The sequence below is a fragment of the Solanum verrucosum genome, unplaced genomic scaffold, assembly GCF_900185275.1.
Source record: "Solanum verrucosum unplaced genomic scaffold, falcon-dt-bn FXZP01000080.1, whole genome shotgun sequence".
NCBI classification, from domain to species: Eukaryota; Viridiplantae; Streptophyta; class Magnoliopsida; order Solanales; family Solanaceae; genus Solanum; species Solanum verrucosum.
Window position 1 is genome coordinate 53,826 of NW_026020097.1, and position 144,179 is coordinate 198,004.

At 31.4% G+C, this 144,179-nt stretch overlaps 11 protein-coding genes and 1 non-coding gene across 19 annotated transcripts; 9 read left to right on the plus strand and 3 right to left on the minus strand.

The window, feature by feature from the left end:
- Positions 1-8,089: 8,089 nt before the first annotated feature.
- LOC125824859 (histone H3-like centromeric protein CENH3) lies at positions 8,090-8,485 on the minus strand. Its single transcript, XM_049504207.1, has one exon. It carries the CDS (start codon positions 8,483-8,485, stop codon positions 8,090-8,092), a length of 396 nt encoding a protein of 131 aa, XP_049360164.1.
- Positions 8,486-28,176: 19,691 nt separating this feature from the next.
- On the plus strand, positions 28,177-28,249 carry TRNAF-GAA (transfer RNA phenylalanine (anticodon GAA)). The gene has a single exon. It is a non-coding gene; the product is annotated as a tRNA-Phe (tRNA).
- Positions 28,250-33,795: 5,546 nt separating this feature from the next.
- On the minus strand, positions 33,796-37,829 carry LOC125824816 (transcription factor UNE10). Its single transcript, XM_049504166.1, has 6 exons — positions 37,480-37,829; positions 36,731-37,394; positions 36,340-36,447; positions 35,933-35,998; positions 34,177-34,545; positions 33,796-34,090 (listed from the first exon to the last, which is right to left on the minus strand). The coding sequence occupies exons 1-6, from the start codon at positions 37,578-37,580 to the stop codon at positions 34,004-34,006; spliced, it is 1,395 nt and encodes a 464-aa protein (XP_049360123.1). The 5' UTR covers positions 37,581-37,829; the 3' UTR covers positions 33,796-34,003.
- A 16,530-nt stretch (positions 37,830-54,359) lies between these two features.
- On the plus strand, positions 54,360-55,529 carry LOC125824831 (cyclin-U2-2). The gene is made up of 2 exons (XM_049504184.1): positions 54,360-54,834; positions 55,035-55,529. Exons 1-2 carry the CDS (start codon positions 54,440-54,442, stop codon positions 55,297-55,299), a joined length of 660 nt encoding a protein of 219 aa, XP_049360141.1. The 5' UTR covers positions 54,360-54,439; the 3' UTR covers positions 55,300-55,529.
- Positions 55,530-74,060: 18,531 nt separating this feature from the next.
- LOC125824823 (expansin-B15-like) lies at positions 74,061-76,204 on the plus strand. Its single transcript, XM_049504176.1, has 4 exons — positions 74,061-74,335; positions 74,878-74,990; positions 75,345-75,538; positions 75,645-76,204. Exons 1-4 carry the CDS (start codon positions 74,143-74,145, stop codon positions 75,973-75,975), a joined length of 831 nt encoding a protein of 276 aa, XP_049360133.1. The 5' UTR covers positions 74,061-74,142; the 3' UTR covers positions 75,976-76,204.
- A 1,459-nt stretch (positions 76,205-77,663) lies between these two features.
- On the plus strand, positions 77,664-79,025 carry LOC125824843 (expansin-B15-like). The gene is made up of 4 exons (XM_049504197.1): positions 77,664-77,814; positions 78,017-78,132; positions 78,437-78,618; positions 78,701-79,025. The coding sequence occupies exons 1-4, from the start codon at positions 77,664-77,666 to the stop codon at positions 79,023-79,025; spliced, it is 774 nt and encodes a 257-aa protein (XP_049360154.1).
- Positions 79,026-84,442: 5,417 nt separating this feature from the next.
- Positions 84,443-86,275, plus strand: LOC125824813 (zinc finger protein ZAT4-like). Its single transcript, XM_049504164.1, has one exon. It carries the CDS (start codon positions 84,611-84,613, stop codon positions 86,183-86,185), a length of 1,575 nt encoding a protein of 524 aa, XP_049360121.1. The 5' UTR covers positions 84,443-84,610; the 3' UTR covers positions 86,186-86,275.
- Positions 86,276-99,054: 12,779 nt separating this feature from the next.
- Positions 99,055-100,306, plus strand: LOC125824819 (zinc finger protein ZAT9-like). The gene is given in 3 exon segments (XM_049504170.1): positions 99,055-99,070; positions 99,073-99,112; positions 99,114-100,306. Coding segments are annotated over 3 exon segments (1,050 nt in total). The 3' UTR covers positions 100,108-100,306.
- Positions 100,307-109,557: 9,251 nt separating this feature from the next.
- On the plus strand, positions 109,558-118,607 carry LOC125824812 (uncharacterized). 2 transcript variants are annotated; one of them, XM_049504163.1, is made up of 3 exons: positions 109,799-110,032; positions 111,572-111,654; positions 116,957-118,607. In XM_049504163.1, the coding sequence occupies exons 2-3, from the start codon at positions 111,574-111,576 to the stop codon at positions 118,406-118,408; spliced, it is 1,533 nt and encodes a 510-aa protein (XP_049360120.1). In that variant the 5' UTR covers positions 109,799-110,032; positions 111,572-111,573; the 3' UTR covers positions 118,409-118,607. The 2 variants fall into 2 exon arrangements, with proteins under 2 accessions (XP_049360119.1, XP_049360120.1); XM_049504162.1 differs by lacking the exon at positions 111,572-111,654 and having other exon boundaries at positions 109,558-110,032.
- A 2,317-nt stretch (positions 118,608-120,924) lies between these two features.
- On the plus strand, positions 120,925-137,397 carry LOC125824808 (uncharacterized). Of its 7 annotated transcripts, none has more exons than XM_049504158.1 (19): positions 120,925-121,821; positions 124,402-124,959; positions 125,060-125,233; positions 125,309-125,417; positions 125,508-127,261; positions 127,457-127,573; positions 127,703-127,885; positions 127,992-128,054; positions 129,334-129,405; positions 129,574-129,834; positions 129,990-130,109; positions 132,110-132,169; positions 133,254-133,294; positions 133,482-133,559; positions 133,663-133,747; positions 135,571-135,729; positions 136,501-136,603; positions 136,729-136,916; positions 137,151-137,397. In XM_049504158.1, exons 1-16 carry the CDS (start codon positions 120,964-120,966, stop codon positions 135,703-135,705), a joined length of 4,668 nt encoding a protein of 1,555 aa, XP_049360115.1. In that variant the 5' UTR covers positions 120,925-120,963; the 3' UTR covers positions 135,706-135,729; positions 136,501-136,603; positions 136,729-136,916; positions 137,151-137,397. The 7 variants fall into 7 exon arrangements, with proteins under 7 accessions (XP_049360115.1, XP_049360116.1, XP_049360109.1 ...); XM_049504159.1 differs by having other exon boundaries at positions 125,060-125,230; positions 125,315-125,417; XM_049504152.1 differs by having other exon boundaries at positions 125,309-127,261; positions 137,151-137,396.
- Positions 137,398-138,875: 1,478 nt separating this feature from the next.
- LOC125824836 (transcription repressor OFP17-like) lies at positions 138,876-139,624 on the plus strand. The gene has a single exon (XM_049504188.1). It carries the CDS (start codon positions 139,016-139,018, stop codon positions 139,538-139,540), a length of 525 nt encoding a protein of 174 aa, XP_049360145.1. The 5' UTR covers positions 138,876-139,015; the 3' UTR covers positions 139,541-139,624.
- Positions 139,625-139,744: 120 nt separating this feature from the next.
- On the minus strand, positions 139,745-142,857 carry LOC125824830 (uncharacterized). Its single transcript, XM_049504183.1, has 6 exons — positions 142,607-142,857; positions 142,471-142,530; positions 142,176-142,288; positions 141,345-141,413; positions 140,297-140,348; positions 139,745-140,182 (listed from the first exon to the last, which is right to left on the minus strand). The coding sequence occupies exons 1-6, from the start codon at positions 142,850-142,852 to the stop codon at positions 140,048-140,050; spliced, it is 675 nt and encodes a 224-aa protein (XP_049360140.1). The 5' UTR covers positions 142,853-142,857; the 3' UTR covers positions 139,745-140,047.
- Positions 142,858-144,179: the final 1,322 nt, after the last annotated feature.

Below are 144,179 nucleotides of genomic sequence, written 5' to 3' on the forward strand. Positions count from 1 at the left end.
AAGGTAATTATTTTATCTTATTAAGATTAGCAAGCTCGTTAGTTAATTAATGTTAATTCATCTTGTTTAGCCGAATTTACTAACTAAATCAATTCGGCTATCTCTTAAATTCAATTGGCCATAATTGCAATTTATTTGATCAAATCCTCAATTCAAAACCTTGCCTTTTATTACAAACATAGCCAACCCTTCTACCCCACCTTAAACCCATTTGACCAAAGTTTTGGGTCTTTCCTCTATTTCAGCCGGCCCAGTTCCAATTCAATACATTCAGCAACCCACTCTTAACCAACCAAAATTCAAGCCCACTAATTTAATACCAAACAAACCCATTGCACACAATACACACATCATATCGAAACAACAATTCCAAATGACCCAACAACAATATACGTACAACAGTCCCAAATACAGCAAACAGTAGCCGACGCAGACCCGACTCTTGTACGTCGTTATCCTTATTCCTCATCGCGACCCGAACAGGACGAAACCCAACATCAACCCGAATCCAGCATCTCACGTGAACCAGACAACAACAGTACATGGCTTCTTCTCCTTCACACGTCAAAAAGACGGAAAGCTGTCATCGTCTTCATCGATGGAACAACATGAACAAACCTGCAGTTGCGTTCTGCAGCAGCCGCCTGTCAAGCCATCCACGCCCTCTTGTCCTACGGATTTTGGGGGATTTCGGTTGAAATCTCATACAAGCAACAACTTTCCCATCCTTGAAGGAAAAATATTCAAATTGGAGGTTGAAGTCGAATTCCTATTCTACCCCAAACTCCTCTCTATAAATACCCTTTTTTTGTTCTTTATAAGTATTGAGAGGAAAAAATATATCTAAAACAAAAAATCTTTGAAACTGTCCTTGATCGTTTTTGTCTCGTTCATTCGAGTTTCTCGGAGTTGTGTTTCGTTGGAAGAATCGCTGCCCTCCTCAGCTCGTTTGTCCTAGTCTCGCTGCCCCGGAAAAGGTAACGCTCTTCCCTTTACCATACTCTTTTCGCCTTTGCTATTTTTGACATGACGGTATTCGTTGTAGTATGTTTCTGTCCTTCGAGTTCGTAATGTCTTAGTTTGATACCTCTTATAGAGTTGTTTTAGTTGACTTAAATTTAAGCTCTAAGTTTTGGTGTGTACAATTCTTCGATTGGGAATCCTTATACTCATCTAAATTGATTCGTATATTGGTCGATAATCTTACTCGATTTTTTTTCGTTTTATTTTTTTTATCTGCTTAGTGTGAGTTCTCTTCATGCTCATTTGGTCTCCAGTACTTAGAATTTTTTTTCCCTGTATATTCCCTGCTCAAAATATGTTATTATAATATGCATTCAAATACTTCTCGTGTATTATTTCTACTTTTGAAAGCTAATATACTTTTCATGTTTAGATGTAGCATGATTATTTGAACTAGTTAATAAAAATCTTTGAAGGTGAAGCCTCTCCACTCTGTGAAGATAATGAACTAGTCGACTGTTCGATTTAATAGAAGTGCGAGATAAGTCTTTTTGGATTTGAATGTAGTTGTTTGAGTTAGATCTTTAACGAGGGTTCCAGTTCGCTTATTCTTATCTAAATCAATGAGTTTAACCTTATTTTAGGAGCATGTTATAGGTTGTTTCTTTCTTGGTCTAGCATATAGTCAAGTCACTGGTTTGCTCTCTTTCTATCCGTAATCGCTTGGAATTAGAGGTTGTTGTTTCGAGTATGTATTAAAGCTATCGTATGTCCGTTCTTAATCATTTTTTAGTTGATGAACTGCTACCCTCGTTTAGCATACTTTTGATGATGTGTTTTGACATGGAGTTTTCCTTTGGTATAGTAGTAGTCTCTTTCATTGCAAACTATAGTCCTTCATAAGATATATATTTTTGTGTGTCCTTCATGATATATATATTTTTGTGCATCCTTCATGATTATTTCGATTTCTCGTGATCTGCGTAAATTTCTTTCCTTATGATCAGTGATATGGAACTTTGTCCATTTAAATTTAGCTTCAGATAAGCCATTTGGTTTTATGTTTTCTAAGTTAAGTTTATAGCCATAATCTTGTTGCTCCACTATCCTTTATTTATTTGTTCTTTGGCCATAGTCTTCATTTGGTTGGAGTCATTGTTTTCAATGTTACCCGCGTCTAACGTGTCTTTGATGATGTATATTTGGATTGATTAGGATTCCTACGTAGTAATTCTGCCTCGTGATTTATATTTTCTGCCCATTAGCCCTTTTATTTGTGTGTTGACATGTTTTTAGCTTTATTGTTACTAAAAATCAAGAATAGAATTGCTTTTTTTTTTTTTTTTTGGGTCTTGAAATAATCGAAAGACTTTTATTTCAATTAAATTATGTCTCATTTGCTAATTGTATCTCTTTTGCCATTTTGTTGCATGGGAACCTTGCCCGAGTCTCTTGTGGACCTTCTTTCCTCTTTGCATTTCCGATACGAGCCATGGAGGCTCAAATCTCTTTACCGAGTCGGCCCTCATTCTTAGTTAAATCGTTGGAAGCAGAATTACAGGTTGAAGTCAGGTTGCAAGTCTCAAAAAGCCCAAAAAAGCGGTCTTTATACATGTTATATACGGAAGTATACACTGATATACAAGTTCGGTACAACAAACACAGGCCAAAAATGCGAAAATACAAAGATGAGGTGAAACACGGGTGTTTAGAAGCAAGATATACAGGAAAAACACATATACACACGCTGATATAAACTGATATACATAAGGTGTATACGAAAACGGGAATTGGGTTAAGCCCAATAGGGGGAGCGAATTAGTCCCAAAAAGGGCCCAAATTCATTTCTCCTTTACCTTTCAATTATTTAATTGTCTTTATTTATTGTTTGTCTTTATTATCATTAGCTCTAACTTTAGAATTGTTAATTAACTTGATTAAATTCCCCCAAAGATGAGTTATTTTCTTTGTGTTGGTTTAATTTTAATACATTTCATGTTTTGTGTTCATTTATTTTAGTGATCAAGTATATTGGTCAAAATTTTATATCTTCAATTAAGTTAAACCTTTTGTACTTAAAAAAAATGTTCTTTAATGTTTTTCGCTTAATCATATTTTACTTATTTTAAAATTATTTTAAGTTAAAGTATTTTTTTTTCAAATAAATTTTAAAAATGTTAGTCATAACCTTTTCAATTAATTAAGAATAGTACTTACTTAGTCATTTTCTCAAAAAAGGTTAGTCAAGACTTTTCTTCTTCAAATAATTTAAAATGATTGTCATGCTTTAATTCATTAAATTGGTTTAAATTATTATTTCAAAATGAATTAAATAAATTCTAATTAATCTAGTTTTATTAATATTCTAACCACTTGCAATTTAAATTAAATGTTTCATTTTTGGGTCCTTTTCTCTAAAAATAAAATAAAAAATAAAAAAATGCGTCATTTATTTAATTATTTTTTCAAAGTTAATCAAATATTGTAAATTATTATTCTTTTGTTAAATCTTTTTTTCTATAAAAATGTCAAAATATATTTTTGAATATTTTCGGTCAACCGCATGTTAGCGGACACTTCAAATGCTTAAACCCTTCTCAAAGTGTAAATTGAACCCCAAACCCTTTTGGAATTTTCAAATGATTTTTTCTGTTTAAATCTTTGAAAATTATAAGTTTTTTTAATTTCTTTAAAAAGATTAAGTGGCGACTCTTTTCTAAGAATTTTTCTCAAATTGTTTTATACTTAGAACATTTCAAAAAGTGATTTTTCTAAAGATAGGAAAATTACGGCACAACAAAGATTATACCGAGTAAGAAATTTCGGCCAGCATAAATAAGGCGAAGCATAATTAGAGAATGGTGTGAAGCTATCTGCACACAATCCCAATCTAACATTTCTTGGTTCACTAGCAAAATCAGGATATACATTATCAAAATGCTTCCATGCTTCACCATCAGATGGATGAGACAAGACACCCGGTGGCCTTCTATATTCACGATGCCATCTCATATGTGGGGCAGACCTCATCGATTCATATAACCTCTTTAACCTAGGAATGAGAGGTAGATAATGCATCGCCTTAACTGGGACCATCTTTTCAACCGGAGTCCTCTTATAACGAGCATGTCCACAAAACTTACAATTTCTAATTCACTATCAGTCTTGCAAAACAACATGCAACCGTTAACACAACAATGAATTCTATCATACGTTAATCCTAACTTGGAAATCAAACGCTTTGCTTGATAGAAGTTCTTAGGTATGTTAAACTCTGGATTAACTAGTTCACCCAAAAGATCAACCACTGAGTCCATTGCCGCATTAGGAACAATCCAATCTGATTTAATATTCATTAATCTAACCGCAACTGACATGGTAGAATGCGGACTCCCTTCACATAGTGGACGACTAGACTCTTCTAATTGATCATAGAAGTGTCTTGCTTCTTCAGTAGGAGCTTCATCAAAATATTATTTCGATTTCATCCCACCTTGAACCCCGAAAGCATCATTGATCATCTCATGAACCCTATCATGTTCAACCCTATCCTGTTCAACTCTAATTTGACCATATGTTGCAATCATATTATATTCATCCACATGCATCGAATTATAAAACATTCCATTCAGTCCATCTATTTATCCATGATCAATCCATAAAAATATCTAGGCTTAAATCCATTACGGTACAAATGAACCATAATTATAGATGGTTTATAAAATTTTAAGCACTTACATGCACTACAAGGACACCTAACCAATCCATTATTCTTGAAAATGTCAAGTGTCATTGTATGTTCAATAAAATCTCTAACACCGTCAATAAACTCAGGTTTTAAACCAGCACTAGTTTCATAATGCATATTATACATCTACAAACGATGATCCATCTACAAAAATATAGATATTCAATTAGTTTTGACTTAATTCCACCAACTAAACCACATTATTTATTTTAACTTATTCAAACAACGTAACTACTTTTTAACTTTAACTAGTTTAGTATTGACTTAATTCCACCAACTGAATCACATTATTTATTTTAACTTATTTAAACAACTTAACTACTTTTTAACTTTAACTAGTTTAGTTTTGACTTAATTCCAACAACTAAATCCACCAACTAAACCACATTATTTATTTGAACTTATTTACACAACTTAACAACTTAAACTAGTTTGGTTTTGACTTAATTCCAACAACTAAATTCACCAACTAAACCACATTATTTATTTTAACTTATTTAAACAACTTAACAACTTTTTAACTTGACCTAGTTTAGTTTTGACTTAATTCCAACAACTAAATCCATCAACAAAACCACATTATTTAATTTAACTTATTTAAACAACTTAACAACTTTAACTAGTTTAGTTTTGACTTAATTCCAACAACTAAACCCATCAACAAAATCATATTATTTAATTTAACTTATTTAAACAACTTAACAACTTTTAAACTTGACCTAGTTTAGTTTTGACTTAATTCCAACAACTAAATCCATCAACAAAATCACATTATTTAATTTAACTTATTTAAACAACTTAACAACTTGACCTAGTTTAGTTTTGACTTAATACCAACAACTAAATCCACCAACTAAATCACATTATTTATTTTAACTTATTTAAACAACTTTTAAACTTTAACTAGTTTAGTTTTGACTTAATTCCAACAACTAAATCCATCAACAAAACCACATTATTTAATTTAACTTATTTAAACAACTTAACAACTTTAACTAGTTTAGTTTTGACTTAATTCCAACAACTAAATCCACCAACTAAACCACATTATTTATTTGAACTTATTTACACAACTTAACAACTTTAACTAGTTTAGTTTTGACGTAATTCCAACAACTAAATTCATCAACTAAACCACATTATTATTTGAACTTATTTAAACAACTTAACAACTTTTTAACTTGAACTCGTTTATTTTTTACTTAATTCCAACAACTAAATTCATCAACAAAATCACATTATTTAATTTAACTTATTTAAACCACTTAACAACTTTTTAACTTTAACAACTTTTTAAAGCTATCCGTCAACACTAGATGAACATAAATCGATCTTGCAAGAAAATCAATTTTGTCATCAATAGGATCAACTAGTGTTGGTACTTATGCTAAACAAATACATTATTCCTAAATTAAAGCTTAATACTAACACTAAATGGACAGAAATCGGTCTTTCACGAAAATCAATTTTTTCATCAATAGGATCAACTAGTGTTGGTACTTATGCTAAACAAACACATTATTCCTAAATTAAAGCTTAATATCAACACTAGATTGACACAAATTGATGTTGCAAGAAAATCAATTTTGTCATCAATAGAATCAACTAGTGTTGGTACTTATACTTAACAAACACTTGATGGACACAAAAAAATTATCACAAAATTAAAGCTAAGTATCAATACTAGATGGACACAAACACATTATTGAAAAAAATTGTACTTGAATTTTAGAAATTTAGAAGCACCGACCTTATCTCCTACTTTGATGAAAGAAACAATATAGTCTTGTATCAATTTTTTTAGATGTTGAGCTTCCTCAGTTGCTTAGCACGAAAAGTTCTAAAATTAGTTAAATATAAACTTCAAATCCAAGAATATTAGTTTTATATATATATATATATATATATATATATATATATATATATATATATTCAAGTTTTAATAAGTTCAAGTTTTCAATTCAAGTTCATATCTAATTTCTAAACTTAATTAGTTATATATTCAAGCTAATTAGTTCCAAGTTCAAGTCCTATTTTCAAGTTCAAGTCTAAGTTCAACTTCAAGTTCTAATTTCAAGTCCAAGTTCTAATTTCAAGTTCTAAGTTCAAAGTTCAAGTTCTAATTGTAAGTTCAAGTTCAAGTTCTAATTTCAAGTTCATGACATTCAAACATTCATCATCTATACTCATAACACTGCATGAATTACTCATTTCTAACTTCAAATTAACACATTACTAACTAACAATCAATCAAATCCAAAAAAATCTCAATTCAACCTCAAATAACATATTCTCAAGTTTAAACTAGTCCTAAAATAAAAAAATCCTAAATATTCACTAACAATGCCCAATTTTAAAATGCCCAATTTTTTTTAAAAAAAACCCTAAAATAAAAATCTCCAATTCTCTATACCTAACTAATAATAATCAAATCAAATTAACAATTGAATAGCACAACCCAACAAACAAAAACAATAATATATTAACAAACAATCAATTATAATAACTAGAATTGATTTTTTTGTAACACTTACCTTAACAAATTAGTAGAGGCAACAACACCCACGAGTAGGGACGGCGATCGGCAACGGGGAAGGGCAGCATTGCAACGACACGACGACCGGTGAGGGCGACAGCGACGGGGAAGGGCAGCGATGTGCAGGGAGATTGATAGAGAGAAGGAAGAGAATAAGGGTGGAGAGAGAGAAGAAAATAAGAAAAAACTAGATCTGTATTTCAGATATTTCATAAAAAGCGACAGACAACGTCTATAAGTCCGTCGCTTATTTTAAATATAGTTGACCAATATTTTGACCAAAAAGTGACGGACTAAGAGACACTGTTTGTCACTTTCTTAAAATAGTTGACTATATATTTTGAGCAAGAAGCAACAGACATAAAGATGTCGTCTATCGCAATGATAAGTAATTAATAAAATTATATAAATTAAAAGAGACGGACTGCGTTGTTAATTTTTAATTTATATACAATTATTTTTAATAAAAGCGATGGACGGCGTCGCCATTTATATTAAATAAATAATTAGTATATATTTGGCGCTAAAATCCACGAAAAAAGTGACGGACTAAGAGATGCCGTTCGTCGCTTTTTGTTAAATAATTTTAAAAATAATTATTTTTATGAAAAAGCGACGGACAGTGTGGCAAATGGCGTTTCTTTTTGGAGTGACGCCATCCGTCGTTTTTTAGTTGTTTTTTAGTAGTGAAGAATCTACAAGTACTGATAGTCAAACTGTGTAAACTCCATCAGAGGCTGATTTTTTGAACTTGAAGCTATACGATTATCTACTTGGGAAAAAATGTTAATGCTTCACCAAGATTGTCTTTTTCCTCCAAGTCGTCGAACCAGGTCAAAATCTTAATTCATAAGCATAACACGCTTTGCATGAATAGCACATAGCATTGCATCTTGAAACAAATGAACTAAAAAATCTTCAGTAACCTCTTGAATAACAATTAACACCTTAGCTTGCCAACGAGTTACCTTAGGTGCAAAAAAGTGACTAACTTCTCTAACATTTCTGAATAAAGGAGCAACTGGAATAACAAGATTCCACGTCTTCTGAAAGTGCCTGATTTCTCGAAGCGCCACTGTCCCTGGCTTGTAACGCTTCTCCTGTTTTGACTTCTGCACTGAAGTTGTCGGCGTAGTCCTTGTACTTTTTCTTGTAGGCGTCGATGGAGTCGTTGAAGGTCCAGCTTCAACAGAAGGTTTGGTGCGACTTCGTTTGACTAAGTGTTTGGTTCTCGCCATGGCTACTGCTGTTGTTGCAGAGAAGAGCATATTTGAGTAACTTGTTAATGGAGGATTTCAATAGTTTGAGAAAGAAATTGAGTTGCCGCTTTATATCATTTTTTTAAATTTTGAAGAAGAATAAAGAGGTAGGTAACTTGTATTCAACCCTTGTCACTGCTACTGACACTGACACTGCTGACATTGAAGTAATATAACTTTGCTTTTTTCCATTAAATGGTATCTCTAATAAATGATAATATGAAGAAAAAATATGAGAAAAGAATAAAAGAGAAAATAAAAATAATTTATTTTATTTTCTTAGAAAGGTGAAAATATAGAAAGAGAGAAAAAAAGAAAAGAAGATAAACTAACAAAAAAAGTAGAAATAATAAAATTATTACTAAATGGTATCTTTAATAAAGGATAAAATTAAAAAAAATAAAAGAGAAAAGAATAAAAAGGAAAATAAAAATAATAAAAGAGAAAATAAAAATAATAAATAAGAATGAACAAAAGAAATTAATGATAGGATAAACAAAATAAAATGAGAAAAAGAGGGGTGGAGGGGGAATGGGCTATAATTTATATTTTTGTTGAGATTGGGCTACGGACATGTAATTATGTGAGCGGTTACAGTTTCAATTTTTTTGCCATTAATTATTATACCCACAATTTCCTTGTATACCGAACCAAGAGAACCTTTCTCGGCCTTGATATATGATTTTATACAAACTAAATTTTATCTCTCCTTTTCACATTCTCTATTTCTCTCCTAAAATCACTCTTACACTTTCAATTTGAAATTCGAAATTCATCGTCTCCCTCCTAATCGTGTTTTCACTTTTGCAGGTAACCGCCTTGATCGTTTCTCAACCTCTTTGTTTTTTTTTGTCTTTTGATCTGTATATGTATTATTCTTTTTATTTTTTAGCTAAATTTTTCTCTTAAATCTATCATCAATCATTAGATTCTCAATTTTTTCAAAAATAAAATAGATGACGAAACTCAATCTAAAAGGATTATGAGAGATATGCCATTGCATGTCCAAGTGGTTGGTAATTCACCTTCGTTTTCACTAGGTTTAACACAAAATTTTGAAGTCAATGCAGGGTTTATTGTGAAATCTAGACAAATTCTAGTGGAAAATTCTATTGAAGACTTGAGATCCAAGAAAAACAATAACTCAGTTACATTGCAACAAGTTATCAAAAATGACAAGGCAAATGACATTAACTTAGTCAAAGGAGGAAATAAGAGAGAAGTCAAAGAAAGTAATTCTAATAGTAATCAATCGAGAACATCTGACGAGGTTGTGTCTGGTTTATCAGATCACGATAAGTTTGAAAAACATCATATATTTGTACAAAACCTTGATGTATATCAAGTTTGTATTTTTTTTATAGTTATTATGTATATACATATATAAAAATTATTCATGTATATATATATTTCGTATATTAAATCTTATCTTTGTATACTTATAAAGTTTATAGTTATATATAAACACAAACAGTTCATATTTATACAAAATAGAAAATATTTGTATAAAAGTATATAATTGTATATAGCAATTTATTTGTATAAATATTCTATTTACACACTGAAATATATTTTTCTTCATGTTTGTATAAGGAATTAGATTCATGTGCAAACTTGTATCAAAAAATGTCCCCCACATGCAGTGCTATATACTAATAAAGATCATGCATAAGTTAAACAAGAGACTTGCTGAAAGTCAGTACAATCATTTATATGGATCATCATGTTTTACTTAGTTAATTTTAATTAGACGATGCCATGTGCAAGTACAATTACTTAGGTGGTAGTTCTACCAATACAAAAATGGCAAGAAGTTTCGTTTTACAATTAGGAAGTTTGCAATATTTCTAGGCTGAATTATTCTGAAACTGAGTCTGATTTTTGCTTCAACATTGATAAACCCATCATAAGTCTTCATGATTATTTTCCAGACAAAAGTTCTATTTTTTAAACGAGAATTGATTGCTAGTTTTAAAGCTAAGGTATTTTTTTTTAATGAAATTTAGACTTTTATTGATACGAAAACAAAGTATTTAGGCCTATTACCCAAATCCAGCAAACGAAAGGAAACAAAATAAAAAGATAACAAAATAGGGTAGGCCCATTTCCGACAAGTTCTCTATTTTACTCCCTATATACATGTTCATATAGCTAATGGTTTCCTAGTTCTCCCCTCCACTGAGCTCTTCATTTTGTTCACCCAAAAATGTTTCCGCCCTGGACAAGTCTGCATCTCCGACTCTTTATGCTCTGGGTGTTAAATGATGCTGGTTGGTCCTTGGATCGAGCTTGTTCTTCAGCTATCGATGGTAAATATAGATCTTCCCTTGTTGCTTCTTTTGATTCGACTGTCTGACTACCTCTTCTTCGCAGCTGAGTTCTCCAGATCCTCCATTTTTTCCAGTCCCTTGTTACTGGCAGGCAAGAAATTAGCCTTCCCATTCCCTATCTCCTATGTGGTGATATTCTTAAATAAGGGCTGTTTAATTTATCACTGTTGATGATCCCCCTCCCTTTTGCATCGATTCTCCTGAAGTCCGAAAATATGCAATTTCCGTTATCAAGTGCTCTGTTAGCTAGATGGTCTGCTAACTGATTTCCTTCTCTCATTATGTGCTGAAAATTATGGTCTTTTCCCCTTAGACATGCTTTAATTTCCTCTACTGTATCACTAATGCACCATGGCATTGCCCATTCACCCTTCAACACTTTGCACAGTAACAGTGAGTATGTTTGATTGATGACCTTATTAAGTTGTGTCCGCGTGCAGTGTTTAGTTGCTTCTAATATTGTCTTTGCCTCTGCTCTTGTACTCGTAGTACTTTCAATAGTTGCTCCATCCGCATAAATAATGTCTCTTCTTTCATCTCTTAGACAGACAGCATATGAACTCACTCCAGGGTTGCCCCTCGATGCCCCATCCGTATTATATTTAATCCATCCTATAGGGGGGTATTTCCATTTAATTAATTCAACTGTAATTTTTGGGTAGTACTCTTCTAACTCTTTTAATATCTCTGGCCATCTTCCTAACATCTCATAAGCGATCGGCGAACCTTAATTAACATATACATGTATCTGGTAATATTGTGAATACCTCTTTGAAATGAGAGATTCTTCCCTTCATGCTCTTTCCTGCTCCGTCTCCATAGTTCCCATATTATAAAACTAGGTAAGGCTCTATAATATAGTCTCATATCTGCTTTGTTATTTGTTTCATGATGGTTTCTCTTAGGTGTTGTGTCGTAATTTTTCTAACCTTTAGAAAAATCACCTTTTAAAAATGTCCTAAGCATAAAACAATTTGAAAAATACTTAGAAAGAGTCGCCACTTAATTTTTTTGAAGAAATTAAGAAAACTTATAATTTCAAAGATTTAAACAGAAAAAATCATTTGAAAATACCAAAGAGGGTTCGGGGTTCAATTTACACTTTGAGAAGGGTTTAAGCATTCGAAGTGTCCGCTAACATGCGGTTGACCTGCGACTTGACTAAAATATATTTGACTATTTTTTAGAAAAAATGTGATTTAGCATAAGAATAATAATTTACAATATTTGGTTTACTTTGAGAAAAATAGTTAAATAAATGACACGCCTTTATTTCATTTTTTATTTTTTAGAGAAAGGTATCCCAAAAAAAAAAAATTTGAGTCGAAATACAAATAATTAGAATATTAATAAAACTGGATTAATTAGAATTTCTTTAATTCATTTTCGAGATAAATAATTTAAGCCAATGAAATTAAGCATGAAAATCATTTTTTAATTAATTGAAGAAAGAAAGCAAAGTTTTGACTAATCCCTTTTTGAGAAAATGACCAAGTAAAGAATATATATATTTATACATACATACATATATATATATATATATATATATATTTAGATTACTTGAGGAATAAATACTTTGACCCTTTAAACCGATTTTAAACGAGTAAAAAGTGATTGAGTGGGAGACATTAAAGAATATGTTGTTGTTTTATTTTCTATTTTATTTTTTTTTAGAACAAAAGATTTAACTTAAAACTGTATAATTTGGCCAATATATTTAATTAATAAGATAGATAAAATAAATATATATAAAAATTAAAAGTTAACCAACACAAAGGAAATAACTTATCTTTTGGGGAATCTAATTAAGTTAATTAAAAATTATAAAGTTAGAGTTAAATAACAAACAATAAATAATCACAATTAAATAATTAAAGAGTAAGAGAGGAATTTGAATTTGGGCCTCCTTTTGGGCCAAATTTGTTGGAATTTTTGGGTTTAACCCAACTCCCGTTTTTGTATATACGTGGTATATCAGTGTATATCAGCGTGTGCATAGGCTCTTTTCATGTATCTCTTGCTTCCGAACACCTATATGTCACCTTAGCCCTGTGTTTTTACGTTTTGGGCCTGAATGTCAGCGTATACCGCTGTATACTGAGTGTATACTGACCACTTTCGACTTTTCGGGACTGAAAATTTTGATTACCAGGCCTTACACTGCCTGTAACCTGTTCACCGGCTGTTTTGGACTCGATAAAGAGAAGCACAATCCCCGAAATGCAAGGATAGGAAGTGGAGTCTCCATGGACTCAAAAGGGATTCACATTCAACAAAAAAAGGAAACATATTAGTGAATTTGAATTTCAATGATTAGGGAAAAGAACATGTTTAGCAAATATAACACCAACTCAATCCAACAAATAAACCCAAACAACAAAGAATGTCACAGCCAAATTAATGTATTAAGGTGTTGGATAAACAAGCAATGATTTTATCACAAAGAATAGATAAAGCAATATATATAAGAAAGGGATTATCTCTTTGCTTTAGTGATCTCAAATAAGGAGGAAAATATGAATATGCATTGTTCACGATGAAAAAGGATTAACAAGCTTCCTGTAGTATGACAAGGATATATTTCTTGGCATGCACAAAGTGGCAAATGATTCTAACAACTTAAAAGAAAGACACTGTAAATGACATATAATTCTTACCATTTCAAAAAAACTTAGTATGTTTCAAGATAAAGAAAAATGGGGAAGAAATACAAACAACAAACTTACTTAACATAACAGGGGAATGGAACAAAGTCAAACTAACAATTTATCAACTTAGTTTTTATCTTACTTATGTTAGGACGGAAAAAAAAACAACTCAACATATAAGACAATAAAGACTCTACGACTAGCCTTAATATAAACGAGATTTGGAACTACAAATAACCAAAACATGAACTATACTATTTGACTGGACACAAACAGAACGAGCATTATACCGGCTAAGAGGTAAAATTATTCAACATGATAGCTAAAATACGCGAAAACAACTTTGCCTATCAGACCGAGAGAAGCAGTATTCTAGATTCGGGAAAGTCATAGCCAACTAGATGAAATAACTCAGCGAGAATATACAAAATTAATAGGAAACAAGTAATTTCAACTTCAAAGGAACCATCCAATCTCAAATAACAAAGACCGAAATCGGAATGAATAAACTAAGTAAATGAACAGACCATCCATACTAACAATTTACAACCAACAATCAGTCAGGAAACGCCCCAGATCACAACATTTATATGCTCAAGGAGTCAAGGATCAGGAAATCGACATATTAAGAATAAAAAGAGACATGGGTTGAGATTCGATATTACCTTTCAAGGTGCGGCGAACTGGATGCCAACGAGTTGGAGACGAGCTATTCCACCACTTGTACAGAGCTCGCTGGAACGAGGAAGATTTGAGACAGCCAAGAAGGAAAAATTTATCTTCAAAGTTAAGGATGATGTTTTTTACTTTAGAACTCACAACCTTTCTCGATTCAAAACTTTTGTGGTTTTAGAAGATAAAAGGAATTTGTGATGGTGGTAGTATCTTCCTTCAATTTCTCATCCAAAAAAATCCCCTCTAACGGTGATTGAAAGAGAGAATATATAGGAGAAGAAAAATCGTTTTTGGGGGGCGAAATACATTGAGAATTCAAACCACCATTTCAATCCCCTCTGCTATTTTCGAAACCACAGTAAAGGGGATGGGCAAAAGCTGATTTCCGCGAAAAGAGGGAAAAGGAGACGTGAAGGTTTGACTTTGGGGCTGCTAGGGTATGGGTTTTGCAGATGGGTGGCGAGATTTCCGGGTTGCAGCGTGATTTGCTCGATGGATTTTGATTTTTGCTTGAAGAAGAAGAAGAAAACGTACAAGGATGTATGTATGTTGTATGTATTGTTTGGACTGTTGTATTGTTTCTGTATGTAATAGGTTATGGAATTGAATTTGGGCTTCTGCAATTGTTTTGGTATCATGGGCTGGATAGGGTATTGGAAATAAGAGAATGGGAATTGAGGAAATTGGAGAAGAATGGTAATTGAGGAAATGGGCTGAAGGGAATAGGCCCATTTTTGGTCTTTTAAAGGGTTAAGAATATGATAAGCAATTGACAAAAAATTGCAACAAGACAAATTTTCATAAATTAATTGACGAGCTTCTTAATCTTAACGAAATGAAAATAATTAATTTAATTATAAAATAATTAATTACAAACTAATTATCTCAAAATTATGACTATAACTTAAAGTAAACTAATAAAATATTTAACTAAAATGTAAAATCTTTGTGATGATTTTCAAATATTTATAAAACACCGTGATTGTGAAAATATACATATTTATTATTTAAAATGATAAAATTACTCTAGGAATAACTTGAAAGTATTTTGAAATTCATAAGACTCATTAATTCAAAATTACAATCATCATTAATAAAATATTTTAAAATAAAAAATCTTTTTGAGATGATTTTTGAATGTTCATAAAATACATTAATTGTACACATGATTATATAAAACAAATATATATCATTTACAAAAAGTGACGAAACTACTTAAAATGACTTGCAAACTATAATTATTTATTTATTTATTTTTATATTTTTATTATTACTATTATTTTATTTTTTATTTTTTTTATAAAACTAATTACTTTAAATCGTTCGAAATTGAAGAAGCTCGATATTAATTTATTTGTAAAGGTCCAAAATTGAGTGTCAACATTAGGGACAAACATGTTATGTTGATACTTGCAAAACAACAGAAATAGGACCACGTCCTGTTAGCATAAATGGATTTTAGGAATACATGGCCAAGGTCTCCTGGTCTGGTTGGTCACAACACCAACATCTAGAAGGCCCTTGTAATCCCGTTCTCCTCACCATGTCATCTACAGGAATGTTGAACTTCCACAGTCTCAACATTAAAAAAGGCTATTTTGAAAGGCACCCATTTGGTCCAAGTCCATTTATAAACTTCATTGGGCTCCTCTCTATGTCTGATGTAATTTCATGTTGTCTTGACCGAGAAAGTTCCTCTGGTTTCCAGCATCCAAACTGGTTTAACATCCTCATCTCTAACCCTTGGAGGTTATACATGCTGCAAAATATGATCTACCAAATCCAGAGGAAAAATCTCCCTTATAACTCCTTCATCCCACTCACCTTGGTTAGTGATATCTCAGACTTTCACATATCTGTCATCCCATTCATAATTGTCTCCAGTAATGGTATAGAGATCTCTCGTTCCAGTCCAATTGTCATGCCATACTGAGGGTGAACCACTCCTTAATTTCCACAGGATCTGATGGTTAATTAATTCTCTAGCATGTAGCATTTTCTTCCAGACTTAAGACCCACCCCCTCTAAATTTCCACATAACTAGGCTGGGATGCTTAACTTTACAGTACTTATTCATCATGTACTCACTCCATATGGATTTTTTTGTTCTGAAGTTCCACCATAGCTTACAGAATAACTCCATTGAAATATCCTGCATAAGCCTAAAACCGAGTCCCCCTTCTTGTTCTGGTAAGCATAGCTTTCTCCAGGTACTCCAATGTCTACCTCTCCCACCAATACAACTACTCCAGAAGAATTGTGCCAGCATTCTCTGTATTTGATTTAAGACATTGATAGGGGGGTTCGTCACTGATAAACAGTGAATAGGTGTACTCTGTAGCACATGTTTAATAAGTATCGCACTTCCTCCATAAGTTAACAACTTTTCTTTCCAACCTTGGAGTTTTGCCCCAGCTCTTTGACTAAGTTGTTGGTAGTACAACTTCTGTTTTTTTTTTGTTTTTTATTTTATAGAAAATTGGACAACCCAAGTATGTAAATGGGAAGTCTTTCCTCAAAATTCCAGTAGCTACTTCTGCTACTACCGCCTCCCTCCATGAGCACTATGGTGCATGTAAATTGCACTTTTATCTTTGTTCACCTTTTGCCCTGATATTTCCTCATACTTTCTTAAGGTATCAGTAATCATCATCATTTTTCATATTTATGCTTTGCACATAATAATAATGTCATCTGCAAAGGCCAAATGATTGATTTTTAAGCTTCCTCTTGGCATGACAAATCTTTTAAATTCTTTCTTCTGCATCAATGTATTGAGCGATCTAGACATCACTTCCGCCGCCAGAATAAACAGAGTAGTTGACAGAGGGTCTCCTTGCTTCAATCCCCTTGTTGTCTTGAAAAAGCCTTTAGGCTGCCCGTTCAGGAGAATTGAACACCATTTATAATTAAGTAGTATGTACACCATGTCTATGATTCTATCTCCAAAGCCTAGCCTCAAAGCACCTTTGTTAGAAACAACCTTTCCACCCTATCATAAGCCTTCATCATATCCAGTTTAATGACTAGATTTGAAGGCTTGCCTCTTTTCCTAATTTCTGACACGAATTCCTGGACCAATAGGACATTCTCAGCGATGCTCCCTCCATGCACAAATCCTGCTTGCTCATTCGATATGATCTTAGGAAGCACTACCTTGATTCTTTCATGAATGATTCCGGGAAATATTTTATTCATAAAGTTGCTTAGGGAGATAGGCATCAAGTCTGAGAAAGTATTGACATTTAACTTTTTAGGAATAAGGACCAAATTGGTGTGTGTGATATACCTAGGTATTTCAGGTCCACATACAAAAGCCATGACCATCATCTGAATGTCCTCTCCTATTATTTCCCACGTGCTTTGATAGAAAGCACTTGTCATCCCATCAGGACCTCCAACACTGTTTTTATTCAACCCCATGACAACAGTTTTCACTTCTTCTAGCGTTGGCATTGCTTGTAGTTGATAATTCATTTCACTAGTAATTACCATCGGGAGTTCTTCTATCATACCAAATACCTCACTAGTTGCCTGCTTTGTGAATTGTTTTCTGTAAAACTCAATTGCTGCCTCTGCAATCTCTCCTTATGGTTCAAGCCATTCCCATTCCTCGTTTTGAATCTTGTTCACCCTTAGTCTTTTCATTCTCCTTTTTACAATCGTGTGAACAAAATTTGTGTTTCTTTCTCCTTCTTTGAACCATTCCATTCCTACTTTCTGTCTCCAGAAGCCTTCCTCTCTATTGAGATGTTTTTTCAGCTCCGCTTGGGATTTATGAAGTCATTCTCTATTGCTGGTTGTTGGCATCATTTCAAACTGACTTTCACGTACTCGTGTGACCTCCTCTAGCATGGCAATTTCTTGAAAGATATAGCCAATTGTCTTCCTACTCCACTGGGACAGAGCCTTCTTGACCCTTTTTAATTTATAGTGAAATAAATTAAATGGGTCACCCTCAAAGTCAGCCTTCTAGTGGTCTTGAATCACCTCCATGAAAGATTCCTTTTTCACCCAGAAATTTAAGAATCGAAAGGGTTGAACCATCTCCTCTCTCGTAGTTTCAAAATTGATTGCCAATGGTACATAGTCTGATTCACTCCTCACAAGGTGTTCTACTTCAAATACTGGAAATAAATCTTGAAGTAAATCATTACTCAAAACTATATCCAGTCTTTTGAAAATACACTCCTCGTCCGTCCTTCCATTCCACCACGTATATTTACTCCTCTTAAATTCTTGATCCTAAAGATTGCAGACATTCAAACAATGATTAAAATCCCTGACCTCTGCTTTTGTGACAGGTCTGCCCCCCAATTTCTCATTCTCATTACAAATGACATTAAAATCTCTTTCTATCAACCATGGCACATTAACCGTCATAGACAGTTCACTTAATGACTCTCATAGTTGTAGTCTCTCTCCTTGTGTGCATTTGGCATAAACCATTGATATCAACACGTCTATTCACATTCCTCTGTTACTCACTTTTACAGTTAACATTTGATCTTCATCTCGTACTACATCATATTCCATGGTCTCGTCAATAAAAATCCATATCTTCCCATTGGCATTGATCAAAGCATGTTGTATCCCCAATCTCGTTCTATACTCCTCTATACTTTGTCTATCTTCAAATGGCTCCATTAAACCAATAAAGTAATACTGATATCTTTTGTGTAGTTGTATGAGTCTAGTAAATGCCTTTTGAGTATTTACTGACCTAATATTCCATATCAGTGCTCTCATTGATATTTATCGTTCTTAATAATTGTTCTCTTTGATTGCCTGGATGAAACTTGAGCCCCTATATTATCCTTTTCCCTTTGTTTCTTCTTTTTAGACAGTGTATCCCTTAACTTAATAACCTGCTTAGGGGATAGATCTCCTTCTAACGCCACCTTATTGATATTCTGATTTACATCTATTTCATCCATGATTTCCTCTTTCTGCATCAAGTTTTCGCCCAGTTCATTTTGGATTGCAACATGTAGGATCTCCTCACTGTCTATGCCATACATTACCAATGTCCCCTCAGTCGGATCTTCAGCTTTCTCTCTTTCAATTCTTCTCTACTCTTCCCTTTGAAGTTCTGGATATTCTTTGTTTGAGGTCTGAATTTGTTTCTTCTATTTTTTGTCCTCCGTTTTGGTTTTTAATTCATTCTTAGATGACTCGTTGCATTCTTCTCCTTCATTCTCTTTTGCATTCTTCTTTCTGCTTTCAAAAACATTAATAACCCATTCTTTTATACTTTCTTCCCTTGCTTTTTCTGCCCTGCCATCCTCTTCTTTCCTTTCTGCTCCTTCCTCTCGTAGAGCCTCAAATGAGTTTTCATTATGGTACTCAATTTCTCCTTCAATACACCCGAATTTATCCCTCTTATATTTATTTCTTTGTCGAATCGTCCATTCCTGCCTATTATGTTTGGTCTTAACTACTATACCACTAGCCAAGATTCGTTTTTGATCAGTCGATGTGCCTTCCCATATTTTATCACATTTCTTATACTCTGCCTTTTGCTCATCTTCTCTTCTTGCATCATACAGTTCTGGATGAATTGTCCAACACTCTTGTTCATCGTGTCCTTGTAAACAACATTCTTGGCAATATTTTGGCATATAATCGTAATGGACCTGAATCCACTTGTATTTGATGTGCCTAGTATCATCGTCCTCTTCATTAATTTTCACCCATTTAGGAAGTTTTACTGTCAGATCCACTTCAATTTTGACTCTTGCGCAACTAGGTCTAGTTTGATTTTTGTCGCCTTTTCTACAATTAAGGGCTTTCCAATCACACTAGCTATTGAGAATATGGCCTCCTTAGCAAAGAAATTCGGTGGTAGATCAGGGAAGGAGATCAATGCTACTCCAATGGTTGTTTCAACATCAGGCTCGAACCACGAATCTCATTTAAAGGTTCTAATCTACCAATAGTTTTCCTTTGCCTTTACATAAAGGCAGTTGATGACAGCAGTTGCACATAATCTTCTATCGTCGTCAGTCGAATCAGCACATGCCTCGTATCTAACACTCCGATCGTGTATTCACTCTTTATTCCACATTATCCAGGGATAGTTCTTCGCAATTCTTGCATATCTGGTTTGCCATACGAGAATTTGCCTTTAATGGCATACTGCAGGTTTTCTTGAATGATAAGGGATTTAACTTCTGAGGTTTTCCAGGTAATGTTGGGTTCGCCATGCACGATGTTCACAGGCTTTGGTGGAACTCTGGTGATTTGTGGTACCATTGGTTTTGGCTTCAGTAAGGTTGCATATTGGTTGTTTTGAGATGTTATGAGGGGTGGTTGTGCTACAGATTTTTCATGCTTAGGGAGAGGCGGAAATTCCTCCGATGGGGGGACCCCACCGGTGGTGGTACCGGCCATGACAGCCGCCGATATAGCTAGGTTTTTAGGTTTGCGTGCACGGCCAGAATAATGAATTTTGAGTTTTTTGCCACTAGTTTAATCTCTCAACTGCTAAGGTATTGGGAAACAATAACTACAATGCATATATTTGGAATTATATTACACACATTCATAAAGTCTATTGAGCCTAATACAACATCAATAGAAATGCTACACTTTGATTTGGTTGAATCAGGTGAATACATGAATTATCTTTGGGGTAATAGAGGATATGATGAACTTGCCAAAACTATCAACAACAAGATAAAACCTAATGGATAGTATTCATGGCCTCCCATTTGCATAAGTTCTTTAATTGTATAAATCATAAAAAGATAATAAAAATTTAAAATTTTAAACATCGTGAGGTTTATTCCTACATAAACGCCTATTCTGACTTGCAATTCCACAAGTACTATATGTATATTTTTCCTTAGTCCTCTATATAACTCTTTGTTTTACTCAAAAAAATAAAATAAAAGAAAAATGACTCAATTTTCAAAACATCGATCTTATGATTTAAGAGAAATCAAATTTTCAAATGACAGAGTCGCCACTTAATTTTTTAGTAAAAAATCAAGAAAAAACCCAAGTTTTACAAAATATTTAAACAGATAAAATCAATTGAAAATAAAAAGGGTTCGAGTTCAATGTACATTCCGAGAAGGTATTAGGCCCTCGTAATGTCCGCTAACTTGCGGTTGACCGACGATTTGACTAAATTTGACTAATTTTAGAAAAAATAAATTAAGTAATAAAATTCATATTTTATGTGAAGAGAAATAAACAAAAGGAAATTTTTTAAGGTAATTAATTCACAAGTTGTAAGATAACTAAAATAAAATAAAACTAAGTAATAATAAGAATATGAATATTTGAATTTGAACATAAAACTAGACATGACTATCTTTTGGAAATTAATTAAGTTCAAACCAAATCACATAAAAAGGATTAGAGATACAACCAAATAAATAAGAGCAACTTTCACATATAGCAAACACAAAATTCATATTTGTATGTTATAGCAAACTTTGCATAATTGCGCTCCATAGCAAACATAAATATGTATATTTCGCTATACATATACAAAAGAAAGCAGTTGTATAATTTGTTTTGGTATACATATACAAAAAGATCAATTGTATAAAGTGAGAGAGACGAGTGAGCGAGCGAGATCTGGGAGAGTGGCGAGTGAGATCTGGGAGAGGGGAGAGAGGAGAATGAAAATATATGTATATACAATTTTCACGCATTTTATACATTTGCGTTTTTGTATACAGTGAGAGTGAGAGAGGGAAGTGAGAGAGCAAAATATGGGAGAGTGGCGAGCGAGATCTAGGAGAGGGAGAGAGAAGAACAAAAATATATGTATATGTACAATTTTCTCTCGCTTTATACAAACACAAACACATTTTATACAATTTGCGGTTTTTGTATAAAGTGAGAGAGACGAGTGAGAGAGCGAGATCTGGAAGAGGGGAGAGAGGGGAACGAAAATATATGTATATATACAATTTTCTCTCGCTTTATACAAACACAAACACACTTTATACACAAATGCACTTTATACAAAAAATGAGAGAGGCGAGGGAAAAATCGAGGTTGGCGAGCGAGATTCACCAGGAGAGAGGTTAAATAGCAATAGTTTGGTATGGGGTACAATTAAATCAAACTATATTTATAGCATTTAATTTGAATTAATAATTTGCTATTATATACAATTTTCCCAATAAATAATGGCAATAACAAAAGAATGCCCAAATTTGGGCCAAATCTATTGGACCCTTGGTCCACACCTGCATTAAATTTTATAAGTGGGTATGCTGAAAGTTCAAATGGATTCCAGCCCATTTGTTCCTTTTCAACCTGTTACTTAATCACATAGCTGCACAAAAGAATTTGGCTTTAGGCCCATTTTTGCCCCAAAGATTTGTGTATACAAAAAGTGTATATCGGTGTATATAGGTCATATTTTGACCCATTTTCTAGTATATCGGACTGTATACCAAGTGTATAAAGCCCTCTTTAACTCTTGTAACCTGAGTTCAATTTATAGCCTTGTATTCACTGCGCCTCGACCTGTATATCATGTATACAGTATTTGTATACCAGTGTATACTACTGTATATAGCAGGTATACAACTTGTTTTCGGACTTTCCGGAGCCTAAAATCGGTCTTTAACCCCTACTCATCGGTTCCCTTGACTTGAACAATGAAGAGGCTGACTCGAAGAATTCAACTCCAAGAAATGCGAGGGTGGAGTCCAAGGTGGACTCGAATCGATATCACATGCATAAACAAATGAAAAGGGAATTAGACTAAAATTAATAAATAAATAAATAACACAAGTCCCCGCACACACATGGTCCAGTAATCAACTCATAATGAAGACAAAACATACAACACATTTTTAAGAAATAAAGATCAATGCCACAAACTAAAGCATTTTTAACAGAAAAGAGATAAAGATATTTTCAAAGGAAAGAGATGACCATAGTAACTAATTGGAACTGAGATATGCTATTTAATTAAGGTAACTTCCTGAATTAAAAAAGAAAGAAAATGTAACATAAGTGAAGGCAACACAAAGGCATCCAGTAATCAACTCATAATGAAGACAAAACATACAACACATTTTTAAGAAATAAAGATCAATGCCACAAACTAAAGCATTTTTAACATAAAAAAAGAGATATTTTCAAAGGAAAGAGATGACCATGGTAACTAATTGGAACTAAATATGCTATTTAATTAAGGTAACTTTCTGAATTAAAAAAGAAAGAAAATGTAACATAAGTGAAGGCAACACAAAGGCAATAGTAGACTAAATAAATTTAGCTACTAAACATAAATACACAATGCAAGAAGGCTGCTGAGGGAATAACATTTAAGCAATTATAGTCAACCAATTTATGCTTCCACGGTCCAACATTGAGACAAACCTATTCGAACTGAACCCGAAAGAACTGGCATAGCGACTCAAGATCGAAAAGAGATAAAACAACAAGGTTTATATTATTTTTTTTCTTTTAACTATAAATTTCGCTACAGAACCAGGTAATCCAAAACAGAGAAGAACAACGTGATTTATTCACAACTTTGCAGATTAAACTTACATTAAAAAAAAAACCATTTTTATTTCTAATTAATCAAAACAATTTAGCTTAAAGAGAAAGATGAAAAACAAACTTAGGGAAACAGAAAAGGGGGATTAATTCTGAAAACATAGAACTGCCATAAACAATCGAGATACCAAAACGAAATTATCAAATTCACAATTTCTCAATGCAAAATTTGTAACAACAAATTTAGCAGCTATGGCATCAAATTATCCACATAATGAGGCATTCTTATTTACAGCATCAACAGAAACTAACTAACAAAGCATAATAAACACTATAGGGCATTTAGAAGAATTAAACTTAAAGAAATGAAATTACTAAAAGAAGAGGATACTAAGTTCATCAAACAAATAAGGTAAAAAACAATTTTAACTGAAGCAAATAAAGATTTGAAAAGGATGTACCATTCTCGGAGCAGCGAACGGGAAGAAAACCACCATGGAAGCGACTTCACCACCACTGAAATATGATTTCGAGAAACTTCTGTGTTCAAGACATGGGCAAGAAGACTGAACAAAAATTTGAACTCTCACTCTTTGATTTCATGACCTATCCTTAAGTATTTTATATAAAGCTGTATAGCTAGCAATTTTACTGTAATTTCGTCTGTAATGGCAGCTCTCTCCAATGTATATTTTTTCAAACCCCAATTAAAGAAGAAGAAGAGACTATTTATAGATGAATTTAGGGCTGAAAAAAAAAGGGGAAATCGGGAGGGAGAATTTGGAATTCGAATTCCCTAGAAGATAAGGGACAAGTTGGAATTCGTATTATTCCTAACGGAAAAACAATTTGGAACGCTTGATTCTCGAGCAAGGACGAGGGAGCAAAGAGATGGGGACACGCGGACGATTCTCAAACGGTTCTTGTACGGAGATGGACACATCGAAAGGAGAGGACGACCCGACTGGATTTGGGTTGATTTGGTAGCTGGGTTGGACGAGTTTATGGGTTTCTTCGTTTTGCTGGACTGCGCGAGGAAGAAGACACAGGTGGGGGTCATTTTGGAACTGGTTGTACGCATCTGTATTGTTGGAATGGGTAGATATTTTGGTATTTTAGACTGTTTGGTGGGCTGGGAAATTTGAGGCAATAAGCGCTGCTGGAAATAAGTAAAAAGGCCCAAATTTTGGTCTTTTGATGGGTTTAAATTGAGATTAGAAAGTGGGTATGTTTGTAATAAGAAATGTATAAATTATAGGAACCACATATTAAAAGTACTAAATAACATCATATCCCTTCTACTTTTCTATTTACCAAAAATCCCTTAAAAATGATGTTTGCGGGATACATAGCGTTGTGCACGGGATACATTAGGTTTGATACATTTCACATAGCGGGATACATAGCGTTGTGCACAGGATACATTAGATTTGATACTTTATACATAGCGGGATACATAGCGTTGTGCACGGATACATAGCGTTTGATACATTCCACATAGCGGGATACATAACGTTGTGCACGGGATACATGCGGGATACATAGGTAAAATAAGGGAATTTTGAAAATTTTGAAATAAGTAGGGATAAATGGATATTAAGGTAAGTAAAGGAGTGTAGTTAAGTAATTTGTCCATAAGAAATAGCCAAGTGTATTATGAATTTAGCCCAAAATTGAATGTTATGTAGTGAATTTAGCTAAAATTTAAATGAGATGAACTAATATAATCAACTAACAAACTTCTTAATTTCAACGAAATAAAATAGTAAATCTAATTAAACTAAATAGCTCAAAATTAAAACTAAATCAATTTAATAAAAATATTTAATTAAAAAATAAAATCTTTTGAGATGATTTTCAAATATTCGTAACATATACTAATTATATACATAATTATGTAAAACATATATATCATCTAAAAATTATAAAAATGATAAAATTAATTAAAAATAACTTGATTTTTTTTTTGAACTTTATAAAAAACTAATTATTTCAAATCGTTTGAAATTCAAGAAGCTCGATGGTTAATTATATTGTGTAGGTCCAAAATTGGGTGTCAACATTTTTCGATATTTTTTTCACGAGGCTTCTTTTTTGGCCTACCATGAGGTCTCTTGAATTTCGGAGACAATACTTCATCAGTCTATATGTATTCTGGTATCACCCATTCAGTTACATCTGGTAAAGGATGTATAGGCATGTTGTAAATCTTCAACATGGTCTTTGATTTGTATAAATCAGAGAAATATTCATCTGGTTCTAGGCTTTTCCATTTCAATACAGCACAATCGTGTTCATAAGGTGTTTCCTTTTATTGAAATCTGTGACGGGTGCATGTTTTTTTTCTAAGTCGAACTACATAACTTCATCCATCATCGTTCACATTGTGCACATATTCAGTTAAGGGCACAACATGTTCATATATATATATATATATATTAAAAATGGAAAAATTATCTTACTACACATCCTTTTTTACCCTGTTTTTTATTATTCTCTCTCATTTTAAAAAATTACAAAAATCCCTTATTTTTCATAATTTCTCTCACTTATCCGAACACGTCACTATAAACTATCACCCCAAAATTATTTTTCCTAAATAACGTCATGGTATCATCAATTATCTCCATTTTACTCTATTTTTTGAATTTCAAATCTTTTCTCTTTCCGATTTATGATTGCAAGTTATTGAAGAGGTAGTTCTTCTTCATTTTTTTTCTTTATCCATTTTTTTCTTTCCACTTCATAGATACCGATCTTTTTTTTAGCTTTTTCATCTACAGATTTAGTCAAAGAAGGATGTATTTTAAACTTCAAAATTGATTATGGAAAAAACATCCAAAAAAGAGGGAAAAGGTCGAGTTGTTGGTGGCTTCGGTAAGAAATTTGGGTTGAGATTCATGGGTGACGTCATTGTTGAAAGTGAAAAAAGCTATGGAAATCGATACAAATCAAAAGAAAAAGTGTAGAAGGCTTTCTTCGTTATTTTTTTTGCTTTCAGCAGATCTAATTGTTGACCTTATTTTCTAATTTTTTGTTATTCATCTTTTTTCTGATACATATATGTTCACTTTTTAATGTGTCTAGTTTTTTTGTTTCTTAAATTAATGTATATTGCATTCGTTTCAACACTATGATACATTACAATTTTATCAAGAGTTGTTGGTGGCTCTGGTAAGGGTTTGGGTCGAGATCCATGGATGACTCCATTGTTGAAAGCGAAAAAAACTACAAGAGTTGATACAGAGCAATAGAGTAAGTGTGAAATAATTTCTTTATCATTTTTTTGTTGGTTTTAGCAGATCAAATTGTTGATTTTTTTTTTAATCTTTTGTTGCTTTCAGCAGATCTTTTAATGTATCTAGTTGATTTGACTCTTAAGTTAATGTATAATTCTTTCGTTTCACATTTGTGATACATTACAATTTTATGATGTACAATATATCATTTTCAAATATTAGTTTTGATACATAACCCTAATTTATTGAAACACAAATTAGTATATATCATGTTCATAGTTATGTATTGGATACACAACTATTACAAATTTCGCTATTTTTTACTACCGAATAGTAGAATACTATGTATATGTAGACAATACCAAATATTACTGTTAATACATAAACACTAATATTTTATAAAAAATTAGTTTATCATATTCATAGCTATGTTTATGAAATGTAACTTTGTTATGTGTATAACATAGTTATGTATCATATGTTGAAATGTGTCACATGTTATTATGTATCTGCAGCACTGTAATCAATATATATTATATTCATAGTTTTTTTTTTGTATGTGATACAAAACTATATAAAATTATCGACTTTTTTGGATCTGTTATGATTTGGGAGAGATTTGAGAGAAGAAAATTTGAAATTTGAATTGTTTGGAGCTATTTTTAGGGAGTGATTGACATCAATTGATTTGCATGACTTGAGAAATTGATATTTAATTTTATATTAAATTTCCTTTTTAATCTCAACAAACTAGTTGTATAATGTATCAAATGTGATGTATCCAGAAGAATGAAGTGTATCTGGATGACAACAATTTTAGGGGATTTTGTAAATTGAAAAAAATAGAAATAGAATGTAATTTGCTCCTTTACACTACGAAATTCCTAAATTTTTTATTATTAGCGTTTAGCGAATTATAAAAAATGCTCGCCCGTTCCTATCTTCTCCTTTGTTGCTGTACACCAATGATTAACAACTTTAAATATAGAGTATTACTTGTATAATCACCACTATTTCAAGATTAGCAAGTGAAAAGACGTATCGAGTTAAAATGAAACAATTCTAAGTACAAGGGAACATTATGTTAATAACTTACAATAACAATAATATATCAAATGTAATTCTACAAGTGATGTTGTTATGACTTTCTAAGAAAAATGTGTTGAGCTTTCCTTCTTTAAAGGATTGAAAAAATGAAAATTATACCAACCGATGCATAATACAATCTTCCTTTTAACTTTTAGTGCAATGCTTTTAATATCTTATAAATAAATATAAAACTGATTTTTGAATATCAAGCGGGGATAGCTCAGTTGGGAGAGCGTCAGACTGAAGATCTGAAGGTCACGTGTTCGATCCACGTTCACCGCATTATGTTTTTTAATCTTTTCCCAATTGTATAACACAATTTATTAGGAATGGAAATTTGTTATATAATCAACATTTTTGAACATTAAATAAGATGGAGTCAAATTTGTGGAGATCAAACGTGGGCACCAATTGGAAAGTGAAACTATTTTGAGCTACTAAAAAAAAACTAGTAGTAGAATCAAAATGGTTCAACAAAATATAGAACATGGTTTAAAAAGTATAGAAAATTGTTGAATAAATTAATCCCTATATGAAAAGGAGATTGTCTTTAGAAAAAATAAATAAATTATTCCTGGACCCTGATTGAGGGACAATATATGGATAAAAAGTTTTGGGGACTCATTTGTTCCCCATCGAATATGAAGAAAGAATTTTAAGTATAAAGAGAATCGAATATTCGTATATATCTTGTTACTCGTTTTTTAGGGAACAAAATCATAAACTTTATATAAATATAAAAAGAAAATAATATCGTACTAGTGTAAAAGGATTATACAATTATATATTAGTGTGCACTACAAGCAAAGTGTGAATTACATGGGATTTTTTTGGGGATTAGTATGAAAATTTGCAGGAAAATAAGTTTCCTACATATTTTCATACTAATCCCCAAGAAAATCCACATGTAATTCACACTTTTCTGATAGCGGTAGGTTAGTGAAAAAATATGTAATGGCCAACAGAATGCAATAGAGATAAGAGAGTATCATAAATTTTAAAAGTGGAAAATATCTACTATATAATTAATAGGTTTTCCTACCTTCTTAGGAGCCGTTTGATTACTGGTTACACAAGAATTCAAGTTTAAAATTAGCATAATTTGTGAGTTGCATAGTTATAAATAGGGGAAAATAATCTTAACGTAAAATTTAGTATAAATTATACAACGAATTAATATTTTTCTCTTTTTCACATAAAGTATAACATTGCTAATATACACAATATTTGGTTCATATTTTTCTTTTTTTATAGCTAAATACATGTATAAAATATGAGCAAATTTATGTATTATTATATATAACATAGAAGAAAGAATAACTAATAGTCTCTCTGTCTTAATTTATGTGGTGCCATTTAATTTGTCACAAAATTTTCTTTTTTAAAAAAAGGAAAAAACTCTTAAAATTAGTGGTCTAAAATACATGCATATTAACTAATTGTATGGCTATAAATCATTTTATTAAGGATAAAAAAAAAATTAAAGTTAAGTGACAGGACAAGTCGAAAAAGCTTCGATAGTTAAGTGACAAGACAAGTCGAAAGAGCTTTGATAGTTAAGTAACAAGACAAGTCAAAAGAGATTCCTTCCATTAACCGTTAAAATTAACCTTCAACACAAGACAATCTTCTGATAGAGGGGAAGAGGCAAAGCAACACTGATTTTGTGGCACTAGATGTGTTGATATATTGCAAGGCAGGAATAAGTTCACAATATTTGAAATCCTAAACAAATGACATTCTTTTTCAAAAGAATTAAAAAAAAAAAAAGACGTGCTGCATAAATTAAGATATAAAAAAAATTACTATCTAGTACATAAATAATCATTATATTATTAATACACATATATCTAATTTATACCTTACTACTCTAACCCAAATTAAACAACCCTTTTAGTTCTTTTTTAAAAATTAATTCTTGTTGAGTGTTGAGCAGTCCAATCAAAGAAGAATTAAAAAGAGGGACCCTGGCAATAAAACTTAGAAATTGTGGATAAGTTTGATATAGTACTTGTATTATTCTTATACTGAGTGAAATGATATATCCAACAAGAGAAGACAATTAGATGCAGAGATTTTTAATAAAGGAATATGTGGTGATGCCACACACCAAGCGTTCCTTACATTCTCCTTTCATTTGGAATGGCCAATGGTAGATACACCATAAATTTATGATATCAAACGTATAAATATCGATTTGTGCGATAATTTTATTAAATATAGAAATATAAAATTAATGTACTAACTTTAGGTAATGAAAACATTTTGCCTATGACAAAGTTCACGTGAGGCTGGTGGATGGCTCAAGTCGAGGTCATATGATAGAACAATATGACGCTTGCTTGGTAGGCTTGGTTAAGAAATAAAATCGTGTCTTTGCAAAAGTTATAACTTTTAGCATGATAGTAAGCGTTTGATCCTAATACTAACGTATAAATATAAATTAAAGGACTAAATTAGACAAAAATAATGATTTTGAACTTCATTATATATATATATATTGGACGTTTTGATTTAATTTAATTATTGCAAAAAAATAATTTGATAATTTTGTATACCAAAAACAGCAATGTATTTATTAAACAATTTAACTAAAGAAATAGGAAAAATTATGAATGTAAAAAGAACGCAAGCACATGTAACCTTTTCTTGTGAAATATAATCATAACTTATGGTAATTATTTAAATATATTAATTGATTATTATAAATATTTTAATTATTTTTGTAGATAATATATAAAGAGCAAATTTTATATTAAAAAAATGTATCACTATATTATACTGTTATCTATAGTAGTAGATAACAATGTTATTATAGAAAAATAAAATATAAAATACAATTAATTCTGAAAAAAATAGATTATACTAATAATAATAAGATTGGATGCTTTGTCATCATCATTGGAATAAAAAGGGAAAAGAGAAAGCAGCAATAATATGAATTGTAGAAAGCGACAAGTCAAATGCTTCCTCCCACAAATTTGTGGTTCCAAAGCAGTCATCAAACATGTAGGACCAACAAATATCTTTGGTTCTATTCCCTCCTGCCATTTTTACTTATATATCCTTAATATCCAAATAAATACTTATTTTTATTTATAAAATTTTTATAATTAAAAAATAATTCATTATTTAATTTTTGTTAGTATTAAATATTTTTCATTATTTTGTACTGAGTAAGATGACTTAGAATAGTTAGAGGTGATGGATGATATAATAAAATTTTGGAAAATCAAACATGAATAGAGAAAATAGTAATTTTTTTACTATTTTAATTTTACTTATAAAAATGACAGTGAAGTAAGTTAGTTTTATATCTTGTGTTTAACATGTATACGTGCTCTTTAATTTTTTGGTTTTGGATAACTATACTTTTTAATTTTAAGTCATGTAGTCAAGTATATATTTAAGTTTGTATAAAATTGAGCAAGTAAATGCATGTGTCTCATGTTACGTCCTATGTGACAATTCACATTCTACGTAGTGTCTCATATGTATAATATATTATATCACATAAAATATATGTATCTATTTAATACAACTTTAATATTTTATACACATTCAAAATTAAAGAAAATAATTATCAGTTGAGACCAAATTATAAAATAGTACTTTTTCCCCCTTTTTATTATGTGGTGTTATCATCTATGCATGATGATGTTTAATGATCACCATCTCTTTAACTAGTGGTGAGCTAGCCCTTTAACCTAAGTTTGATACTACTTATAAAAAATTCCAATCATTTCGATGTACTACTTTTAGCCAACATTGCATGTTTTTTGTGTCTCCTATCTTATGAAAATCTAAAAGCTTTAGGTCAAATACAGTAAGTATGACTGGTCAGGTTTTCCTAGTTGGTCCTTATTTTTCATTTTAGACAAAAATATACTACTAGTAAAAAAGGAAACAAAGAGAAAAAATTGATATAACTAGTGGAGGAAGAAGAAATTTCACTAAAGAAATTAAAATAAAATTCTTGTGTTTAGGGATTTAGAATATAAATAATATATTGCACTTCCATATAAGTATAATTCTTAGCGGAAAATGATTCGATTGAACCCCTTTAGTAGTGATTCCTCCGTTGCTTATAACTTGATAGACTCTTATAGATTCAGAAGAAAAATCAAGATTTGTAGCTTTATGAATTTGAGATTTTAATTAGGTTCGCGAAATTACAGCTTTTTAAATAAGCAATTTATACATATATTCAATGAATATTTTAAAATAAGTACAAAATTTGAATCAAAGCTATTAAGTTCAATTGAATCCGTCATCTAAGCTCTAGCTCCGCCCCAGCCTATAGGTAATATTTTTCATAAAAATACATCAAATTAAAATGCTGAAATAAGTGAGTTAAACATGGCAAGTTGACTTGGGCCTATTGTGTGTGAAATTTATAAGGTGCATTTATTTTCATATTAATACAAAGAAAATATATATTCTAAATAATAATTAAAATTCATATGGATTGATTCACAAAAAATAAAACACGATAAGTAAAAGAAAACCGGTGAAATATTTATTATCACTTTTTGTCAACTACGTGGAAAAATTATTCTACACGTCTAAATTTAGGGAAAGAAAATTGTTGAGACAAAATGTGCGGGTCCTCTTATTTGATTGAAAATCTTTTCATGAAAGTAGAGAAAAGAATAGTTGGGAAAATAATCCAACCACTAAGTGGATCAATTGTCAGTTTTATAAGACCTTAGCTGTTTTTTTTTTTTTTTTTTTGGTACTTTAGGTTGGTATATTGTTCTGAAGTTGAGGGAAAAGACAATTTATTTCTAAAATAGTACTTCCTCCGTCTTTATTTAGTTGTCGGGGTTTTAGATTTCACACCCCTTAAGAAATTAAGTAAACTTATTCGTATGTGTATTTAGTGTTGTCTATTTAATATTTTTAAAGCGTGAATGCGTGATAATCTATTTATCGTTCCTTTAGAATATGCCAAGAAAATTCAAAACAAGTAGAAATTCTCACTAGCATAAATCATGAACATCAAAGCAATTAAGTGAAGGTTAAATTTATTGGTGAAGAAAAACAAATTAGAAAATATATATCTCCCTCTTAATTAAGTCTTATTCCTCTCTACTTTCTTTCGTTCATTTTATACCCGTGATTTTTTTATTTATTCTTTTTAATGATTGTGGCGTTCGAATCAACTTTCGTACATCTCGATTAATTTCACGGGATACATGTCACCTGTCACCAACAACAAGTACCAAGTAATTATATCCATCAAAGCTAGGCCATATGTGAAGAAAAGAATCACCCAGTATTTTTTTATCTCCACTAAGTTTTAGACTTGAGATCTCCAGATTTTCAACTACTTCATTGACCCGTAGGCCACATCCTTGAATCGTCAATTTCACGAACCTCTTATCCATTCTGATTGAATGACGACAGAAAGCAAATTCAACTAAACGTTAGTTACTTTATTTGGTCGTGTTACATTTTTCTTTTTCAGTTCTGTGAAATCAATGCTCTCATAAAGCTAGGTACGTTAATCTAATCTAAACCAAAAAAAAGCCAATAAGGAATAAATAAAATTAAAAAAGAGGGCCCTAAGATGATGACTTAAATGTGGAATGTGTTTTCTCAGTTTTTAAAACGATAAAAGGTACGAAACCACTTGCTCATTGGAGGCATCTAGTGTAAGAAAATAATAATAATAATAACTCAGTATCCATGCATGGAAAAGATATTTTGCTTAAAAGTTTGACGTAATCAACTATCAATAATTGTTTATACTGACTCTAATATTGACTAGCAATGAGGTATAGAATAAAGATCTCAATATTTACATATATACTTGTCCACTTTAGGAAGGCAACCGTCTATTCAACTTTTTAGATGAAATTTGAAATACAGAGTTGGGACAAGTTTATGTGTTTAGCTGGCAAAGTCAAAAGTATACAAACAAAAATGACAATCTGAAACAAGTAAAAGGGTCTCCTAGTCAATCCAACCGTAAAGAAAACCAGGAGAACTTTACAAAATGATAGTAACTACTACTATATGGTATATACACTATCAATTTTTAGGGCCAGAGCCTGTTGGTGGCTGTTGGAATTGCTGGTACAATGCTGCCATCCTACTATACGCATCCATGTTAATTGGCTGCATCGATATAAAATTGACTTGTTAGTATTAACTAAAATCATGAAATTATTTGTCTCGTATAATAATTAACCTTGTTTAATTACCTGTGATTGGCAAGCGAGTAAGGCTGCTAAAGGATCAGGCATAGCAGGAGGAGGAGGAGGGGCGGTGCTGGAGTTATCCCAGGAGGTCATAGGCTGCATGAAGGCGGCAGTGGCGGCAGAAGGGTGGAGAAAGGAAGGAAGTCCGGGGATATTGGGGCGGCTAAGGTTATTGATATCAAAAACTCCGGCAACTCCCATGCCCATACCCATACCCATTCCCATACCCATCATAGACATTTGTAATTGTTGTTGCATAGCCAATGGTAACATCATGGCTGGTGACATGTTCATCCTACTCATCATGTGCACTTGAGCTTGAAGTTGCTTCAAATATTCTATCACTTCGTCTAGCATTGATGCTTTATCTGTCTGCAACACATAGGCGAATTCAAATTTTAAAGTTTATTATATACTCAATGAAAAATCATCAATAAAATATACATTGAATTTGTACTTTTCATGCTAGCTTCACTTCTAACGTTAGATCAACCTACTAAGAGGAAAACCCCTAGTTGTCTAAGTAGGGCTAAACAAATTTCAACCATTCCATTACCACCGCACATTTTAATGGTGGTACAAATTCTATTTCCTCCCAAATATTATGACAAGTATGAAAATGATTAATAGATTTACAAAGCCATAGAGAAAAAACATAATGAGATATATAGACATTGGTTACGATTTAATTATTACATATATCCACCCCAAATAAAGTACAAGGGTATCATAAATGCCATCATTATGTACATATGAAAGACACATTGTTTGCTTTTGGTTGTTTCTATTTATTTTTTGAAGTTTTCTCTTTGTTGAAGTAAATTTCTTTTGGTTTTAGTTGTTTCACTTTAATAAAAAAAAAAAATTATACAAATTTTCAGAGCCAAAGATGGTCATATACACATCAAAATGTTGACGACCCAGAGTTATGATGGAATGCATATAATTTTTCTATTTTTATTATTTAGAGATTTCGAACTCTAACTCTGAAATGAAAAAAGATTAACAGGAAATAGTTTTCTTTTAACGGACCTTAGCAATAAGAATCTGAATCAGTCGGATCTCAAAACAGATAATACTAGATATCTAAGTTGAAGATAAAAAGAAGTAAATGTAGAAAGCTCAGCACAAGTGATTGAAGTCGAGACAACCACAAAGAGGGTTTGTACTATTTGTTTAAGGCCCTCAACGTTGGATTTATGTGGTTAAACAAGATTGTCTTCTCAACCAACAAACATTTGTCGATTTGTCTCCCTCACTACAATATTTATGTGGACTTAGATCATTACAATTTTGTTACTTCCTATATATTCACTTTCATATTTAATTTATTGCCTTTCAAAAAGTATTGGACCACTTTCCACTAAATTGTCTTCAACTCCCATTATTTGAACACCTCTACTATTGTTCCTTTTTGTTTTTTAATCTTAAAGCTGCTCACTTAAAGCCAATATTCACTGACACTTCCATTAAAATCCTTGATTTTTTGGTTGCTTTGAAGTAACTTTTTATCCCTAAGGGGTAATAAAATTAAGACACTTCTACCAGAACCAATACTTGCCGAAAAAACGAGGAAATATTTTTTTAAAATCTTTTTAGGTTAATTACGAATAACTTAAGGGTAGCTAGACACCCTGTTTAATGGTAAATTTTGAATATGATGAATAACCACATATACTAGATTATTCCTTTTATGCAAAAGTAAATAGTAAATAATAACACACGTGAAAATACTTAATAATCTTTAAATTCTCATTACCTTACTCGAATTTGGAACCAACTTCTGAAGTGTCTTCATCCTTTGATTAATCTTGTCTCTTCTTTTCTAAAGATATTTAAAAAAACATAATTAATTCATAATATCACATCCTATTTGTTTTTTGTTTTTTTTTTAGCAAAGACCACAAAAGAGAGAGATTTTTAATAGGCGTTTGGACATGAATTGAGTGAATTTTTTTTTTAAATAGTACTATTTGACACTTACAAATGATCATATTTAAAAGTTTGAGTTATTTTCAAATATGTATTTCATTTAAAAAAAGATTATTTTTTTATGAGCGATAAAACAAAATATACACTTGACCAATTTTTCAATCATCTTCAAAATCTAACCATGCAATATTTTGAAGAAAAAAAAATCAAATTCATGTCCAAACAGGCCCTTACTCGTTCAGACTGGTTGTGGATGGCGGCTGCCCTCTTCCTCTTTGTAAAACATGATGAGTTTTTAGACCCTTTTTTGTTATTATCATCCTCATCATCACCTGCCTCCCTCTGTCGGTTAATAAATAATCACATCACAAATATTAATATTAGATAACTATTTAAAAAATTATGTAACGTCTCAGCTGAAAAACAAGCATTTCATTTTTATGTCATATGAGATGATTTTAGAATAAAATTTATATATTTAAAAATTATATATTATATAAAATACCATTAGTTGCAGCCGTTGACAATATTATTTAAAAGATATCTGAAAAGTTATGGTAAAAAGAAAAAGAGACTTATTTCATGATATTAAAAATCGAAAAGTGTAACATAAATTGGTAGGAACCTCATCTCTGCTGTGGCAAACGGAATCGTGATCGTCCCCCGTCCTATTGGTGCACTGCTTGTCGGAGCTGGTGTTTTCCGGCGACCCCATCGACGTAGAAGTGTACATCGTCGTACCAAATTCTCTATCAAACGTGTCGACCGTCAATTGGCGGCTATCTCCTCCGCACGTTTCACTTCCACTTACACTAATCATATCCGTACGGCTATTCCACTCACGTCTCGTGGGCCGTACTCTCATGCGTGGCGCCACCATCCAGTCTCTACTGTTTGTGGCGCCACTACACGATCCCACGTGTGTGGAGCCGTCAATCCCCGGCACGTGCACGGATCGGTGGTTGTCCGAATTCAAGGTGTTCCTCGAACACGGCACCAACGCATCCTTAGTCATGGTGACTAAACCGGTTGCTGGAGGAGCGTAGGCAACCGCGTTGTGGTTGTTGAACCAAGGAACCACCTCATCTCCACCGTTTTTGTTCCTGTCCAGGGTGGACTTCCCGTGGAGATGAGGAGGGACGTCGTTGCAACGGGTGGCTTGGTTCACTATAGATTCAAGGGTGCCACCGTAGCTCGATATGGGCTTATTATTAGCCCGTGGAGGCCCTAACCCATGCATTGCTAACTGCCCATTTTCCCACGTTAACTCCGCCACTTCATAATCCAATCTGCGAATTCAAAATTTTGAGTCAATAAAAAAAAATAAAAAAAAATAACAATATTGTGTAAGAGTACGTAATTTAGAGTGCATACGAGGGGACATCAGCGGCTAATGAATTGGATTGAGTTTGTATAGGATTTTTTTTAGGAACAGTAGAGTCATCGAGGTCCCAACTCGGTACACACTGATTCATATCGAAGTTAAATAAAAGGAAGGTGTTTTTTTGGTGACGAATTAATCGAAACAACAATATATTATTATTTTTCGCAAGTGTGAAAAGTTTGAATTATAACTTTGGTGTTGGAGAGAAGATAATAGATGGAATAAGGGTAGATATAAGAAAATTAAATGTGATTGACAGTTGGCTATAACTTTTAAGTCATATTCAACATATATATTATGTGGGTGAGGAGGGAGGAGACTTTTCAGACATGAAAAACAAGAAGAGAGAGTTTGGTATATATATATTTTAATGCATTTTTTTTTTCTATAGAGATAAGAAGATAGTGAATTTGAAAGAGAAAGAGGTCCATGGATGAGAAAAGGAAAGAAGAGTACTTGATTGGAAGATATGTATAGAAGGGGATCTTTTAAAGTCATTTTTGTGGGCGGAGGGTATTTTTTTTTTTTTTTTTGCTTAGATTAAAATTGAAAAGTACCACACATAAGAATAAAATAAAAGTTATATTGCACAATCATTAGATGCCTTAACTAATTATCATCAACGTTATCTTGTGTGTTGTTCACATTCTTTCTTGCATATACAAGTGGACGTACGTAACGATGCCATGTATGTCAAAATTATATGATTCTTCCACGAGTTTAAGTGACATGTACTACAATTTATTAAAAGAAAAAATTAGTATTGTGATGTCCGGATCAAAGGAATTAAATAACTTTATTCGTCAAGGTGTGAGCAAACAGAACGGAATGATCAAACATAGTATTTTTATCTATATTCATTAGAAATTAAACCTAGTATAATTATTTACCTACTTTACTGATCATTAAACTAAACCCTTTGGTTCATGTTGACATTAAAATTACTTCAAATTGTATTATGTTTAAGGATTATTTTATTCCATTTTAAAATATTTTTGAAAAGACATGTTATAAGTAGATACTTGTTACATGTCAATTTAATCTAATGGTATAGAATATTTATACATTATCAGAAAGAAAATAGAAAGGAACATGAAAATCTGGGATATCTGATCTTCTAACTTTTACATGTGGCATTTGTTCTCCATTTCCAATTTACTTGACCTATATTGAGCTGACCATTTCTTTTTATAAAATTATATGCTTTGAAAATCTAAATTTAATTATTAGTCATTAATTATGTAATAATTTATTGATAAGAATAATTTTGAAAAAAATATTTTTAAAATTTGTTAATATATATATATATATATACACACACACACACTACCTTAAAAGGATAATAAATTCTCAAATTTGAATGTTAAATTATTATAATATCCTCAACTAAAAACACTCAATTTAGTATATCTTCTATATTTTATATTTATTTATTTAATTATATTATATAAAGTAGTCACCTTTTCACATTGAAAGGTTTTGTCTATCCCATGATAAGTTTTACTAGGATAAAGTAGGTAAAATAACAAAAATATCCCCTTAAACCTCATGTTTGTACACCACTTTACATTCATGTATATTAACATATTTTTTAACAACATTTATAATAACATTTACAACCTTAATTATTCGTTGTTCTTATGATAATATATTTTTCTGTTAAAAAATTATAGTTTATAAATACAATTTTTATTTATGAATATATTATAAGTTGAATATATTTGTCTAATTCTTATGTTTATTTATATTTTGATTTCTCTCAAAATGTTCACTCCACTACTAAATTACGTTTTTTAATTAAATAGTTTATTACTCACTTAAAGATTATATTTTATATATCAATTAAAATGTAGATAACTTTAATAATTAAATTCTTTTACTTTTTAATAAACTTAAAATAAAAGTTTTATTTTTAAGCTAAATAAAATGAAAGTTTTATTTTTAAACTAAATAAGATGAAAGTTTATAGAAATTTTATTTTTAAGCTAAACAAGATGGAAGTTTTATTTTTAAGTTAAATAAGATGAAAGTTCAATTTTAAAAACACATGGCACAATCATGGAAATGCAAACCCAATAATATTTAAGCTAAATAAGATGAAATTTTTATTTTTAAAAATGAATAACTAAGACTTGTAAAGAAAATGTAAAAAAAATAAAAAAATAAGGTTGGACGTATTTTTGTAAACAAACAACTTATTCTTACAAATTATGTCATGAATATAAGTTTGAATATGACAAACCAAACAAGCAATAAAAACTAATTCCATCATAACTTATCCCAACATAATTTATCTCAGCATAAAAAATCTCACCATAACTTGTATTCAAACCAAACGAACGTGAGAGCGTAGCTAGAAGAAAAGTCACTCGGGATTAGGTAGTACATTCTGTCATTCTCATTTATGGGAAGATAGAAGGAAAATTTTGACATTTTAAGATCAAGTAATACATGTCATATGTGTTACTACTCCTTGACTTTATTTTGAGTTTTGCAGGTTTATAATTATCAATTCCAACATTCAAGTAACAAAATGAAACTTTGATATTCTGTATCCAAACTTGATACTAGTAGTCTTGATTGTAGAAATTTCACGTCTAGGATTAGAGAAATCAAGGATTGTATTGATGATTAACATTGTTAAGTACATACTCTTTATATAAGGAGAAAATTGTAGAGTCCTAAGTTAACTATACTTAGAATCCTATTACAATACCTATTACTACTATAATAATAATAATGCAATTATAAATAATCTAATCCTAGTCGTAATATAATCCTAATCATAATATAATTCTAGTCGTAATATAATCCTAGTGCGACTCTGATTCTACAGCAGTGTTGTAAACTCATCAGTTAGCTTCGTTGGACCTGTTCCTTTGACATGTTCCAATCGTCAGCTTCCTTCTTCATCAATACTTGTTGTAGACACGTTAGTCAGCTTCGTTGGACCTATTCCTTTGACACGTTCCAATCGTTAGCTTCCTTCTTCTTCAACATTGATGACTTGATCAATATTAAGAGTTCACCCTCTAAAAAAGGCATGATTATACAATTAATTAGGATTATGGAATTTGTTAATCATGCAAGTATCTTTTCAATTATTATTTTTTACAATTCTTTATTTACTTTGGGGATTAATTCACCTGAAATAAAATAGTTTATAAAAATTTATATTATAGTGAAACCTTATATAGAGTTAGTTTGTCTAACTTAAAATTTTCTTCGTATTGAGGGCTCGAACTCGATAACTCTAATTAATTAAGGGTACTCTAAATTCAATAAGACTCCAAAACCTAAATTTATTTCACTTTGTCGATCAAGTCGATCAATAGTTGTATGGTATCTTTATTGGGGATAAATTGACAATCTAATTATTCACCTCGTATCATTATAATTTCTTAAATAATTTTCTTTCAAGTAAACCAATTAGAAGAATTAATAAAGTCGTGTTGATTATTTATTGTGGATATGCCTGAGATTTTGTTATAAAATAGTTCTAATAGCTAACTCAAGAAGAAATTACAAAGAAAATGGATTCTTTTTTATGTTGGCTATACAATTTTATCACATAAACTTATATAATAATAATAATATGTGATCATTAGCATTGTGTTGGAAATATATATCTTGTGAAAGCAATAGGATAACCGTCTACTATAAAAAGAGAGTTTTTGGCATACGTACAGTATTCCTTCAAATAATATAAGGCCATCAATATATACACGTACACTCACATTGGAATCATATAAACAAAAAAATAAAATAAAAGATTCCATTATTCTTGGCTTGTCTGCATTACTTTATAGTTAAAATAAAATCAGATACTCCATCATTCATCGCTCCTCTGGATTTCGTTTCATTTCATTCTTTTGAATTTAAATAAATACGACTTTTAATAATGGCATCAAATTCATCACTCAATTTTTTTTATCTGCCTATGTTATTAATAATGGAAAAATCTTTTTGGTCAAAAAATTTGGCAAGAATTTGAACAGAATGATATTTTATCTATATTGTTTTATCTTTTTAAACAGTTTTACCATTTAACTTTAGTACCTTTTAACTAAAAAATGGAAAAAAGATTAGTTTATTTAAAATAAAAAAGATGTTATAGTTTTTTAAAAAATTCTGGCCAAATTTTCTGGCCATTTAACATTACCCATTAATAATTACATTAAAGTTTTGACATATCTAGAAAAGACAATTTTGCTTGTCACTTATTCTTAAAATATATTTTTATTTTTATTTGTCACTTTTGACATATCTAGAAAAGACAATAATTTTGTTCTATCTTTTACCCTCAACATTAAATACTTATTTTTCAAATTATTTTTCAAGACATCATTTAATAGAAAAAGTTTGATAAAATACATATATCATTAATTATTTTCTTAATAAACGTATCAAGTCAAACAGCGACAAATAAAAAGTGAATGACGGAAATAACATTTTGATGTAGTTAAAGAAAAAAGCTAAAGGAAAGAGTATCAATTAAATGTCTTTACTGGCTATCAAAATGATGCAAAATACTAATATTCAACCCTGAAATTGGAATATAAACTTGACTGTAACCAAACACCACAAACTTTTTTACTTTTAAAAATCAAAGAATCCTATAGTATTTCATGGTAAAAACGCACACCACTTAAATTTTTGACGAGTTTTTAAAGGCACGTATAAATCTCAGGAAACAGAAGGTTGTACTTATAATGTGTTTTTGTGTTGCGCCAAATCATGTTAGATCAATATGATTACTTCTGTGTCCCAAATTAATTGTCATATATATTTTATTTTTCGAGAGTCAAATTATGTGAGTTTGATTAATATTTTAAAATAGTTATTCTTTTCATTATATTGATAAGTGAATTAAAACTTGTATTGCTTTTTATATAGTTTATGAATATTTAAATATTAAGTTAATATAATTAAATTTAACTTAAAAAAGTTATCAATTTAACACAACAAAAGTGAAATATGACAAGTAACATTAAACGGCGTAATAATTAAATACTTAAAATTGGAAATATCTAGAAGGGATAACAAGATTTTTTGGAATATGGAAAGAAGATGACACGTGTCAATGCATGGGAAGAATTTTAGGACACGCCACAAGTTGGGAATCCACATGTAATCTACACTCAATTGTTAAGGGCCGGGTCGGGCCGATGTATTGAAGTCCAGTCGATGTAGGGCTTGGGTCGGTCACGGGCCAGTTAATCCGGCTTGCTATTGAGCTGGGCAATTGGAGTCTCGAATTGGGCTTGGGCTAAAGTAATATCTTGAGCTTTTTAGAGAAGGATTAATTACAGAAATCTCACATTTTAGTTTACTTATTACCATTATCCCATATAAGTTTTACAAATCTCTAAAATCCCTCATTTTCACGCATCAGATTAGTGTATCTCGCGCATCAGATTAATGTACCAGCGCATCCGATTAGTGTATCTCGCGCATCAGATTAATGTACCAGCGCATCCGATTAGTGTATCTCGCGCATCAGATTAGTATATCATGTATAAAATGTACATCAGATTAGTGTATCATGTATAAAATGTAATGTATCTTACTTAGCGATTAATGTATCTCGCGCATCGGATTAATGTATCAGTGCTTATATTATTGTATCCGCTTGAGGGATTTCTGTAATTATAAACTTTTAAGGGATAAATTATAATTTTGCCTTAAAAGTATGTGATTTCTGTAATTTGCCCTTTAGAGAAAATCATCTGATTTTCCACTTTCGTATTTCTAGGCTTAACAATAGTTCTCTTTTTCTTTTTCTTTTTTTTTTCAATTTCATTTTTTTCCCTTCTACTTAGGTGAAGTAGAGTTTTCCACAAAATATAAATGAGGACCACAAGTTTGTGTAAACACTTCAACGAACTAATGTGGACATTTCTCAGTTCGAGGACAATTTCTCAAATACACATGTTGATGTTGTTGACCCGTTCTTTTCTTCCTTTTTTTGTTGATTTCTCTCGATGAAGAATTATGCAAATTTATAAAACTTGTACTACTATATAATTTTTGTTGATATTATTGTAACTTTTAAATAAATTCTAAATAAAAGGCCATATATTAAAGAGTAAATAATTTTTTTCAACTTTAATTTAGTGATTTTAGATGTAATACCATGAATATTTCAAATTTTTAGTGTTGAAGAGATATAAGTGAGAGAATTAGACTTGAGGGCGAGATTTTTGTGGAAAGAAAGGGGACTATTTATTTATAGTTCTTCCAAAATACAAAAATATACGGTCAAAGATAGACTTGTTTGAATCTCGAAATCCGAAAAGTGTCATATAAAATGGAACGGAGGAAGTACTAAGTAGATTTTTTATTATTTTTTTGTAAGAAATAATATTATTGATTACATATAATTAGGAGATTTTTTGTTCTTTTGCACCAAGGTGGTGGCGCCACGTATATAGATAGTTGGGTTTAACGTATGAGATAGCACCGAGGTGGTTTAACCAATGAGGGACCCCTTTGTTTTCTTATTATTACTCTCTCCGTCCCAATTTATGTAACTTACTTTTTTTAATTAGTCCCAAAAAGAATGATATATTTTTATATTAAGTAACATCTTAACTTTAAAATATTTATTTTTCTCTTAATGAAATGATTTATAGTCACATAAATTTCAGTCATTCATTTTAGACCACAAGTTTTAAAAGTCTTCATTTCTTTTTTAAACTCCGTGTCGAGTCAAACTACCTCTGTTAGAGAAGGAAAAAAGTACATTGAGTCCCATGAACTAAAAAGTGTAATCATCATGCTAATCATGTGGATAATCAAGTTTATTTTAATCAATCAAAAGATAATAATTATGCAGTTTTGCGCCTAATGAAACGTTGCATTTATGTTGTTTAGAAGGTGTGTTTATAAAGTTTAGCCAAAAGGCAAAATTTAAACTAGTAAAACTTGCATTTGCACCTAAAAAGTTTACATTGTTGAGGTTTTTTTTTTTCTTCACATTATTGATGTTTAAAGCAGATTTCTTTGACTTATTGATCTAATAATGAAAGTAGAAGTTGGAAAAAAGTCTTATTCTAGTTCTTACCAACACATTTATATATAATTGTACTTATGAATGTTAAGTTTTCATCACTTACTGACAAATATAGATTTAGACATCGGCGTCGTTTGATTGGTGAGAAACGAAATAACAATTTTGATAGTGAAATTACTTTGTTATGTGTTTGATTATGTGTATTAATTAGTCTCTAGAATCATTATATACTAAAATGTGAGATCAATTATCCTACGTAAAAGGTGAATGATATCTCATATCGTTGTCTATCTCATCACCGAAATAATTGGGCCTAGTTCGAATCAAAGGTGATTGTCCGATATAATTAACCTCTTCAAGGCCTAAGTCATCCGACCCAACTATGAAAAAGTGGGCCTGGATCTGTAATTGGACCCATGTACTATTAAATTGGTAGCAACTGCGCAGAATAGCCAATTACGTTTATACTATTAAGAAAATAGTTGCTTTAAAATTTTACATGTTGGTGATTATTTTTTAATTACAGGAGTTGTAAAATAGTAATTTTGTAATTTTTATTTCATTAATCGAGGTAAATGCAAATATTACTGATGTGGGAACATCATAAAATGCATATTTGATTTTAAAAAAAACATAATATATTTTATTCAGGTCATGAACAGGAATACAAGTATAAGTAGTCAAGGGTAAAGGAATTGATATCTTGGGCCTAGTAAACCTCAATAGCTAGTTCCTGGGTTAAGTTAATTAGGTCCGGCCGTCATATCTTTATTTAGTATCAGAGTCAGGTTCATCCATGTTTGAGTTCCTATTCCACACTTCAATTTGGTCTAGGCACGAAGGGGGTTACGTTGTTAGAGTCCCGCATTGGCTGGGAGTGGACTGGTGATTTGCTTATATGGACTTGGCCAATCATCCACTCAAGAGGTTGTTATCTCCTGTTTTCAGATTAGCAAACCAGAAATAATAAAAGATGAAAAGAAAAACACAAAGAACGTAACTATCCGAGTCCACAGAACCCACTGTGTGTCCTTAAGAAATTTAATCCCCTCAAGCACCCGAGGTTGCAGATTAATTCCTCCCAAGATAAAACAGATTAACCATTAAAGAAGTAGCGGTACCTCAAACTTCAATAATTTCAACGAACTCAAAATGACAGCAACGAATCACACGCACAGACACGATCGATCGATTTTGTTTTGTAAGAAATGTTTGCAAAAGAAGGGAAGAATTCGATGCAGAAAAATGAAAGAAAACCTCTCTATTTATAGCCAACAAAGGGTAAAGGTCATAACCCTTTGGAAAGAAGACAACCTTTCAGAAAGAAAACAGCCTTTCAGAAAGGTCACAATTACACTTTGGAAAAGGCATAACCTTTCAAACGGTCACAACCCTTTAGAAAGGACACAACCTTTCATAAAGGTCACAACCCTTCGGCATAGTTACAACTCTTCAAGAGAGTCACAACCTTTCATTTCTTGTTCACACCTTTAAAACCCAACAGAGGTAACTTATGGGGTTAAGTTAGGTCCAAGGGTCCTATGTTTGCATCAAGTTTCCGGATTGCTTTTTGTTATTCAGTGCCTTGACTAGCTCAATTGTACTCTTAAAAGTCTCTTAATTCCTTCTCACAAACATAAACATTTATTATTATTTGATAAGTAGTAACGTTGAGTTTTGGCTACAGTATGTTGTTGTTGGTAAGTAGTACGTAATATTGCAATCAAGTGAATTACTATCCACGCTATATTGTAAGAACTGAGCCAAAGTATGCATGGTGGTTGCGTCCTCGCAATAAATTTTAATTAGAGATTGTGCTTATTATTGGATTAATGCCATAACTGGCAAAGTGAATGATTGGGTGCATTATATATCTTGTAGAAATAAAATGGATTTTCCCATCATAGTGCCATCCCCCACTTTTGACAAAATAATGTGGTCTGATTATGTTCCCCAACAAAGTTTTTTTTTTTTTTTTTTTATAAAAAAATGTTATTATTGTTTTCTTTTGGCAATTGATGTAACATATATACTAGGAGGAGTATTATAACATTGTTGGGCAATCTGATTAATTAGCTAGCTTACTCAAAGGCAAGTGTTCACGTGGAAAAAGTCTTTAAAATTTGTTTCTATTTTAGGCTCATTCAAGACAAGTCTACACATTTTGCTTAGTGAAACTTGGCCATTGAACTTACTGTTGAGGTTTAGGGCTTCAAATTGGGTGGTCATAGATTCTAGGGATGTTTAGGTCTCATGTTCTTTGGAATGTAAAAAATCTTATTTGGCTTCGAATTTGATCGGGCCCCAATGCACGTATTGAACATCGGGTCGGAAACAAAATACAAAAAGAACAATTGCTTTCAACCCGAAGTATATATATAGAGAGAGAGTTTAAGTTTGACTAAAACGATCCTTAAACTACACCCCAAAACTTAAACTACATCCTTAAAATATCTTTTTGATAGAAAACATCCTTCAAGTATTTGAAAGTTAACAATTTTCATCTGTATGTTAGATATTGTCAAAAAACTAAGGGGTGCTACAAAAACACGTGCAATTCACGTGACTATCAATAAAAAAATTCCCTGCATAATTTTATTATCTACTATATAAAGCTCTTGAAAAAAAGAATATTGAAAATCTTGGACATCATTGCTTGTTGAAACAAAAAATGTTAGGAAGATGTGATGATACATGATATGCTCATCTTCTCATTTACCAACAGAAAAAAGTTAGGACTTAATTAATTGTCTTCAGTTTTTTCAAAGACAAAATGTAGTTAGATCAATACTTTTTCGAGACAATCTGATATTAAGGTGATTAAAATTTTGATTATGTCTCGCATTCGAGTTTCATTCTCCATTATTAGAAGTGGAAGCCTCCAACAAACACCGGTTCTAGCAGATTCAATTGAGAACAAACATATTTCAACAGGCAATTTTTTTTTAATATTAAATCACATGAAAATAATCTGTTAATTAAAAGATTTTGCATACTGTTAAACTCAATTGACAAAAAAGTTCACGAAAATATTTTTAGCGTATATCAGAATAATAAATACGAAGGTGTGACTGAATTTTTGTGGAATCTACTAGTTTTCTGACAAATTTTAGCAGAAGAATGAAAGTTGTTAACTTTCAAATACTTGAAAGATATTTTCTGTTAAGAATGATATTTTATTGATGTAATCTAATTTTGGAGTATAATTTAAGGACAATTTTAGCCAAAACTCTTTCTGTCCTTATCTTCAATGCTAAATTCCTGAAGTTATTTTGAAACATCAACATCATCAAATACGGCTACTGGAACTACTACTTCCAAATCCCTGTGATGAACTGAAATTGAGTCTGATTCCATTTTCCTTGCTCTGATATAAGTTGAAATTCTCAAAGTTGAGAGTAAAGTATAGGGATAAGTGTTTGAAAAATACCTCAACTTTGGTCGGATTTGCTGTTGCGATACTAAACTTTCATAAGGACCTATTACCTCCCTAAACTATTTCATACCGTATTTTTTACCCCCTGAACTATTTAATAGTGTATTTTAAAGGTATATATGTGCCCACGTGCACACATTACTATTTATAATTTTGCATTATTTTTTATGTCCACGTGGACAAATATATATGTTTAAAATACGGTATTAAATAGTCTAGGGAGGTAATAGGTCCTCATGAAAGTTTAGTATCGATCGCAACAGTAAATCCGACCAAAATTGGGGTATTTTTCAGACCCTTATCCCTAAAGTATAAGTAAAATATCAGAGATTGCCTCCTCTTCTAGGGTCACTCTCTTCATTTATTCAATGCCTTATAAGTTTTGAAAACGTTTTTATACACATATATTTGATATATATTTATACAAGAGGTGACATCTAATCTGAACAGTATTACTCTAAAATTTCAATAATTTTTTAATAGATGTTAGTATTTTCCATATATTAAAATCACGATTTGTTAGTATTTATATTAATAGAAGTTCACTCTGAGATCCCAATTTTCCAAATTAATTATCAAGATTTGAGACAAAAAAATCACTCTAGATGGCCAGATCAAATCAAATACTAGCATTTCTTAATAATGTGGCATTATTATTAGTTATTGCTAAAATAATTGCATAAATAAATCGTAGTAATCTTATATAATTGATTGCTTAGCTTGGAGATAATCTTATTCCACGTTAATTAAGTAATATATAACAATAACATCATACATAGGACCTGATTGTGGTGGATTTATTCATTTCTTTAACATTGCAGCATCTTAAATCCCTATGCTTCATGTGTTCAAGATTATTGAACATATATTATAAAAAAATAATATTCACACGTGAATATATACGAGTTTTTTTTTTTTACAAACGTATCTTTCATATATATATATTTCAACTTGTTTTTAAGCCTTTTTTATATGAGTAATTTTAGGAATAGCAAACATAAAAATCATATTAGAGCTTTATACATATAGTTTTGCTATTTGCGCTCCTTAGCCAAATTATGTTTGCTATGGAGCATCTCATTTATATAAATTGCGGCGATTTGCATAAAAATTGCGGCAATTGGAATGAAAATTGTGCTTATATATATATATATATATATATATATATATATATATATGTTCTCTGTGTCAGGCTAGAGTGGCGAGCGAGATTGGGAGAGAGGAGAGAGGCAAGCGAGAGAGGGCAGAGAGTGGAGAGAGGTGAATTGTACATGTATATCGGTTAGATAATTGTATATATGTAACTACTATGTATATGCATCAATGATTGTGTTTGTTATATGCATAAAATTTGAATTCGTATACAATTTAATCGAGTTAAAACATTTGTATTTGTATATCAAATCTCGCTATACAAACACAAATTTTACATTGTATTTTGTATAATTTTTGTTTGTATAAAGCAAAGGAAAGAGAAAGACAAAAGATAATTGGGCAGAGGAAGATTTGTATTTGTATAATTATAAGTGTATAAGACAAAGATATATGTATTTGTATTTGTATTTGTATATACAGTCTCTCTTGCTTTATACAAACACAATACATTTGTGTTTGTATAAAAAGTGAGGCGAGTGAGAGAGGGCTGAAAAAGAGGAGACTGGAGAGTGACGAGCAAAATTCCAAGAGAGAGGAGAGAGAAGTGAATGGCAAGAAGTTTGCTGCAAATTGAAATTAAATTAAACTAAATTATAGCTATATCATTTATTTTAAATTAATAGTTTTGTATGATGCCCAATTTTCCTTCTTTATATTCATGATTAACAGTTAACACACATTGATAGAACAAAAAGGTAAAACTTCAGCCGCGCTTGACATTTATATTATTATAATATTATATCAAAATTAACCTGTTGAGTTTTATCATTAATCATAATTAATTAATTTATATTTTCATCTTATTAAATTACTTAAACTTAATAAGTTGATACGATTCGTGTAAATATCAGATATAACAACAATAACCTATATGTAGCATAAATACCAAGGGTATGAAAGTATTTACCAACAGAAGAAAGCATGGGATGGGAAGTGGAAATGATTTTTTTATTTATAATGAAAAATGATCAAAAATATTGTTAAACTAAATGGAACGAACAAAATTGTTCTTTGTTTATAGTCTGAAAAATATCTTTGTCGTTAATATTTTAGTCCAAAAATACTTGTATAGTTACTAAATGGATCAAAAGTGTCCTTTTCTGAATAAATATATTATTATTTTTTCTTTTAAAACACATTTTCTTCCTAATGAATTTTTTTATTAAAGCACCCTATTCTTGTTTTCTTTCTTTTAAAATCACTTTAACAAATAAAAATATAGGAAATAACGTATTTCTTCTTAATCTCATTTTATCAGTTACAATAGAATAACTTCATGTACCCTTTTAACCGATAATATATGTTGTATATATAAGATCATAGTAAATACATCATTAATTTTTATTTATATAAGGATAAAAAATAATTATAATAAAATAAGAAAAAAAATTATGTTTTATTTTTTTGAGTTAAAGTAGGATAAACATTTAAATAATACATTTATTTGAAAAAAAATGGTATTTTTGACCCATTAAGTAATAATAAGGTATTTCTGAATTAAAATATTGACAGCAAGAACAGTTTTGAATCAAATCATAAATAAAGAATATTTTTATTCATTTCATATAGTTTAAGAATATTTTTGACATTTTTCCGTAGGAAAGGGATTTGTCAATATTGAAATTGACCAAACAAAAAGAAAAACAAACCAGTGAGATTATATTATTTGCAGATTTTAAAATTACGCCCATCCACAATGGACAAGTGATAACCAAAGGTCGAAATGTCTAAAAGCCCGTTTGGATATGCTGAATAAAAGTAGTTTTAAATTAAAAATAATAATTAAGTTTTAAATGATTTTTAAGTTAAAAAATAAAAAGTAAAAAGAGTTTTTTTTTTTTTTTTTTAACTACATTAAAGTCATTTTTTTACTTTATCGAACACTCTTAAAAACTAAAAATAACTTAAAAGTAGGTTTAACCAATCTACATATCATAAATCAAATACTGTGACCTTTTTTTTCTCCTTTTATTTTTAACTTGTTGGAATTTTCTGTTTCCTCTTTAACTCATTGGAAAAAGACATTTGGAGGTGTTTGAGCGTGAATTTGAAATTATTTATTTGAAAATAATTTTCTATTTTATAATGGTAGGGGTAAAGTTTGCTTACACCATTTTTTTTCTCACATTTCACTTGTAAAATTATAATGAATATGTTGTTGTATTGATCTGGGCGAAAGTTGATTTGAAGTTGAAATTATGTTTGATCTTAAATTTTATAAGTAAATACTTGATAATTATATTTTTTCTAATAACCACAAAATCTATAATTTGTAAAAATTATATTAAAATTTTCTCCAACTCTTATATAATTTATCAAATGAGCAACATACTTATATTAAATTACATATACGAACAAGACTTTGAACCGTCAAAGGGAAAGACAATGAGATACAAGTTACCCATACACTGAAATCCTATGCAAATTTCTAATCAAATAAAAACACATAGGGGAAAAATAGAAATCGTACAAATATTTCATTTATGACCATTTGACCAATAATAGACAGTATGTTCTAAAGTTGGCCATTTGATAACATGATTTCACAATTTCAATTAATGTAACCTTTTGACTGAACATAAGGATGAAAGGTCATTATTATAGTTAAAACATTGGGTTAGGCCCAAAGTAATTAATTATAGTATAGGCCATACCATACACAGGCTGTATGGGCAAAAATCATGGAGTAATATAGTGGGACCAAACCCCTTCAACCTTCAACGTTTGGTACTCATGATATTGTACAAAATCGTACTTTTGAATCTTTTTTATTTGATCAGAAAATCTTATTCTACAGTTATTATTTTATTTTCTTTTGTGTATGTGTGTGTTCATGATCTATCAAGTAGATCTCCTTTAATTTGGTCTCTACTTTTCAATAGTACTCTCATGTCATCACTTTTATTCAATGTGGTAAATGAGTTTTCACAAAAGCACATTAGTATTATTTTTTTTTTGTTAATTTGGAGTAGGAGAGAAAAGATCGAAATGTGGATTTTAATAACTCAGTTGATTGGCTATCAAAACTAATTTCACCTCAATTATATATTTGTATATCTCGAGCATATCATGTTTGTACATATTCTTAAAAGGTTTAATATTATAACTCATATCCTCATACTGTAGCAAAGTTTTCAACTTCTTTGCTATCTCTAAATTTACATGGGAAAGACTATTTCCAAATTGAATAATGAATTCTATGTTATACGATCCTTTGAACATATTATGTCGATAATGAATTAATAGATGATAAAAAGTTTCATCAATACTATTATAGAGAGGTTTGTAATTTTGAAACAATATATACTAAGAGTCTCAACAGTGAGAACACAAGCATTTTGTCACTATACAAAATCCATTCAACCGTAATAAGTGATGAAGAAGAAACTCACATGAAAGCTTCCAACAAATCTCTTTGTACGTATTCGTTTATTATTATTATTAGAAAAAAAGTTGCAAGTTGCAAAAACCAGAAAGATTTTTGAAGTTAATGTTTGAAGCTACTGCACGTGTGACTTGTACTAGTCTTATAGTCACAAATTTTCACAACTCCACTAGTTTGTTTTGTACTCCTATTCTTATAATTCGATTAATATATATATTAAAAATAGATGTTTATTTTTACATGTTTAATTTTAAAAATCAAATAATATTTTGTTATTTATATCTTTTTTCCCTTCATTTTTCAATGCATGAAAACCATTAATAATAACTAGAGATGATATAATACATTATAGTATCATTTTATTTAAACAAGTAAAAATAAACGGAGGAAATACGTAGTTTATTAGGATAGCTGTGGGACACAAATCTCAAAGAAAGAAAGACCCCTTTCTTAAATGCGTGGACCTTTTAAAGACCTAACATATTTGAATACCTCCTTCCCCACTCCTACCACTTCTTCCTACTGTCGGTGAGTGACTAATTTACCCTTCTTTTGGAGTTATTCATAGGGTAACTATATTTCTTGTCCCTACTTTTATTTCATCATTTTTAAAAATTATTTACAAAATTCAATTAGACATCTTAATCTAGTCTTATATATATAAGAGTTAATTTTGAATGTCAAATATAAAGTTTAATTGGTTGAATAATAAGAATCTTAAAGTTTAAATCAAATAAATTAGATTTACTTTTTCGTAATAATGTACTTATTCTTTCAAAATTTTGAATATGCCTCCGTTTAAGCTTGTATAACTTAAAATGTGTTATTTAAGTCTTAAGTTTATTTTCTTATATATCTATTATATTATTCATGCTCCGTCGATGTCACATACATCTTTCTTTAGGAACTCAAAGTCTCCGCTGAGAATTCTCTATCATCACGTTAGATTTCACGTAATGAAATCATTCTAATACCATCTGTAATAACCAACTCATTAGTAATATAATTTGTTTTGAGTATAGACATGTGTAACTTTAAAATACATTACCAAAATCAAAAAATTATTTTCTTACCTAACCAGTATCGTTCTCGTATTTTGCTGATATAGAATTTACTTAGGGTATCACAATTCATAGATCCTAAATATAAATTGACATGAAGGTCAATAGCCTTGTCCACCCACAGTAAAAGGTACTTATAATTATAATATTGGTGTGTGGAATAACAGTTTGACTTAGTAGCAATTGGGAGATTCAAGAACATACAGCTTGCAGTGATAGTTCTAGCTAGAAGGCAAAACAGAAGGATCATATATTATATAAGAAATATGCAGATGACAATATAATATGTGATCTAACAATAAATTAAAGCATAAAACTAGCTGGTGTGTCAGGACTTTGCCTTTACAATGAGGAGGCAAATATCTTGTAATTTGATATTACCCCTCCTTTCCTACTCACCTTCCAAATGCCTCCAAAAGTTTCTTTTACTTTATATAAAATTCTCTCTACTACTATTCATCTCATTTGTCTCATTCGTTAAAAAAAAAAACATATTTCTACACTTCGTAACTATTTAAATTTAAAATGTTCATTTTACCTCTAATGAAATAATTTATAGTAGGAGGAGTATATTTGAACCAAAAGTATAACGAGATGAGTATATTTGAACTGAAGTATAAAGAGATATATTTAAACTATTTTAGATAGTACAAGGGTATACTTGACAATTTTCTATTTATTATAAACCATAAATATTAAAAATCAAATTACATCACATAAATTGAGACGGAGGATATATGAGTGCCAAAAAATCCACCAAAACTCAAATTTCCCTCCCTTATATAAACAATTCCCTTTCCCTAGCCCATAACCATTCATTTCCCAAGAAAAACAAAAAGAAATAGAAAACCAAAACCCCTCCTTTCAAATTCCTCTGTTTTATCCCCTGAATCAAGAAATGGCCAACATATCTCCAAGAAAACTAAGAGATGATGTTTATTGTTACTCTTATCAACAAGACTCAAGCATACCATTAGTAATCTCAGTTCTTGCTTCTCTAATTGAGAGGAATTTAGCAAGGAATGAAAGAATAGCCAAAAATTGTACATGGGCATTGTCCAAGAATGTAAGAACAAGAGTATTTGATTGTCATGAAACACCAGACATGACAATACAATCTTATTTAGAGAGAATATTTAGGTACACAAGAGCTGGACCATCAGTCTATGTTGTTGCTTATGTATATATTGATAGATTCTGTCAACTCTATCCTGAGTTCAGAATTAGTCCAAGAAATGTACATAGGCTTCTCATTACAACTATTATGGTTGCTTCTAAGTATGTTGAAGACATGTAAGTCTCTTTTATTTAATCACACTTTTTGGTTTTTTGCTTCAATTTCAAGACTTTATATTATATTATTAAAAAAAGGCCAAACTTAAGTAAATAACTTTTGTTGGTGACTATTGCTTTCCTTCACTCAATATTTTTAAATCAAGAAAGTTGTCAATGAAGTAGTTTAACTAATGTATTTGTGTAATTATTTTTTTCAGGAATTATAGGAATTCATATTTTGCAAGAGTGGGAGGATTGGCAACAAATGAAATGAACAAATTAGAGATGGAGTTTTTGTTTATGATGGGGTTTAAGTTTCATGTGAATGTGAGTGTTTTTGAGAGCTATTGTTGTCATTTGGAAAGGGAAGTAAGCATTGGAGGAGGCTATGAAATTGAGAGGACTTTAAGATGTGCTGAGGAAATCAAATCAAAACAAATAGAAGAAAGAAGTTGTAGCCAAATTACTAGAGTTTTGTTGTAACTCAAATTTTACAAATGGGAGTTTTTTTTTGTTTTTTTTTTTCAATTACTAAGTGTAAATATTAGTACTATGTAAAGGAGTTTTGACAATTTTTGCTATGTAAAAAAAGCATAGTAGAAGTTCTCAGATGTGACAAAGTTTTGTTGTTACTTTCTGCAGTGAAAATGTTGTGGCTATAGTATGTTGAATTTGAAAATCAATTTAAAGTATGTCAATACACATTGACATCATTCTTGGTCAGTATGTCAAAAGTGGTAAAAATATAAATTCATAACATTGCTATGTACTTGTGGTATTTATTAAAAATAGTTATTGTAAAATGTAAGTCATTTTAAAAGATCAAGGTAAAATGAATCCCACCACCACAATAATAACCTTAGCATTAATAACTCTACGGAGTATTAATCGAAAAGAGATTAATGTGGTAAAACATGAAAGAAAAAATAAGAATAAGTATGAATATATAAGAGTGACTCTTATTATCATTTTTTCTAAAAGGATATGCAAAAGGCTAATATGAGAAGTAAATGGGAACAAATGAAAGAACGAATTCAACAAAACCCAACCCAGTAGTTTTATTCCGAATTTTGTATATGTATTAAGAAAATGACCAAATATGTATATAAATATACTTTAGAACACATGAGTTAGATTCGCACGAAATATCAGACATGAGTGAAAAATTATCAACTTTTCTAATTAGAAATAAATTTGCAACTTTAGTGAAAGAAAAAGTGAGTAGAGAAGGAGCTTAATTAGTTCTTTGACAGCTGTAGTTTACAAAAGCTTAAGGTAATGTCTGATCACCTAATAATAACACATGATTGCAATTCCTTTACCTTTTGATTTGCAATTAATTTTATATCATATCCCATGATGATGATATGTAGGAATAAATATAATTAAAGTGGTCATTTGAGAAACATTAGAACTTAAAATACAATTAAAGGACCTAAAGTATAAGAGCATCTAATTATGGGAGATCTGATCACAAATCATAATGTCATGCCAACAGAAAACAATTTGTAAGAGTCAATGGAGGAGAATTAAGACAATGAAAATTATTGATACAAATTATTATTATTTTATAAAAAAAATTAAGTATAAAAGAAAGTTCTGACTTTTGGTAAAGGTTCATCTAATCAAAGGAGAAAATAATAATAATATATACTTATAAATAAATGGATTTTGTTCAATTTCCTAATCAAGATTCAATGTTTCTTTCTTCTTTGGTCATTATTATGATTGCTCCTAATAAAGGCCGGAGTTTTTCTATTTCTTGTATTATTATCAACAGTATTAATGTCCTTTTACTAGTATTACATCATCGTTTACATCGTATTTTAAAAGGTCATATCAATTGTCTTATTATTGTGCAAGGCAAAATAGGTAATAATTATTCTTCCCTCCAATTTAATTTGTGTAAAAGATCAAACACCTCCTCTTCTAAGTTTAAGTATTAGTGATTTATTTTACGATTATGACCTATCTTGAATCGGAGTGTTGACGGGCAATTTTTTTCTATGAAAGAAATGTTAATCTTGTCCTCTGAGGCTCTACCTATCAATTTCCACCTCCTTTTGTTTTTTTTTTCTTTCAAAAAAGTACTTAATTTGTTTTATTTTCCATTATACACATTTCTTTTGGTCCATCTTAAAACCATGATGTGTTTTCATATTTGAAAATTTCTTTATTTTTTTAATTTACCTTTAGCAACATATTTTATGAGCACATAACAATTATAGTATATCCAATGTAATCCTACGAATAGAGCTTGAGAAGAGTGATGTGGACACAGTCCTTTTTCACTACCTTATAAAGGTAAGGAAATTGTTTTTTGATAAATCCTCAATTTTAAAACATATGACCTTATAAGCATATAAAAAATATGAAAAATTTAACACCACAAATTATTAGGGGTACCTTTGTCTATTTTTTGTTTTTCTCTTTTTGAATTTCATGTCAACATCTCCATGTAAAATGAAAGGTAAGGGGTTAAGTAATTGATTTTGCACCTACTGATATAGATAGAGTGTGTGGAAAAGGAATCTAATATCATCTCACTGTCACTCTCATTCATAAAAGCTATGAATAATGTATATACATGACCTTTCTTTTCATCAAGAAAATAATTGAAGGATTAATTTCTTTTTTAATGTTATTTTAACTAGTAATATAAATTTTGTATGGATGATATTTTAGTACTAGTAGTTAGTTATATATTACCAAAATGTTAATCAAGATACTGATCTAATTAAGATCTTCCAATGACAAAGACCTCCTTTTTAATCCCCCACAATACATATATTGACAAGTGACAACTATACAAATTTAGGGCCGCTAAATATTAAAGCCCCTTCGTAGGGGCAGTGTTAAAGGCACAAAAATTCATTTATGTTTAATACTGTTGAATTATTTTAACTTTTTGTATATATTTAATTTTTAATATTTTTTTTAAAAAAAATTCTAATTTCGCTTCTGGACCGTTCCAAACTTATCTCTTTTTGGAATAGTCGAACAACCAACAAGCTTACATTATCTGTGGATTAAACTTTTTGACAGGGATTTGCATAATTGAAATCTTTCAAGAATTAGTGGATATATGTGAATCGACAACACCTAAGTACATTACCAAGCTAAGTTTGGCTAAACATGTTGGTGAGGGTTATAACATAAATAGAAAAAAATTAAGATTGAGAGTTAGTGTGTTAGAATGAGTGCAATCTTAATCGGGTAATTTACATAAATCTCATTAGTTTATAAGTTAATACTTAGATACACGCTAGTTAGCAATATTATGAATTTTATCAAATTTTAGGTGCGCCCATATATATTTATCTTGGGATATATGGTATCAAAATTAGGTTTAATTTATTTTAGATACACTACATCCAAGAGGATTCACATATATTTGGAATACATAGATAAATCTCGCTCATCTCTTTTCCCATTTCGGTGTATCTGGTCGCAAAAAACAAGTATCTAGGTGAATCTAATATGAAATTATTAATAAGTGAGATAAAATATAATTATTTTAAACTATAGAGAAAATTAGTAAATATGATATAAATATTTATATAATTTGATAGTTTTTTAATCTTACTATAGCCTATAGGTGTATATTTCAAATTTTTGTTATAAACATACAGTTTGAAATTTCGAATCGAATATAGAATTACTCGAACCCCTGGATACGGAAACAAAGACAAATTTGATGTCTTAATTTGACGACCTTTTTAAATATCGACATTAAATTCATTTTACTATCAGAACCTTAGATTAAAATTTATAATTTGTTGTAATTTTAGTGGGTCTTCACATATATATTCATGGTCTAGAAAAAAAAAATACTAGGTTCGGATAGTTGGAGTATATAATATTAACTATGCATTTAGATATAATATATTATTAACCATATATTTAGACATAGTATTTATTATAAAATTATATTTTATTAAATTTTAATAAAGATTTAAATAGATCATGTACTCGTTTGTGTATCATTTACCTATATAATAGATGATTTAATGTAAAGAATTTAGATTATACACGTAAGATTAAATCATTGATCATTTTATAAGCATAAATTTTACGATATATATATATATATATATATGTGTGTGTGTGTGTGTGTGTGTTTATATGGATAAGTACTAGAAATCAAACACAGAACATAAGGGGACCTTTGCCTATGCAGCTTGGACTAATGACCTGATCAGCAAAATTTCGAAACCTATAATTAAATATATGAAATGAGATTATGAGCATATACTAATTTAAAATTTTGTTTTAAGTATTACTAGTAAATTAATTTTATGTTCACAAATGATTGGAATGAGTTTGGCAATTGTTGCTTGATACAAATACAATATGGTATAATACACCTCCCGACCACTAATTATCTCATGTCTTATGTATATGACTACTATATGTATGTACACATAATCATTTTCAACTTTATATTATTTAATTATTCCTAAACCAACTCAGCTTGTCACCCTTCTCTTCTCACCTAATTGCTACTTACATTTTTTTTAGGTTAATTGTGATAATTAACAATGTTTTCTTTTGGCAGTTAGCATGTATAATATGTTCTTGAATTCTAAAATATGAATATTTTAGAGGAAATGTCTAAGTAGCTTCAAAATTTTGTCTTTTCTGAAATAATAAAAGGAGAATTCAAAGTCTACTTATGTTTTCTCCATTTTATTTGATGTTATCGTTTAGTGGAAAGAAGACTGGGTTAACATCATAAGGATTTTGTCTTTTGATGTTTTGGAATTGGCATAATATATTTAACTATAATTAATAATATACCATGCATTGGATCATGTCATGAAATGCTAAATAATTCTAGTTTGGTTTGTTTTTTGTCTTTTTTTTTGTCCTGTGAAATTTCGCCTAGTTTCTACATGGACCTGCAATACAACAACAACAATACTATACTCACTAAGGTCCAAGGAGGATAGACTTTACACAATCATTAGTTTACCTTAGATTAGAGAAATTGTTTCTAATAAACCTTCTACTGGAAAAAAAACACACACAATCTAACAAACAATGTTGTTGATACGTTAAATTAAGCGGATACAAAACACAACATACAGAGGATTAAAAGATTGGGTTGATCAGTCAGAGACTATTATGCAGGGATATATATAGAGCCGTCAATATGGGCTAGGCCTGTTGGGCCGGCCTAGCCTAACCCATGATTTGATAAGGTTGGGCAACAATTTTTGTAGCTCATTTGAAAAAGATTTTTTAGCCCGGCCAGAATAAGTCAACCGATTTGTGGGGCTTGAGAAATATGGATAGGGTTGGCCCGTGAGCCAAATAAAAATTAATTAAAAAATAAAAATAAAATAGAGTATTAAAAATAACAAGAGTCTAAACTCAAAATCTGTTTAAAGTTTGAAATATTACAATTTAAATACAAATTATGTTTATAAAATATGTACTACATAAAATAAAAATTCTAGGGAATCAATACATAGGCCATAGCCTATGGAATATTGTCATAGTTTTTGTGTTTTATTATGATCATTGGAAAACAATTAGGTTAATATTTTTATCTAGCTATTTATGCTTTTACTTGAAATCAAACTTAATAAATATTATAAAGATAATTTTATTTGTGTATTTGATTAACAAGTAGTAACACTAACACCATGTAATATTGTCATGTTGATATTTATGATAATATTTTTAAATTATAATTTAATTTAAAAAAATATACTTTTAAGAAAAGTGAGTTGGCTCGGCAAAGCCCGTAGCCCACATACTTGTGGGCTGGACCGATCATTTTCTGGCCCACACAAAAAATAGGCTAGCCCTCCTGGCCCGTCAAATTTCAAAGCCTGTATGGATTAACCCAAATGGGGTGAAAGTGAGACAACCCATATTGACAACTCTAGATATACTAGATATTAGGTTCCCGCGCCAGCACGGGCCCAATATATATTACTTCCTCCGTCTCATTTTATGTGAGGTAGTTTGATTCGCCACGGAGTTTAAAAAATAAATGAAGACTTTTAAAACTTGTGGTCCAAAATGATTGATATAAATTTGTATGACTGTAAATTATTTCATTAAGGGTAAAATAAATATTTTATAATCAAATTGTTACTTAATATAGAAATATGACATTCTTTTGGGACAGACTAAAAAAGAAAGTAAGTAACATAAATTGAGAGTAGTTCTTTGTTTCAATTTATGTGACAACGATGAAATTTGGAGAGTTATATAATTTTTTGTATGTGATTTTGTTAAATATATTTTGAAGTTGTTAATTTATTGTGATTTATAGCACTTCTTATATCATTTTCAAATAATATTTATTACTCTTTCTGTTCCATTTTATGTGACGTAGGTACTTTTACGAAACTCAACTAAATTTCTTATATGATTCTTAAATATTTTTAGTTGTTATTTTACTTTAATTTACGGTACTTTTTATTTTATTTTCAAACAAACTTCTTTTGTTTCAATATGGAATTAAAGAGTCAATAAAATTTCTTTTATGATTTTTAATTATGTTTTTTTTAATATCTTATATTATTACATTGTGATTTTAAGTACTTTTTATATAATTTTTAAATCTAAAACAAATTAAAAGAAAAACAAGGAAAAATTTAAATGAAGAAAGTACTAAAATTTTCAAATAATCATATTTCTATATTAAAATGTTAAAAACTTTAAAACTCCACATATATACAGAAAATCATATACGGAAGACAAAATAATTTTTAAAATATATATTAAAGCTCTTTCTAATAATATCACATATTTATTCTATTTTTCAAATAATATATATTTCTCACTCAATCTCAATTACGCAGTACATATGAAATTTTGAGAGTTAATCAAATTTTTAGTACTATTTTAAACTATATTTTAGTACTATTTATATAATTTTCATTCAAATAATATGTGTTACTCACTCTATTATATTATGCAATACATGTGAAATTTCAAGAATTAACCAAATTTTTAATATTTTAAATTGATTTTTAGTACTATTTTTGTAGTAAATAGAGGAAGTTGAAGAAGAAGGGCAAATCGGTCAATTGACTGATTGACCCTAAGCTCCTAAACATTCTCACTTCTAAATGCAAGCACGGGCACAATATCCGTTAAATTGTTAATTATTATGATTTATAATATTTTTTACATTATTTTCAAATAATATATGTTATCTATTTTTAAATACTTTAAGTTGTGATTAATAATATTCTTAACGTAATTTCAAATAATATATGCTACTCCATTTGTCCCAATTTATGTGACACATGTGAAATTTTGAGAGTTAATATGTTTTTCAAATATTGTAAGTTGTTAACTATTGTGGTTTATGGTATTCTTAATGTAATTTTTCAAATAATATATGTTATTCCCTTCGTCTTAATTATACAATTCGCATAAAATTTTGAGAGTTAATCAAATTTGTAATATTTTAAATTTATTTTTTAGTACTATTTAAAAAGGAAATAATTAAATTTAATGAAAGAGGTGTATATAAAAGTAGGTGGGCCATCTTTGTGATAGGCCAATGAAGAGTGTGCTTATTCACTCTTCTTATATAGTAATAATAATAATTCTCTTATTATATAAGAGGGAGTTTATGATGGGACATTGTGATGTCCAATCATAAACTCCCTATATAATATATAATATTTAATATAATAAATCATTTTTTCTACTATATTTATAAATATAATTCACACAATATGATACCAAAAATGAAGAATTAGTTTTTACCACTTGGTATTACTAATATGTATGTATTCTTATGCTTTATTGTAATTTAATGTAAATTTGGAACTCTATTTTTTTTTAAACCACATAGTCTCTCTTTCCATCTTACTTGTCCATTATATGATATGTCTAATAATATTTGTCTAGTTTATAAAATCAATAAATAATTTATCATTTTGTATTTATTTTATTCTTGCTATTAAATATTGTTCATTTTTCAATGTTTAAATGACTTATATTTAATAGGGAAAATTGTATATAATAGCAAACTATTAATTCAAATTAAATGCTATAAATATAGTTTGATTTAATTGTACTTCATAGCAAACTGTTGCTATTTCACCTCTCTCCTAGTGAATCTCGCTCGCCACTCTCGTTCTCTCCCTCGCCTCTCTTGTTTTTTATACAAACGCAAATGTATAAAGTGTGTTTGTGTTTGTATAAAGCGAGAGAAAATTGTATATATACATATATTTTTTGTTCCCATCTCTCCCCTCTCCCAGATATCGCTCGCCACTCTCCCAGATCTCGCTCTCTCACTCACCTCTCTCACTTTATATAGAAAACGCAAATTGTATAAAATGCGTTTGTGTTTGTATAAAGCGAGAGAAAATTGTATATATACATATATTTTCGTTCCCCTCTCCCAGATCTCGTTCGCCACTCTCCTAGATCTCGCTCTCTCACTCGTCTCTCTCACTTTATACAAAAACACAAATGTATAAAATGCGTGAAAATTGTATATATAGATATATTTTCGTTCCCCTCTCCTAGATCTCGCTCGCTCACTCGCCTCTCTCACTTTATACAATTGATCTTTTTGTATATGTATACCAAATCTGATTATACAACTACTTTCTTTTGTATATGTATAACAAAATATACATATTTATGTTTGCTATGGAGCGTAATTATGCAAACTTTGCTATAGCATACAAATATGAATTTTGTGTTTGCTATATGTGAAAGTTGCTCTATTTAATAAGGATAATTTGGTATTACCCCTATCATTTACTGCTTCTTAATCCCCGTACCAAGTCAATAGTGGACAACCATGAGATAAAATCGTAAAGGTAATAGAAACGTTTATGGTTTACCCAAAAGTGTTCCAATACAATAAGCCCAAATTGATGGAAATTATTAGGCCCAAAAATGTCTCGCCTCAATGGCCCAACCACGTTTTGGTTTTCAAATTGATTATTCCCTTCCGAAATGATTTAAGTTATATGTACTAATTATGTTTTACAGTATACAATCAGCTTAATTTGACTAGTTATGATATTTTAGTTTATTACTCTGTTAATCAGGTCATTGTATCAAGCTTATGATGAACAATAACCAATTATTGTTGAAGGGGAACTTAACATGATAATGTCAAAAATATATATTGTTAGTACACAAAATTTAAACACCAAATCGATTAAAATTTGTTAATTTTCGAAAACAACTATGATCAGGCTAAAATCGTTGACCCCTCCCCTTTGACATCCAATCAACTAACAAACGCTTTGGGTTGATGTGTTCAGTCTATGATAAGAGATTTTTGTGGCCCACAACAGCAATATTTGGCCCAAAAAATGAGCAACCTCTACCAGAGACTATTTAATTGGGAAAATTGTATGAAATAAGAAACTATTAATTAAAATTAAATGCTATAACCATAATTTTGTTTAATTCTAATCCGTAGCAAACATTTTGTCATTCGCCTCTCTCCCCAGATATCTCGCTTGCCATTATCTCTTGCCTCACTTTATACAAACACAAATGTATAAATTGTGTTTGTGTTTGTACAAAACGAGAGAAAATTGTATATACAAATACAAGTACATATCTTTTCATTCGCCTCTCTCCCAAGATATCTTGCTCGCCACTCTCTCTCTCGCCTCTCTCACTTTATACAAACACAAATGTATAAATTGTGTTTGTGTTTGTATAAAGCGAGAGAAAATTGTATATACAAATATAAATACATATCTTTTCGTCCTATACACTTATAATTATACAATACAAATCTTTTCCTGCCCAGTTCTCTTTTGCCTTTCTCTTTTTCTCGGTTTATACAAACACAAATTATACAAAAATATATATATTTGTATACAGATTACAAATATATACTTATAGAATTGATTCTTTTGTATAAGTATACCGAAATATACATATTAATAGCCATAGCAAACATAAAGTTTTCTATGAAGTGCAATTATGCAAACTATAGCTATAGCTACAGCATACAAATATGATTTTTATGTTTGCTAAACCTAAAATTTATTTTGGCTCAGTTAAGCCCTTTAAAATGTTAGTAAATTCGAAATCTCAAACTACTATTTGTTTCAATTAAATATTTTACACATAAAAAAGTATTCTTATTAAGCACTTCTGACTTATCTTTTATAAAGGTTTGTGTGTGTGCTTGTACATGTTCATTACATATAATTATATGTCTCATCCTTTAATTATATACATCAGCATCAATTGGAACTAGAATGAAGTTTTATGGTTTATTGAGATTAATGTGTATGATTTTGTGATATTTTTTTCCGGTAAATTCCATTTGCACATTCGACTATGGTTGTTTCAATTGAGCACTTAAATACATGATAAAACATTTATATTAGACACTTTTGGTTCAAAGTTTGAAAAAAACTTTTGCGCATTGTTCATTTATACATTATGTAGTAATTAAGTTAACCAAAAAGTATGTCATCTTATTTACTTATTATCCTTAATCAATCAACTATGCTTGATCGGTTTTAAAGTATAGCTGAATCGGCTACGTGATCTTAATTTAACAAATATTTCATATTTATTTACCTTAGGCATAACGTTGCAACTTTAAGCGGATTTCATTACATCATAATTTGGAGAACTCATGCAATTGAAAATATATAATATATTTTTTTTTATTATAAAAAAGGCAGACAGGCAAAATGGAAAATGTGAATTAAAAGTTAATTAAAGAGACAAAAAATTAACCTAGTCAATATTTTTTCTGGAATATGACAAATTGTTTTGTTTTCAGATCCCAAATCTAATGCGCACAATCTTTCATTTTGTCTCACTTGGAATTTTTTCTTTTATTAGTACTATCAATTAATGATAAACTGACGTCTAACAGTGACAACCACGTGCTTTCTTGCACTTCTTAATTTTCTTACTTAGACTTTAATCACTTCTTTTTCTTTCTAATTAATTTATGTAGCATAAAGTTTAACATATTCTCGAGCCAATTATATTTTTTCACCAAAAGATTGATAAACCTACTTCATAATTCGATCATAGGTATGTCATCCAAGGAACCAAAAATCATACGCTACATAAAAATGATTTTTAGCTGCAATTAACATTCTTTGTATATGTCCCTAAAGTCTTTAGCGACATTGAATCTAATGACACTTAACTAATGTCGCCGGAAGACTTTAGCACTCTTTATTAATGTGTCTATGTATTGCCGCTAAAAGTTATTTTTGTTGTAATGATATTTTACACCTGACCTATAATTTTATATTTGGTTGACATTTAACTTTATCAGAGTTTTGAGTTATTAGTACTTAGTTGTTGTTTGTTACGAATTAAATCAATATTTATTATAGCGCATCGAGTATTCTACTTTTTGCTACATAATACTTACCATTAGCAGATGAAATTTTGATGGAAATTTAAGTACTCGATCATTCCTTTTTTTGAAACTGTATCAATAATTAACTAACATATCATTATAGTGAATATTAACGTACATTCTACGTTATAAAATAATGTGTGCACGTACATGGAACACTACATAAAGTATATAGGTTTAAAATGACATCTACATAAGCATTTGCAAACATATACCTCATAGTAGTAACTTGACATTTAATATATCCTTTGGTACCATCTCTCATAGAGTAATTCAATTTAGCACTTTAAATATCATTCAAGTTAATAAAACATTCAATATTAGGACTACTAATATCATTGTTTAGGTTTTTAAAAGGTCAAAATTAAAATAGTTAAGTTGAATTAGTCAGGGATTACGGGTGAATTAGCGAATTTTTGTCATACTAGTTGACATTTCATGTGGAGACATTAATTTTCTGGGTTTTTTTTATCCAAATATTTCAATGTTAACATGATCTTCTGTTCCGACCATTTGGAAAAATTACCCGAAATTTTAGGGAAAATTCATTTACATCATTTTTTTATTCTTTGCGTTGGAAAATTTTTACGATGCGTCTCACACCGGCCATTGATACTATAGATTATGTAAGACTTCTATTTATTTCACGAGTTGTGAACCCAAATCATACTCTACAATTAGCTAGCGTTAGTTATATAAGACAGAAAATAAAAATAAAAATTTATTTGGTATGATATAGTTTGGAGTTCGAGGCCAAATGTGACTACTTTCATATGAATCTAAACATAAATTTTATTTTATTTTAATTTTGTTTTTTTAGATGTCTAATAACTATATAAAAGTATTATAAGTCATGATAGTTAACAATTTAAAATGTTAAAGAAGTACTTGAAAAACAAAAAGGTCATATAAAATTTCATTTGACTCTCTAAATAATACTCCATTCATTTGAAAAAGAATGATCTCATTTCCTTTTTAATCTGTTTCAAAAAGAATGATCTCTTTCCTTTTTTGGTAACATTTTAATTTCAGTTTTCCACGTGGCATGTTTAAGGCCACAAGATTAAAGGGCAATTTTATACATTTGATATAACTTTAATTTAGGATCACAAGATTCAAAAATCTTCTTTACTTTCTTAAATTCCATGCCAAGTTAAACTAGACCACTCATTTTAAAACAGAGGGAGTAGCATGTTAAGTATTTGTTTTGTTTTTCTTAGATTTTGCTAAATCTATAGAGAAGGTTTGGATTTCTAGAGGCTTTTTCCTTTTCACTTTGCAATACCCACAATGTAGTTGGCTAAGGGGCTTGAGACTGATCTTGTTTAGGGACAGTTACCTATTTATTTTATGATTGAATTTAATAAGGTTATTTCTCTCGATATTTTATACTATTTTTTTATGTAATAAACTATTCATCTTTACCTATGATTTATAGATGTATGTCGACTGGTCGTATAACATTAAATGTTTATATCTCTCAAGTATTTTTCTCTTTTATGATTGATTAATCATCTTTCGAGGTTTACTTGTTATCATAACATAATAATAGGTGTCACATAAAAGTGAAAATGAGAAAATGAATATTATCATTATAATTAAAGTGTTAAACAAGAATATATATATATATAGACAATTGACAAAGTTCATTATCATAGTTGAATAAAATAAATGGACTAATTTGTAAAATATTAAAAAAGAATCCATCAGATAGCATCAACGTGAAAAATGAATATGGAGAAAATTTGGAGTGTTGAGGAAATATAGGGACAAAAGTTGAATAACTCCAAATCTTTCGCCACGTATTCCGGTTATTGAGTGCGACAGCCACGTGGGAAGTTAGGAATAATTCCAAAATGTGTAACCGTCAGATTCAATGATTGCTAACGGCCAATATAACCACCATTAACGGCTCAGTTAACGCCCTATTTCCTCCTGTTATCTCTCTTGATTCTATTACTTTCCCTAATTTTCCAATTCCCTCTTTGAAAATTTTGAACAAAGTTAAACCCTATCTCCTTGATATATGGTTCAATCTAAAAATATTTTATTTTAATTATATATGTAATATATTATTTTGATCGAAGAGAGTATTTAACTGATCACCTTTTCATTTACCTATATAACCATATAATACACTACTTAAAATGAGAATAATGTATATTTACACATGGTTTTGTGATACAAATACATATAGTAGCATATTACATACGTCTTGCATTTATTTACTTAGTATAAGAATATGCTAAGAATAACTTTCTTCCATCACACTACCATGATACGGAAAATGTATAAGTGTGATATAAATATTGTTAAAAATATATTATTTAAAAACAAATGTAATACATTTATTAATGTGATATAAATATCATTTGCACAATATCATAAATGAAGTTTGGAAAGAATGATGTATATGTTGCTTTATTTCGATCTTATGAAAATAAGAAATTATTTTTGAATAGATCCTATAAACATCATTTACGAATAAACATTTTAATATTCAAATGCCTTAATAATTTCCTTTCAGAAAAAAGCGCGCTGGCCGTGCCATAGATTAAGCGAAGTCAAGACATGGAAATTTTGAAAGGGAAATTTATTCTAAAGTGGAAAAGACCTATGAGTTATATAGTATGACTATCTTGTATATATTGGGAATATTTGTTTCTAATGAACAATAATACCTTCTGCCAAACTTTATTGTGGAATTCAATGAGATACCTAAAGACCATCTTCTAAAGTAAACAGATAAATATAAATGTACTGGTATAATTGATGGAGGATAAATTTTTATAAGTTAAGTCAAACTTCATTGGATACTTGCACCAAATTATATAAATTTACTATAATTAAGTGATTAAATGATGTGAAAATGCATGATAATTAAAAATTAAAAATAATTTTTTTTCGATAAACACATCAGGTATATATTGTCTTAATGTAAATATCATTGGCAAATAAAAAATTCACCCCACAAATAGGGCGGCCTGCTGGTAAGTGGTAACCTAAGCACAAACCATTGTATTGCATCTAAGTGAAATCCTGTGATGCGATAAATAAGATTCTAATAAATTTCCCTAAGATATAATTATGTATTATTATTATTATTATTATTATTTTGGAAAAATCTTAAAACAACCTATTTGAGAAGGGGCAAATTTGGAATAAATTACCTTAAGTTGATTTCTACCGAATACACTTTAATCGTGCTAAATTTCCTGTCATGCTTGTGCAAGCAGCAGCATAACTTGTAGCAATTGAAGAGGCCAAAATAATACTCCCTAGTCCCTACTGTCTCATATTATTTGTCACATTTTTCTTTTATAGTTCACTTTTTAAAAATTCATAAATAAAAAATAATATACTTTACTAATTTACCCTTTTATCTCTTTTCTAAATATATACTTACTGTAAAATGATAAGCATTCTCATATAAATATTTTTAATAAGCTTGACAACTAACATGGGACGGAGAGAGTACTGAATTTTACATGAGAAATACAAGACATTTTGTTTTCTTCCTCAAGTGGACTTAATTATCAGGCAGAATCAGAAGTTTTGTCTGCAAAATATTCGTCTCTAATAGCAAATTTTATTTGATAGACAAGTTTTAATAATTTATACATTTACAATTGCGCATGTCTATATCGTAGACCAAATAATTAAGATCAATTTCCATCAAAACCAAATGATACGGTGTCGTATGCACTAAAAATTTACCCTTTATACTCTAACAAGATAGCATACATATATATTGCTCTCTAAGGAGGTGTGTTTGTCAAAGATCAATGACGTAATCGAAGTTATATTATCCCTTCACAAATGAGTTCTTTTTATAAATTGTTCACAAAATTAATATGTTTGGGGAAAATTGTTGTCAAGAGATATAAATGAATAGTTAAGGTGAAAGAAAAAAAAAAGAATAGTTAAGGTAAAAAAATCACAATGAGTTGATTTATAATTTGTACGAGTAGTTTTTTTTTTTTTTAAATCATAAATTACAGGATACAGAAGTAGTTACTACGTATTGTTAATAAATACTACACCGAAAATGATCTTTAGCAGCAATAACTTAATTGTCGTTAAATATATACTCTCTTTTTTCTTTTTACTTGTCAAATTTTGACTTAGCACACCTATTAAGAAAAACAATGATTGATATAGTGAGTTTATCATTTTACCTCTATTAATTGATACAGTTTCAAATATATTTACTCACTACATTTTTCAAAGACATAACTCAATATTAATAAATTGAGGGTATAATAAGAAGAAAAAAAAATTCTTCCTTGATTTGTCAAAAATGACAAGTAAAAAGGGAAATTAAATTAGGAGATATTACTGAGGAGTATGTAATTTTAGCATTAGCTCTTTGTAAATGTTTCTAAAGTCTATAGCAAAATTGAATTCAATGACAATTAACTTATTTCGATAAATGCTTAACAATTTTAGCATATCTTTATTGTCATTAAAGGAGTGATAATTTTGCAAAGAGATTCTGAATTCTTGATGTGAATAGTTAGTTAAGAATTTGAAAGACTTCAATTTCTAAAAGGGATCTCATTCATCTTTTATAGACCAATTACAATACCATAAAATTCTCTAACTTCCATAAATTCATACCAAATATAAATTGGACCCTTTTCAGGCAAATGGAACAGAATTTCTTTAACATTTTGCTGAGACCAAATTGAGGAAGACATTATATAAAACTGACACATGGCCTTTTACTTGCACTGGTGGGAATTCGAATTATACTGTTACATAGTACTATAAAATATAGGAGTAATTTCATATATATACTCCCTTCGTCTATTCTTATTTGTCATGTTACATTTTTTAAAAGTCAAATTGACTAATTTTTGAAGTTAAATTAAATTACATTAATTAGATATTTTAAACAAAAAAATTAGATATTCAAAAACTAGACAAAAAGTACTATAAATTGTATTTTTTTTTGCATATAAATATGATGAAAAAATACATTATAAAATATTTGTCATAATTCTTATAGTTTGACTCTAAAAAAGGAATTCATTACAATTAAAAATGGACGGAGCGAGTATAAAAGATAGTCACAAATATTATGATAAAAAGACTAAGGCCCGCACCCCTTAAAATTGTTAGTAAATTCCGTTTAGGCATTACATTGATGATCTGAGCATATGATAAAGTGTTAAAAGTGTTTCTATCAAACGTTTTTACTCAAATTTTGGAAAAGTTTTTTGCGTGTGTTCTTAAACCGCGTTGACAAGGGCCGGATCCACCCTTGGTCAAGGGGTGTCAAGCGACACCCCTTTGTCGGAAAAAATTACATTGTATATAGTGGTCAAAATTTGATTTTATAAATATACATACAAGTATTGACACCCCTTGAAACGAGTGGAAGATTTACAATTGCGCATGTCTATATCGTAGACCAAATAATTAAGATCAATTTCCATCAAAACCAAATGATACGGTGTCGTATGCACTAAAAATTTACCCTTTATAGTCTAACAAGATAACATACATATATATTGCTCTCTAAGGAGGTGTGTTTGTCAAAGATCAATGACGTAATTGAAATTATATTATCCCTATTTTGTCCCTTCACAAATGAGTTCTTTTTATAAATTGTTCACAAAATTAATATGTTTGGGGAAAATTGTTGTCAAATGATATAAATGAATAGTTAAGATGAAAAAATCACAATAAGTTGATTTATAATTTGTACGAGTAGTTTTTTTTTTAAATCATAAATTACAGGATACAGAAGTAGTTACTATGTATTGTTAATAAATACTACATCGAAAATGATTTTTAGCATCAATAACTTAATTGTTGCTAAATATATACTCTCATGTTAAATTAGGTCTTAGGCCTAACTCACACCCCAAAAGCTAGCTCAAAGGGAGGAGGATTGCCCAAGCCTTAAGGAGTTCACACATCTCATTAACCACCGATGTGGGACTTTTGTCATTCTTTAACACCCCACCTCACGCCCAGTGCTTAGCATCTGGTGCGTGGGCAATTTTGATTTTTGGGGGTCCCAACATCAGGTGAGACGGGCCCTGCTCTGATACCATGTTAAATTAGATCTTAGGCCTAACTCACACCCCAAAAGCTAGCTCAAAGGGAGGAGGATTGCGCAAGCCTTATAAGGAGTTCACACATCTCATTAACCACCGATGTGAGACTTTTGTCATTCTTTAACATCTACCTTTTTACTTGTCAAAATTTGACTTAGCACACCTATTAAAAAAATAATGATTGATATAGTGAGTTTATCATTTTATCTCTATTAATTGATACAGTTTCAAATATATTTACTCACTACATTTTTCAAAAACATAACTCAATATTAATAAATTGAGGGTATAATAAGAAAAAAAAAATTCTTTCTTGATTTGTCAGAAATGACAAGTAAAAAGGAAATTAAATTAGGAGATATTTGACAAGTAAATAGGGACCGGGGGACTGAGAGAGTATGTATTTTAGAGGCATTTGATAGTTACATTTTAGCACTAGCTCTTTGTAAATGTTTCTAAAGTCTATAGCAGAATTGAATTCAATGACAATTAACATATTCCGATAAATGTTTAACAATTCTGGCATATCTTTATTGTCATTAAAGGAGTGATAATTTTGCAAAGAGATTCTGAATTCTTGATGTGAATAGTTAGTTAAGAATTTGAAAGACTTCAGTTTCTAAAAGGGATCTCATTCATCTTTTACAGACCAATTACAATACCATAAAATTCTCTAACTTCCATATATCCATACCAAATATAAATGACGAGAGGGAGTTGCTCGGATGGTAAGCATCCCTCACTTTCAACCTGAAGGTTGCGAATTCGAGTCCTCAAGGGAGCAAAAGGGGTGGGAGCTCCCAGGAAGGGTATTTGCTGAGACAAAATTGAGGAAGACATTATATAAAACTGACACATGGCCTTTTACTTGCACTGGTGGGAATTCGAAATATACTGTTAGATAGTACTATAAAATATAGGAGTAATTACATATATATATATACTTCCATCGTCTATTCTTATTTGTCATGTTACATTTTTTAAAAGTCAATTTGACTAATTTTTGAAGTTAAATTAAATTACATTAATTAGATATTTTAAACAAAAAAATTAGATATTCAAAAACTATACGAAAAGTACTATAAATTGCATTTTTTTTGCATATAAATATGATGCAAAAATACATTATAAAATATTTGTCATAATTCTTATAGATTGACTCTAAAAAAGGAATTCATTACAATTAAAAATGGATGGAGCGAGTATAAAAGGTAGTCACAAATATTATGATAAAAAGACTAAGGCCCGCACCCCTTAAAATTGTTAGTAAATTCAGTTTAGGCATTACATTGATGATCTGAGCATATGATAAAGTGTTAAAAGTGTTTCTATCAAACGTTTTTACTCAAATTTTGGAAAAGTTTTTTGCGTGTGTTCTTAAACCGCGTTGACAAGGGCCGGATCCACCCTTGGTCAAAGGGGTGTCAAGCGACACCCCTTTGTCGGAAAAAATTACATTGTATATAGTGGTAAAAAATTGATTTTATAAATATACATACAAGTATTGACACCCCTTCAAACGAGTTGAAGATTTAGTTTACTGGTTAAGGGGTTGCAAATATTCTATGAGACTGTGTGTTCAAGCCCTACTAGCCTTATTATATTTTTTTTACCATAACCATTGACATCATTTAATAAAAATTCTGAATCTCACTAAAAAAAAATTCCAAAATTTAAAACAAATTAGAACATAATTTAAATGTCTAAATAAAATTTATCATCAATAAGAAGTTATCCATGTATTCAGCGAAAAAGACTATAAAATTGAACAGTACATAGTCCTATCCTAACTTTATCTATAAATAGAGGCCTTTAACGCATTCAACTCATCCCAACACAAGAAGTAAGCTTATAGTACTAGTTGTTTAATTTAATTGAGAAGACTTTGTTTTGCAATTCTTGACAATGAGTACTGCTCTTATGGCTCTGAACCCCTTTACTATCGTCACATATTTTACACTTTTTTCTATTTTGACTATTTCTTGCTCTTGTTTCCACCCAAAACGTCTCAATAATGTATCAAAAATTCAATCAAATTCCGACTGGTCCCCAGCCGGAGCTACTTGGTATGGAAGCCCTAGTGGTGCAGGAAGTGATGGTACACACCAAAATTTACTTGTTAATTACTGTCTCCGTCTCAAATTATCTATCGTATCGTGTTTCACTAAATATTTAATCTATTAAGTTGTTTGTATGTAGTGCTCCAAAACAATTGCTACTAAAAAAAATAGCTAGTTTTATTTTAAACTTCTAAAAAATGATAAATAATTTATAATAACTATTTTTAAAAATTACTAGAGATGATTTGAAACGGAGCAACCGGAGGGAGTAGCCTCTACTGTACAACAAAGAAAAAGAAAAAAAGATATTGGTGCATTAAATGTCGCAGATCATTTTAGATATTAATTTTAATGATATATGTACTTTTCTTTTTAATTCTATTTATACTATATTTTCTTACCGAGTTTAACTTATGTGAATTATTGGTGTATAATTATTTTACACCAACATAAGGTAATCTACAATGACATGAAACTGTCTGTATATAATAGTCAATAGGTTAAAATATATTAACAACATAAAATTATTATTTTTATATAGTAAGGGTATATAATTTAAATTCTATTTTGTTGTTCAAAGGTGGAGCTTGTGGGTATACTAATGCCGTGGACCAACCACCATTCTCCTCCCTAATAGCCGCTGCTGGCCCTTCTCTATTTAACTCAGGCAAAGGCTGTGGTGCTTGTTATCAGGTGCGATAATTTAATTTATATATACTGACAATTTTTTATTCAATTTTTAAATTTTAAATTGTCTGTTATATGTCGCTAGTGCACAGAACTTTAATATTTTGCATACACTTTTCCTATTCCATTTTCTCCACGTACACCAACGACATATACATTATAAATATTCCACAAGGTCTGGAGAGGATGGAGTGTACGCAGCTTTACTCCTACTTGTAAAGGTGGAGATAATGTTTGTGATAATTAAAGAAGTCATGTTGAAAACAATGAAGAAAAGATTAATACAATCATTAACTGAAACCGAATAATAAGATGGTATGTGAGTAATAATAATAAATAATTATTTTTATTTAAAATCAGGTAAAGTGCACAGGAAATAAAGCATGTTCAGGAAAGCCAGTGAGAGTTGTAATAACAGATTCGTGTCCTGGAGGACCTTGTCTATCAGAATCAGCACATTTTGATTTAAGTGGCACTTCTTTTGGAGCTATGGCTATTTCTGGACAAGCTGATCAATTACGTAACGCTGGAGTTCTTCAAGTCCAATACAAGCGGTAATTACTATCAGTTTGATAATAATCGAGTGACATTATATTATACATCTTTATAAAAATTGATCTTGATATATCAATTCTTAACGTACTATATGTCATGTACCAGAGTGGAGTGCAACTACCCTGGAGTAAAATTGACATTTCACGTAGACTCAGGTTCAAATTCCAACTATTTCGCAGCTCTAGTTGAGTACGAAGACGGGGACGGAGACCTAAACAGAGTTGATTTGAAGCAAGCATTGGATTCAGAATCATGGCAACCCATGCAACAGTCATGGGGTGCTGTGTGGAAGCTCGATACTGGTTCCTCCCTAGTAGCGCCTTTTTCGCTCAAACTTACCGGGGAATCCGGCCAGACTGTGGTGGCTAACGGCGTTATTCCGGCAGGTTGGCAGCCTGGAAAAACTTATCGATCAGTTGTTAATTTTAAAGTCTAAGTTAATAATATTAGACTATATAGTAAATGTTTAAAAATTACGTACAAGTCAATTTGGTTGACTTTGTTATGTTGTCAAAGTCAAAATAATTAAGGTGATCGAGTAGAAGAATAAAGTAGAAAAATGTGGTTGTTGTGTATTTTTAATATATTAATACCACGCCATTTGTTGTGATTTAGTACTACCGTATCTATGAGTAGTACTAAATATCAATTATATGTTTATCCTATTTTTAGTTTATGTATTAAACTTAATTTTATGAAGTTTGATATGGTTGTTCGAGAAATATTTATTTTTATGTTTGGCTATTTAAATCTGAAAAAAATCATAAGATGGGGAAATTAGATGAGTATTAGAGGAAGTTATTTTTCTTTGCAAATACTCCAAGTACGTTTATGCAATCTTACATGATTTAATTTTATGATACTTGGTATGATATTCGAGAAATGTGTTCTCATGTTTGGTACCGTGATATCCGAAATTCCATCGCAGATACTCCCAAGTATGTTTATGCAATCATACATAATTTAACTATCACTTAATTAGACAATTTTTACCTTTAATATTGAAAATATTATCAGAACTTATCTCATATTCTCGTATCATATGTTACACTAGTACATTAAAAATAATCTCCTTGTTTTTTTTCTTGCTTATCGAAAATTAGCTACTATGGTGGAATTTAGGGTGAAAATATCAGACTAATGAACTAACAATAATTATCATTACGTAATTCACATAATGACATGTCTAAACTTTGAATACCGATCCAGATCCTAATAATGTCCATCAGGCCCATTAATAACACAATAGAATGGGTTTATCGTCCAACTGCCCAAGTAGCTAATGGGCCTCTGATAAATCACTTCGAAAGATTTTTTTAATTTTATTTTGAAGTATATAGCCATTTTAAAGAATCAGAAAAATATAATTATAATCTCTAATTTTTATGGTATAAATATAATTTGTAGCAAACCAATTTTTTTTTTTATTATTACTATTATTATTATAAATTTATGGGATATTATATTGAAAGCATTTTTTGTAGAAAAGAAAGTTTATTAAATATATATTTATAGTATATGTATGGTATAAGCTTTTGTATTTAAAGAATACACACACATATATATATAAATGATTGATTTTCTTATATTTTAGAATTGGCTATTTGAGATTAAGTCAACATTTTGTATGTGATAATTGATAACGAGTTAATGCTGCCATATATTTGTAATATAATTATTATGCTATAATCGATCGTTTAAGAAGTTAATAGGTAAAGATATATCAAATAATAACGGCAAGCGAATGAGATAACATTTGATCATGTGAAATAGTAAGAAGATATACTCCCTTAATGAACCAACCTATTATTTTTGCAAAGATCTTCCTGCCTATTGTAATTGTAACTTGGTAGAAGAGCTCTTTAAGTACTGACTAAATATCAATCAAGAGCTATAATTTTTTTGGTAATTAGTTATAGTACAATATAATATAATATTGTATTATAAAATGGAGGATCATTAAAATCTTTTGGATATCGTTTTCCTTAATTTTTTGGTAAGAGATATATTTTTATCCACTATAAAAAGAGCATCAATACCATAGTGTTTCTCCAAGCAAAAATTAGTACTAAAAAAGATTAAGGACAGTAAACTATAATTCTTTCTAGTAATTATTAATCAAGCATGGGTTATAATGTTATCATTTTCACTTTTTTAGCTCTATGTTTGCTTCAATATTGCACTTGTGCACATGTTAAATCACTCAATGCTTCTATAGCTAGTTTTCAACCAGCAGTAGCAACATTTTATGGCCCTCCAACTGGAGCAGGATCTGGTAATTAATTAATTAATTAATTATGCTACTCTACTAGTAAAATGTTTTGCACTAATTGATCACATTGTTTTCTTTAATTAATTAGTTAATTAAATTGAATAATATTGGTTTGTTTTAATTTAAATTTGTGATTACTTAATTTTGTATATTGACAAATACATGCATTATTTAATTATTGTTTTTTTTTTTGTCATGTTATTAGATGGAGGAGCTTGTGGATTTACAGATGCTGTATCAAAACCCCCTTTTAATTCCTTTGTATCTGCTGGAAATGGTCCTCTTTTTAAGGAAGGCTTTGGCTGTGGATCTTGTTACCAGGTCTATATACATATATACATATATTATACTCTTTTGTTAATGAAAAGCATCCCTCATCGGATCGAAACGAGATTAATAAGACTTGGGATAATTTTAAGGTATATGAGTAAGGCCCAATACCTAAATTAACATGACCAGAAATCTCGTCCTGGTCCGATGTGGAATTCTTCCCATCAACCCATTATTATTTAGTTTATTTTTAATATTAATGAAACTAACCATACAAAACATGTTACAATTTACAAATCACACTCTCAGTATATATTTGTTCGATAAATTACCCTAATACATGGTGAAATTATAGGTTTTATGTAGTCTAGGCCCTTGCTCAGGAAGACCAGTAACTGTAACCATTACAGATGAATGCCCTGGTTGTTCAGGTGCTTTTCATTTTGATTTAAGTGGAACCGCAATGGGTGCTTTAGCCAAACCCGGTCAAGCTAATGCGTTACGTAATATAGGAAATATCCCAATTTCTTACCAAAGGTACGTACGTACGTACTAAAAAACATTTATCAGTTACTATATATATATTTAATGTTCGATAACATGTTATAACATATTACAGGGTGCCATGTGATTACAATAACTGGAAAATCGGGTTCAAGGTGGACCTAGGTTCAAACCCGAATTTCTTATCAGTAAATGTTGAGTTTCAAAATGGAGACGGTGATCTTAGTTTAGTCGAATTCTTACCAGCAAGATCAAATCAAGCGATAAGAGCGAATCATGTATTTGGTGCAACATGGAGTATTAATATTAATCCTTCAGCACAGCCAGCTCCATATTCAACTAGGCTTACAAGTGGGTCAAACAAGAAACTTACTGTTACTAATGTTATTCCTGTGGGATGGCAGCCTGGACGCACTTATTGGTCTAATGTCAATTTTTAGTTCGTATAGTATTTATTGAATGTAAACTCAGAAAATAAAACTACATTCAAGTTAGATTAATAATATTGATGAAGAGAAAAATAAAAATTATGTTCTTGAATGTCACAAAATATGATCTTGAATGTTCTCCTTTTATGAATTTAATAAACTTGTCGTTTAGGATTATTTTTCCCTACTTTTTTTTTTCTTCTTGTTATCACTTAATGTGCGTCCCTCGTAAAATTAGAAAAATAAAAAGGAATACCCGAGATTTTTATACGAAACAATAATCTAACAAGATCCACGATTAAAAAAACATCTTAATTTTTTTTACAACTTTTAGCCAATATAATCACTATATATATATATATATAATATGAATATGTACATTATATATGTTACACCCTGTAAAAATTTTGTTAATATTCTATACGATTTAAAATTTATGAGGCTCTATTAAATTACTACAATTTGTGTGGAATGAATATTTAAATTATCTCTTTAAGCCTGGTTATTCATAGAGCCTGTTTAGATTGACTTATTTTATTTTTTAAGCCAAAATAGTTTTAAAGTAGTTTTGAATTATTTGGATAACTTTTAAAAAATATTTATAAACACTTAGTTTTAAGTTAAAATAATAAAAACAAGTCAAAAATAATAAGTTAGGATTTTCAAAACTTATGGCTTTTAACTCTAATAAAGTCAATAAATTGAGAATGGAATTTGTAATATAAGGAGGAGTTATGATTATGGAGTCGTCACTAAAGTTGAAGTATTGACCACGAATTGAAAGTGAATTAAGAAAAATATATATATGATAGATGACATGGGTCTTAAATAAATCTAGTAGAACATATGTACTTCGATAGAGTGCCCTAGGAAGAATTATGGACAAATTACTTAACTACACTCCTTTACTTACCTTAATATCCACTTATCCCTATTTATTTCAAAAATTCCTTATTTACCTATGTATCCCACATGTATCCCGTGCACAACGCTATGTATCCCGCTATGTGGAATGTATCAAACGCTATGTATTCCGTGCACAACGCTATGTATCCTGCTATGTGGAATGTATCAAACCTAATGTATCCCGTGCACAACGCTATGTATCCCGCAAACATCATTTTTAAGGGATTTTTGGTAAATAGAAAAGTAGAAGGGATAGGATGTTATTTAGTACTTATAATATATGGTTCCTACAATTTATACAATTATTATTGACATTAATTAAGTACTTAGCCAGTTAGCCCATTTCGCTCAATCCGTTATTATTCGTTACGATTTTAATTAGGAGTGCAATAATCTTTTAACATGTCATTTGAATTTTGATGTCTATGCGTTATATGATTTTTTTAGACTTAATTTTCAAGAATTATATGCTCATGTTAAAATTCAAATAAAAAATGTATAAATTATAGGAATAACATATTATAAGTACTAAATAACATCCTATCCCTTCTAGTTTTTTATTTACCAAAAATCCCTTAAAACTGATGTTTGCGGGATACATAGCGTTGTGCACGGGATACATTAGGTTTGATACATTCCACATAGCGGGATACATAGCGTTGTGCACGGGATACATTAGGTTTGATACATTCCACATAGTGGGATACATAGCGTTGTGCACGGGATACATGCAGGATACATAGCATTGTGCACGGGATACACAACATTTGATACATTCCACATAGCGGGATACATAGCGTTGTGCACGGGATACATAGATAAATAAGGGATTTTTGAAAATTTTAAAATAAGTAGGGATAAATGGATATTAAGGTAAGTAAAGGAGTGTAGTTAAGCAATTTGTCCATAAAAAAATATATCTTATAATTGGGGCATATGAGGGAAGAATGCAAAGTTGTGCTTCTAAGGCCCATTACTATTTCTTTCCAATTGGGCCTTGAGTATGTACATCATTGACCCGCTCGATGCATGCCCCTTCACAATATTTACCATGATCCCAAGTAAAATTCTTCATAATATCCGTGGGGATTATTTTATTTAAATATGTGTAAATTTCATATATGACATATATTATAGTACTATTTTCAAGCTATAACGGTAGATTTAGACTTTCAAGCTATAGCATTAAAAATTTCAGGTTATAACAAATTTACAAAAAAAAGAAATGTTTTTATTAATTGGAAAAAATTAAAAAAAAAAAGATAAACGAAAATTAAAAAAAAAACTGAATTAGAAATAATAAAGAAAAAAACTGAAAAAATGGAAATAGATGTATTAATTAAATTTGAATTGATTGATGATAATTTTTAATTAGCATAAATTTAGGAGATTCAAACTAATTAGGAATATTTGTTTTCCTTAATTCACTCTAATCTGTTAAAATTAATTAAAAAGTCTTATTTTATCCATTTTCAAAAAACAAAGTAAAACCAGATGTAATTGATGTTGGTGCAACATTTAATGATCTCTATTTTAAATTGTAAGATTCGTTTATTCCAGTATTTATACAGATTGTATACAATTTCATACATCTTTAAAAATACTTAATCCACGCTTGTTAAGACAATATAACTTACAATTAGGTTGTAAATTATCCGGGATGACAAAAATGTAAAACAAAAATGTAATTGAGGTTGTTACAAAATACAATTATCACTATTTTACATTGGCATAATCGTTTATACAAGGTATTTATACATGTTGGATACCAACTTCATTTATTTTTTATTTTTTTATTTTTTTGTGTTAGAGTATGAATTTGGATGCCAAAGGTGTACATTTTGGATACCAATTATAAGTCAGAGTTAGTTCATGAACTCTAAATTAGTAGTATGATTTCCTTCTAGTTAATAAGACATTGTAAAATCATAAACTCTAAATGTTGAATCCAATTTGTATGCATTTTGTATATAACTGTTATCCCGATAATTATTATAGTCAATGTGTAATTTATCTTTAGAATGGTGTATCCATTTGGAATGCAGTCTGTATATAACTAGTATCCTGCGATTACAATAGTCAATCTGGAATTCATATGTAATTGGTATCTTTTTGAAATAAAATAGTGGATATTATATATATCAAATACTTAAAGCTGTAACAAACACAAAAATATCGTCCAAAAGTAAAAAAAAACTTGTAATTCTAAAAAGTCTAAGTTGCAATCAACTATCTCAAATTTGATCTCCGTGGTCTTGGTGTGGGATAACTGCTGGTATTCGAAGCATGTTCTTTTGTTATGCGGGGTCCATCAAATTTGCTAGCAACAGTGCCAGTTACTTCACTCTCACTGATCGCGCCATCATCATTCTTTGTTTTTCCATAATGCCATATGATTGTGGCATACCTTTGACGATGGTACTTTGCATCGATATCAACAGAACGCATATCAAAAACTCCATTACTGATGTATTCAACAAATAGACACGTGTACAAACCACAATCACTGAAAAAAATTTGAAAGAAAAATCATTTTATACCATTTTCATACCAATGTTAAAAATTTAAATACATTAATGAAGAAATTGAAAAAGAAACCTTCCTATTAGAAAAAATCTCAATTTCATATCAATATTAGTCATAATTCATACAAAACAGAGTAATTTAACAATTCATACCATTTGCATACCAATTTAACAACTCATACCATTGGGCTACTGATATCAAACCACTTACAAACCAATGTCAAAACACAATTCATACCATTTGCATACCAATATTATATCACATTTCATATAATATCCCAAAATCATATATTAAAGTGAGATTCATATAAATATTATTCACATTTCGTACAAGTTTCACCCAAACAAAAGTTTCGAAACAACAATAAGCATAATGTGATATTTTTAGCAAAAAAATCACTAATTTTTTGCCTTTTTTGGATATTTGAATTTCTGATTCCTTCTTTTTTGTTGTTCTTCTTGTTGATGGTTTTGAAGATTGAGCAATTTCTACATTTGTTGCTTTTTTTTCTTTTTTATTTCACTAACAAAATCAAAATTCGAATCAAAAGGGATTTCTACAATTTTCCCCTTCCTCTTCTTTCCCTTTTGATTTACCGGACTCACCATTTTCTTTGCTTCGTTTTTTTTCTCTTTTTGATCCTTCGACTGAGAGGAACCACACTTTGCAGGAATTTCAACATTCTTCATGTGTAGATCTCATCCCACCATTAAATCATATACATGTGGGAGTTCTACTGATTTTCTTTTTGAATGAAGAAGACGAACGTTGAAGATGGTGAGAGAGAAAAAGTTAGTTCTCTGTAAAAGAGAAACGTGGGGGTGGGGGTGTGGGATTTACGTGTGGGTAAAAGAGGAAGGTGGGGGTTGTTGTGTGAAATCTGGAAAAAAATCCCCTAAAATGGTGGAAAAGATAATGACAATTGATTCTCTTATATTAATGTTATCCCTAAAATGGTGGAAGAGATAATGACCTCTTACTTATTAATTATAATGTAATTATAAAAATAATAACTAATTAATTAAATAAAATAAATTGAAACTAATCTGTTAATATTTGTAATTAAACTGTTATAAGTAGTAATATAAAAAAAGTACATCTAAAGGCTGTAATATTAAGCCTTAAATAGATATATGAGGTGATTTTTCCTTTAAATATTTCATCTTACTAATTAAACATTTTTTTTTATCTAATTGTGCAAATTAATTACACCGATAGTGCACAATACTTAGATTAAACTATAGTGACATAAAATTTACTTTGTTAGTATATATAATTTAACTTTCAAAAATAAAAATCATAGTCTCAATATCAATTCTTTGTGTGATTTTTTTTTTTTTTTAAAAAGAAATAAATATAACCAACCGAGATACTAGGAGAACGCTTGAGGATATTAGTGGTACTAGTAATAGAGTCAAACCATATTTGTTCAATATTATGAGATATTTTTAAAAATCATATTGATATAAGAAAATTGTAATATATATTGTTTTTTTTATATGGTATTTTGAATATTTTAGTTGTAACTTTAAAATATTAAATTAATTTAATCCAATTTAACTTTAAAGATCAGTCAAAATAACTCTCGAAAAATGAAACATGACAACTAATATGGGACAGATGGATCCAATTTTACTCTAAAAATTAGTTAAATTAATTTTCGAGAAGCAAGACATGACAAGATTCAATATAACTGAAAATTAGTTAAATTAGCACTCAAGAGCGAAATATTGCAACTAATATGGAATTGATGGATAATTTTAGCTCCCAACACTAAAGTGTATAGAAAAATCTATCAATTTTCTTGAGCTAAAAAGGAATTTTTATTTTTTTTTAAAAGGGCTTTTTCCCTTCCTTCCACTTGTCACCTTCACTCCCTCACTCCCACTCGAACTCCTATTTTCCTCTCCTCACACAAACAAATTAAACCATTGGCTCTAACTAAAAAATAGGACTAACTTTCTTTTCACCCTACAAGCCCACAACAACTTCTACTAATAATAATAACAAGAACAGCAACCCATGCAACTTTTCTTGTTTTCTTTATCCATATTAATTATCCTCATAATAATTCACTCTCACTTTTCTTCTTTATATTGTCTTTTAATTTCTTACACATAGTTGACTAAATTAACTAGTGTTAAGGTCTTTTTTTTGTTATAGTCATGGCTTGTGTTGATGAAGAACAAAAGCCAAGTTTTAAGCATTATTGTAGAGTTTGCAAGAAGGGTTTCATGTGTGGGAGAGCTCTAGGTGGACATATGAGAGCTCATGGTATTGGAGATGATAGAGCAAATATGGATGATGATGATGATGATGAAGAAGCTAGTGATTGGGAACAAAACCATGGTGATAATAAGAGGATGTACCAATTAAGAGCAAACCCTAATAGGTTAAAGAGCACTAGGATATGTGAAAATTGTGGAAAAGAATTCTTGTCATGGAAATCTTTTCTTGAACATGGTAAATATTGTGGCTCTGATGATGCTTATGATGATCATTCCTTGGTATCATCACCTTGTTCTGATGGTGAGGAATATAATATTGGTGAAAGAAAAGGTTATGGTTGGTCTAAAAGGAAAAGGTCCTTGAGGACTAAAGTTGGAACTTTTACTTCATCTTATAATACTAATAATACTTATTCAAGTGAACAAGAAGATCTTCTTCTTGCAAAATGGCTTATAGATTTAGCTAATTCAAGGGTGGACCCATTAACCATCGAGCCAGAAGAGTCATGCGCCTCTGCTAGTAAAGACGAGGAGAAGCGGAACCCTATAATGACCTACCTTAGTACTTCCGGCCTCATGAACCAAGACAAAGATCTCGAACATTATAGAAAAAGTGACTTTTTCATCTTACCTAGTTTGGACAAGGCTAAAGTGGCTCCCAAAGGATTATTTGAATGTAAAGCATGCAAGAAAGTATTCAATTCTCACCAAGCCCTAGGTGGGCATAGGGCAAGTCACAAGAAGGTTAAAGGATGTTATGCAGCCAAACAAGATCAATTAGATGATAATAATACACATGATCATCAAGATAATTACTTTAAAGGTTCAAAGTCATCATCTTATAATTACCAATTTGAACAAGGGTCCTCATTAACAGGAGCTTCAAGAAAAAAATCAAAAGTACATGAATGTTCAATATGCCATAGAGTTTTCTCAACAGGACAAGCTTTAGGTGGCCACAAAAGGTGTCATTGGATCACTTCTAACTCTCAAGATTCCTCTATCTTCACACCAAAATTTCATTTTCACAATCCCCTTAAGCAAATTAATGAAAGATCAACATTGGAGAATCAAGATCCATTGGATCTTAACATTCCACCAAATGATCAAAACATGTCAAGAATAACGCAAGAACCTTGGAAAATAATCAATCCCTTTGAGGTCTCCACAGATATACACATGCATCCATGGAGTAGTACAAATAGTGATCATACAAAAAAAGAAACAAAAGATGATGTTGTTCACCACAACAATAATGATCAACCCCGCGAAGAAAACGAGGATGACAACTTCAAGAACAAGAACAACAACAATAACAATACTGACAAAAACAACAATGTCCGTCAAGATAATGCAACACAAATCAATGTAGAAGATGATGATGAAGCAGATAGTAAGTTGAGGTTAGCAAAACTAAGTGATCTAAATGATATCAATACTAGTTCAGCTAATCATTCACAATGGTTACAAGTTGGTATTGGTCCAACAAATAAGGTTGAGGCTGACTCATAATCTATTTGCATTTTTTTTCCTCTTCTTTTGTTTTTTGTTTTCTCTTTTTTCACCAGGGTATATATTTCTATGCACATATTGTAATTAAAATATTCCCCCCAAAAAAATAAAACTTATACATACCCATTGTTTAGTTATAAAGATACAGTATATAGTTCATTCTTTTAACTTGGTTTACTTGTAAACGATTATAACGAACGATATAAATATAATCTTGTTCCTTGCATTTAAACTTTGTCCATTTTTTATTTTTACATTTAATTTATTTCAGAGTTGATTTTCATGTATTCAAGCTTTCTGATCATGACAATTGTCTTAGTCAATTAGTCAATTGCGCCAGAAAGTCTCACATTGGGGTAAAGTGATCCCTAACAAAAGCGACTCCTTACCCAAGGGAACTCGAACCCGAGACCTCTTGGTTAAAGATGAAGGAGTACTTACCACTCCACCACAACCCTTCTTGTTCACTAAAGGTCTAACTTAACATTTAACAATTAATATTCTTAGTCCAATCAACCCCCCCCCCCCTCAATCCCACCCCCAACAATTTATATGTGTTTAAACATAAAATTGCACATCAATTAGGCTGGTGGTTGACTAGACTAAGAAAGACAAGTCCACCAATTTTTAGGGATGAAGCAACTTCTGGTCCTCTTTTGCTTTTTCTAGTCTTTTTCCTAGCATTTTGGTATGGAAAATTTGCATCCATGTGTCACCACTTGGTCAAAAGTATTAAATTATTTTATTTTCCTTTTTTTGTTCTTTAACTTTGAGGTTAATGTTATCATTAATTTTCATCCCCATGTATATATGTTAAATTTTTTTTATATCTAGTGAATTCCCAAAAAAGATTTAGGCCTCTGAGTTTATCATTTATTTCTTTCCTTCGTTTTTTATTTGCCCATGTTGACATGAATATTTAGAAAAATAATAAGAATTTATTTTATTAAATTAATTTTATTAACTATGATATAGAAATTTAAGTGTTTAATGATTTGAAAGAAAATGGTAAGTCTCTTTTGATTTGCTAAAATGAATAAAGGGAAAAGGGAAATATATTTTTAATGTAAAAGTCAATAAGTATTCTTTAGATTCACTTTTACTTGTTTAGATTGAATTTTGCATATTCTTTAAAAAAAATATCCCTTTAATTTGTCTCAATTTATATGACATATTTTTTTTCTTTTTAATCACATATTTTTTTATTTGCCAAATGTTTCATAACACTATCAATATTTCTACCTATTTTGGGTTTCACTTTTTTGACAAAAAATCACAAAGGTGTACTCTTTATTCAAAAGATCATTTATTTTAGCATATTCTGAAACATCAAAATCTTTTCATATTTTAAAATGTTATGTACGGTAATTTTTTAAAATTCATTTCTCAAATTGATATGAATATTTTTCCACCATATTCAAATTAATTGATATTTAATAGTCTAAGGTCATGAAAATAATTTGAGAAATGAATAATTAACTTTAAAAGTAAAACATGAAAAAAAATATTTTTAAAATGAAAATATATATTTAGTATGATGAATAGAAGTAAACGGAGGTAATAAAATGGAACGGGTGGATGGAAATAGGTGAAAAGACAACCATTTTTCTATTATAAGTGATTCATGCAAAAAGAAATGAGAAAACGAGATCTTTTACAATTTGAATAAATGAAAATGGTTTCTTTAATTTTTTTAAGTGTAAAAATAAAGATCTTCTATTTATAAAAATAAAAATATCTTGAGCCTAAAAATAAAGACCTCTTTTAAAAGACAAAAAAACTTTAAAAAAACTAAAATTATAAAAGAGAAATATCTCCCAAAATTTTCAATGATACATGTAAATATAAACATATAATATAGACATGTGTAACGATAAAAAAGATAAGTATGAATCTAAAGTCTGGAGTCAAAAGGGTCACTTTTTTTTTTTCAAAATGCATAAAGGACCACTAATTCTTTTAAAATATCAAAACGGACAAATCGTTGACGGGACAGCGATATCCTTGGTTAAATTTAACACTGTTAACGCCGTGCAAAAAAAATGTTTTCTTAAAATGATTTCATTAGATTTTTTTTTTATTTCCTCACTGTTTGGGTCAGCAATTTCATCAATTTTTTTTTTTTAATAACATACAACAATTTTCATTTAACATCCCACCTTCAAGCAACCATAACAATCACATATGAAGGAAACAAAGACTTACCGAGCAAGAGAAAACTAGTAAAGATGAAAGCTTGAGATTCTGCAACTCTCTTTCTTTTAACACAGAAAAAAGAAAGAGGGGTTTTGGCTAAATGGAGAATTTTTTTTTTTGTGGAAATGCAGCAATTATGAAGAATATATATATCATATATTTGATGAAATCGCTACCCCAACAGTGATTTAAAATTTTAAAAAAAATCTCTCGGAAATCTCGGCCCTCGCAACGATTTTAATTTTTAAAAAAATTATTTTTATGAAATCGCTGCCCATGCCGCGATTTCAAGAAAGCAATTTTTTGCACGGCGTTAACGAGGTTTAAATTGAGAAAGGATATCGCTGCTCCACCACTGATTTTTCCGTTTTGGTATTTTTTAAAAATCAGCTGTCCTTTATGCATTTTGGAAGAAAAAAGTGACCCTTTTGACTCCGAACTCTATGAATCTATATGCAAATTTATACATGATTTGAGAAATCTTATTTAATCAATTGATTAATTAGTTATCTGAACTTCACTTTATTATTAAAAATTCAATATTTTACCTTATAATTTCTTCTCTGATTTTTTTCGCCCCTAACTAGGAAAAAAAACATGTAGATAATTTAATGGAGAAGAAAATGGTGCCGACAAATTATTGACGTTGAAACTAGTTTGATTAACCCAAGTAAAGAAAAGGCATAAACATTATGCCCCAATTTCCTCTTCTAACATTTAAATCGCTTGACAACTACTACTACTTGATTGCCTTTCTCAACTAAACTCAAAACCACTTATTGGATTTATATGAACTTGTAGTTAGAGAGAATAATATTTTGGGTCCCTCATTTATTAAAAAAATATGATTTATAAAACAACAAGTTTTTTGAGATAAACATTTCTAGTTATAATATTGTAGGGGGGGGGGGGGGGGGTATATTTATACCATTTTTAGATAAATATAAAAGATTGTGAATATTAAAATACAAAAAGTGTTGGAAAACTATATATGCACAGCGGAAGCATATCAGAATCTTAATGCTTACATGAAAAATAGATAATCAAATCGTTTATGCTAGAACACATATAATATGCTAGAACACATAAATTTACTGACAAGAATTACCTCTTAAAGCGTGAGCAGATACCTTCAAGCGAATCCACGAGTTAGACAGACCTTCAAGCGAATCCACAAGACAAACAACAACTATGGTCTTCTACAATGATCCCAAGTTCACATCTGAACTCTCTCAATACTTGGGTGGGCAAGTATTGAATAGAAAATCTTCATCCCTTTTTCTAGGTTAGGAGAACCCCTATTTATAGAGATTTCTTTCCAACAAAAAATCATAAATGCACATCAAAAGTATCATAACGTTAAATATATTTAATCAAATATTACAAAAATTAAAATTTATTAATAATTGGTGAATATTAAAACTGATAACTTAACTTTTATTGTATTGATAAATTTATCAGTAATAAAGTTGAACGGATCAAAATAAATTAACTAAATGAATAAATAAGCTAATAACTCGGTTAAAATTGAACAGATCATATTATCATGAACTAATTTAATCGCAATAACTTAGAATGATGGAGGGTTTTTGTCTTAAAACCCCTTTTGCTACTTTGAGCCTTTGAGGTATAAAAAAGCAAAAACAATGACAGTTTGGATCCTTTTTATCTTCTTATAGAATCTTCTTAATGCATGCTTACTTCCAATAGTGCTTCAGAATTCAGATCTTGTCCACTCAAATTAAATAAAAGGAAAAGTATGATCAACATCTGAAATATCTAGTACTAATTAAAGATCTTCACAAAATATTACTAGTACTTTTTTTGTTTTTGTTTTTATAGACTCAAATCGAGATGTCAAATGAATGGATTGTAGTAAATAAATCAAGAGAATCATATTTTTATGAGCTAATTTTATCATTTTTAGACTAGAATATTCGACAACTCTAATGGTATAATTCCAAACATTTCAAAGGACCGCACTTTATACGTACAATAACGATAATAGACAAATTGTATACCAAAATTTCTTTGTGACAAAAGTGAATCACGACATTGAGACTTTACCAACTTAATGCAAAGCTGAAGTGACATCCAAGAAAAGAAAAAAATCTCCTTTTTCCCTCCTTGATAATTGAAATTAGATTGAGGAGTATATTGGAGTAATTTCATAAATAATAATTCAATCTTTAATTTATTTTATTAAAGCTGTAAAACTAATTTATCCTTAAAGAAATTAGTCGAACAAACATATATATCTTAGAGCACGTACGTATAGTTGATATTAAATCATGATTTGAAATCAGATTGTTTAATTTGAAGTTGAAGTTTTATTTGGACATAAAATTTAAATTTTTTAAGTTGTACTTTTTCTCACAAACATGAAAAAAGTTAAGTGGTGAAAACTATCAAAAAAATATTTCAAATCTTATATATACAATCTTTACCAAACAAGCAAACCATAGATTATAACAAGATAACGGAATATCCCAATTAAAGTGACACATTGATAAATCACATATATTCATGTTTCATTTATAATGAATGTATGTGATTACAAACTCTCAAATACATATAATTTTTAGGGATAAGGGTCTGAAAAATACCCCAAGTTTGGTCGGATTTGCTGTTGCGATACTAAACTTTCATGAGGACCTATTACCTCCCTAGACTATTTAATTAATATCGTATTTTAAACATATATATTTGCCCACGTGGACATAAAAAATAATGCAAAATTATAAATAGTAAAGTGTCCACGTGGGCGCATATATACCTTTAAAATACACTATTAAATAGTTCAGGGGGTAAAAGATACGGTATTAAATAGTCTAGGGAGGTAATAGGTACTTATGAAAGTTTAGTATCGCAATAACAAATCCGACCAAAGTTGGGTATTTTTCAAACCCTTGTCCCTAATTTTTATAATGATCAATTAGTCAAAAATAGTTGTAACTAGTTATTGTTTAATATTATAACGACCCGAACCGTCATTAATTAGAAAAAGCAAAAATTCGGGAATTTACTGGGCCACTGTCCTGCCAGGGCGGCGGCGCCACGGCGGGGTAAGTTGGCCCCAGAGCAGGATAAGCGAGACAGAATGTAAATAACGCGAAATCATATTTCCTCCTTCTTCCTAAAATACCTAAATTAGTTATAAAATATCCTAGAAACCCCCCAAAAAAGCTACTCCAAGCTTGGGAAGGAAAGAGAAGGAAACTGCTAGCGTAAGGAGCGTTGTGGATGGCAGAATTCAAGATCACTGTCACAAGGTCAGAAACACAATAATCGAAGCCAAAACTTCGATGCAACTGCTTGGAGTAGGCTAGATTTATTAATTGAGTAGTTATAAATTTGTGCTCACTGCGTAATATAATGTAAATCAATAGTAGGATTTATGTGTAGGCCTTCGTGCACCGAACAAAAGATGATTAATCATGGGAAGAAGCCTTAGGTGCTGAACTAGGGCAAAGTTGGTCGAATTATTGTTAAGTGATATATGACGATGAATACTTCATTATGATGGTTGTGATTTCATGATTAGGAGATATACTTTGTTCTTGCTTCATGATAATACGTGTATGTATGCAATGTTGCATTATTGGCCACACTACTTGAAATGAGATAGACGAATATGACTTGATTTTATTATTATGAGAATGTACTTGTGATTGTGATTGTGGCTTGTTGAATGGATCGGGTGTTGCGTTCTGACACACTAACTTGGATCGATTGTCACGTTCCGACATAAATATGGAATCAGTTGCCACGTTCCGGCATAAATATGGGATCAGTTGCCACGTTCTGACATAAACATTGGATCGGGTACCACGTTCCGATATGCTAACAGTTTGGGTTTGGGTTCCATGAGAGGACCAATGACTTGACATAATTGTGTATTTTGAGGTTTGTGAAATTGAACGTGGTTCGTAATGATAAATGATATTGTAATTCGCCGGAGTGGTTATATATGGTTATGAGGACTTATATCTAATTGTTCTTTTGTGTTGAGTGAATTTATTGTGTGTCGTGTTGTTGAATGAATCGGGAAGGCCAAGGGTTCAAGGGTCGTAATAATTTAAGAGCAAGGATTGTCCGTGTGTTGTAAGGGCGAGAAATAGGGGTAGTGAACGTGATGTAATTACTTAGGTGGATTTCACCTTGGATGAAGGAATTTGTGGTTGGTAGTTAGAAAGCTTGATGTAATGTGTCATGTGGCAAGGGCACGGTAACATATAAGAGAAAGTAAGGGTGTGCATTGGTTTAATGCATATTCTTGCTAGTTGATTTCTTATGTAATGTTATGGGCGTCGGGTTGACCAATGATGCCTACCAGTACGTGTGGTTTTATACTGATACTACTCTTGTTATGCCTTTTTGGCATAGATTGGATGCAGGTTGGTGATGTTTCATTAGATGAAGACGAAGAATTCTCCAGCATCTTCTACTTTTCCTTCCGCATGGTCGGAGCTATGTCTTTTCATTATTATGTCCTGTTGTATTCTTAGTAGCTCTTGTACTAGACCAGATCCTTGGGAGTCTTAATTACTTTACAAGTCTTAACCCGAATTTGTTAAATGAGGTTTTCATTTATAAAAACATTATGATTTCATTTATCTCCGTTTTTCGTTAATTTTCTGCATGTTTAAACTATTGGGATATGAGGGTTCTCCTACTTAGGTGTTAGAGTGGGTGCCTGCACGGCTCGATGGGTTGGATCTTGACAAATATAATTATATCACGAACAATTTCTTCACGCTGAGCTTAAACCTTTTCATTATTTTTTTTGCAAAAATTTAAATGACATATTTTTATTTTACAAAATATAAACTTAATTATGGGTCAAGTTTTACATTTTATAAAATTAAGAATTTCAATCGTGCTTTAGGAGAATTTGAAATAGTGATCTCAAATCACATGTCTAAATACTAATTTAAAATCATGTTCTCATTTCGCATATCCAAACTCAATATCAAGGTGTCGTTCTCTCTTCTTTTTCTTTTTTATTTTATTTGCTTTCAAAAGAGATGTGGTTGCAACGTAGATCCATTATGTTTGGAATAAGTCATCTAATATTGTTGTTAGTGGATGGAGGCATTATAGAAATTTAATTAATTACAACATTCCTTAATTTTGACTTAATTATTTTTATGTAAACTTGATGATGCATCTCATAACATCCTTATTCCAAAGAGTTGTTGGAACATATATCCAGCATGTCAAGGAACTAATCTTGATACTTTATTTTATTTTATTCCACTAGTTGCTTTTATTAACAATTGACTAATTTTCACTACTAAGCAAAACTTTTACTACTTTATTAATTGCTCTCACCAAGTCTTACAAGTTTATCTTCTTCCCCTCCCCTTCCAAATAAAGAGACTAGTAGAAAAATCGACTTAATTACTTACGACATATATATTAATAATATATTTAATATAATTTTATAATTAATGTCTAAGAAAGATGTAGGGTAGTCAGGAGCAGATCTAGATAGGATCGAGAGGTTTATTTGAACTAATTTTGACAAAAAATTATACTATTTTTTATATATGGCTAAATTTATATTTTATATATTTATATATTATATGTTAGACTTTTATTTTTATTTTTTGTGTGTTTATTTCTTCATGTTAGTAAAAATTCAGGTTCCATCATTTATAAAAATCGGGGAATTCAGTTTTAGCAAACAAACAATAAACAATTACCCAATAATACAACATGAACATAAGGAATACAATTTTACCATTATTATCATTGCTCTGCTTGTCACTAGCCTTATTTTATGGCATTATTTCCTTGAAGGTCATTGAACTAAAAAGTACTATTGCAGAAAAGTCATCAAACAATTTTTTTCTAATCATAGAATCAGTTATCTTTCACTAATTTTCATTAAGAAAAAATATTTTGGGCATTTTTAGATGAACATTAGCCGGGAAGTTCCTATTGTAATAATTAATTACCCTATCAGGTCACTTTTACTTTTCTATTATATTTAAAATATATTTATATTTTTTCTTATTATCTTTTTATATATATTCTTTTAACCTCAACATAAATTACTTATTTCTCATAAAAAATTCTAAAGACTTATATCAATTAATATAAAATATTTATATTAATTATCATTATTTTTTAAGGGAGCGCAAAATTCAAAAATGAATAAATAAAACTGAATAGTAGAAGTAAATTCAAAATTATGTAATCACGTGAGTTGAGTCGGAAGAGAATATGATATACGTACACAAACTTTACCCCTACGTACATAAGTGGGGTAGAGAAGTAAAATAACAAGATAAACAAAACAAATGGAGCAATAGATAATATTAAAAATAAAGAGTATGATATTATATGAATATTTAATAATACTACTAAACACAATAAAATAATGTTCTTTCTAACAATTTAAGTGTCTTAGATAAGATAATGATACATTTCAACATGATAAAAAAGTAGATTGAATTCGAGCCTTACTGTCACTCATTATTGAAAAGTTTTCCCGCGTAAGTTTAATGACCTTTTGTGAAATTCAGCAACTTATGCTGAACAAAGTAAGAGTAACAAGCCAGAAATAAATACTCCACCACTTACAAAAAGTATGTAAAAAGGTCACACCTTTGGAAAAATATGTAGGTGATTCTCATGAACTTGCAGATACAAAAAAGGTTAGGCACTTGTAATTATCAACTTTAATTATAGAGTAAATTTCCTTTGACCTTTTGTGTTTGAGAACTAACCCCCTTAATTAATGGATTTTTCAAAAGTCATAAATGACCCTCAATACTATGAAAAATGAAATGACATTTGTTTTTTTTCAATAACAAAAGAATCCTCTCTCGGTCTTTTTTTTTACTTGTCAAATTTTGACTTGACACATCTATTAAAACAATAATAATTAGTATAGTGAATTTATCATTTTACCCCTATTAATTGATAGGGTCCAAAATATATTTACTCACTACATATTTCAAAGACATTAACTTAATGTTAATAAATTTAGGGTATAATAGGGAAACAAATTGTTCTTCCTTGATTTGTCAAAAGTAAAAAGAGAAATCAAATTAGGAAATATTTGACAAGTAAATAGGGACGGGGGAGCATTATGCAATAGTCAATACTCTTTTTGTTCCTATTTATATGTCACAATTTTAGATTTTATGTCTCTTAAAAAACTAAATAAGTTTACCATTATACCCTTATTTAGTGTTATAAATGAACATAAATAATTTATTTTAATTAATTAAACTGACTAGTGAATATGAATTAATCATTTAATTTTTCTATGTTTTTAAGGCTAATAACTCTCATGGGTAAAATAGGAAGAATAGTATTATTTATATATTGATTTTGTGAAATGACAAATATTAAAGAATATTTATTTTTAATAAGGACAATATATAAACAGATATAGACTAGAGGAGTAACATTTTTAGAAATACCTCACTTTTCTCCTTTGCCTTTCTTTTGGAGTTCTTTTTCCTTAGAACTCCAAAACTGCGTAAAATATGGAGATCAGATAAAAACGAACGATATCATAAATTTGTTCCTATTCGAAAAATCAGTCAAGCAAAAAGTACAAGCAGACTAATATATTTCCCCCAATCAGACTGTTCAATAAACATGCAAAACTACACACTCTACAAACTTTAGCAGAGGGCCACTACACTTGAAAATATCTTATGAAAGAAGACATAAAATTAAAACTGAATTTGTAAAGTATTGTAAAACCAATAAGATAAAGTATGTAATTAGGCTTGACAAATAAGATATAAAACTACCTGTTCAATTTTATTTTATTTTTATTTTTAAGAAGAGGGCACTTTACATATTTTTACAAAAGATTAAATAACCGCTAAAAGATAAGGTGGGGTGGATGAGATTTATGTTCATTAATGAGTTCTAGCTTGTTTAGTGAAAGTCATTTAGGAAAATTATATTTGGAATTGCAATTTAAATTTTTTAAGTTGTATTTTTGCTCATAAACATAAAATTTCATAAGTTGTGAAAACTATCAAAATTTCTTCAATTTTTATAGTCTTAACAAATGAGGAAACCATAATTCATAAAAAAGATATTGGAATATCTTAAAGTGTTGCGTTGATAAAATCACTTATCTCCATGTTCCTTTTATAATAATAATAAAAAAATGTGTGTGGTTACAAACTTTCAAGTACACAGAATTTTACAAAGTTTAATTCACTAGTCAACAATAAGAATAGTTAATTATTATTTAATCTGATTATTTCACCTGATACAAACAATCGCTCTGTGCCGAGCAGACGAGCATGGATCTTTTTCATTTTTTGTTCTTACAAAATTAAAATTATGATTATTATTTTTACAAAATACAAACTTTTGGATCAGTTTACATTTAAAATTAAACTAAGATCACAATTTTGAATCTCATATTATGATTTTTAAAAAATTGAGATATTAAATCATAATTTCAAATTATATATCTAGACATTAATTTAAAATCATAATTTCAAACACATACTAAATGCTTAAAAGAAAGAAAAATGGGAGATTGGATAAGTGACTCAATTGTAATATTTGAAGCTACAAGAGACACAAGTGCAAGAAGCATAAATTAACCTCAGGGAAATTGAAACAAAGACCCGCAAGGTTTATGTGGTGATAACTTTACCCCCTAACAAAACATTTCTTATATTTATTGCCTCTTTTTAAAAAATAATCTCTTTTGATGAAGTACCGAACAACAAACAACAATAACTTTCACACGTGGAATCTAAAAAAAGTGAAATGTACACAGTTATTATCTCTATTTTTATGAAGTACAAAGTTTATTTTCGATAAATTTTTGATGTATAAGTACCAAACGAGGACAAAGAAAAAAGTGAGTGACCAAATTAAGAAAACATAATTACATTTACAATTGAAAATTAACCATGTTGAAATAGGGATCTAACGAGAACCAAAAAATAAAAAAACAAATATACAATACTAGGTCCATTATTTTTATCCCTAACAAAACGGCACTTAAAAACTCCATTTCTCAATGGAAAAAGGGGACAACAAGTTAGTTCCTCACCATTCATTCCCCATTAGACAATTCAACTCAAGATCCTTAATTAAAGGGCTTTAATTTATTTTTCCTTAAATAGCAACTCTTTATTAATCACAACATTAATTATTCCCCTTCCAACTAATAAAAATAAAAGAATCAAAATTTACAACTTGAATTAAATAAGCTGCCACACTTTTAGTATGTCCAGCCAGTACCATGCCAGAATCTTCCCTTTCTCCTAGCCCTTATATTGGATTTTTTATATTTTTTTCAATTATCTTGTCCCTCCAAATTATTATTATTTTTTAAAAAATCTACATAATACGTAGATTTAAGAAAATGGAGGGTAAGAAATATGTCTTTAAAATCATTATAAAATAGAATAATTTCGGTGGTATCAAATAGAAATATTTTTTGCTTAGCTTGTTAGATTAATCCGTAAAGCTAACTTTATATTATACAAAAAAAATAAAATAGGAAGGGTCTTTTGGTCCACATAGTATTTTATTATTGATCCGTCGTTACAACAACTCAACAGTTTAATTGACTGATTTAAGTAAAGGTTAAACCTAATTTATTCTAGTAACCTCCTATAATTATTGTTCCCATTTTACCCTGCCTCGTCCACTAATATGAAAAGCACACGAATTTAAGTTTTATAAACTAAAATAGTAAGAGGAAATTTATACTTTTGGTGCTACTTTTAATCGGTAACAGACCCCACCTCTTGCTATGAGTTTAAATTTTGTATATCGATAATTCATATATTTCTTACACTATAGAATTAAGTTAAGTGTATAAAATATGAAACCCTCCATATAAGCTTGGTGTAGACACTTTAAAAATGTTTAGAATTTAATTGATTAACTTATAATGAAAGTTAATCAATATATACAATTTACTTTCTGACCTGTGTGACTTTATTTGATCATATTACTACTGAAAGAGTCAAATAAGTTTTTGTTTGACCATATTTATTTTTGATTTTTTAAAAATATCTTTGAATTATTAAACATTATGACTTAAAGATACTTTTATATAATTTCTAAATATGCAATATTTTATTTTTAGAAAAAACTTCAAGATGTCATGGTTAAAATTTACACCAAGAATTAGTCAGTTTAACTCTAAACATTATCACATAAAATGGAATATTTTTGGACTATAAACTTATTGGTTTGTTACTCTATTAATAAAGTAATGAAATATTTAATTGGTGGGTTAAGTTATTTCAAGAGTGTAAATTTATGAATTTATACATTTAATCAAACAAATTATAGACATTTAATCGTGAATATCAACTTTATTTCATGAACCAAACGATCCTTATTTTTTTTTTAAAAAAGACTCTAAATAAGGAAAAATAAATTAAATTAAAGGGGCAATTTTGGAAATGTAGAGATGGGATGGAAATAAATGCAAAAGTCGCATGTTACATGTCCTTGCCATTCACTCTCTTTTGCCTTCATGCATACGCTTTAATTGAACTTTTTCTCTTTTTTCCTCTAATATTAATTACCTTTTGCCGTTTTAAGTTTAAATTAATTTACTCTTAATTAATCCAAAAAAACAAATATCAAAAATCAGATTTGTTTTAGAGTATCTTTAAAACTATTTCCATTTGTATATATCTGTTGGTGGAGGAATGCTTGTTACCTACTCCTTTTTATAGCTTCCTTCCACTCTCTCCCAAAAACACACAGAGTGGAGAGAAAAAATGGAGAAAAACAAGATATGTAAGCTCTGTTCAAGAAAGTTTGCTAATGGAAGAGCTTTAGGTGGGCATATGAGATCTCATATGATGAATTTACAGTTACACCAACATGAAACAGAGTCAATTCCATCATCTTCATGGTCCGATGAAGAAGAAAAAGGTAAAATCTTGAATTCATCTGATGCTGATGCTGATGACTCGGTTGTTGTTCTTCCAGATAAGGAGAGTGAAACCGAGTCATCGAAAAACCCAATTCGTTTCAAAAGATCTAAAAGAGTAAGGAAATCAAGAAAACCCAATTTTGTCAAGATAACAGAGTATTACTCATCAGTGGTTGAAACAGAGCCGGTGAGTTCGATTTCAGAGAATTCACCTGAAGAAGATGTTGCACATTGCTTGATGATGTTATCTAGAGATAAATGGAATAAAAAAGAACAAGTTGATTTCTACTCCGATGAAGAGGAAGAAGATGAACAAGTCAAAGAAGAGAATTCAGAGGATTCTGAAGGAGGAGAAGTTAAAGTAACTACAAAGAGTACTAGAGGAAGAGGTAAGTATAGATGTGAAACATGTAACAAAGTTTTTCGGTCTTATCAAGCTTTAGGAGGACATAGAGCAAGTCACAAGAAGATTAAACTGTCAAACGAAGTGGTGGAAAGCGCGAGGAATAATAATGTAGTAGTTGAAGAGAAAATACATCAATGTCCTGTTTGTTACAGAGTTTTTCCATCGGGTCAAGCTTTAGGTGGACACAAGCGATCACATACTATTGGTGCTGTTGTTGCAACAAGTGTAACTGTTCTTCCTCCTCCGCCTCCACCTCCTGCTCCTTCTAAATTAGAATTATCAAGAACTGGTGGAACAAGTTTAATAGATCTTAATTTTCCTCCACCAATGGAAGATGATGATGAAATTATCAGTCAAGTTGAAGTTTCTGCAGTTTCTGATGCTGAATTTGTCAACCCCATCAAGAATCAGAGGTAAAGTTTTGGTCTTTCTTAATTTTTGGTGGTATTAGGAAAAGGGATTAATAGTGGATTATGGATCTAAGTTAAATTTTTCTTGGGAAAGTTGGGTTAGCTTTTACTCATTCAATAGTTTTGACTGTAATTCATAATTACTGTTGAAATTGTTCTGTTAATGTTTTGAATGTAACAGCTGATTTTACTGATAGAGGAGACAATCAAAATCACTTTCTTTTGTTTAGTTAAATGACTTTAAATTCATTTTCACATTCTTTTTTAGCTTACCAACAATGTGGACTTTAAAAAATTAATAAAATTCAAAAAACAGCAGCTACTGTAGTTAATGGTGTCTGTTTGAATTGCTGCTAATGGCCTAAATAGTGTTTCACCTATTGAATTCAACACAATCTCAAGGAGGATCAATAGAATTTTCACTTGCTCCACAAATTTAAAGATGGTAACAATGTTCAACTACTCGAGCAAACTATACTTATTAAACAACTCTTTTGTATAATTTAAATTAAATACCACCTGTGTTATGTACTAGGAGAAGCAGCAACTAATTATTTTTTCACTATTTTTTTTTTCCTTTTTCTTCTGTGTCTCACTCTTATAAATACATTTGTTGTTCTTCTGTGTCACTGTCTGACTTTCCAACACTTGTCTGATACTCAATAGTTAGAACCTTACAGATCTGAAATACTTTTTCTGAATACCCAAATGGTTCACATTTGACCCAATGGAGCTCAAATTTGTTTCTGTTGACTATATTACCCTTGAAGAGAATTTTAAAAACTATTTAGAGAAAGTTTAATCTGTTATAGCAGATAACTTGACGACACTATCAATCTCATTTAAATGGGGAGTTATTTAATTGTTTTAAACTCTTTAAGGCGTCAACATATAGTCTGACAAGAGTGGATCAATTATACTCTATAGTTTTAGTTCAAACTATACTCTAGCTTCATTTTTTGCGTGTAGAACTTAAAGTCTATTTTTTAGTGTCTTATTATTAAGCAATTTGATTGAACTACCCTTTTTCCCTTAAGGGGGATATTATGTGAAAGATGAGAGAGAGAGAGAGGAAGTTGGCAAAGACACCATTGTTTTACTGAAAGAATATTGCTTGTTTGGTTTGGCATGACCCAAAGTATCGGGTTCATGCAGGTTCTAGTGAGAGAAAGTACAAAGGATATTTTAATTTTATGTGTAGACAGTTTTATTGTGTCACATTCATGAGAACTTAATAAAAAAAATGGACCAGGGTTCCTTTTCTTTGTTGGACAAAAACCTTTTAAATTATGTGCTTTCGATATTTCTTTTTTCATAAATAATTATTTCTAGTTTTATACAACATCTTTTAATCATCATCCTACACTAAATTAAAGATCAAAAGATGAGAAAAAGTTGTATGAAGAGTAAGACTTTCTATTTTAAGTATAGTAGTTACCAAAAGAGTTTCATTAATGAATGTAACTTAAGATTTTAATGAAAATGTAATTGTGTTATTTGTACCTTATTTCAAGTACTAATATCAAAATTCTTCCTGCATTATTAAAATCTTTAGAATATTTAAGAGGCGAAAAGAGGAGTAAATTTGATTAATAGGTGGAAGAAAGGTATTTTAAAATCTTTTTGATTCTATATATATTTATATGCAAGGGACCAAAAAAGACGTCCAACAAATTAAAAGATAATATGCTTAGTCAGATATTATAAGGATTAAAATCAAATTGTATTAATTTGAGGAACCAGTAACACTATTAACATTTTTATATATCATTTGTAGAAAAGAAAGCATGGCTATTAGTCTGTTCCTAAAGGTTATAAAATCAGGTTTGCCTAATTAACAGAATGGGAGAAAAATAAGGTGCCTTTTGGGGAACGTTTAGGTCACCGTCATTTTTCTTACATGCTGATTAACATTCTTAGAGAAGCTAATAATCGACGTGGGGTTATGGATAAAGTTACTTCTTTCTCAATTAAAGATCTCACTTTCAAGTTTTGAGTATGAAAATTTCCATAGCACAAAGTGCTTCCCTCAAATGGATGTTATGCGACACTAGATGAGAAACAAAAAAAAGATATTAATAAATAAGCTGATAGAAAATATTTATTTGTATGCGATATTTATATTAAAATCTAATAATTTGGTTATAAGCGCGTCACAAATTCATAAAAAAATACATGATTTGTCACGCTTAGTCGTTCTTATATTCTTTTGCTTGATAGAAGTATGAATAAGTTTTATTCATTTCGTATTAGTTATAAAAAAAATTATTTTTATATTGCAAACCTCACCTCAAAAAAAAAAAAGTTATTCTACTATTTTAATTTGTTCTTTAATTTGAAGTTGTGGTCTAGATCACATCGAACAATCATAGTGCCATGTCGGATTATGTGTTGTGTCTCAAAATCGTAAATTTTGGGCTTCGATGAGGAAGCATGTCCAAGTAAAAATCTTTTTTTTAAAAATAATAATAATAATAATGAAACTTTAGATAAATATTTTAGAACTTTTTTTTCCTCTTATTTTTTAGATTCCATTGACCAATTCTGCATTTATCTGTTAGGGACATTTAACTAGGTTGAAAACGTACCTTGGCCTTTTAAAAACACTCGTTTACAAATTCAAATTGTATTATTTATTCTTCTCTCACAAAAAATAAAAAAAATCTCGTTATAATTGAATTTGACCTTTTTTTGGTGAATTAAACAATACAAATTAAGTCATAGCCAAGTTGATTGAATATTTGAAACTTAATGATTTGAGTACTGACACGAGTCACTTGACAAAAAAAAAAGAAAATTAATTTATCACTGATCATTAGAAGGTGGTTTATTTTCTGGAAATTTTAATTAGATTATTACCATATACATTTTGAGAGGAAAAAAAAACATCCAACTTGCATATAATGTCCTTTGTGTCTCATTCTTTTTTCCTTTAGTCCATTCTTTAATGTTTCTGGTTGTAAGCAAAAGTCAACTTCCACCACTATAACCTCCATCAGAATCCCACTGTCAAATTTGTTTCTAATCATGTTATAGCACGTAATAACTTGTATGTAGTTAAAATGAGTATTTGATTTCTCGAATGATCACGTAACTAATATGTACTAGTTAATATTTCAGAAAGTCATCTTTATTGATTTAGTAATCATCCGAGAAATCAACTCGTAGAAAATTGATTCAGCACACATGAATGTTTTGAGAATTGCTAAAAATATTAATATGATTATGTTTCCATCTTCTCGTACTTTTAGATAGATTATGAATCATGAAACCGCGACTTAAATAAATTTCAATTTTTAATAATAGAAACTTGTCAAAGAAAAAGAACGTTTAGTAAAATATACTAGTATAATGTAATAATAAGTACTACCTTAATTAATAACAACGTTTCCAGAAAGCAAAAGAGAAAAAGTTGCACTATGATAATAACAAAAAAAAAAAACGCTAATTGGTGAACCAAATGAATTACTTATTTCTTTGATTTCTTGGAAGTGAAATTTCCACTAAGAATCAATAGATTCTTGGGTTCACATTCAAAAGTGGATAAGTCATCGTCAAGGACAACTCTTTGTCTCTTTTGATGGGTCTTAAAGAAATCTTAACCTTTGCTTATCTACAAATAAATGACCATCTAATCAATAACCACACAAACACTCATTCACAATGTGGACAACTCTTTTATTTTTATTTAATAAGTGTGATGTTCGAGTCAGTTTACACGTACACTTTAATTAATTTACAGGGTACTTGCTACATGTACTTGCATATATGAGAAGAAATTATCTGGCATTTGTGTTTGTTTTCGCAAATTTTGATAATCTTAAATTTTTTATTTCACATCATAAATCACTAGATCAGATACATTGCGTATGTTTTAACAATCATCATATACATTAATTGTGTACGTTCCCCCTATATTTTTTATGTAATTTTTTTCATATTTTTTTGTAAAATTTTTATAGTATATTTATCGTCGAAGTTAAATTGACCGAACAATAATTTTGATTAGCTTGACTTGTCTTCCTAATTACTCATTGGTTTGGCCTTCATAGTTATGGCTTGTCATTAGTCGGTGGGTCGATTGGTGCCTTTTTTCATATTCTTAAATTTTTGGTATATATATTGGTGGGGTCTTTTTTTTTTTTTTTTGGTCAAGTCTTTGGATTAAAGAATTGACCTTAAATTTGCTAGCATGCAACTTCAAAATGTGTGAGTCAATTGTCAATGTTGTGATGTATATTTGGTACACCTCTCTTGTCTCTTCAAAAGTTGATACAAAGACTAGAAACCTTCACGAGACTCATCATTATTTTCTCATTGCTTTGAAGAGAGTATTTAATATATATCGCTCAACTGATGTAGTGTAGTGGATGGAGTTGCTCATTTCTTAATCAGATGTTTAAAATTTGGATATGAAAAAAAATCCTTAGTATAAAGCGTTTCTCCTGAATGAGCTCTTATGTAGCTCAAATTTGAAATAGTCGAACTTTGCTACATTCTGAACTGGAAAAAAAAGTAATCAATGTATAGCTAGTTCAAATTCCAATCTGTGATGACGGCGCTTAAATTATTACTATTCAAATAAAAAGGCACAAGAGATGAAATACCCGTCATGTATGAATCCATACAATTTTGACAAGAATTAAAATGTTGAATCACTTCTACTGGACTTTTTATATTTGTAGTAACTTCCAAACTATATATCACGTATGCAGCCTTTGTCCTTCGAGAAAAGTATAAGCTTCCAGGTGTGTTCGGTATGGATAGAAACGTTTTCAATTTTCTTATGTTTCGATTGGGCAAATATTTGAAAAATATTCTCTTAATGAAAATATTTATTTATTTTTAAATAAAAAAAATGACTTTTCTAATAAAAGTAGGAGAAACAAAGTCCACTCAATAGTTTTCACTAAGGCCCGGGGGTTCAAAAATATGAAAAGTGAATACAGGAAGAAGCCGAAGAAGTCCAATATCTATATAAAAAAAATTATTAATAATAATCATGTAAAAACTGTGTAATTTTTTGAAGAAGAGGGTTTGGATGAACCCCTCAGTCATACCTAGCTCCGCTCCTGGCTCTACTAGTAACATTCCATATTGATTGTATCTTCCCCACATTTCCACCTTCCATAGTAGTATTTATCTAAATTATATACATATGTTTTTAGGAATATATTTTTTGCTTAGCTACCGAATACCAAAAAGTAAATAAAAAACAAATTATTTTCCTAAAATATATTTTTCGAAAAAACATTTTCATACCGAATACACCCTCAATTTCTCCTTGTTGACCAACTCGTTTGATATAGAAAATAATTTAATTTTAATCCATGGTCTTCTGATTCTCTATTTTTCGTGGTAATTATGGGGCAGTTTCTACTAAGTTTCCTTGAAGTTTTGTTAGTGTTGTGTTGCACAACAAATGTTAACAACACATTAAATTTCCATACTTTTTATGTCTCTCTTTATCAACAACTACTACTAGAAGAATGGAAGATTGGACAGTTCTACCCAACTTCCACCTTAGGATCACAATATATTTTTTTTTTTTTGGTTTTCCATCCGGTGTCCGGAGTCCACATTGGAGCTCCGATTAAATCCGGATCGTGTACTGCAGGGCCCATTCGGGGGTGACGCTCCCAACATGAATTTCTCCATACCCAGAGCTCGATCGAACCCGAGATTAGGATCACAATATAAATACTTTATCCATCTCAAATTATACATGATTTTTTAAAAATAATTGTCTTAAATAATTTTTCATTTTAGAAATTCAGACAAAATTAATTATTTTTTTCATTTTATTTTTAATAGTAGTAATTATTTTTTAAGACTACAAATATCTTTAAAAAGTAAATATTTAATGAAGAAAAATTATATTTTAAAATATATATAAATTTTACTTTTAAAAGGCGTGTAAAATAAAAAGATGACAGATAATTTGAGACCAAAAGAATAGCTCTTAATTCTTTTTCAAGGGAAGACGCTCTTGAGAGTTCAAATAGGTCACCCACAAACTTAAATGATGTTGACTTTTATATAATGGAACAATGACCTCAACAATTTTGGTAAATGACTAGCTAAAACATTAATTCACTTGCTGGGCTCATGATCCAAAATTTTAATATTCTGAGGATGATCAACTTGTTTGGTAATATACCAAAAAATTAATGCGAATCCGTTTTTTCAAATTTTCATGTGCATTTCCTCATCTTCATACTACAAAAGATTAAAATTTCACAATCTTTCGTTTAAGTATTAAGTGATTATCAAGTTTTTTAATGGAAAAGGTCCTAATATGCCTTTTTGAAGTATTCAAAATTGAACAGATAATGCTCTTTATGAATATTTTAACTCACATAGTCAATAATTAATTCAAATATATCCTTAATTTAAGTAGAGTCTTCGACTGACCTAATTAATTGATTAATAAGTGAAAAGGAACCAAATATCCAAATATATTTTTAAATTATGCAAAATTGAGCAGATCTGTTTTAATATTTTTTGTGAAATGTGTAAATTGAAAAGTAGCTAGCTTAGCTCAATGTGTTTAGCTCATCTAGACCATCTTTTTTGACATGGAAAATTTATAATATGGAAATATGACAATTGTGTGTCAATAATTTCCCCCCCACTCAAATATTATATAAATGGTACTACTATATGAAAATTCTTAGTGTAATTAGTTCAGGACCACAACTATACATTGATCCCAACCTATAAAGTTCCATCACATTACTTCCCATTAATTAGCCCAATTAGTCAGCAACTTAAAATAAATTGTGTGCCGAATTCCTACGTATGATTTGGTTCATCTTCCATATATTTTCTATCTTTCAAATCACTTGCCATTAAGTAAATTTGACTTTTAAATTTCAATTAAAGTCGATAGTGAAATTTTCGAAGACTTTACAAACACTATGGTGTTTCTAGTGCGGATGAAAGTATTTTTTATTTTTTTCGTGTTTGGTTTGTCAAAAAATTTTAAAAATATTTTCTTGAAAAAACAAATTACACAAATGACATAAAAAAATATCGTCTCCTTCTCACTCTCCAAGGACCCATTTGGCTATAGATATTGCTAGTAGTTTTTGGAAAAAATTGTGGCAAAATTTTGTTTCGCCATAAAAAAAAAATAATCATTTTTTGGGCCAAAATCTGATTTTTGGTTTTTTTTATTGATAATTTTAATTCAAAGTAAGAATTAGACAAATGTCAATTGAGTTAAAATATCTTACCAAATATTGTTATTACAACAATTGGCCATTCAGGCGTATTTCTTGTCGATGAAGTATAATTTATGAAGCTCTAGCAACGCATAATAGAGTTCCGCAAAGTATGGAGTCGTTTTGTTTGGGAATGCTTTATCTCTTAAATGTAATTTTTTTTATGCAAATTCAAATTTAGTCGAGCTCCAATATGAATATAGAAAATCAGATAAGAAATCAAAAAAAAAAAAAAAAAGGTTCCACACACCTTTGTTATTCCATATTTTTTCTTCATGCTAGCAGTTATTGGGTATGATATTGGAATTTATTCAGTTTAAAGTTTGACATGTCGTAAACGTGAATCGTTTTAAATGAATAATAAATTCAAAAAACACAAATTATCAAGAGAGGCTCATATAAAAAATTTGAGATTGTTTAGAGGAGATTTGAGTTGGTCGGAATTGAAAGAAAAATTAACTCGTTGAGGAAGATGAACGGTTACAATGTATAAATATTGTATAAACAATGCATATAGATGTATACATCTCTGACACATAGTTATACAAAATTTATGTAATTATACACTATTTATACAATACATTATACATACATATTGATACATCACATATATGTATACGTGTGGTCATTTTCTTGAATTTTTTTTTTGTTGCATGTACATTTACGTAAGAATCCCAATTTAAGACTTATTCCAAAATTTTATATTCTATATATAAAAAAGTCCATCAATTATGAATCCAACTATAATTCTATGTACCCAACACATCATTAAACACATTCTTATTAAACAGATTGTTCGTAGAATATGAAAAGATTATACTAAAGAAAAACAAATTATTAGCATTGTTATTATTTATTTTCCTGCGTCTATGAATTTTTATAACTAATTTTTATAAATTGTATTAGTTGGTAATTGTATAATTAGTATTTTATTGAAATATTGTGTTATAATTTTTTGATAATGTATTATCTAGTTCATTATAAAATATGATAATTGTGTCGAACTTGTGGGTATAAATCATATTTCATGTTTTCTTTTTTATTTTTAAAAAATGAAATATGTTTCTAAAAAATTATGGTCAAACACATGTTGAAACTTCGCCAAACAAATTATTTTCCAAAAATATTTGAGCTTAATCTATGGCTAAATGTTAGCTTAATCTTCACCCACCACCCCGTAGCCTATATCCTTCCATTTCTACTTCTCATAGTATTTATCTAAATAATTATATATAATATTTCTAGTTCATCCCTATCAATGTGTTTTAGACTCTTTCTCTTGCTAAGACCTTGGTCAATGAATCTGTAAAAATTATCATAAAATTTGACAAAATCAACCCTAACGATATCTACTTGAACACTCATAAACTTGAAATTCTGGATCATTCATTTAAACAATCTTAATTTGATTAGAACAAGTTTTGCATGAAAAAGGATTCACGCCATATATATGTGTATATACTATTGAATTATGATTGGTGGGTTGCTTCATATGGGCTGATCTGATTCGATTAGAGAAAAAAAAGAGTAAGAGTAGTTAAGAGAAGTTGTCATTCCACTACAACTTCTGCAAATGTATAAATTGTGAAAAGTGACGTGTAGAAATGTTCTGAATGAGTTCTTGTCATTTTAACTGTTTTATCTCGGAATAAGTTGAGTTATTTCAAAATTATTATTCCACTTAGAGGCTGGAATAGTTTATACTAGTACTGATTATTAATCATGAATAAGTTATCTAACTTTGTACTCCCTTAGATGTTTTTTAATTGTCATAGTTTCCTTTTTGAAAGTCAATCGATATGAACTTTAATTAACATTGTAAGATGTATTTTTTTAATCATATTGATATAAAAAAATTACAATCTATATATTTTTTGTGTAAATTTTTATTTTAAAATATCGAATTAATGTAATCTAATTTAGTTTTAAAAAATAGATAAATTGACTCTCAAAAAACACACCATGAGGGAGTAGCCAAAGACGAGATTAAGGGATATTAGAAATTTATCCCAAAATTATGTTCCTTTAACCATCACACCAAACATGTCCTAAATCCTAATATTATATTACAAGATAATATGTCGATTTATACACAAATTTTATATTTCTTGAATTAGATAAATGGCGAATTCTTTTTTTTTTTTCTTTCATAAAAAATAAAAATAAATGCCCAAAAGAGAGAAGAAACGACATCCCCAAATCCCAATTGACTGAAAACCCTATATATAATGTACAATGAAGAAGTGTAACGTAAATTGAAGGAAGAAATCCATGGATTTTTCCGGTCAGTACCAGCAGCAACAACAGGGGGCCGCTGATCCTTCTCAAATGTATGCTCAATACCCACAACAATCGACTGACCCTTCTCAAATCCAATCATATGATCAATCTCACTACCAGCAACAACAGCCGGCGGACCCTTCTCAAATACAACCCTATGATCAATCAACACAAGCTTACTATGCATATCAATACAATCAACAATACTACTATCCTCAAGACTATTATTCAAATGCCTATCAACAACAGCAATACCAGCCTGAATCCACTTCAATTCACCCACCTGGGGTTCCGATTCCACCGTCTTCGGATCCTTATGCTACACAGCAGCAACCCCAGTATTCGTATTATCCTCAACAACAACAAGGAATTAACTATGGAGAGGTTGCTACTGTGACAATGCCCAATGTCTCCCACACACCTGCGGTATGAAATTAATTTGCTTTTTTTTTTGATCTTTGAGCTCTGGTAGTGTAAATGTTCATAGAATGCAATCTGGGTATATTTGATTGGGAGGATTTAAGAATTTTTGAGTTTATTGAAGCGTTTGTTGTTTGGATTTCTGTAATAACCTTTAAAATAGTATAAAAAATTGAAACTTTTAATGGAGCACTAGTCCTAAATTGATGTACTAATCAATCATTGTTAATAATAACATTATAGATAGATGACATATGCGATGATTGAATGGTTTGGTGCGAAGCCTGGGTGTGGTAGTTTTAGGTCTTTCTTCTTCTTCTTCTTTAGAAGTTAAACAGGCAATTTTAAGAACAAAAAAGTTAGCACAAAGATTGTGCTTGATAATATGTACAAAATTTGATTGTGATTATGTGGCCTGTAGGTAGTCGAGTGGTACTTAAAGATCAGGCATTTTATAAACTTCATTTACAAGAATCAAATGATACCAATTAATGGACATTTGATACTTTTAGATAAAAAACAATGACTTAGGCCAGCCTATGATAAAAGGCTGTTAACTGGAAAAGTTGTTCCTTTTGTTTTGTTTATGCAAAGAGCATTGGTTAATTGTATGTATTATCATTTTGAGAGCATGAATTCACGTTTCAAAAAGCTACATTGTTTGTATCTCAAGGGAATATTTTTGGTTCCAAGTCTTCATGGTGCAGATTAGGGGGGTCATATCATACTGCTAGTTAGGTACTCCATCTGTTTCAATTTATCTCTTTAAAATAGAATGTCACTTTCTCTATTTAGTAACTCTTGAATTCCAACATTCTACATGACATGTTGACATGTTTAAGACCAGAGTATTTTACTTGTTGAAAGAATTTCAAAAGGACAAGAAACTGAAGGACATAATTCTATATGTGTATTTTTCTCTGTATCCTTGTGAAGTTCGTTATGTTATTACTTTTTTTGTAAAACATAGGCATCTAACATAAGCTATAACTATGATTCTTTGAGCATTTTTGCCTGCAGTTTACTTAGACCTTCATAGCACTAGCTATATGTTAACAAAATTAAAACACACTGATTATTTAACTAAACTGCTTGAGCTTGGTACATTTGAAATTGATAACAAAGCTAAGCTTCCTGCCAGAAGAAGCAGAGTGTGAGCAAGTCTATTGTGTCTGTTTTGCTCAGCTAATTATACAAGATCTCTACTGTATTTTGCCTGCTTTATACGAGCTTTGTTTAGGAAACAGGTAAGATTGTCTCTTGATTGAGAAGCAACAGTTTCCTCTCAAAGACTCTATAAACCAGATCAGCAATCTTTAAAAGATATAATTAGCTGAGCAAACAGCCTGTCACACTAGGCAAGCTGATAAGGTGAGCTTGAGCTTCAACTACATATCATGGAATTGGCTCAAGTTTGCACTCGAGCTAATACCAGCTTGTGGATTGTTACAGTGTCAATCAGACCAAGCTCAAACAGCCTGTTGTCATGGCTCAATTAGCATGGATAACTCTCTTTCCACTTAAAGTTGCTTTTCTCCTTTGCAGAAATGCTTAGTCACAAGAGTTGGGATTCCCTGAAGATTTTACTGGTGTTTGATATGGTACAAGATCTCTCTAAGTCGAGAGAAGTACACTCTTTTTCTCTTTTCTTTATTCCTTTGGCATTTCCTCCTCCCCAACTCACCATTCTGGTGGGTGCTTCATGTATTGCTGTGTGATTTGTATCACAAGTTAGATCACTTCTGAAAGAGTAGGAGGAGATTTCCATTGGTTAGCCCCTGGTTCTTAAAACTTTCAACCATAAGTAAATTTTACCCATACCTAATAGAGTTTTGCAGTGACGGGGTTCCTTCTTTTTTTTATTTTTGTATAGGAGATCAAACTGTAATTGACAAACATCACCTTACTGTTTGGCTGTTTATTTTAATGAACTCCTTACCTACCAGTTCAAAAAAATTGTTTATCAAACTAATGTATGCTTACCTCTTGTAAGATTCAGATTCCAACATATATATACAAAGTTACCAGTTTAAAAAAAAAAAAAAACACTAATGTATGCTTACAGTATCTATGTTATTGAAAAGTTGATGCAGCATTTCCTAAATGATTTAGAGCCTGCTTGGATTGGGCTATTTTAGGTGCTTTTAAGCCAAAATAACAAAAATAAGCCAAAAGCCATAATATAGAATTCCTAACTTATGACTCATGCTTATAAGCCATAAGCTAGCCTATAAGCCCATCCAAACATGCCCTAACCTGTTTTCATCTATTTAGCAGTTAATAGGCTGCAACTCTCTCCAGTATAATAGTTTTCGACCAGTCAAATTTGACCATCTCGTTTTGATTGATTATTTTTTTCTTCCTAAATTGATTGAAAGGCTACTCAAAATTTTCTTTCAAGTGGTCCTAAAGTGAAAGGTAGGTTTTGTAGAACGCTTATAAGATACATCAATTATATATGAGAGTGAATGTTGGGCTGCTTAAGTTCAATACATCCACAAGATGTGTCACAAAGATGTAGATGCTAAGATGGATGTGTGGTCACACACAAGATTAGACAAGATTAAACAACATAACCTTACCAATTTCAATTTTTATTTTTTTTTAAATGTTGACATTCGGCAAAAGGTGCAAGTATCACACATTAAAGGTAAAATAAGAGAAGGTCACTTGAGATGGTTTGATCATGTCCTATGTCGACCTCCAGAACGTGGTGTGAAATCATGGTAAATGAAGTTTTTAAAAGGGTCGAGTTAGACTTAAATCACATAAAAAAGTACTTTTAGTTGGGTTGAAGTACGTTTACTTTCGGTCATATACTTTCTAGAAGTGTTAATCCTACAAGAGATGTATATGCTTTCTTTTTTATTATCATTTTATTTTGTTTAATATGGCGTGATGAGGTTAAATGGAGCAACATTTTTGGTGAGGATTCATATAGTTGACCACAACTTGTCTAGAAAGAGGCGTAGTTGTTGGTGTCATTGTTTTGCCTATCAAAAATAGAAACAGTTACCTGTATGTTATTTAACATAAGAATATGCATTTGACGGCTTTTCAATTTATTAACACTTTTCTCTTTCTGTTCCTAGGAAATTTGTAATATATGGCCTCCATATATTTTTCATTACATGATCAACATTGGTATTCAAAATCTTTCAAAAATAAGCATGTTTTTTTTTTTGATGAAGTCAAAAATAAGCATGTTTTTCTTTGGTCCACCACTTTAAATGGTTAAATAATCTGTTCTTCATGTTTGAGATAGACCTGGTTAATATCTTCCGGATTCTAGGATTTACTTGAAATAGTTTTTTAAAATTGTGAACATATTTGATACTGTAATATTTTTGCCTTAATGTTAGTCTACACAAGACTGATTATTTTAGAGGATTGAGGGCATTTTTGCTGGTAAAAGTAACTCTTTTCCTTTTGCCATTATCTATATTTTATATTAGACTGAATATTCACTTCCTCCCACTTTCCAGTATTGACCTGACACCGTGTTTAGTGTTGATACTGTATAATACCTATTAGAACTTAAAAGAGATCAGCTTCTTACATGTTGAACGGAGTTGACTACACAAAAAGTCCCTAAAAGTTCGGTTCACTACCCCAGACCTAAGTTGCCCACACTCTTCACTTTTGATGTCTCACCCGTGTTGGATTCTCCAAAACACTACTTTTGGAGAATTCCACACGCACCCTTTGACATTTTGGATGAGTTCGAGCAACATAGCCCCAGACAATTTGGTTGACTTGCCGGGATAGAAAGTAACAACAGAATATTTCAAAGAAAACCGAGAAATATTCTTAACCTCAAGTTTAGAGCTATTTTGTTGCTGTGCTTTTGGTGCAAACTAGTTGTTGTACAGTATTTAGATATCTTGTTAGATTAGATTGGAGAATTGCACAACTTGTAACTATGTTTTGTTGCACTGGCTTAGTGCTTTCTCCCTTTTAATGCAATACCTTATTTCTATCCAAAAAAATAAAAAACTTTAAGAGCTCAGTATGGTATTCATACCTATTAAAAATTAAGGAAAATTAATGGTAGAGTATATAAAGGTTCGTAATATACTAAACTCTTAAAGGTTGTGCCATACTTAGGAATCTTGGTATTTTGGTATTTTCCCATTTTATAACTACTTTTCCTGTTTCATGTAATCTAAAATTGTCTTTTCATGTAGTCTAAACTCCTCACTTCTAGTGGTCTAAACATCTACATGAGGATACTCTTGTATATTGCTCTAGTCAATTCTGTACGATCTCTTTTCTCTTCTCTTATTTTCATGGTATTAGAGAAAGCAAAAGTATTTGGTCAGATTCTTCGTAAAAAAATTCCCGTGCTTTGCCCATGAAACAAACTTACCCAAATGTAAAGGACGTGTTAGAGACATAATTAAGTAAATGACTGTGTTCCTTCACAACTCAAGCCTTTAAAAGAGACGTCCGACACAATTCAATATGGTATTAGAGTTTCTGCGATCTTGGGAAATTTTAAGTAGCTTCTACCTTAAGGTTGCCCACATTGCAAATGAATTTCCTTCTTACATAATTTTATTAGTCTTGTCTCTTCTGGTGACTGTTCTAGAGTCATTATTCTACTATGCAATGATGATTTTTGCATCATTACCTTTTCCAGTTTCCTTTTGCCATTATTTTGGCCATTTGTTTCTGCAGTGTGTGCCACATTTACCGTTCATCATTCAATTGACCTGTCAAGTGTGTTCTCTAACTTGTCAAATTAGCACTCTATTTCTGTTGACTTGTCAAGTCAGTAGTCCATATTTGTCTGCTCAGCGCCTTGTTAATGCTACTTCACTGCCAACTATGCGTCACTGCCTAGTCAGGGCCACATCGTCATCCAGCGACAGGACCCTCTCCAGTCAGAGCGTGCTTGAGCTCCACATCGCCTTCCACTGGCAAGTGAGTTTCTGGTGAGCAATTCACTCTCCAGGAATTGCTCAGTTATCACTACATTGTCATTCAGTGAAACACCGCTCTTCAACCAGCGCCTTGTCAGTGCCAAGTCGACATCCAAGCGATGTCACTATCTGGCCATCAAACATAATCTTTACTGAAACGATCTACATGTAACTAACTGTCATATGTATTACACTTGCACATTTATGAGTCATATCCTGGCACTCGTCCTTGTACTTCTGTTCATATTCATGAATCCTTCAATTTACTTAATGATGAGATTTATTCCTATATCGGATGCCTGCCTTTAGGGCTGTAACATAAGCTTTATTTTTGGTTTGGTTGGCTCTTGCCATAAGCCTCCACGTGCCTTGTCGCCAATGCGTTGCTGCTTTGCTGGGTTGCTAGCATTCTTTGTGTTGTCTCTTTGCATGTGTTTCCCCTTCAAATGAGTCATTGGAGTGAGATATTTAGTCTCACACTTTCTGTAACATTAAGATGGCTGATTTTCTTTTCTTAGTTGATTGCATTTTTTGATCAATAATTAAAACACTGATGGAGTTGTATTAACTTTATTCGTAAGTGAGAACTAAAGTTAAATTTGCTTAATCTTCATGAGTGGTCCTTATGGAGGTTCCCAACTTCTTTACATTGAGAAAGCTTCCCTGAATAAGGTTGTTGGTGGTCATGGATGTTTTTCATTTTCATTTTCCCAGTAGGTTTGATATTCTGAGCATGTTTTCTTATTTTGATAAATTGATGGTCATACCTGTTCAAGTGGCGAATGCACCTACATTTAGGAACAAATAGGCTTGGTTTAGATTGATGAAGCATTGTGTTAGGAACAAGTAAAGTTAGGACTTAGGAACAAGTAGGGTTGGTTTACATTGATGGAACATTGTGTTACAAAAAGATGAATGAATGATATCCATGTTAAATATAGTTTCAGCAGCTAAAATCGGTTGACTTTTATTTACTTTAGATTCATGGCTTTGTTTTAGGGCCTACACATGAATTAGCAGAGGTGTTAACTAGTATGGTAGGGCAAGTATGATAACTATTTTTAGGCATTTAAGCGATTGTCATTTGATATGTTCAAGAACTTATCCTTTTGGGTCTCATATCATAATGCAATATGGAATCTAGATATAGTACTTCCACATACTGTTCACAGAGCTGACTGTTTGTAGGGTGAAATTTGAAGGATTATTCTGATAAAGAGTTGCTTCTTGATGTAGCCTTATGTTTTAAACTGATGCTAGAGATGACATACAATATATCAGTGGTAAGTTCAACAAAATGAAAGAGAATGTCGTTCACCATCCTTTAACATGGTGAAATTATCTTGTAAAAGAGGTGGCTAGCATTTGGGTTCTGTTTTCTGTTTTCTGCTTTTTTTGTCCTGTTAACTTCCTCATTAGTGATCAGAAACACTTATGGGTATATTAAATTCCTTAACTGCAAGTTAATCCAACATTATCTCTGAATTGGTAATTCACTTTTGTTCATTTTCCTTCTGCGGGGTTGGGGGGAGGGTGGGAACAAGAAGATGCATGCATGAGCTTTCTTTGCTTATCCCCATTACTATGTCAAGTGTGTAACACCTAGACATAAAGTCCCTGCAGTCAGTCAAGTCTTAGGGTGCCAACAAATTTATACTTGCTACTATTATAGACTTCTTTTCTCTTCCAATATTCGACTTGTATTAATTGGTTTTACATCATGGAGGAGCCTGCCTTCTGTAATACTGATTCTGTTTGTTCGTTTTGCCAATTTCTCTACCATTCCTTCAGCTCCGCTAAGTTACTTCATGTCTTCTGCTGCTCATACAATTGTGTGCTGATTTGCTTTTTGTCTAATTTTGTTGTGTTGACTTATTTAAGATGACGAGATTGGTTCTTTTGGTGTATAAATTACTGTTTTAACTTGGTATCAGCATTGAGCTCTCCAGCTGATCCATTGATGTAAAGAATATTCCAAATCTTTGAACATATTTGCATTCTGCAGATCGCACCATCTCCATATAAAGGTAAAGGTAAAAGGGGTGGCAGGCCCTATAGAGGAGGTGCCCATGGCAATCTTGGTGGTGGGCAACAACAACCTAGCTACACATTACCAACATATGCTGAGAACCAACCAAAAGTTTTTCAAGGAGCATCACAAATCCAAGGTGGCCTATCCCAAGTTAAACCTTCATCATCTGCCTCAGGTAATTCAGCTCCTGTCCGTCCACCTCGTATGGCTTGGTGCGAACTCTGTAGGATTGAATGCAACACACCTGAAGTTCTTGAACAGCATAAGAATGGAAAGAAACATAAAAAGAACCTGAAAGCCTATGAAGAGCGACAGAAACTGAACAAACAGATGGATGGAGCACATGGTAACCAGACAACAAATTCTGAAGTTAAGCCAAGGGTTTCTTACCAGCCTGCAGTTGAGGGATCTGGGCAGCTGCCTCTGGGGCATTTGCCTTCTGAAACTGTAACTGGAGACAGACAGCCGCTGCCCCAAGAGAAGCTTCCTCCTCAAGCTGTTATAGAGGAAGATGTTGGTATTACCGGGAAACAAAAGGTTGAAGAGACAGATCCTGTGGATCATATTCAAGGTCAAGGGCGTGGAGTCAAGCGCAATCTAAGAGGTGGGCGAGGTGGTAAATTGATGAAGACGCAGAATGGCTCAAGAAAACCTGCTGTGCCTCCTAAGCCCCAAAAAATGGTTCCTTTAATATGTGAACTCTGTAATGTAAAGTGTGAATCAGTAGTTGTTTTCCAAAGCCATCTGGCAGGAAGGAAACACCTTTCAAATGTTAAGGACTTCCAAGGCCAACAAGCAATGGTTGGACAAGCTGCTCTCCAAGCATTATACCCTGCTTTGCAGGCTCTTTACCCAGCACTTCAGGCACTATGCCAACCTAGTTCTGGTGCATCAACTTCTGTCGCTCCTCAAGGTCATCAGCACAATCTTCATGAAATACTGGGTATTTTGACTCAACAAGCCCTTTCTGCTATCCCTCAAGATCAATTATTAGGTATTGGAGCAGCAGCCACTTCGGCTATCCCTCAAGATCAATTATTAGGTATTGGAGCAGCAGTCGCTTCAGCATTTCCTCCACCTTCAGATTTATTAGCTCAGGACCACCAAGGTTCCAAATTACAAGGTTCAGTATCAGAAGAAACAAGAGAGAATGCTGCTGCGGAGGACAGCAGAAATTGTGACCTTTCGGTTTTACCGAGCACCGAGTCTAAACCAGAAGAGAGCACTGATAATAAACATGAAAATGTGAACTTAGAAGTTGATAGAAAAGTTACGTCTGTTGAAGAACCATTGAGGTTTGGCACTAGCGGGGATGTGTCTTCTACATCAGGAGCAGTGAGTGCAGCTGTTTCAGTTTCAAACAGTGAAGTAGTGTCATCAGATTGCGCTGCCCATTCTGGATTAGATGGGAAATTGGCTGATTAAAGTCATTAATTCTTCAATAAATTAATGAGTGGTGGGCAAGACCACAAGAAGGTTTTATAAATGTAGTTAAACTTTCTCTTTTGGAAAAAGTGAATAACATTTTGAAGATGTAGGTGAAGTGGTGGTGTTCAGGCCTTTTCATGACTCTTTGACATATATGCAGATCTAAAACATTCTTAATCATTTTAGCCAACTGTTAAGATTTTATTTGATGGTTTTGGATTCGCCTAGGAAGCGTGAAGGCTTGCATTTCTTGTTTTGCTATTGATTTTGGGATGTTGATTTGTGGTTTCATGTCATCAGTATCTGCATTCATTAGAAGTCACTTGCACTTTCTTCCAGTTCATCTCCTTTCAAACAACACAGCTTTCAAATTAAGAAGGCAACACTTGGACCCCCAGACATGAATATTTTATCAGATGCCAGTAACTCATTTTTCTCTGCTATTTTTCCTTTTTGATAATGATGGCGTCTGGATCAAATTGTGTGCAACTCAATTATTCCAGTAATTGCATAATACCTTTTACCAGCATGTATACCAGGTAATTATATCCATCAAACTTTCATTGCAGCTGCTATAGTGAAACAAGAAGTATCTCATATAGATGTGTCTCATGTAGTTCTGTTTCTGCTTATACACTAGATATTTGACATCAACTTCTAGTATTTTGCATGTGTTATCTTGTGCACAATGTTACATACTTGAAACCTCCTAGTGTTACAGAAAATTTTCACCTAGTTCAAGTAATATCTGAAAAAGGAAGAAGATAATTTTCTTTTCCAATAAAAAAATTATCTAAGTATTTTGGCTTCTCATATCTTATAAACCAATTCAGAAAGGGGTAGATTTAGAAAATTATGATAACTCATTGGTTCATTTGGTATTTTGATATACGATTAGTTTCTACGTTTTTTAGATCGAATTTTTTTTAACATTTAAAAACGTATATATCCAATGTTATATTCAGTAAAGATATGATATGATGTACTCAATGTGTCCGAGCCTGCCCCATTGATATATTAGAAATGATACTTGCGATGGTTGTAATGCTAAACAAGCTTTTGCTTCATGAATAAAAGACTTTATTGATTGTAAGAGATTTCCGTCTGTCCAACAAATTTCTTACATTTTATGATCATCAAACTTTTTTACATAACAATTATCTTCGATGACAATATTTTACTATAACTGTCAAAAAATAATTTGAAACCAAATTTTGGCGAAAGTTCCTCGGGTACCTTGAATATCAACTTGTTTGCGATTTTGTTGTTTCCTACTTTGCCATTAAGAACCCTCAAAATGACTAGTTATTACCTATTCCATCAATCCTAATTTTATTGTGTTTCTTTTACTTTTTACTTTTGATGCCAGTTCTAAAATACATCATCTACGACAAATGATATACTCACATAATTTTACTTTTTTAAAAGCAAAATATTATTTCTAATTTCAATAACATAAAACAATAACGCAATACTATTTTTCTAACTTTAGTGGTTACATTAGTGTAAAGAGAGGATTCAGTCATAAAAACAATAGCGTGAAGATTTTGAATTTGAATATCAATTCCAATATAATGCAATCCTTATCCGTCCCTGTCTTTATCGCTATATTATTTGATACCGCTCTTGCAGATTATAACAATCTATCCATAAATCATTATCGTAAAGGGAAGATTCAGTCATAAAAACAACAACGTGAGGATTTTGAATCTGAATATCAATTCCAATATAATGCGAGCCTAATCCGTTCCCATCTTTATCGCTAAATTACTTGATATCGCGCTTGCAGATTACAAATCCATAAATCATTATCGTAAAGGGAAGATCCAGTCATAAAAACAACAACGTGAAGATTTTGAATCTGAATGTCAATTCCAATATAACGCAAGCCTAATCTGTCCCCGTCTTTATTGCAAGATTACTTGATATCGCACTTGCAGATTATAACAATCTATCCATAAATCATTATCGTAAATGGAAGATTCAGTCATAAAAACAACAACGTGAAGATTTTGAATTTGAATGTCAATTCCAATATAATGCGAGTCTAATCCGTCCCCGTCTTTATCGCTAAATTACTTAATATTACGCTTGCAGATTATAACCGTCTGTCCATAAATTAGTTGAGAGAGTACATGCTAATCTAGTCACCAACGCCATAATTTTTTTTAAAATTAATTTTCAACTATCATTAATTTTCATTTAAATTGAACATTTTCTCTAGCACATAACTAAAAATTAAATCTTTTAGCTTCTTCTTACAAACTCTCTGTATTTGAATTGTTTGGATATATTTAGTAAAAATTTAATTTCAGAAGAATTCCAAGTGAAAGCACAAGGATTATAGATAAAAAAATCTACATTTCCTTTTCCCCCTTGTAGTTTTTTTCAGTATATAAATACGAAACAAAAGTCAGCAAATACGGAATAATCTCTTTACATGAACCGCGATTGTTGCTTTGGTTATCTATCGTCTTCTACATGATCACCGCTGCAACTCCTACTGCTACTGCAATCACCTGAAAAACTTCACAAAAATCACCTGAAAAAAAATGAAAAAATCGAACTTTAGTTTGCCTTTGCCCCAAAAATCTATGAACAATTCAAGACAGCAGCTTTTTGATTCCCTCACATCTCACATTTCTCTCTACAATTCACAAAACCCCCCATTTCCTAATCATAACCCTAACCCTAGATCATCGCTTATCAAATGGTTCTCTTCCCTTTCGATTCCTCAACGCCAAGCTCATCTCACAATTGTTCACTCGAATTTCGTTCAAATCCTGTTGCAAATGCTTGGTAAACTTCAATCCAACGGTCATGGTTTTTTCTTCATCCTACCTGACATGCCTTCAGATGGTTCTGATCTTCCAAGCATTTGTTTCAGGAAGTCTCATGGGTTATTAGCTCGAGTTGCGGAGTCGAATGAGTCGGAACGGCGAGTTCGTCAGTCGGTACGGATTTTCAGCTCGAAAGAAGGGGAAGGGGAAAATGGGGTTTCGGGTTTGTTGGATTTTGTTGATTCTTTGACTGTAAGTGAGGAATTTGTTGGAAATGTGGATACTTTTGTGAATGCAATGGATGGTGTTACGAATGGAAAGTTTTTGAGGGGGGAAGAAAGTGGGTTGAGCTCAGAATGGGTGGAATTGGGGTGGTTGAAAGAGAAGGGTTATTATAGTATCGAGGCTTTCACGGCGAATAGGTTGGAGGTGGCATTACGATTGGCATGGCTGAATCATAATAATGGGAAAAAGAGAGGTGTAAAGCTGAAAGATAAGGTGAATTCTGTAGGTGTAGGGGCAAATGCATTTTGGAGGAAGAAAGGGTGTGTAGATTGGTGGGGTAAGTTAGATGAGGCAACAAGGGTCAAGGTTCTTCGTAATGGCTTAGGGAAGGCGGCTAAATCACTGGTACTTCTTTATGTTGAGCGTTTTTCTTGACTAGCAGATTGATCTATGTTTGTTATTTGGTGCTACATTGCTGTTTAATGTGCTACAAGTTCATTCAATGAGATTACAATATGTTTCAATTTGTATCTGTGGTGGCATTTTCATTCATGGTTGTTAAAATGCTGAACTTGCCCTCTAATAGGAAAGAGATAATGACATAGACATTTTGGAATAGTAAATAGCATGTTAAATGGAAAGTACACATTTCAGAATCCTCAGGAATCTAGCTAAACAGTAAGTGGCTAAGATTTGCCAGTAGGCTAAAATCTGTATCAAAAAATTAGCTGAGATGTAATAAAGGAAATTTAAAGGAATGTTGAGGAGGCCCCTTTGAGTTGGAAAAGCAAAAGAGAGTATAAACTGCAGGCATCCATGATAATTAACTAAACTATCAAATCACACAACTTCTTAACTAAGACATGTCTCTATATTTTCATAGAATAGAATAGTAAGTTCACATCTTGTTCTCATGCTTTACCAATTGGTTGAGTCAATTCAAACTATAACTGATTTAGATTTATTTTTTTTTTTAAAAAAAACTGGTAACTTTGTGTCTATTGATAGAAACAGATCAGTACATGGGCTGTACTAGGGCCATATTTACAAGTAAATCCAGATCCTATGATCCCATGTCTATAATGAATCTAACACATCAATAATAGAAACAGGATCATTAGACCGAATTTGATTACACCAAACACATAGAATCAAGATACAATTCAATTTGATCTGTTCAATATTATTTTCTATGTTCTCAAAACACCTAGAATTTCTCTCCTTCCAGATTGTCCACCATACGATGGCTGGTATGATTCTCCACCTACTTTTGCTTCTTGCCAGAACCCCAGCTTCTTCCCAACCCTATGCATGTACATCCCTTTTAAATAATATCTCTCGTCTTTCTAAAGTAGTCCTGTGGTCATCTAAGTTGCTCGGACTCTTCACCTTTGGTGCCGGCCCCGTGTCGTGTGGGTGTGGGTGTGGGATCCATACCCGATTCGGTCAACTGGTTTTGGGTACTTTGACCAAATTCGAGGGAGAAATTCTGAACAAATTCAATGATTTATGTAATCAAAGTAAAAACTAAGGCGGAATTGAAGAAAATGGAATACCTTGTATATATAAATTTTTATTTTCACTCCCTTTCCTTTTATCTCCTTACAAGATTCTCCTCTTTATCAATATTTTCTCCTTAAGTTTTCCACATAATATCTCATAATTTAGGTTTCATCCCTCTATTTTTAGATATTTGAATTATTTTAGCCTTATCCCCGCACCTGTATCCATATATGGATCCGTATCCCCAAATCTTAAAATTTAGATCTTAGAGGACCCTACCTCTAGATTCGCACCTGTACCGGGCATCCGCACCCGAGTCCGAAACTTAGGTGGTCATAGCATGCCAGTAAATGTGTGTGGATTTAGATTTTTTAGGTACCCTATCCCTATGTATGTACATCCCTTTTATGTAACATCTCTCTTCGTTCTAAAGTAGCCCTGTGGTCATCTAAGTTGCTCGGACTCTTCACTTTTGGTGCCGCCCCCGTGTCGTGTGGGTGTGGGATCCGTACCCGATTCGGTCAACTGGTTTTGGGTACTTTGACCAAATTCGAGGGAGAAATTCTAGACAAATTCAATGATTTATGTAATCAAAATAAAAAGTAAGGTAAACTGAAGAAAATGGAAAACCTTGTATATATAAATTTCTATTTTCACTCCCTTTCCTTTTATCTCCTTATAGGATTCACCTCTTGATCAGTATTTTCTCCTTAAGTTTTCCACATAATATCTCATAATTTAGGTTTCATCACTCTATTTTTAGATATTTGAATTACTTTAGCCTTATCCACACACCTGTATCCTTTCATGGATCCGTATCCCCAAATCTTAAAATTTAGATCTTAGAGGACCCTACCTCTAGATTCGCACTTGTACCGGACATCCGCACCCGAGTCCGAGAACTTAGGTGGTCATAGCATGTCAGTGAATATGTGTTTGGTTACTGGCAGCTATTTGAATCTTTGGATAACTTCTTTTTCACTGTTAAACTATATTTTTCCCCAGGGAAGACTTACAAATCACTTGAAATATAGAATATGCTACTTCTTTCCTCTAGTTACCTCAAAACAGCATGTTTGCTTCATTTCTCAGAAAAAAGAAGAAAAAGAAGAAAAAGAAAGAAGCAGAGCAAAACAGTAAACCCAGCATATTTGCTTCTGGTAGTGTATGTTAAAGCAGTGAATAATTTTTTATAACATACCACCTATAATTGTTTGATTTTGGTTTGATATACTTCCCATAATTCATATTTTTTCACAAATAGCAACTGTAACATTAATGATATATCCTAGTATGTGTCTTATAGCACTCCTGTCCTGCCTGACAATGTCAATCAAATGATTGAGATGCAAGGAGTTCAGCTGTTTAAGCTTCTCATTGCTAGAAGAGTCTTCTATTCTTCCTGCATATTTAATAGGTGCTCATCAGTCATCAGAATTTGACACAGGCTTATGCTGTCCAATCTCCAATTATATCTTTCAGATTGCTGATACTTTGAAAGGGGAAAGAGGTGTTTCAGCTGATAAAGCTTGGCTATGCAGTTCAACACTAGAACAACCTCTGAGGGGTAACCCTACTTTGTCTGATCGAAGAAACTTTGTGAATCTCAGAGTGTCAGATGCAAGAGTTGCAAAAAAGAGCATGCGTCATGCATCAGTATTTGGAGTCTCATGTTCATTCAACCAGTTACTTGATTGTTTGTTTATGCTTCAGGAAATCTCCACTGTGCTGTTGGCATGTCCACGTTCTGTTTGCGAGTCTCCTGATAGTGAAAAACTATTCTTTAGTTCATTAGAATCTGTTAATACTCTTTCAGATTGTATATTAAGAAAATTACGGGGGTTACTCATGATTATTTCTCTTGACTGTACAAAGTATGAGCTACTAGAGGATGAAAACTTGAATTCCTCACCAAAGCAAAACAAAGAGATACTTGGTGCTTCTAACCGTAAGAAAAAAGGGAAAAACCGTAAGGTGAAGAAATCAAATTCTTTGCCAAAACCTAAAACAGATGGTTTAAGGCCTGTTAAAAGCACTGAGGTACAACTTTGATCTTGAAGACTTCCCATAGAAATTCGTTTTAGAAATAAAAAAAATCTATACCATGTGTTCCCTTACTTTCTTTTAAAATTATATGCAGGACAAGGGAGACACATCCATGTGTGGTGATAATGTACATAATAGTTCGTCTACTGGTTTGGTCGATAAATTTTGTGGTGATAATGTACATAGCAGTTTGCCTAGTGGATCGGTCAACAGAGAACAACAGAAGGATCGTGTTAAAGAGAGTCTTCCATCTTTGATCGATATGGTTGTAATTATCTTTCCACTATGCATCAGATATCCAAGTTATGTGGTAAATAGTTTGTAACTGACTAACTTTCTGCAGGGACAGGGTGAAGGACCAGATAGTCAAACTGTTAGAAGTGCTTCAAGGAAGAAAAGGAAAGAAAGAAACAAGATTAAAAACCCTAGCTTGATAACTTCTGGAGAAGATGGTAAATGTCAGAAAAGAAATTCTCAGAAGTCCTTTATTTCTGTCAACTCCCGAGATAGGGATCCAAGTTCTGATTGTGTCACTGTAATAGATTCGGTTGTTCAAAGCGGATCAAAAGATTCTTGTATTGACAATGAGAAACGTGAACCAGAAATGAGCATTCTGAGTCGAACCAGTAGGGATTGTGGTTCTGCTGGTTCTTTTGAAGGTTGCAGGAATCCTTGTTTGACAGACCATTTTCCCACTGAGGGGGTGATGGAAAATGGAACGGTAGCTGTTGCAGTGGAAACTACCAATAGGGAAGGCAATTCTGCTATATCTTCTGTAATGCCTGCGATTGAATCTGAACGCACTCTTTCAAACGGCAAGGAGTTTAAAAAATTGAACAGATCAGGTTTTCTTGAGCAGCAAATTAAAGTTGGTGATCCCAACAGAAATTTTACCTCGTTAAAGGAGAAAAGAAGTGTTGATGTTTATGATACAGGGCCGATGAATTCTCCATCTTATGTTTCGTATGAGTGGCCCAGTGTAGCTCCTGTTCATCTTCCATGCGGTGATTCACATCTCCCACGGGCTACTGATAGATTGCACCTTGATGTCAGTCACAACTGGAAAAGTCATTTTCGTCATTCTTTTCTACGCAATGTACGTCATGTAAGAAATTCTTCAATTGAAACAGGGTGCCCTGGAATCATATCTGGACCTTTGCCAATGAGTTTAGATTGGCCCCCAATGGTGCGCAGTATCAATAGACTAGCTGCTCCATCACTTACATGCAATTATGATGCTGGGTTTATCTCTAGGAGAACGTCTTTCCAGCAAGATATAGCAGCTCAAAGCATGCACTGCAATGCGGTGAGTACTGAGGATGAAAGGGTGTATTCTGGTGACTTAATGGACTTCTCCGATCTTGCAAATTCACATGATGTGGGTGAAGATCATGATTATCACTGGTTGTCTGAAGAAGAGTTAGAGGTACATGCTGTTTCCGGAGTGGACTATAATCAGTACTTTGGAGGTGGTGTTATGTATTGGAATCCTTCTGATCATCTTGGTACTAATTTTTCACGTCCTCCCTCTCTTAGCTCGGATGATAGCTCATGGGCATGGAGGGACGCAGACATGAATAGGGCAGTTGATGATATGGTTGCCTTCTCATCTTCCTACAGTACAAATGGTTTGACTTCTCCTTCTGGTGCTTCCTTTTGCTCTCCATTCGATCCTTTAGGTTCAGGACATCAGGCTGTTGGTTATGTTATACCCGGAAGTGAGATTACCAGCAAGGTCCTGCAGTCATCATCGGCAGCAGATCTAGTGACAGTAGAGAATGCTTCAGGATCCTTGTCCAATTTGCCTGCTGAAGGTGAAGCAAAGTCTGTGGATTCACTCCCATACCCCATTCTACGACCCATTGTCATTCCCAGTATGTCTAGGGAGAGATCAAGATCAGATTTTAAGCGCAGTCATGATCATAAAAGTCCTTGTGTTCCTCCCAGCAGGCGGGAGCAACCTAGGATCAAGAGGCCTCCATCACCTGTTGTCCTATGTGTTCCACGTGCCCCTCATCCACCTCCTCCTTCTCCAGTTGGTGATACTAGAAGGCACAGAGGTTTTCCAACGGTTCGGTCTGGTAGCTCCAGCCCTAGGCAGTGGGGTGTCAAAGGTTGGTTCCATGATGGAATTAATTTTGAAGAAGCCTGTATACGGATGGATGGTAGTGAAGTAGTTTGGCCTGCTTGGAGGAGTAAAAGTCTCTCAGCCCATCAGTTAACGCAACCTCTACCTGGAGCTTTGCTGCAGGATCGCCTCATCGCAATTTCACAGTTAACTCGCGATCAAGAACATGTAAATTTCAAATCTGAGAATCCGGTTTGCAGTTTCATAACTCCTTTATTCACATGTTTCTGTCTGCTTGAATGGAAAGCCCTATTTCAAATCCCTCCTCATCAATTTCTTGATGAGGTCTTTTGTGTGAATACAAAGTTAACTATTTCAAAAAAAAAGAAAGCTATACTTTTGTTCATTCTTTTTCTTTTCCAGCCAGATGTAGCGTTCCCACTTCAACCTCCCGAAACGCTGAACTCTACTGCAAAGAAGGCATGTCTTTCAATGATCCATAGTCGCCTTCACAATGAAATTGAGAACTTCTGCAAACAGGTAGAGTCCCAAGAGAGTAGTAGCTTCTGCAGTATCATTTCAGTAATTTAACCAGATTTTCAGGATAAAAAATCCGGCAATTGGCTATTACCTGATGCTTATTGTTGGTTATCTCTAATGATATTCAAGGTTGCCTCTGAGAATTTGATCAGGAAGCCTTACATTAATTGGGCTGTAAAGCGCGTTGCACGTTCTCTACAAGTATTATGGCCTAGATCTCGTACAAACATTTTTGGTTCAAACGCTACTGGGCTGTCACTCCCATCGAGTGATGTGGACCTTGTGGTTTCTCTTCCTCCTGTGAGGAATCTGGTAAGCATGTCTTGCATAATATGTGCTTACGTTATATATTTTAGGTATGGAGAAAAAGAGTTTTGGAGAAAGGAGATCATGTTATATTCTTTTCTTTCCTCCATAGGAACCAATTAAAGAAGCTGGGATCTTAGAGGGGCGAAATGGGATCAAAGAAACATGCCTTCAGGTAACCAGGATCACATGAAATATTCTTCTCTAATAATTGAAGGAGGAAATGCTATGCTTGCTTTGAAAGTCATGATCTTTTTGTACTCCCTCCATCCTATAATACTTGTCATGTTTCACTTTTGAGAGTGCTACATTACTTTGACCAACATTTTATGATATATTTTTTCACCATATTGATATGAGAAAAAAGTTGCAACTTATAATACTTCGTGTATAGTTTTGAATATGTATATTGTGATTTTAAAATATTTAATTAATGTAATCTAATTTAGCTCTGAAAAATGGTCAAATTGACTCTGGAAAAGTGAAACAAGAGCGAGTAAACTTAAAGCCCGCCCCCTAAAAAAAAAGAAGAAGAGGAGAGAACCTCTTTAACATAAAACTTTTCATACAACAGCAATTTTCTTGCTGATTCTTTAATCATTAACCAATATTTTCCTCATGACCCCTCAACTGCTCCCACCTCCACCCACCCCACACAAAAAAAAAAAGAGAAGTAAAGATATGACAGATGGGCTTAGCTAAACCCTAACAGCTAGCTGATGAGGGGAGGATTGCTCGAGTCCTTATTAGCAGACCATCAATCCATTGCCCAACCAATGGGGGACTCTAACTCACTCTACCACCTCCCCTTTCACGCCTAGGCCTAATTAGAGCATGGATTGGGAGCCCAAACATGGATGAGGCTGGCTCTGATACTATATAAAGATATGACACTTGAGTCTAACCCAACCTCCAAATCCATATAAGAAGAAATCACCTAGTGTTTTTGTCTTTGCTGGGATTCAAACCTAAAACTTCATGGTTCTCAACCCACTTCATTGCCCCCTAGGCCACACCCTTGGGTGCAACTCCCCCGTCCCATTTTATGCATGTCTAGCTATCTATATAGTCACAGTCTGTGAAATTAAAGAAGACTTTTGACGTATAAATCAAATATATACAAAATATCAAAGTTATCCTCTTAGATGAGTGGTGGTGAGAGTTCCACATGTATTTTCATTTTCTATCTTATTGAAGAGTGAACTTTATACCATGTGGGTCTCAACAAGTCACTAAGGTATAATGGGGATGTGAAGATTAAATAGTTTCAGAAAAGAGAAATATGTCATTTTTTGGAACAAACTAAAAAGGGAAGTATGTCCCTAAAAAATGGACGGAAAAAAAGGGTACCATACAAGAACATTGTATTTATTTCACCCTTGGTTGTCCAATTTGATACAAATATAGCTTATTCTAAATGGAGCTCCTTGTTGCTGACATAGAACACTTTGCAGCATGCAGCTAGATATCTGGCTAACCAGGAGTGGGTAAAAAATGATTCTCTGAAGATCGTGGAAAATACTGCTGTAATGTCTCTGAAATCCAAAATCCTTTTCCTTCTGGGTTCTCATCAGCTTAGTGTTTTTCTTTATGTTAATCGCAATACCTTTTTCCTTCTCTCTTTTATCACAAGAAAAGTACCTTTGACCTCCTTAGTCATTGTTCCATGCTATGTTGCTTCCATTTTTCTACAGATACCAATTATAATGCTTGTGGTGGAAGTTCCACATGACCTCATTTCGTCGTCTCTATCAAATTTACAAACACCAAAAGCTGAACCAACTCAGTTGACTGTTGAAGAAGGCAATACTTTTCAGGCTGATTCGACTTGTTCGGATTCCTCATCTTCACCACAGTGGTCTAAGATGAATGAATGTGTGAAGGATGTAAAAGCAGTTCGACTTGATATTAGTTTCAAATCGCCTTCTCATACAGGATTACAGACCACAGAGCTGGTATGTGTTGAAGAGATTGCATCTGAATACTTGTGGGATCAAATTCAGAACTATATTCTCTTAATCTTTATCACTTAGATATTTGTTATGTCGAGCCTGTCAATTGGTTATGCATGTAGATTTATCATATGATGTGTTTCCATTGTTGATGATAGGTAAAAGAGCTCACAGAACAGTTTCCTGCTGCCACACCTCTTGCTTTGGTGCTAAAACAGTTCCTAGCAGATCGCAGTCTTGACCAGTCATATTCAGGCGGTTTAAGTTCATATTGTCTAGTAAGCTTTCTTAGCATCAATATTTCATAGAGTTACCTAAAAGTGTTTCAGTTGTCTATATACTTGTTTCTGACTTGATATTCAAGTTTTGTTCTTTTGGTTATGCTTAAATACATTACTCTTCTCCGCCATCCTGGGAACAACTGTAGAGTTGTTTTGGGCATACCAACAATGCCATATATGTTGAGAATAACGTTCCAGATTTCAGTAAATTTACAATGATGAAAGCGATGGATTTTGTCCTCTTCACAATTCACATAGTACACAGTTGTTGCATAGCTGCATTACCTCTTCTTTGAAGGTTGCTTTGTGTGACACATGTCACTTTGGACACTAACCAAGAGAAACATTTGAGATTTGACCTTAAGTGGAGCCATGCCTTTCCATATGGATTTCCATGGCCAGAGAGTGTTCTGAGATGAAACTTGAGTAGAAATCGAGTAGCATGATTTTAAAGAGAAGGTGCCCTCTGATTTACCTTTTCAAATCATACAATCAAATGAAGAAGAGGCTGCGGGAGTGCTGCTGAGTAAGTTTAAAAGGCTTAGGTATCTATCCAATTCCCAATCATTTAAGTTCCTCTAAAGTGATAAGCCAACAGTGCTCTAGTCTGAAATCTGAGGTAAGAGTGTCTTGGAAGAGGTGATGCTGAAGAGATCCGTATATGTCTTTAACAGGAGAGTTGCCAAGTCATCTATCATGCCAAAATCTAGCCTTTTCTGCCATCTCCCACAATTGCACATTTAAACTGTTCAACTTTTCAAAAAATAAGCTACGTTGGTATATTTATGAGTGCCTTCAATCTTTTGATTTATGAATGGTGAATATACAGTGCACCTACTTCTTTTGCTGCCATCTACTCATTTCCTGCGCTGACTGCTTTGCTAAGCTGCTTCAATCCCTACTTGACACTCTATTATGCGTGGGCAGTTGAGGCAAAAGAAGGATATTTTCTAGCTACTCCTTTGCTTAGAAAGCAGAGAAAATGAATGATTAAAGAGTTCTTTTTCTTGCTTGGGTGCTGTAGAAATTAGAGAATAAAATAAGAGTCATTTTCATCTTGACCCAGAATTTTAATCAATTACAAATAAGTCAAACAATTTTACACTCATTCCATGTTTCAACTCAAACCAAGCAAAAGAGATGGAGGTTGGCCAGCTACTCTTATCCTTTGCTTGGAAGGAAGAGAAAAAAAAGAGAAAGAAAGGAACAGCTTAGAGAGTTTTCCTTTCTCTTGCTTTGGTACTGTAACAATTAGGGGATGAAAATAAGAGAGTACCATTTTCTTCTTTGCCTGAAATTTAAATCATTGACAACAAAAAGTCGAACAATTTTCCTTTCCATTCTTGTTTTCTATCCAAACCATGCATTCAAAAACAGAAATCTTCTTAGCTTTCTCCTCCTCTTCTTTTACTACCATTTTCCCTCCTTTCTCTTCCTTTTCCTATTTTCCCAGCACAAGGTATATTTATTCTCACAATTGATTCATTCTAGTAGTGAAGACTGAAGATTAAACGTCCTTACCTTGATTTACATGTAATTAGAATTTCGGGGGTGGGTTGATGTATCCATTTAGTCCATTTAGAGACGAGTGACTTATTCTAACTAGCATTTTGATGAAGTTCTAGAATCTAAGATTATATTGCATGAAATACTGACTGGAGTTACTTTAGTGTTCCCTATCTTGATTCATTATTTTTCAGTTCTTGAATGAGGCAAATATCTGGAAATTAGATTGTGGTCTCTGAGTCTAACTCAAAGTCAAACAGAAATTTTGTTCGTTGGGAAGTGGAAATATCTGCATTGTGGTCATTATCTATTCAATCTAGTCATCTGTCAAACTTTTCACCCATTTGTTTCAAGCAAAAGTGAAATAGTGAAACTTATTCAATTGTCTTCCAATTCTTGGCATTCTTACCTCAGATGTTTTGCTTCCCTTGATTTCATTCTAGCTCCTGATGTTAATGTGTTTGAATGTCTCTTTCTTCACCATTTAATAGGTACTATTGATCACACGGTTTTTGCAGCATGAACATCATCACAGTCGACCAATTGACCAAGTATGATTGAATCCTTCCTTTTCTTTTTTGTTTTCTTTATTGTACATTTAATTTTTTGGCGATTGACCCCTGTTTTATTGTTAATGGAATCATCAGTATGCCTGACATGTTCAACATAGATTGTGATCAGTGGCGGATTCAGAAATTTTATATTATGGGTGCTCAACGTTTTTAGCTCAAAAATTACTACTTAAAATGGGTGCTCTATTAATACATTTCAATGAAATACTAATTTTTTATACATAAATATTACTGGTTGTCACAAAAGGCAGTGGGTGCTTAAGCACCCATTATGCACAAGGTAGATCCGCCACTGAATTTGTGATGGATGTCTCCATTGTTTTTGTTATGGGTTGTTCATATTGTGATGGAAACATTCATAAGACCTTTCACAATATAAAGAAGAACCTGTGATACGACATAAGACGATTTTCTGGGTAAATACTGTGAAATTTTCATCGGTTATTTGGGACATCTGTTTAGAAAGTGACCCACTTTTTATTCCTCTTTCAATTGTGAACCTTTTAGACTACAATTGAAAGATCTCTTTTGAGCAAACTGAAATCTTCTGAGAAAACGTTCATGGTCTAAAATTTTGTCTGTTATTGCAAATATTAGACGACAGTCTGGTGTTTTGTTGGAATATATGAACAAATTAGACCCGAGTCTAATGTTGTCTGGAAGGGTAATTTCCCAAGGGTGATATTTGCACAAACTTTTAATATTAGGGAGGAAATCTAAATGATCGCTTAAACAAGGGACATTTGTGTATATCATCCATAACTGCTAGTATATTCAATGTAAAATTAAAAAATCCACCTCCTCCTGCTCTATGCTTGTACAGAATTGATATGTGCAGGTTAGTTGGATAGGCTTGTACAGAGGCTCATGCCTTTCTAATTTCATAGCAATATGATTGGGTTGCTCCTACAATTTTATACTTGACGAGCTTGTTAAATGCTGCAGTGCCTCTATGGAAGAAGTTGACTCTGTTTCAATTAATTAGAACTAAGCTTCGTTTATTTTTTTTTCTTCTGATGCATAACAGTTATTGAGTGCAACTTTCTTTGATCTTATCTTGTAGAACTTGGGGAGCCTCCTGATGGACTTTTTCTACTTCTTTGGGTGAGTTTGAGCTGCTTGTATTTCCTTAATTATTTTATCTCATATTTCGTTCTTACAAGCAGCAGCCACACATTTTAGTTCAACTTATATGTCTGAAGTCCAAACCACTATGATACCCCTGCTCCCCTCAAAAAAAAAAGATGCAAAAAAGGGTACTTCAGATGTAAAGCCTTCTTTTTGTTGTCAGGAATGTGTTTGATCCTCGTCAAATACGTGTCTCAATACAAGGAAGTGGCTTATACATAAATAGAGAAAGAGGGTGCAGGTGTGACAAATTGCTGAACCTCCTGATTTTGTTTCTTGTAAATCTCTTGCTTCGTTTTTGTGATGATTTTCCTTCCTTCTTATTCCCTGGTTTTATTTTGTAGCATTGATCCAATTTGCATTGATGATCCTCTGTACCCAACCAATAATGTGGGGCGGAACTGCTTTCGCATACACCAATGCATCAAGGTTAGTTAGAATTGCTTGTAATAAATTTTCTAGAAATTATTTGTTATGAAATTGGATAATAAGCAAGAAATATAAGTCCATGTTATGATCACGATGTTAGTAGAACTAGAAAAACTTGTGGGTCGGGTGAAAATGGAGAACTTGTGATACTTCAGGTTTCTTAGCTTTTAAAAATCAATAGGATAAAATGTATTTGAATCTCCGAAGAGGTTGGCAACAAGGAATTCCTTCTAGGCTGGCTAGCAGTGGTCCCGTGTTGGTTTAATGAATTAACCAGACATATCCCTCAATCACCCGTAGATTAAAGGAGCTTTCGATTTTTCATTGGGTAATTTTCTTATATTAATACAGTTGATGCAAGTGAATTAAGCGTTGGGCTCCACTCTTGGTGGTGCCCTCTATCAGTTTGCTTACTTCACTATTCTACTAATTTGTTAAGTTTCAATCTCGACACAGTACTTCCTCTACTTCGAGCGTAATTTGCATATGTAAAAGCTTGAATCAGAAATCTCTTGTTACATCTCTCAAATGGCATGGGATTAGTGCTGGCAAAATGAGCCCATATTTTGGTAACCTGCCCATATTTTAATGGGTTGGGTGAGTGACTTTTTACATGGGTAAAATATGGGTAAAATATGGATTAACCAAATGGGTTAAGCTTCTAACTTTTATTCACTCAAAATTCATGATATCACTAAAAAAAATTGTAACTTCTCTTCCTTTTTATGTTCTTCTATAGAACTAATTAGTTTTCTCTATAATTGAAAATGTGTAGTCTTTGGCCCTACAAAAATATATATTTTAAATGTACACTTCTTTTGTTAATTATAATTATATTTTTTTATTTGTTTAATTTTATATTGGATAATAAATAATAGTGTAAAATAAGCAAATCATGTATTAGTATTAACATTGCTTAAGCTTAAAGTGCATTAAGCATGTTTTAGTCCTAAAATGCAACTATTCCTTTACTTTGAAATTAAAAATATTTTCCCTTCGTTATTACATAAATTTATTTTATATTGAAAAGTTAGGATTTTTTTTTTTACTTTTATGATACAATAAAACTAAATGAAGCATTTTCAACATTTTTCATCTAAAAAAAACTAAAATATTTTCTCCATGTTGAATTCTAAAGTAGAGTACTATTTACTCATGAAAATATGGGTAAATATGGGTAAACTAGTATTTTACCCAATCCATTTGTTACCCAATCAATTTTATGCATATCAAATATGGGCAGGTTGAATTATTACCCATTTTATGTTGACCCATTTTCAACCTGCCCAAATTTGACCCAACCCGCCCATTTGCCATCACTACATGGGATCTATTTTTATTGAAAAGGTAGCATATGTCAGTTAAAAGTGTAAAGCATTAATTCCTCTTATGCCCTCGTGTTAAATTAGTTCTTAGGCCTAACTCACACCCCAAAAGCTAGCTCAAAGGAAGGAGGATTGCCCAAGCCTTATAAGGAGTCCACCCATCTCATTAACCACCAATGTGGGACTTCTGTCATTCTTTAACACCTCAAATATGTAAAAGTCAGCTAAAAATACTCTGTCCTTTAAAAGCGACTGTCTGCTTTTTGATGACTCAAAGCGACTGTCTACTTTTTCATTTAATTAATATAGCCTGAAGTAACAAACTCTTGGTATTCTCTTTGGGTGCATCTGTTTGACATATGGTTAAAGTTGGTGTTCCTAAGTCACTATTATTTTGGGACTGAAGTTGCTACTGAATGGATTAGAATACGCACTAAAAATTATGATCATTGAATATTGGCTGCATATAACTATTCTAATAAAAGTTACTTTCTGTAGGCATTTGCGGATGCTTATTCTATTTTGGAAAATGAGATACCTTCTCTTCCATGCAACGATGAATCTAATTCAGTACCTCAAGTTAAGCTGCTCCCAAGAATTGTTCCAAGCATTGAGGCTTCTGAGGTATCTTAATATCAGAAATTTTACATCTTGAAGGTATGTTAAGCTCATACATTATCTTCAGATCAACCATAAATACGTGTATAGTTTTCAAGATGCCATTAGTATTTTCTTGTGTCTTTTTCCATCCTCTTAGATTGAAATGATTGGTTGCATAAGAATAAAGTTTTAAACTTATAATGACTTGATTGTATAAAAAGAGCTTCTAGAAACTAGAAATAATGTTCATAAAGATAGTGTGAGAGCCTGTTTGGATAGGCTGAAAAAAGTAGCTTTTGAGTCCAAAAAATAAGTCAAACTTTAAATGACTTTTAAGTCAAAAAATAAAAAGTAGGGGGAGTCCTACTTTTGGTTTTTAACTTTTTTCAAGTCATTTATGACTTTTTTTAATGCTATTTTTAACTTTGTCATACATTCCCAAAAGCTAAAAATGACTTAAAAGTAGGTTTGCCCAACTTTTAAGCCAATCCAAATAGGCTGTAAGTATCTCCACGAAGGTATCAAAGAGTTGTGTTTCTTCCTGTATACGGGTGAATTTTACCTTTTCTTAAAAGCATCTCCATGAAACCAGTGAGAAGGAAAGACATTATGCTAAATATTGAAGTTTGGGTCTTCATAAGTTGAGTAATCTGAATATTACATGGTATTTTTTGTTTGATGTTGTACTCTTCAAACTCTAAAGTATCTGCATTTAATGATTTAATCTTTTCTTTCCTTCTATTTGCCATTAGTTTCTTGTTAGCTTCTATAACTATCAAAGACTCGAAGGTTTGTCTCAATCATTTGTGTCCTTCTATTTGGTATCAGCTTATTGTTATCACTATTAAAGACTTAATGATCAATCTCAACTTGCAACTGCCTCTACTAGAGTTGGACTAAATTCTACAGCCGCTCATTCTGCCGTGATTGGGTAAGATCTTCTTTTGCCCTACAGTTGCTTGATATTAAGTTTTTGCTTTTGTAGATTTGGTTTTCAAATTTATGTTGCGAACTTCTAGCAAATTGCAATTAAATTGTTTGGTGTTATGAATATAGGTTGGGATTTTGCCTTTAAAAATTGGGACCAGCTTCCACTGGATGTCAAAATCAAGGAACAGTTAAAGAGCTCCTCCATTCAATAGAATCAAACATTGTCTGAACTTGACCATGTCAATGTATTATGACCACATTGACATGTTGGAGACAGTTTATGCTACCTGGTTCGGCTTGAAAGTTATTCCAAAGTTAGAGAACTCTCCACTCGTTTACAATTTTAATTTTCACCAAACTAGAATTTTGTATTTAAAGAACTTTTGATGCCCTTGTTAAAATGAATTTGTACATATCATCATTGTGGTATTGAATTGTGCACTACTAGATCTAATGAGGCAATTTGCTACTTGAAAAGAGATTTTTGAAAAGTCTAATAAGTGTTATTTCTATGTTCTTTTCTAACATTTTTTTTGTTTTTTCTTAAGTTGATGAATCGTGGCTCATAAGATTTGAAGTGAAATAGCACTCTACTTGCTCATCGAGAGTCCTTGGGTTCTGAGAAGTTTCTATTCTCATGCATTATTCAGGTGCTGGCTAGAATTGAATGGACATTCTGAGGCATTATACCATATCTCCAACCTCCATGTTAAGATTTGAACCTTGGGCCTATTTCAATTCCAAAAGCTAGCTCATGAGGTGAGGATTGTTAATGAGGCACACAACCCCAACCCACACCGATGTGAGACTCTAACACCCCCTATACACCCAAGATTGGACATTTAGAGCGTGGACAATATAACATGGGAGCCAAGATCAGGTAAACGAAGACTCTGATACCATGTGAAGAAATGGTGGTGTCCGCGCTCTCTTTGATAACAGTGGTGACTGGGCCTCCAATACTTCACCAAGTATATGCTATCCTCCACCAGCGCAGGTACTGGATAATTCTACCCACCTAGGCTTAAGCAAATGATAATCTTGACACTGCATAATCAATTATTAGGAGTCATGTATTATAGCTAAGCTCATCGAATGCTTTGAGCAGGCTCTCAGTCAATAGGGAAAGCAACCTTTTAGCTGCTTCTGATAGGTTGAGCATCCTCGGATTGAAGATACCTTACGTCAGGAGGGGGCTGAGTGATTGAAGTTATGCTATCTTTCTGCTGGCAATGCATCTTGGACTTCTAATTTATGGGTGGGAACTGGGCATTTTCTGCTGGCTCCAAGGGTAGAGGATCCTCTCTTTTACTGGTTTATTCTTTTCCACTTGTCTTTGTTTACGTTTCCCTTCCTCTCTCCTCCAGAGGCCCCTCCCCTAAGAGTCTATTTCCTAAATTTTACCTTCTTGTTTTTGTTTCATATTATTTCAGTTGGGAGGATCCCAACTAATAATGTTCTGAAGTGATTTCACTCTGGCGATGCAGTTGCAATAAGAAGATTCTTCATTTGTGCTAGAGGATCCAGGCCAAATTTTAGTCTAGAAAAGGAAGAAAGAGAGAAAAAAGAAGAGGAGGAGTTCTGTATAAATTCTCATTAACTTTTGCTTAGGCATACCGTTGTCCTTTTATGGTGATAAAAATGAAGCTGAGCTGGTGCTCTTTATGCTTAAAGGTGAACTCTTGGTATTATATTTGGACTGAAATGCGTCCAACTAGAATGGAGTCAACGTAGAAGATCTATGTAATCGTTCTCAACTAGTTTGACATAGAGGCGTAGTCGTCATTGTTGTATTTTGTTGTGTATTCTCTTCGTTGATAAATGGTGTAATAATAGCCTGGTGACTATTAAATTACCAGCCCTCGTCCAAATAAATCGTATGAAATAACAATTAGATATTTTAACTCTTTCTGGGTACGCAATGTTCATCTTATATTTGTGCACACTCATGATGTACATTTCTTCTCACCTTGAACTTAATTTCCTAGTTGATTTCTTATCATTTATTTACCCATTCTTTTTGAATGATTCAACAACACGGATCAAGAATTATAATTAAAATTCTGGTTTTTCCAGGAATCGAATAGGCACATTATGTTGATTTATTAATCTCTACAGGAATTTTATCAACTCCAAAGTTTTGAAGACATTTCTTTCATGCATACCACCTTTAGTTCAATATGAAACGTGTTGTCCACAACTCATCATTTTCCCAACCTTAGAAAAAGGGGTACCCCTTCCACCATACTTCACCCACACACACCAACCTTTCAACAAACTAACATTTTGTCTCAGAACATCAACAACTCTCCTGTCATTTCCAAATTGAAAGAAAGATAAACGTGAAAACAATCATTTCCCAAGTTTGTTGCTTTATCAGTACTCTTTTCCTCAAAAAATAAAGGTTCCAACAATGAAAGTGAAAGTGTTTGGTCGCTTCAAATGCAAGCTTTTCAATCCATGCAAGAAAATAGTAAGGTCATTCAATTTCAGACTCAGAAAGCCCCTCTTTATAAGAAGACTTAGGTTTCGCCGTAAAGTACATAAGACTGAACGGCTAAGAAGAAGAGGGAGAGAGGAGGACCAAGTCATGGAGCTCAAGAGTTTCTCAGAAGTGGAACTTCACAACAAAGCACCATTTCCATCACCCCTCACCCCGGCTTACGTGAGATTGAGTACAGCAACTAGAAAAGAAGTGCCAGTTCTGGATGATGTGGAAGATGCATGCAGGAGCTTTGAGAATTATCTGGTGGAGATGATTGTGGAAGAGGGGAAAATGAGGGATTTGGCAGATGTGGAAGAATTGTTATACTGTTGGAAGAATCTCAAAAGCCCTGTCTTCATTGAACTGGTGAGCAGGTTCTATGGAGAGCTATGCAGGGATTTGTTTTCCAATAGCTACGACGACAATGTTAACACCCCAAAGAGACTCTTATAATGAAACTGTTTTATCTTATTGTTTGAGCACAACTCATGTCTTTATATTTACAACTTATGTTGCTCGGATCCTCCAAATATGCATAGCTTTTGGAGGATCCGACACACACCTAGTTGTATTCTATAAGAGTCCGAACAACATAGCTTACCCCCTTCCTATGCACGTATTTTGCAAATATGTAACAGCAGTAGCAAATTTGAGGAATCAGCAAGCCCAACAAGCAGGTTATTTCATCAGTTCATTGCATACAGTGTCTATCACATTCATGACCATCCCTATACCTTTTCCTCGAACAAGATACATGAGTGCTTTTCCTATCTAACTTGCTATACAGGAGCATGATACTTTAAAAACATATAATAGGGTAAACCATCCATGTCCTCTAAAGGTACAAGTACTTTTCAAGTGGCTAGAGCTATCACAATAACTGTATTGATCTATTCAACCTTCTTTCCTACAACTAGGAAGTTTTGGGAGGGGTTCCTGAAAGCATTGCAAATTATTCAACTAATCAGATTCATCTGTAGAATAATCAGCATCCTTAGAACACCCCTTCTTTAACCTCTCTTGGAGATCCAACTGCTTGGGTAACACTAGCTCGATTCTCCGACCTGACTCTAAAAAGTACCTCTCAAGCACCATCTGTCATTATACAATAAAGCTCAGTTCTTAATCAAAAGTTACTATTTTCAGTCTCTCTGAAAAAAATATACAGGAGAAGTAGAAAAAAGACAATGAATTGAACTGAATACATACAGCAGCAGCGTAGGCGTCCTGTTTCCCTTCACGAGCAGATTTTCCGAGGCCCCTAAAAATAGTTGTTCGGTTCATTTAGAATTTTATTTTTATAATATTCTGATATCAAAATAAATTTATCTTCGTCTAATATACCCCATCATGAACCTTATCTAACAACCTATTTATGCCAATTTTCATCAAGACACTTTAATTACAATATTAGAACAAATATACGACACACGCTAATTGCTAATGTTTCTGAATTTGCTCACATTGGCAATATATTATCTGAGGTAAGTTAGATTTAATGATCAACGGATCAAAGTTCATTCTGTATAACTGACCAACCCCGTGGGACTAGCATGCTATCATAGTTCCATTGATTACTTGCATCCTCTCACCAGCACATATGAGAAAAAATCTCATACTCCCTCCGTTTCAAAAAGAATGACCTCCTTTCTTTCCTTTCTTTTTTAGTCTGTTTCAAAAAGAATAACCTCTTTCTTTTTTTGGTATCATTTTAATTTCAGTTTTCCATGTGGCATGTTTAAGGCCACAAAATTAAAGGGCAATTTTGTACATTTGACATAGCTTTAGTTTAGGACCACAAAATTCAAAAGTCTTCTTATTTTCTTAAACTTCGTGCCAAGTCAAACTAGGTCATTCTTTGTGAAACGGAGGGAGTAGTTTTTTTCCATCTACTAGGATTAGGACTGTAGTCTAATGATCTTCATTCTAGCTCCTAACTAGATAATTTTTCTTGCTTATAATGGGAAAAAAAGTGAAGGTCTACTACTAATAGATGTTTCTGCCACTTCAGAATAATTTCTTGCAAGTTGTAACAGACTGTTCAAAGGATACCCTCCCTTCTCATATACATTTGACAATCAATTTATTAGCAAGAGAGGTAGACAAACTTCATCGATGTCCAAATGAGATCATGATTCCTCCTTGCAGATCCTAGATACTTCCTCACGTAAGAGAAAGAATTGGCCGTTGATGGAATGAAAGAGCTTCCCCGCAACTGATTCAATAAATAAAGGAATAAGTCGAAAGAACTTATTACCTATCAACCATGTAGCTCATTGCGTCAATTGTTGTCCCGTACTCTTCCTGCAGATATACTCTCCATCCCCTAAAAGGACAAAATTGACATTTAAGATGACAAATTATGGCAGAAGGTCCCTCACCACTTTAGAAAATGAATTTAAACATGTCACGAGAGAATGACTAGTGAACTACAAGATGAACTTAGTGTCAATAATTTGTAAAACCAACTTATAAAAAGAATGTAAAACCAAAGCATACTAGCTCAAAGGTTTCTGAAAATAGGAAGTCAACTAGTAGCCCCAGTGTGTAATAATCAGATCAGTTTTGGTTAGTAAAGCATAGCAAGCAAGCATGTTCTAGATAGTTCAACCAATAGACTTCCAAATATTTGATCTGTCCGTTTGTCATTAGGCTTAGAGACATGTACTAAGCTTCAAGGCAGGACAAGATTTCTTGTTCAAGTGAGTGCTTCATGTTGCATGATACCTTCTTGCAGTTTTAATGACTTAAACTATCTCATCTAACAATATCTTCATTAGATGAGTCGAACATCTATCCTCTATTATTTATGAGAGAGCGACCATCATCAAGTTTGACAAATATGCAATGTCACTAGCACTTGAAGCTACTCAGGTATAGAATGCAACATCACAGCATACTTCACACAACCAACTTGAGCACTCTAAAACCAGCATGTTGAAATTGGCCCACATTGCCAATTCAGATCAACCAACAGAAAAGAGATATTATTATCTATTTAGCCTGCAATTTTATCTCTTTTTTTCATTTCTTAGCCTGATTTCACAAAGAAAACCATAACAGACAAAAACTGCTAAATGATTACTACCTCTCAGCAGCTCGAACAGCAAGCCTACCAGCAACACTCCGAACTTTGTTAGATTGTGGAGTTTCCTTTCCATCACTTGACAAAGGGAGTCCAATTATAAACTCATCCACTTCCTAACCTCCCAACAAAACCATACTCATGAAACTCCAGATAGTGGACTATCAATTTAATTCTTAACAAAAATAAAATGAAAAGAGTAACTAAATCATATTCAAGAAGAATCACATCAATAACCAGCTTATAAATTACCATAAAAATTAAATCTTTCTACATCAAACATGAAGAAGATGTATACCTGTTTTTGGGCAATATCAATAATTCGAAGTTCAAGCTTCTGTCCTCTCAACTCCAAAACCTAAAATCCACCAAATCAAAGTTCCAGTATATGAATGTGGGTGTGTATGAGAGCTTTGCGGATGAAATTGGGTTACCGTTAAGGGTCGAAAATTGAATCCTTTACTTAGGGCAAGTCCAGTACGGGCAAGACCCAAATCTACCCCAAGACTGAAACCTCCTCTCCATGTTGAATCGAGCTTCCGTCGAACCGCATTTGGGGGAATTTCCTCAAGCGATACTGCTCTTATTGCCTGAGTTTTTGTAGTTAATCGCAGATAGTGCCCTCCGGCCGGCCGAAATGTCACCGGCGGCAAGCTTACCGCTGCTAAAAGATGCGCCATGCGAAGATGTTCTGGGACAATATTTTTTCAATAAAAGCATATTTGAAATGGATATGGCAATTTTTTGGGACAATATTTTCAAAGATAAATTTGAGTGTAAAATCATGAAAAAGAGCATTTTAAAAGATTTCCATTATTGTTTAGTATTTAATTAAATAGATAAGTTATTTGAAATGGTTATTAGGAGAGACTTTAAATAACATGCAAAAATTAATTTTAGATGAAAATTATTTATAATGATAATTTTTTCTTGAACAATTAAAAACATAACTTATGTTAAGAGTAATTACCTTTTTCACTTTTGCTATTGTTTAATATCACTTTCTTCATAAATTTGATCAAATATCTTGACTTTCTTATTTTTTTTTTAAAAAACAAATGATTGTGAAATGCATATTAACAAAAAAAATTCAAATATACGAATAAAACCAAATCTTGAGAAAGAGAAGAAGTCATCACTCCAAACCTTCAATATAATTAGTTAAGGACACACGCCAACCTAATTATCTGATTTTGGTTTTCAATATTTTCCCATGTGGGTGGATAAATTAGTATTTTGTTCCTTGTCCAATATTTCTTTTTTATTTGTTCCTTTTTACTCGTCTATTTTAATTAATCAAGAAATGACAATTTTTTTACTTATTATATTCTCAATTAATTACTATGAAACAAATATAACTTCTTGAAAATCTTAAATTTTTAAATAATCCACTTCATAATTAATAGGGGTAAAATAGTAAATTCACTATTTCAATTTAAAAATGGACAAGTAATTAAAAACAGAAAGAGTATAACTATTAGTCTAACTTCTTATTTTATTTTATAACCATTTCATATTTGAAATTCATTAGTTCAATTAATTCAGATTCACATCTTATAAATTAATTTAAGAAAAAAATACTCTTTACGAGATATGTTCTCATTTTTCATAATTAAACACAAAACCTCCAGATATACGGGATGGAATCTCATCCATCCTAGTAATAGTACATATTGATATAACTACATGTCTACTACTACTACTAGAGGATTGGAGACTAGTCTTTGTTTTAAACTGTTCAATTCTTGAAATCCTTTAAACTTTAAGGCAAGAAAAAGTCACTCCGATCAAATTATAACCCCAAATGTTTGAATATAGAAGTAGACTCCACAAGTTACTCTCTCCGTCTAATAATAATTGTCTACAATAAACTTGGTATAGTGAATAAGAAATAATAAATAATATGATAATATGACTATATTACCCTTTGAATATATTAAATTTAATAAATTGAAAAATGTAGATATTGAATAGTATTTAATGTCAAAGATAAAATAGACATAAAAA

Bases quoted from the DNA above. Each gene is read 5' to 3' on its own strand.
- LOC125824843 (XM_049504197.1), top strand. From the start codon at position 77,664: ATGGGTTATAATGTTATCATTTTCACTTTTTTAGCTCTATGTTTGCTT. The intron at 78,133-78,436 runs GTCTATATACAT...GTGAAATTATAG, and splicing joins GCTGTGGATCTTGTTACCAG to GTTTTATGTAGTCTAGGCCC. The intron at 78,619-78,700 runs GTACGTACGTAC...AACATATTACAG, and splicing joins ATCCCAATTTCTTACCAAAG to GGTGCCATGTGATTACAATA.
- LOC125824823 (XM_049504176.1), top strand. From the start codon at position 74,143: ATGAGTACTGCTCTTATGGCTCTGAACCCCTTTACTATCGTCACATAT. The intron at 74,991-75,344 runs GTGCGATAATTT...ATTTAAAATCAG, and splicing joins GCTGTGGTGCTTGTTATCAG to GTAAAGTGCACAGGAAATAA. The intron at 75,539-75,644 runs GTAATTACTATC...GTCATGTACCAG, and splicing joins CTTCAAGTCCAATACAAGCG to AGTGGAGTGCAACTACCCTG.
- LOC125824813 (XM_049504164.1), top strand. From the start codon at position 84,611: ATGGCTTGTGTTGATGAAGAACAAAAGCCAAGTTTTAAGCATTATTGT.
- LOC125824831 (XM_049504184.1), top strand. From the start codon at position 54,440: ATGGCCAACATATCTCCAAGAAAACTAAGAGATGATGTTTATTGTTAC. The intron at 54,835-55,034 runs GTAAGTCTCTTT...TATTTTTTTCAG, and splicing joins TCTAAGTATGTTGAAGACAT to GAATTATAGGAATTCATATT.
- LOC125824830 (XM_049504183.1), bottom strand. From the start codon at position 142,852: ATGGCGCATCTTTTAGCAGCGGTAAGCTTGCCGCCGGTGACATTTCGG. The intron at 140,349-141,344 runs GTAATAAGTTCT...AACTATTTTTAG, and splicing joins ATGAGCTACATGGTTGATAG to GGGCCTCGGAAAATCTGCTC. The intron at 140,183-140,296 runs GTATGTATTCAG...GTATAATGACAG, and splicing joins AGGACGCCTACGCTGCTGCT to ATGGTGCTTGAGAGGTACTT.
- LOC125824808 (XM_049504152.1), top strand. From the start codon at position 120,964: ATGAAAAAATCGAACTTTAGTTTGCCTTTGCCCCAAAAATCTATGAAC. The intron at 129,835-129,989 runs GTATGTGTTGAA...TGTTGATGATAG, and splicing joins GATTACAGACCACAGAGCTG to GTAAAAGAGCTCACAGAACA. The intron at 132,170-133,253 runs GTATGATTGAAT...CTTATCTTGTAG, and splicing joins ACAGTCGACCAATTGACCAA to AACTTGGGGAGCCTCCTGAT.
- LOC125824859 (XM_049504207.1), bottom strand. From the start codon at position 8,485: ATGGCGAGAACCAAACACTTAGTCAAACGAAGTCGCACCAAACCTTCT.
- LOC125824836 (XM_049504188.1), top strand. From the start codon at position 139,016: ATGAAAGTGAAAGTGTTTGGTCGCTTCAAATGCAAGCTTTTCAATCCA.
- LOC125824812 (XM_049504162.1), top strand. From the start codon at position 109,598: ATGGATTTTTCCGGTCAGTACCAGCAGCAACAACAGGGGGCCGCTGAT. The intron at 110,033-116,956 runs GTATGAAATTAA...TGCATTCTGCAG, and splicing joins ATGTCTCCCACACACCTGCG to ATCGCACCATCTCCATATAA.
- LOC125824816 (XM_049504166.1), bottom strand. From the start codon at position 37,580: ATGAATCAGTGTGTACCGAGTTGGGACCTCGATGACTCTACTGTTCCT. The intron at 36,448-36,730 runs GTTCCTACCAAT...ATTAACCGACAG, and splicing joins TTTGCCACAGCAGAGATGAG to AGGGAGGCAGGTGATGATGA. The intron at 34,091-34,176 runs GTAATTAAACAA...ATATCGATGCAG, and splicing joins TACTCGCTTGCCAATCACAG to CCAATTAACATGGATGCGTA.